Source organism: Elgaria multicarinata, chromosome 4 (assembly GCF_023053635.1).
Source record: "Elgaria multicarinata webbii isolate HBS135686 ecotype San Diego chromosome 4, rElgMul1.1.pri, whole genome shotgun sequence".
Classification (NCBI taxonomy): Eukaryota; Metazoa; Chordata; class Lepidosauria; order Squamata; family Anguidae; genus Elgaria; species Elgaria multicarinata.
The window spans coordinates 10,442,001-10,543,829 of NC_086174.1; the positions used below are offsets into that span (position 1 = coordinate 10,442,001).

General features: G+C 43.5%; 3 protein-coding genes across 3 annotated transcripts; 2 read left to right on the forward strand and 1 right to left on the reverse strand.

Moving 5' to 3' along the window:
* The first annotated feature begins 10,547 nt into the window (after positions 1–10,547).
* LOC134398128 (leucine-rich repeat and coiled-coil domain-containing protein 1-like) lies at positions 10,548–19,587 on the forward strand. The gene is made up of 6 exons (XM_063125372.1): positions 10,548–10,788; positions 14,339–14,470; positions 16,053–16,211; positions 16,561–16,676; positions 18,739–18,844; positions 19,474–19,587. Exons 1-6 carry the CDS (start codon positions 10,576–10,578, stop codon positions 19,585–19,587), a joined length of 840 nt encoding a protein of 279 aa, XP_062981442.1. The 5' UTR covers positions 10,548–10,575.
* A 3,302-nt stretch (positions 19,588–22,889) lies between these two features.
* On the reverse strand, positions 22,890–40,883 carry PEX13 (peroxisomal biogenesis factor 13). The gene is made up of 4 exons (XM_063123797.1): positions 40,805–40,883; positions 32,679–33,379; positions 28,388–28,513; positions 22,890–25,487 (listed from the first exon to the last, which is right to left on the reverse strand). The coding sequence occupies exons 1-4, from the start codon at positions 40,855–40,857 to the stop codon at positions 25,189–25,191; spliced, it is 1,179 nt and encodes a 392-aa protein (XP_062979867.1). The 5' UTR covers positions 40,858–40,883; the 3' UTR covers positions 22,890–25,188.
* A 1,824-nt stretch (positions 40,884–42,707) lies between these two features.
* On the forward strand, positions 42,708–87,720 carry PUS10 (pseudouridine synthase 10). Its single transcript, XM_063123796.1, has 18 exons — positions 42,708–42,769; positions 44,762–44,898; positions 46,353–46,601; positions 51,664–51,750; positions 53,016–53,050; positions 56,679–56,790; positions 57,529–57,590; positions 59,868–59,913; positions 60,671–60,735; positions 63,343–63,428; positions 64,879–65,004; positions 71,774–71,830; positions 73,824–73,900; positions 76,850–76,905; positions 81,689–81,806; positions 82,067–82,209; positions 84,219–84,318; positions 85,958–87,720. Exons 2-18 carry the CDS (start codon positions 44,773–44,775, stop codon positions 85,994–85,996), a joined length of 1,584 nt encoding a protein of 527 aa, XP_062979866.1. The 5' UTR covers positions 42,708–42,769; positions 44,762–44,772; the 3' UTR covers positions 85,997–87,720.
* The last annotated feature ends 14,109 nt before the right edge of the window (positions 87,721–101,829 follow it).

Here is a 101,829-nt window from a genome sequence, read left to right on the forward strand (position 1 = left end):
TGAGGAATCATCCCAGTGCTTCAACTTGTATGCACTGGGCAGCACACATACACATATAAAGCTTACTTTCTCTCCCTAATTATTCTTTGAGAAGCAGTTCACAGAGCAAGTCTATGATCCCTGGGGGAGCGTCCCAGAGACCATAGGATTGCTTGTAAACTCCTTCTGAGTTCAGAGACAACATTCAGATCTCACCTCTAACCCCTCGCAGGCAGCAGAGAAAACTGCGCTGACTGCTGCTCTGAGGTCAGAAAATTGACCTCGGATCGTGGGGGGGGGAGAACGGGGTGTTCTGTGGGCGGGGAGGAGTTTGGAGAGGCCAGGATACGCAGTATCATATGCCTCCTCCAGCCTCCTTCCCACCCCTGAAGCACCCTTGCTAGGAAGTCCATCTAGCAAAAAAGCAAAGAACAGATGATGGGGAGGCAAAGATCATTTCCACCGCTCTTCCTGCCATGCCAGCTTCAGCCTAGCAGGGCAGAGGAGTCTGAGAAGCCTCTGAGGCCTCCGAGCAGTGAGGGTGCAATCAATAGGACTGTGCCGTCAGTCTCTTGTTTGGAGAAGTACAGGGCCAGTTTGCTGCTGAATGATCAAATGATCGTGAGCCAGTGTCTGGAGGCTGTTTTGGGGTGGATGGGATTAAACAAGCTGAAACTTAATCCAAACAATACGTACTGCAGGTTGGCAAACCAACTACTGTGGATGGAGGCTTACAACGGAGTTGCACTCCCCCTAAAAGACTAAATGGCCTGGTTCAGACAACACGCTAAACCATGCTGCTTAACCAGGCCAATGTGTTTTCTGGGAGTCCTCCTGGACTCTGCACTAACTAGGGAAGCCCAATTGGCTGCAACGTCCCGGAATGTGCTTTACAGTCAAAGACTGATACTCCAGGTACAGCCCTGTCTGGAGAGGACAGCCCTTGCCTCAGTGATCCATACACTAGTGATGTCGAAACAAAACTACTGTAATGGGGCTGCCTTTGAAGACAGTTCAGAAACTTCAGCTGGTGCAGAATGCAGCCACCCAAGTGTCTGGAGCAAGACAATGGGATCACATAATGCGAATACTGCACCAGCTGCACTGGTTACTGGTGTTTCATTTCAACCTGCCTGCACATTAATATCAGCAAGGGAGATCCTTCTTATTTGTGCACCTGTGAAAACAGTTAGCTGGGTGACTACATGTGAAATGGCCTTCTCTGCAGTGACCCCCACCTCTGGAATAAATTACCATCGGGAATCTGCCATGTTCCAGATGTATTTTACTCTGGCATTCTCCTAATAAGATTGCTCTTTTTACTGCTGTTGCTGTTTTTATTGCTGGCTTTTGTTGTTGGTTTTATTGTGTTCTTACTATCATGCAAGTTTTATGTCTTCTATTGCTCTACATTGCATTGGGAGGGCTGTTGCTTCAAGAGGCAGCCAAGAAATGTTTTAAATAAATAAACAGAATATAACTTTGCAGAACAAGTATTAGGATTATACCTACAAACCACTTTTCAGTGGTCTTCAGTGAATTTCAATAATAAATGCTACTTAGTATTTAAATAGGTCCTTATCCAAATGCTGAGAGCACTTCATGTGCATTATCACAGTTATCCTTGCAACAACCATGCACTGCAGGCATAATTATGCTTCTTCCCATATTACAGACAGGAGTGAGGCTGCATAAGGCCACCCAGTGAGTTTATAGGGGGAAGTGAGAGCTGAAACATAGACTCTGTCATGGTCTTAATCATTAAGCTGCACCAACCTTTCAGTGCAGCAGCAGGGTAGCAGGAGGGGAGGGAGTGGGGAAAGAGACCAAAAAACAGTGGCCAGAATCTGAAGAAGCAAGCAAGAGGTGCTACATAACCAGAGGGACTTCGAACTTCTGTACCTCAAGTAGGAGTCATCCTTGAAATGATTTTCAAGGGAGGTTTTTCATATGGCATAATGGTGTGTTGGTCAAAGAAAAAAAATCCTATTGATATGTCTTGAGCTCACCTAAAGATGCTAACTGAGCTCCAAAGAGCTAAATACTTCCAGAGCTTTTTTCCTGTATTACAATAGGATAAAAATTTTTTTATTTATTTAAGCATTTTTATGCCGCCATTCAGCCAAAAAAGGCTCTCACGGCGGCTTACCAAAGTATTTCTTGACAGCCCCTGCCCACAGGCTTACAATCTAAAAGACATGACACAAAAGGACTTTTTAATTCATATGGGTTCTCTGTGTAGACAATGCACTCTGCCAATAATTGGGAGAGATACCTAAATAAAGGGAGGCGGTGGTTGGAAATACTGCGACAAAAGCTGGGGTGAAATCTCAGCTTTTGTCGCAATAATTGGGAGAGAACATATCTTGTTTGTGGTAAGAGGAGGAAATGTAAGCAGTGAGGCTTAAAAAACACGAATTCCCTGCATTTGCAAAGCAATTTGTTGTTTGTGGCTTGAGTCAAGCTAATTATGTTTGGACAGCAACAGCTAACTTATAGTAGACAAAACCAGACTTAAGATATTGCCTATGGTCAAAATGTATTGATTCTTGAATATCCCAGAAAACAATCAGGGCTAGGTGAAGGCCATTTTGGTTCGAGCAGCAAAAAGGCAACAACTGCCCTTCATGTTTGCTTACCTGCTGCAGCCTTCTTTTTCCAGCTGGGAAGAGATAACAAAGCAATCCGCGAAAGTATTCACAGGTACCTGAGAAGAGGACTCTACATGATATCCTCCCTTCCTGAGAGTCCTGCAAGAAATTGGAGGATCCCAAGCCAAAGGAGGAAATGGCAGCAGCAGTAAGAGGCCAGGTAGTGAACTGGGATAAGGGCAGCATTTGTGCTCTCATAGCACTCACAGCCCAGGAAAGAATAAAATGGCAGTGCAGCTTCTATTTTTCGTGTGAGGATTGAACCCTACCCATCTCTAGTTAACCTCATAGATGATTCTAATTAAAAGGGCAGGCCTAATCCTCCAGCTGAAGGAGTAGATGATGTGTTATTTCCTTACTTAAAAGGCAAGAGCAAGTATTTATTCATTCTTATTTTATTTATATATTAGATTTTTAATGTGCCCAAGAACTAATGTTCTCTGGATGGATTACAAACAGATAAAACTAAAAAAGCCATAGAATAGTTAAAAATATAAAGTACAACACAAATATTTTTTTAAAAAAAATTAAAATACAACATAATGTAACACAATAAACAACACAGGAATCAATAAAACAGCCATAGGAATCTAGGACTAAGACTATAAAAGGAAAGTCTTTGCCTGGTGCCAAAAAAGATCACTGTGTAGGCTTCAGTCAAACAACTTTGAGGAGTTAATTCAATAAGTAGGGTCCACAACTGAGAAGTCCCTCTATCTTGTAGTCACCTGTCCAGCAACCTTTAGTGGGGGCATGCCTGAGATATATACTTTTACAATGCCTCATGGTGGAACCAGCTATGGATAAGGTATTTTATTTTGTGGCTTCCTTAAGCATCTTATCAATACACAGTATTTACCATAATGTGAACAGGCCTCCATAGTCAGCTATTAAAAATACATCACAGTGAGTTATCGTTGTCGGAATACAAAGCAAGTTCCATACCTCAGCAACTCTTAGGTATCTCAGCCATGCAAAGATGACAGGTGCTCTAATGCACAATGATGGTTCCAGACGGGCATGAAGCTTTTGTCTAGTAGCAGCATGCTCTATAAAACACAGCCTAGACTTTGGTCTCCATAAAGGGTGTTATGAGTAAGTAGGTGGAAAAGAACGAAACAGAAAACCCGAACAGATTCAGTTTTTCCCACTCAAGCTTGCCTTTATAGCCATTTTCAAATAATGGCCATTGACATTTGTGAGAAAAAATCTTACTTTAGAAATGCAATAAAGAAATAAGAACCAGTCTCAGCATGCCTTGTAGTTACTGAATACATAATACAGAGCAAGAACAACATTCTTGTGGCACCTTAGACTAACATATGTATTATGGCATAAACTTTTGTGGACTTCATCAGCTGGATGAAGTGTTGTCCTGAGGTATAGGTACTGTATTTCTTTGATTCTAAGACGCACTTTTCCCCCCATATAAACATCTCTAAAAACGGGGTGCGTCTTAGAATCGCAGGTCATTTATTATTTCTTAGAATCAAAGCTTTTTTTTCTGTTGGTGGTACTGAAATTAGTGTGCGTCTTACAATCGATGGCGTCTTAGAATCGAAGAAATACGGTATATACACATGGTTGAGAAAGAGGATTTCCCTTCCTTCCAACTCACTGCTTGAGTTATGATTAAGTCTGAATCCATCCCATTGATTTCAAGGGCAAACCTTTTAAATTGTGTGACATAAAATAAAGGAACACTGTTTTAACTGCTGTGAATACTCAACTTCTTAACTTTATAAATGGCACAGGAAATTAAGATGTCCTTTAGGATTATGATAATTTTTTTAAAAAGAATAGCCTTTTACCTGCTGCATCTTCGACCCACCACATGGTCTCTCAACCCTTATCCATCATGGTTTATTTGAGCTAGCTGCAGGAGGCTGACCAGATGGATGAGGGGAGTGGTGAGCGCATACTGAATGATGGGGTGGTTCGTTCTGCCTTGGAGGAGGCAGTGGTGCAGCCAGTCCTGTAAAAACCCTCTCTTGATCCAGAGATCTATGCAAACTATTGCAAAGTCACAAATGCCCCCATTCTTGAGAAAGGTGCTCTATAGAGTGGTGGCAGCTATGGATTCAGGCCTAGTTTTGGGATATAAATCTGTCTCTTTGACCCAACACAAGGTACAGGCCCTCACAAAATGAAGCTGAATAGTATGGGGGTGCTCCTGGATCCATCTTTTTCAGTGGAGGCCCAGGTGGCCTCAGTAGCCCAGAGTGCCCATGACCAACCTTGGTTGGTACACCAACTATGCCCATTCCTGCATAGGGACAACTTAGCCATGGTGATCCATGCACTGGTAACTTCACAATTAGACTACTGCAATATGCTCTTTGTGGAGTTATATGTGTGTGTGGTTCAGAAGCTGCAGCTAGGGCAGAATGCAGCATCTAGGGTGCTCACTGGGACACCTAGCTATGCTCGCATAAAACCTGTGTTAAAAGCACTGCACTGGCTGCCTATTAGCTACCAAGCCACATACAAGATTATATTATCATATAAACCCCTAAACAAATTGGGAGTAGGATACCTACCTACCTATAAATAAGGCATTTACTTATATATACCCAGGTGACCTTTAAGATCATCAGAGGCGGCATTGCTGGTCATTCAAAACGAACGGAGTACTGCCATGAAGAACCCCAATGGCAGGCTTTCTCTATAGCGCACCCACCCTCTGGAAAACCCTCCCTTGTTCAATCCAGGAAGTAGAAAATGTGACATCTTTTAAACACCTCTTGGAAACACATCTTGTCACCCCAGCTTTCCCTTGTCTGTAACTGCTGTCATGTTTTATCACATTGTATTTTATGGTTTTTAATTGTTGTGAACTGCCCCGAGGGCTTCGGCTACTGGCAATATAGAAATGTAAAAAATAAAACAAAATAATTATCAGTTTAGGCAAGGACCAGTTTCACAGTATTGCCCTAACAGAAGACAAGAATTTTAAAGCAGAACAAAAGAAATGCTGTTTCACCAAATACATTTCTAGTGGATGCTGAGCTTTATTTGCAATAGAAAAGTCACTGAAATAAATGCCAATCTCAGTTCAAGTCACAGTCCAATAGAAAAGCAACTCTTGAACCCATTTGGACTGAAAAGAAGGCTAAGAGAATATGATATGCTCTTAAATCCTCCAAATCATAATAGTAATTCATCCATGAATAAAGATAACTCCCAAAAAGCATTATGGGGTAACACTTACACAAATTAAGATCATATTCCTCTCTTAAAACTCCTATATGTCAATATATTTAGCACCAGGGAGCTGTAACAACTTGGAATCATATAGCTGGATAAAATGTGGTCCTTAATAGTGAAAGTCCCTCGGTCTTCCAGTGTTTCCAAAATAAGCCAATCCTCAACACATCCTTAAAGAAAAGCTGGCTTTAGTTGAAAATGTATGGGTATGAAGACACAAAGCAGTTACAGCTCCTAAAATTAAAGTTTCCTAGAAAATATCTGGGGATATGGTAAATTAATAATGAGAGACACATTGTCAAGACAATTCTTTTAGGAGCTAGAACTACTCTGGAACCAATAACTGCTTGAAGAGAAGCAAGCATCTCAGATCAACAAGCCATAAGGAGGCAGAAAGTAGACAGAACCAAATATCTGGACTTCTCTAAGAGAGAAAAAAAACACCCTCCTACCACAAACAATGAGAATCTTATATGAATAAGGAAATAATGATAAAATCAAATAATGATAAAATGCGGTAAAAGTTTAAGTGCACCTGTCTGTATCACTGATCATATTGCTTGAGTTAGTTCGGAAAGGTCTGCTGGTTGTTGGTTTTTAAAAGTGAGGTTAATAATGCTAACTGAAACCAAGGAAACGATTTACACAGTTGAAACAAAAGGCATCTCTCAGAATAAACTAAAGCTGAAAAGAATTTTTCTTTAATGCTCCTTCCTACCACACATCACCACTTCGTTGCAGACATTCCTCTGCTCGCCTACAGCTTTTATAACTGCATCGCTGAAGGGCACACCGTTGGAATGTGCCAAGGGCCTTCGAGATCTCAAGTCCTTCACAAATTTCTCATCATGCCAAACCTCTTTGTTGCATGAACGGATGGGGAAGAACCGAGAACGCCAAGAAAGCAGGAAGAACAATTGGCACCAGTTACCTGAAGTATTGCTCCAACAAGAATCAGGCTGCTGCCACCGCTAAGCAAACCGATGGATATAACCTGCCTCGGGATTCAAAATGTGTGTGTGGGGGGAGAAAGGCGTCTCTCTCAACTCTTGAGCGAAAATGGACCGACGAGGAACGAACAGCTGTATCCTGCGGGGAGACAAAGAGCCAGAAAGTGTCAGCTTCGCCGCACAGACTCAGTTAGCCACTCGCTCCATCCTGCTCCGTTTTAGTTCCTAAAAAGAAAAGCAAAAGAGAACAAGCAGGATTTCACCCTGAACTGAGCATGACACCCCCTTGCTTGTCATAATCTGAATTTTTCTTTTTCTTTCTTTCTCTGGGAACATCTCCCCATGCATCTATCCATCTGTCCCCACCCACTACACCTCTCTGTGCGCTGGGGGAGAGAAAGCAAGAGACATCCCATGATGATGCCAGCGCACCAAGGCATTGCTACTGACTTGCAAAACTGGGAACTCTCTTTCCTCTCAAGCAACCCCCCCCCACACACACTTTTTCTTAAAGGGGTGCCAGACATCCCCCCCCCAATTATTTTGTCATTTTAAGAGGCATTTCAGCCACACTGGCGAGACTTAGCAAGTCCTCTTTGATGCCCAGATCTACATCACCTCACCAGGGAGTTGGCTGCACTAGAAACACCACTCAACTCCCTACAATTTCTGAGCATTTGACACCCCCAGGGCTCAACTATAGGGAGACTGGGGAGGAACCCTGAGGAATTCAGTTCTTTAATTCCCTCCTATAATAATAAGCCACAAAGAGGAAGAGGGGGGGAAATCCTGAGGAATTCGGTTCTTCAACCCCCTTTAAAAACATTTTCAGCTGACTAGCTGGTTTTTTTTTTTTTTGTACCTGTAGCCAAGGCAATTTTTTGTTTAAAAAACACCACCACAAAATAACATGAGGTAAAATACTGGACCGTTTCACACACAAACTACTTAAGCAAATGAAAAACCAAAAACAGCACACACACGAATGGCTAATAAACCATCAGTTGAGAAAGCGCCTAACCATTCCCTCAGTATCACTGATCCCCTCTCCTCTCCGCCCCAAAAGGTGGGTTGGCCTTTTTTATAGGCTCCAGCCCTCCCACAGACCCACCTGCCTCTCCTCTCCCCGCCCCCCACTCTAGCAGCCCACTCGCTACCGCCCTTTTCCCTCATCAAAAGAGAGGTAAAGGAGGAGGGAGGGAGAGGCGCTCCGTCACTCACGCCCCGAGCAGCCAATCCACGCGCGGCTCAGCCCTGAGCCCGGCCCCCGCACGCCCCCAGCGGGCCAATCGCGGGACGGCAGGGCTTGGAGCGCGCGCCCTCCTTTTCGCTTTGTCGCAGTGCAGCGGCCTCCCCGCAGCCGCCCTTCGCTCGCTCCTTCGCGCTCAGCCCCGCCCCTCCGCGTCTGGTCGCCTAGCAACCGGCAGCATCGGGCCTACCGCCTCCGCTGCTGCCGGCGAACCTCTCAGGCAAGGGACCCTTCTCTGAGGGAGGGACGATGGGGCAGAGCGGGAAGGATTGGGAGGGAGAGAGGGACTGGCCGTGGGAAGACGCCGCCCTATACAAATAACCCGCGCGTCCTTGGTCATCACGTCACCCGGCCCCCGCCTACCTGCAGCGTGACGTCACGCGAAGGCCAACCGTCGTTCCTTGACGTCACCCTTTAAAATGCCTTTATTTTTTTTATTTTATTTTTTTCAATTTATTTTTTTATACAGCAATACAATATAAAACAATACCACATAATACATAAGAATATAAAGTAAACAATTTGTTAAACATATATTAATTCTCTTTAACATAATCATAATTAACATAAATGTGCTCCCTCCAACCACGGGATCTTATTCATATTTCCAAAATCTCATTACTTCTTCTGGGGGTGTTTTCCCTCTCCCCTTTAAGACGCCTTATAAAGCCATCATTTCCCCCCTCCCTTAAATAACGTAACTAAACCTTAACAGAGTTTTACCCCACCTAGTGCCCTCCAGATTTATTTTCATTCATTCTTTTATATGTACTCCTTTCGGCGCCTCCTGAAAACATCTTTATTCCAAGAAGCCTTTCCTTAATATGCAGCCTTCAATCTCTGTTTTTGCTTCTTTTAAATTTTGTTTTAACTGTTTTATTCTGTTTGTATTTTCATTTTAATCTTGTACACTGCTCCGATATTTTTCAATGGGGAGCGGTATATAAATATTCTAAATAAATAAATAAATAAATATATACCGTATTTCTTCGATTCTAAGTCGCCATCGATTGTAAGACGCACATTAATTTCAGTACCGCCAACAGAAAAAAAGCATTGATTCTAAGAAATAATAAATGCACCCGCAATTCTAAGACGCACCCAGTTTTTAGAGATGTTTATATGGGGGGGGGGGGGAGTGTGTCTTAGAAGAAGTACGGTATAATTCATAATTGGGAGTTAGTTGGTCATCCCTTTTTGACTGCCTTCCGTTGACCGATTCTCATGAAACGCTTTTATACAGCTTTTAATAATGCAGATTCCACAAATAACAGTTTTCACTATAAATCAAAGTCGGGAGTTTATTTATGTCCTTAGTAATTTAAGAATAAGGCTATCTTCTGTAATAATGTGCTATCATGTTTTATTTTTAGAATTAAAAAAATGTCAGGTATAATTAAACATAATTGATTGCAAGTTGGAGTAAAATGAAATATGAACATGCACAAAAGTTTCTGTACACCTTTATAAACACAGGAGCAGGCCAAACTAAAATGATATGCCAGTAACACAGTAACAAATCATGAAGGAATTAAGAGACACCTACGGTTAAAAGTAAACCAGTTAAAGTTTAATTATTGTTCAGAAAGGGAGTCTACAACAGTTTAATTTAAGAAAATAACATTTAAAAATCTCTGTACACCTTTAGTTCAGTTAAACCTTTTGTTAGATTTAATTTTTCTCTGCGAACTGTGTTCATGGGGAACCAACTTGATTCACTTATTATATTTCTATACTGTCCCAGAGCCAAAGCTCCTGGGCACTTTACAGAGATTAAAAAGCATTTAATATACATTATACTTAGTATTAAACCATTTATATACAAACATAAACAGCACACACAGAGAGACATCATAACAATTTTAGTTATTTTATTTGTTGATTTGATGTATACCCTGGCTTTCTACCAAAATATGGCACTCAAGGCAGCTTATGGAACAATCTTATGCATGATTAGAAAGAAAAAAGTCCTACAACTCCCAGCTTGCCCCAGGTGAGGAATACTGGGAGTTACGGGATATTTTTTCTGTCTAAATATGTGTAGTATTGCGCCCTTAAGGAGTTCGGATTGCAGTACCCATTGTCCCCAGCCCACATACTCCTCATACTTGGTGGGGTGGGGAGTGTATGAGTAGACATATCCAAGAGGGTTTCTGGCTGGTCAAAAAGAAAGTACTTCAGCTGAAATGCATTACAGGACAGAGTTTCCACCTAATCTTACTATCTCCTGATGTGTTGGACTACAACTCCCATCAACCCTGAGCCAGCATGGGAGTTGCAGTCCAAAAGATCTGGAGATCAACAACTTGGCGCAAGCTGTCCTAACCTCACTTAACATCTCAGTTACTGAGAAGCAAGCCTTTTCCTATCTGCACAGTCTCGTGCTTGCCTCTATTCCTTGGTCACACTAGCGTGTGATGGATGGAACATTGGAAATTTATTCTATGCATTTATTATCTCATCTTTCAAGGTAAAGTATTTCCAGGTGGATTTTATGTAGATAGCTAAGCCCACTGGAGAGCTTTTGAAAAAGGAAATAATGTCTCATGCGAAGTCCCAGGCTCTGAAGAAAAATAGAAGCGCCTTAAATGTTCCAGAACCATTGAAACATTGTGATCCTGGCTCACTTACGTGTATCGCTGTCAAGCCAAGAGTTTCCCATTGTGTTGTTGGTGTGACAATTGGAAATCAAGAAACGAGATCACCCTCAAAAGTTGGGAGCAATCCCATCATGATAGAAGGAAAAGCACATGTGAGTAAATTCTATTCAGGTGATGGTTTTCCCTTCCCCACTTAGAATTAAAATTAAAATTTGAAAGCCCATATGTACTTAAATCAACAAACTAGGGGTGAGTTCACAAGAATTGCTGAGAGAAAGCCGCCTGAGGTGAAGTCAACAAAGGCTGACGTTTTGAAATGTTTCTGTAATGATGTTTTGATGGTTCATTTCAGTGTTCTGGCACATGAAAAATAATAGATGAGATTATGCACCTTCTTGCAATGTGCTCATACATCTAAAAGGGCTAACTTTGCTTGCTCAACGGTCTCCCTGAAATGGAAATTCATATTTTCAAAAATGGAAGCCGATAATGGCAAGCTGGCCAAACTTTAACTGAGCCTGCCATATTTATTTATTTACTTACAATATTTGTATACTGCTCCACATCCAAGATTTCAGAGTGGTGAACAGCAGATAGGATTGTAACATTATCATCATCATCATCATCACAACAACATATTAAAATTTCTATTTTTAAAAAGAAGCAGAGTTTTGATAATACTATGGCCAGTCACCCAAGGAAGGCTTCCTTTATGCACCCTAAAAATCCTTAATTGTATTTTGTCCACACTAGACAGGCTGGAGCAGGAATTGTATTTTCTTACTTTAAAATGGCCACAAATCAGGTCAGAAAAATACAGAAGGAGACAGATAAAACTGTAAGTCATCTATTTAGAAACAACACCATTTGGATGGTCTATGAAAACTAAATAAGTGAAAATTGTGTAAACAAAAGAATGCAATTCCAGAGAAACGGGTTATTATGGAAATACGCTTACAGTGCAATTATGTACATGTCTACTCAGAAGTAAGTCCCACTGAGTTCTTTAGGTCTGATTTTCAGGAAAGTGGGTATGGAATTGCAGCCTCATTAGTTAGCATATTAATATAACCACTAGGAGTCAGGAAAGAAAAGATACATAGAAATAATTGCTAGTCTTCTCACTTTACTATCTAACAGGAGAGTGAAGTGAGCAGACCATTGAGCAAAGAACTAGAGACTAGTTGTCCATCCACATTCCAGAATAATGACTGTCTGGGTAAACTGAAGTTTTGGCTGTAGCAGACAAGGTGGAAAGAGTTTTGCCTATGAAAAAACTAATAGACAGATTTATATAGATACTCTATCTATTTCATGACATATTTCTAGATCTATACCATGTAATGTAATGTAATGACAAGTATATTTGGAAGTTAGTATTCCAAAATCAAAACGTATAATGGAGACATTTGTTTCTATTTTTGATAGTTATTTTTTCACTATTTTTATTGAATTGATTTTAAAGATAACCGCCTCCAGGGGGCAGGACTTGGAGGCCAAGTTCCCCACCCAGTGGAGGAACTCCAGTAGGCTCAGTGGGCTGGATTACGTCCGCAGGCTTGGGGTGGGGTTGCACCCCTGTTCTAGCCCATACTGTGATAGTTTTCTATTTGCAGGGAGATTTTTATATATGGAGTACTCAAATGCATGATCCACCTTAAGTCTGAAATAGTACAGCTCACTCCTCCACCTCATTCTACTTCATATGTAGACAAGGCCTAAGACCTATAGCTTCATCTCACGTACCTGCTTCCCTCAGATTATCCCCGTAGTGCTAAGCTTTCGCCATTGTTGTTGTTTTTGCTACCAGGCGACAGCGATCCTTTGCATACCAGGAAGTGAGTTTAAGGGGGGAAATGTAAAAAAATCATTAAAAAATTAACGGATGACCCAATTCAATTCAAATTTGATATGCTTAAAGCTCTCCCTAATATTTATTACTGTGCCAATTTTGGTTCCTTTATCTTTAAAGCTCACGCAGATGTAAGCATTTCTTTAAAACCCTGCTCCTGTGCCCCAGGGGCTAAATATGGCAAATCTTTTGGCTTTATAGCACAATTAAGGCAGGGTGCATGGGAGTACTTCACAATCAAAGCAGATTATAAAGTGGAAAACTTCTGAGTCCTTTGCATGCAATTCGCAGTGATTGCACAGTATAATGCTGGTGTGATAAAGCTCCTACTCTACACTTGCAGCAGAATGAAACAGAAATGAGGTGGTAGACTAAAAAAAAGCCTCCAGAAATATGTTAAGGCACTGAAACCACCACAGCTATAGAATATACTTGCTTCCTCATTGGTTAGATTTAAGAAGATTGTTCTGTGTGAGCATGGAAAACATGGAGATGCCTGCCTGATTGCCACATACTGCCACAGAGTCAACTAACCCAGAAAGGTGCCTTTGAATTGGCCAATAAAAAGTCCTGGCAGGAAAAATGTTCCAGTCCTGAAGTTTCCCCAGCTCCAAGCATGTCAGCAAGATGAAACACTACCTGAGCACTCTTGAGGACACCTTTTGTTTTATTATTATTATTATTATTATTATTATTATTATTATTATTATTAATTTATATAGCACCATCAATGTACATGGTGCTGTACAGAGTAAAACAGTAAATCGCAAGACCCTGCCGCATAGGCTTACAATCTAATAAAAACCATAGTAAAGCAATAAGGAGGGGACGAGAATGCAAATAGGCACTGGGTAGGGTAAACAGGCACAGGGTAGGGTAAAACTAACAGTGTAAAGTCCAAACAACATCAAGTTTTAAAAGCTTTAGGAAAAAGAAAAGTTTTTAGCTGAGCTTTAAAAGCTGCGATTGAACTTGTGGATCTCAGATGTTCTGGAAGAGCGTTCCAGGCGTAAGGGGCAGCAGAGGAAAATGGACAAAGCCGAGCAAGGGAAGTAGAGACCCTTGGGCAGGCGAGAAACATGGCATCAGAGGAGCGAAGAGCACGAGCGGGGCAATAGTGTGAGATGACAGAGGAGAGATAGGAAGGAGCTAGACCGTGAAAAGCTTTGAAGGTCGACAGGAGAAGTTTATATTGGATTCTGAAGTGAATTGGAAGCCAATGAAGAGATTTCAGAAGTGGAGTAACATGGTCAGAGCGGCGAGCCAGGAAGATGATCTTAGTGGCAGAGTGGTGGACAGAAACCAATGGACTGATGTGAGAAGAAGGAAGGCCAGAGAGAAGAAGGTTGCAGTAGTCCAACCGAGAAATAACCAGTGCATGAACAAGCGTCTTGGCAGAAGAGACAGACAGAAAGAATATTGTACTGATCTATACAGCCAGCTAGATGTAAATTGTTCTCTTTGTTTTAACCCATCCTGCTCTAGGATGGGTTAAGTTCTTTGTACTTTTGTTTCAAATCTTTTAACTGCTTTAGAATTTGTGCTACCGTTCATTCTTTTTGCATGGCCATCCCTCATACAGGTATGTCTCAGCTCTGAGAATAACCAAGGTTGTGATTAGTTTTAAGCCTTCCCATCCTAACTCTTGTCAATGGAATCTTTATGTTTCGTATTACAAAATGGTACCAAACTGCTCTAAAACTCCTGTCATAATGGTGCTTAAAGAATATTTGTATAGTTTCCTTCAGTGTACTTGGACAGGTCAGATAACTCTCCGCAGATATTTTTGTGCACTCATATTTTTATTACATGTTTGTATTAGTCAAACAGTTTCCTCTGTTACCAAACAGGCATCCTTAGGTGAAGATAATAATTTTCTGGGGACGTTAAAAACCCTGCAAAAGGAAAATCTGCAACTCAGAGGTACCCTAAAAGAAAAGGATGCTATAATATCAAGACTGATGAAAATAATTGATGACCAGGTATTGCAAATTCAAGTTTATTTATCTCTGGGAGAGCTGCAGAGCAATCCTAACGAGGGTTGGAGAAGCGAAGTGATAGATTACCTGCCGCTTCTGAAGCTCACACCGGCCACAATGGGGAGGGAGCTTTAACAGGCTTTTTAGCTGAGCAGATCTTATGTTTATGGAATTCCCCACCACAGTTGAAACTAATAGTGGGAAATATGCATTGTGTGTGGATGGCAGGGGTATCCAAGGCCCCTCCAACACCCCTCTCCCCCGCAGAAAATCCTGTTGCTGGTGGGAACACTGTCGGCAGAAGATTTACATCCATAGTCCTTTCTGCAGGCATAACATAGGCCTCCCAATTCCTAAACTCCACTAGCAGAGAGGCACTTCTGCTGCATCCTAAATCCCCCCCCCCCCCCAGTTGGATGGCCCATCTAAGGGGGGTTAGTATTGCAAGGCATTTAATCAGAGCTGCTCAACCTGTGAACCATCAAGCCAAACGCAGCAAACCAAATATGTGGGAGGTTATCAGAGGCTCAGTAAACCCGTCTTTGCTCCCTGTCTGGGACTGTTAGCCATGGCTGTGCAACAGCAAGCACTTTGCCGACACACTCATCGCTTCTGCTTTTCTAAACACTCTGTTCCTGGGTTGTTGTTACATCCAAACTTGGAAACTCTGGGTGGTTTGGGGTTCAACCCTGCATGGTTTAGGAAATGATCACGCTTGCTCGCTCACTCCTGCGCACTCCCAAACAACCCATAGTTCATTAACCATGGGTTGCTTGATTGTGTAAACCAGGCCAGTGTGTCTTCCTTTTAAGTAAGCATGAATAGGGTTGGGTTGCACATGTTTTGTTAAATAATACTTTGTTGATTAGAGAGTGCTTCTTGATTGTTTAAACTTGATTGTTGCAATTAAAAACATGTGTGCAATTAAAACATGATCTAGCGCCCTTTGTGCATTCTTTGGTGCACCCAGAATGTTTACGGACCTAGGACACTCCATTTGCTTCAAGGGAATAAGAAATTTTAATTCCTTTGAAGTTACCAGGGCAGCCTTTGCAGACCAAGGAGCTCCATGGGTGAGTTTATTTATTTATTTATTTATTTATTACATTTTTATACCGCCCAATAGCCGAAGCTCTCTGGGCGGTTCACAAAACAGGAGTTCCCACATGTATGGGATTACTGGGGCCCGGGCAACTAAAACTACAATCCTATGTACTTTTACTTGAGAATAGGTCCCATTGAAGTCAGTTGAACATTGTTAGTTAGTTTATATAACACCATTAATGTTCATGGTGTTATACAAAATATAAGAGGATTGGACTTTGCCTGGAGGAGCCGACAATCTAAAATTCAACCGAGGGAAGATAACAGAAGAAAGGGAGGAAAGCGGAAGCAGGAGTAAGTAGGAAAAGAATATGTTATTTTTATTACATGTATGCAGGCTTAGTTACAGTAGGGGGTTGTGCCAAAAGCCTCATGGGAAAGGTGTGTTTGAGGAGGGATTCGAAGGACTTACTTCTGAGTAAGCATGCATAGGAGTAGTCTAAGATTCAAATCATTACTATGGAAATCCTCTTTTTAACAGGTCACCAAGTATAACAGAGCAATTGAACTAGAAAAGGAACATCAGAAAGAGACTGAAAGGCAGCTGCAGGAATCAGAGGATTTAGTCAAGGAACAGGTCCAGTTGTTCAATGAAACTACAACACATTACACAAAAATAATTGAAGAACAACACACACAGGTTTGTCAAAAAGGAAAAGGTGAACAACTTTTCCCTCTTTCTTTAATAAATTGGTAACTCAGCAAAGACATACACGTTCTCCTACAAAGCCCTTGTAGATAGTTAATTCCACCAAATGAGTTTTCTTCCAACCATTCAAATGCATAACTTTGTTTTCATTATGTATTTAAATGGTTGAAGGAAAACTCCTTCGGTGGAATTAACAATCTCTCGCTTTGTTTAGATTATTATTGTTCAGTTATAATATACATTTTAGCATATTTGGCTGTCAAGGCAGCTTGCAGTAAAATCATACCTAGAATTTTTCGTACTTATAGCTCAGTATTTAATAATTGTCTCCTTGTTCCAGCACGCAGAGCTGATGTCTGAACTGAAAAAACAGAATGAGGCCGATATATGGTGCAAAGAAGAAAAGATTGCCAAGCTAAAGCAATATATTTCTGATACGTTCCAAGAAAAATCCCGGTATGATGTTCAAATATGTGTTGGTAGCCTGAAAACTGGATCTCTTCAATTAGCACATGTGATTCTAATCTTGTGTCAGGGATGAGGAAGACTCTACCCCACAGGCCTGATAAGGCAGACGGGTTCCTCATCCGACTTCGCAGCTTCCTACCACTTGCCCACGTGGGGAAAGCTCTTATCTCAGATCTGCTGCTGATTGGAAATAAAAGCTTTTCCTTGTGAGGCACAGGGGGCGGGGCTAGGGGAGGAAGCTAGCGACTGATTGGCTAGGTTCAGGCAACACAATAACCAATGGTAGTTTAAGTAGTCAACTGTCAGTTGAGTGGTCAACGGTTGGTTATTGTGTTGTCTAATGGGGGACGACGACAACCCCACTGTTGACTATTTTTCCAAAATAACCAACTGAGATAACCAATGCTCTTCAGAGTTGATTATCTGCACACCTGTTGGTTAGCGTGTTGTCTGTTGGGCTCAGTAAACTATTTTGCAGGGTTGAGTGGACTGGCTACAGAGTTCCCGGGCAAGAGTGGCCAAAACCACGGCAGCCAGCACAACTCGCAGAGGCTGCTGGGATAGTACCGGGAGGATTGAGGGTGGGGAAAGGGGCGGGGGCTATGTCAGTCAAACGCCAGGTTGACTATTAGTTCACTCAGCGCCAGCCCCAACCACTCCACAGTTGTGTAGGAACATGTTGTGTGGGGATTACCTGCAAAATAACCAGCTGAGTTTACTATTAACCCACCATTGACTAAAGTGTTGACTAAGGCTGAGTTCAGACGACACGCTAATCAAGTTGTTTTCCAATTTCTTCCTATTACATCCCCCTGTTGATTAGTGTTTCATCTGAACTCAGCCTCAGTCTTACTTCTGAGTCCTGTATGGTTTACTTGTGAGTAAACATGCTTCTCCTTCTTGTGAGTAGACCTGCTTCCTACTATGAATTGTAGCAATGGAATTGGTCAGGGGAAGCATGAGGTTGGATTCTCTCCTCCAACCCTGCCCACCACTGGAATACAGCCCCCAAGAGCTTCTAAGAAATTGAGTTTAGCCCTCAGACTGAAAAAAGTTTGTTACCCCTGTTGTATATACAACATCAGTGAAATTTTTAGCTAGGACTGCAGACCCTGGTAAGAAACTGCTTAAGGCTGCAGTCCTACACACACTTACCTGGGAGTAAGCTTCATTGAAAATGCCTTAATTCTGAGTAGACATGTATAGGATTACATGATAATCCTGTACATGCAAGCTTCATTTTCTCCTCCTTCATGTGTGGTGTCAGGTGCAGGATTGTCAACACAGCATTGGATTCCCTTCCCTATGGAATGCCAGCCAGGCAGAGAGCCACTAGATATTATGATTACAGCTTGGTTGACTTTATTCAGAGGACCATTCACAGAATATTCATGAAACCTGATATATATAGAATAGCAGCCTCTCCCAACTTATTGCTCTCCATATGTGCTGGACTACAATTTCCAGCCAGCCTCTTGGCCAGGGTGTTGTAAAGAAACGGAGACTGGGATGGCAGGCCTGTGTTTCAGTGATACACACCCCACCCAAGGTTTGCATGAACTACTCTTTCCTTACTCATAACATTGCACAACTACTGTATAATGAATGCCAATTTCACTTGAAATGAACAGCATCTAAAGAACGAAGCTTGATTCTCAGCTCTCAGCTTTTTTGAGAGACTGCGAAGGACCTTTCCAGTAGATATATTGCAACAACTGTGTGTTGGTACTTACTTGTTATGAGTAGGAGCTATGAATTCAGGTGTCATTCCTGAAGGTATACAGTTCTGTTGCAGGCATATCATATGTTCTCACTTTAGAAGAAGATATGACACCTGGTGTTAACTGTTCCCATGTACTACAGAATCAGTGTAACCTGAGTACGGGGAGTGCAGTGGCATTCAGTTAATGGAAACGATAGGCGAAACGGTGTTAGGCAAGTAATTTAATTGCATGAGGCATGATAAGGGTTCTAAGGTGAGCTGTAGGTGCTGTACAGTTTACCTGTCTTTGCTGTAAGAGAACTACTTCTTGGAATTTTCTCCTTGCAGGGAACATCAACAACAGATTGATGAACTAATGAGGGAAATAAATACATTCACAGAGAAACCACAGATTCTTAAAACAAAACTGGAAAAAGAAACCGGTTCAAAAAAGGTAAGAGCAGGAGAATGTTCTTGGGAGTCCACTAGAAGGGAAACTGCCTGAAACCGTGGAGATTCACTGCCAGTCACAGCAGACAATACTGGCCTAGCTAGACAAATAGTCCGGCATAAAGCAGAGGTACCCAACCTTTTGACACCCATGCTCACATTTGGCAATTTGAGAAACTGTCCTGGGCACCACCACAAAATGGCTGCCATGGTAAGCGTGGCAAAGGGCACATAACGTGCCCCCAAAGTGCCAAGTACAAATGGGGTCTGAGCCACAACACTATACCACTCCTTTGAACCCACAGTTTTCAGCACCAACAGAAACCTATTTCACAGCAGTCCAAGCTGCCAGTTAATGTTAAAAAAGTGAGAGGGTTAGGGCACCTGGGGAGTGCGAAGGTAGGTGTCTGGGGCCACATTGGCACTCACAGGCACCACATTGTTTACCCTTAGTGTTAAGCAGTTGGGGAAGGGAGCGTGTTGCTCTTAGGTTTTGAATAGCAAATCTCACCTAGTTGCCATTTTGCTTGATATTTGTGCCATATTCACCGTCTGAGGCATGAGATTGGCCCAAGGCAGTGCTCATCGCTGTCTGCCTAAATTTGCAACGTTTATACCTCTTTCCAGATCTAGCTTACGGGCCAGCGTTTGCAAGGCATACCAGAAGCACTCCATGGTGCAGAATTGTCACTGCCAGAGTTCCTGACCCACACACCGGCCCCTTTGCAAGTAGTGGGGACCGGATAGGACCCTTGCTACTGTGCAAATGCTGAATGTGAAGGGGCCAGCACACTGGAAATAAAGCCCTATGAAGAGAGACTGAAACAACTGGGCATGTTTAGCCTGGAGAAGAGAAGATTGAGGGGAGACATGAGAGCACTCTTCAAATACTTAAAAGGTTGTCACACAGAGGAGGGCCAGGATCTCTTCTCAATCCTCCCAGAGTGTAGGACACGGAATAATGGGCTCAAGTTAAAGGAAGCCAGATTCCGGCTGGACATCAGGAAAAACTTCCTGACTGTTAGAGCAGTACGACAATGGAATCAGTTACTTTGGGAGGTTGTGGGCTCTCCCACACTAGAGGCATTCAAGAGGCAGTAGGACAACCATCTGTCAAGTATGCTGTAGGGTGCATTCCTGCATTGAGCAGGGGGTTGGACTCGATGGCCTTTTAGGCCCCTTCCAACTCTATTATTCTATGATTCTAAGATAAGAACTCTTTAGAGGCGACGCTGGGTTACATAGACTCTGCATCATCTCCCCACAATCTACCTAACAGAGTTGTTGTGAGAACAATGCAAAATGCTCCTGTAGTGTTGAGATGTTCGAAAGACAGAGAAGACAAACGCGTGGAGTGTTTTCCCCTTTTCCTTCTAGCCCCAATCTACACTCCCAACTCACACTGGGGAAGCGAGGGAAATCCCCCGTTACTCTTGAGAAATCAAAACAAAAGTATACTCATTTTGAAAATAGTTATTCTAGTGTTCTAGTTAAAATAATAATCTAGTTCTATTTACCACCACCTCTTTTTTTATAGGAATCTGCAAACATCAGACATTAAATCTTAACTAAAAAGATCTTTGACAAGGCTTTAGTCATTTTGAAAAGCATCCGACACAAATTTGGCATCTAGAAACACCACATCTGATCCCTGCCTTGGGTTGCTCTGAAGTTCACCGAAAGCCAAATACTAGCAATTATGGTAATGATCCTAAAGACATAGATGGTGATTCAATCATACAATGACAATTTAAGATTAATCATGGGATATCACATCAGAGGGCTTTCTCAATGTACTATGCCACCAGTATGAAATTTGCTGCTTTAAGGTTGCCACCCTGTTGCACAGATGTTTAAAGGCATTCAGCCTTTGTCAGGAATAAAGGAGAGAACCCCACTCAGGATTCTGCAGACTTGAATTGCAAGATGTTTCAGACAGCTTTGTTTTTCCTCACATTACTTTATTAACTTCAGAGTGCTGACAGCTTGATTACCTTCGTACTGTTTATCAGTCCCAGCTCGCTACCTTTGTACACCTGTTCTATTTCTCAGTACAGCTACATCCTGATCCCTTGCACACAACACTGAACATTCCCTTATCTTTTCAACAACATATTTAGGAATGGTTAAACACACACACTTGAGGCCACATACTGTGTTCCTATGGAATGTAATATTTTAGAGGGTAAAAAACTCAAACAATTCTCCTCCCCCTGCCTAATTTATTATTTATTTTATTGCATTTCTATACCACCCAATAGCCGAAGCTCTTAAGTTTGCCACACTACAGGGAAAGAGTAAACACCAATCCCCTTTCCATCTGAAGCATTGCCATGGCCCCAATTAATTGAACCTTATCCAGCCAAATGGGACAGTACACTCATGTTTGCCTGGTGTGTTGTGAAAAGGGGTGAAAACATACTAATGTCAGAGGCTCAGTTCAGACAACACATTTCTCAATGATGGTTTTAGAACTCCATAGGGCAGTTTTTACACCACCATTGAGAAATGTGTTGTCTGCACGGTGATTTTTTTTTTTAGAAAACACTCCACGCTGAATATCCACACTGTGCAGAGGAGAGCTCCTGCACAACCGTTGTGTTGTGAGGAGGGCTCTGTGGAGTTTTCCGTTGCGTTGAGTGGACTTTTCCCATTGGCTACAGAGTTCTCTGGCAAGAGCGGTGAAAGGAGCGAGTGCCACTCTAGGAGGGCCACCAGGATTGTTGGTTTTTTTGCAGCAATGGCTGTTAGGATACCATCAGGACTGGGGGCGAAGAGAGGGCGGATGAACTGTCAAACGTCACGTTCCCTTTTACTCAACTCTACAGTAGCCCACAGTCACACAACGGTGGTGTTAGAACATGTTGTGTGGGGAGTACCCCCTTCAAACTCAACCGTTGAGGGGAGTTTTCCCACTGCGTAGAAAAACATGTCTGAACTGAGCCAGAGTCTTCTGAGATTTCTGTCTTGGCCTATTAAGGCTTAATTCTTCCTGGTTAATGTCAAAATTCACCAGATTTGTTACTTTATTTTAACATAGCCTCAACTATATGAATATGTGCCTTGTATGTGCCTTGGGTGTTTGTAGTTGTAGCCCACAGTACAGTTTAAAACAACAAATGCATCTTATACCAAAAGTTGCTAGAATGGAGCTTTAAACACACACACACACACACACACCCTAAACCAAACTGCAAGTACTTATAAAGATGTACCACCCAAAAAGTGATGGCAAGAATTCTTTAACTCTTTTGAAGATATTTAAATAACAGCTGATTTCCTCACGTATAAATGGGTCAAACCCTCACTGAATTTTCTACACTGCATATAACAGGTTCTGTCACTCGCAACCAACTGTTTTCTTGCACTCAAGGGTTCTCAGTTTTATAGCATATTTCCCATCAGCTACCTAGTCTCTTAAGGTTTCTCAGAAAATTGAAAATATATTGGTCAAATTTGAAAACACTTAAAAAATGAAAAGGATTTCAATTCTAAGTCATGAAGTCTGCAGTCCTAAACACACTAATGAATGTGCCCTAATAGACCCAGTGCGACTTACTTCTCAGTAGACACACATAGGCTAGAACTGTGCAGATTTTCATGATTACTGATCTAGTTCTGTTTTCCCATAAATTCTCCCACACTCCACAGCTTTTCTTTTGTACCCAGCTCCTAAATATATGTTCTTTGGGAAAAATAAAAAGTAATTATTCTTTGTGTTGTTGTTGTTTTAAAAAAATTGCATGAAAACAAAACTAGATGTGGCCATTCCATATATACCGCAAGTTGCTTGAAAGCTAGAACTTTGGAGATATTAAATAAGAAAGATGTTAGACCTAATAAAAGACATCCCCTCTGTTTCTTTCATTCCTGGAGGTACCAACACAATTATCAATTACAATAATCGATAACTGTATAATGTAAAGAGATGGCCAGGATATACAGCTGATACAAGCAGGAATCATGATTGCGGGAGTGAATTTCTTTTCAAGTTGATCGTTGCTGCAATTTCAGTGTAAACAACTTTCCCTGAAGAAAAGAGTGCTGTATAGTTTCAATGAATTTTAATAGATTTATACAGGTTAAATCCAACTGCATGATAACATCTTGAGTGAAATTCAAATCATTACAACCATTTTCATTCTGGCTCCATTAAAACGAGTACAAAATCAAAGGGTCAGTTGTCAGTGTTCACGATCCATACTTAACTATTTGAAGTGTGATATGCACAGATATGATACTTGTTATAGCTAAGCAAATTCAAAGAAAGATCAGGACAGCAAACCCAAGTGTACTTCCTAGGAAATAAGACCCATCAAATTCAGTGGCACGTAAGTAAACGTTTTTAGGACAGGCTAAAAGTCTGTCAGTCAATCGTGACTTATTTACATTAAAGGATAACGTTGAGATCTCACAAACTGAAAAGATTTGAAGTCTTAAGGAAATTTGAAACACCCTGCCCACTCCGCCCAGTTTGAATTTTCAATGGACACTTGAAAAAAATGAAATACTTTTTAGTCTCAGGTATTAGATACCTACCTAACTTTCCTAGTATGTTTCAGAAAGGAAATTGAGGTGACCATCTCTGTGGCAGAGAGGCTTCGATACCTACTTATGTGAACAGCCAAGCGTCTGTTGTGTATGCTTGCTCAAGACTTGCTGATTATGAAACTACTCCTGGCCCACACAGCTGCTATCTCACTGAAGGAGTCATTTCACATTTTCTCAAGAAACCATTGCAGTGCTCCATTATTAAACAGAAAGGGATCAAAGTTTATTTCCATCTCTCGGACCTGAGCACACGAGTTAAGCTGTGAGTGAACCTAATTGGTTTGGAAAACCTACCAGATTGTGCTAACTATTTTACATTGTTCACTAACCTGCATTGCGATTTACACCAGCAAACAAAATTGTTCAGAAATGAGTGCAAGTGAGCCCTTAAATTATTATGCCAATTGTCTTGCAGTGAAACTGGAGATGGTGCTCTAAGCAGGATTTTGATGTAAGATAAGGACATCTAAGATGCACTTTTCAATTTCAGAAAATTATTTTTAGATGGTCTATAGAGAAGATGGGTATGAAATTTTGTAGCATGGCAAGTTCATGGTATTTTTAGTTAGAGACACTATTAAGCTCTAAAGTCTGATTTACCACTATATCCAATAAATTACACCCTGAGATTAGTTTATCACTCGCTTTCTCAGAATAAACTTGTTTTTTCTATCCATACTAGTATGGCCTCAACACAAAAGTAAACATGATTTTTATGAACAGAAGTATTATTTTCATGCCAGAAGCAAATATCAAGCTTAGTATTCTTAGCACTGCAACTACTGTATGTTTGCTTATGTAGAATGTCAGGTGATACGCTAGACAACTTAACATTTGCAATTTTAAGGAACTAACCAGAGGGGAAAAAAATAGGTATGATCTTTACCAACTACTCAGGCTCAGACTACATGTGATGGTGACAGATCTAACTTTAAAACATACATATCTGCTGCCATCCAATGTTGAGTTTGAGCCTCAGTGAGGTATTCTTGACAGATCGAATTGCAGGCTGCAGGAAAAAGACGGGGCAAAAGGTGTTAGATACTTGAGCTGAAAGGACAAGCGGTGATGTAGCTTTTCTAGTTAAAGAGCAATTGCCTACCAGTCCAGGCGAAGGATTATACGGGGCTTCAAGTGTAGGGATGTGGACTAGCATAAAGGAGCAGTTTTCAAGGTTCATAAGGAGAATGCTTAAGTATGAAAAGAAGACCAGGGGATCTGGCAGCACACATCTTAGAACTACAACTAGGTGGGTTTGCTGCCAGTTCTAAACACCTTTCATAGAGACTTACTAACTGGTGGAAATAAATTAATTTTTCTCTCTAGATGTTTTCCTGTTGATACTGACTTTTCCATGAACTAGAGATTCTCCCTCCACCTCAAAAATGGTTTGGTGGTGGTGGGGAGATCTCACAGTATACTTAAAGACTCTGAAAAAAATCCCTCTCAGAACCACCGCAATGGTACTTACTGAGTAGATTCTTCAGTCACCGAGGACTTCACAGCAAAGAACTATCTCAAGTACCTTTACGCATAGCTCCTTCAGCTGAGTGGGACAAGCCGCCAAGCCTTGACTTTAAAACTCACCTGAGCGTACCCAACCCAATTGGCCAACGCTAGATGAATCAAGCACAATGTTTGGGCCAATAACTTCCCTCCCTATGACCCCACCAGGTGTGAATAGCAAGTTATCAGATACAGTCAACAACAGTGTTCCGCTACATCGTTACCAAATAGCTACCCTACAGTATTACTGGTGAGTACACTCCAACCCACTTTGATAAATCTTCAAACATATCAAAGGTCCTGTATATCTCCACCATGCACAGAAGAGCTGGATGTGACGGGAACTTTATTGGTTTCCACAAAAACAGACTCAAAGGCAGCTTCTTGCTCCTCCAAAGTGTCAGCCGCCGTGGCTCCTTGGACCAACGTGACATTGGGAACTGTTGGCTGATGCTCCGTAACTTTCTCCAGCTCTGTGGTTCTCTTCCCTTTCCTTTTGCCGAGTATTCGGACATAATTAGCTGGTACAAGTCCTGTTGTCTGGCCATCACGGCTGGCCAAAAGCCAGCCACGTATTTTGGGCTGTCGTTCTGGCAAAAAAAGAAAGAGAAGAAGATGATGATGATGATGATGATGATTTACATTTATATACTGCCCCACAGCCGAAGCTCTCTGGGCAGTTTACAAAAGTTAAAAACAGTGAACATTAAAAACAAATATACAAAAGAAAAGAAACTTGCATTTAACCAAAAGAGCTCACACACCTTACACCAAGCTAACTCCGCAAAGACCGGTTAGGTTAGATTTGTGTGACCCTCCCAAGCTTCTCAAGACCTGAGTGAAAAAAAATCTAAAGACTTTTTGACACATAATGATTAATAGTTAAATGAGCAAAATGGGAGTATTTAAATAAAGCAGTGACGATGTATAGTCAAATGTGAAAGGTACACAAAGAACTAGTAAATTTCATAATCAGAAAACATATATTTAGGGCAGTCTTGAGTTTAAGGATGTGCCTAGTAACCACACGGGTGACAAGGAACTGCAAGTAGGTGAGTGAGTGGGCTAATGGAGGAGAGACAGAGCGCTCTATCCCTCCTCTGCACGCACCACAGAAACCAAATGGACTGCACAAGAAGGGGTGCTCCTTCTTCCGAAACACAGCATAGAAATGCAGTGGGTTGCACTGGAAATGGGACGGTGCTCTCCATCTCCCCTCTGACAGCCACTAGCAGCTTAGTTCAAAACTCCGCAGGCAAACAGCTTTTCTGAGCTAATTAGAAGGGCTTTGGAGGAACCATCTTGCCCTGAGAGGAGGGGACAAGAAGCGGATTAAGCTTGAACTCATGAACAGGAAGCAAAAGGAGAGAAACAGAAATGGAAAAAAAGGTAAGCAGGCCTTCCAAACATCTCAGCCCAGAAGGCGAATAGATGTGGTGCAAACCTGGTTCTTAAAAGAAGTACAATCAGACCCAGAACAGAGATATTCCCTTCCATGTGGGCAACTGAACCAACACAATCATGCTTTTTTTCTCTCGTCCCTCCCAATCTCTTTTCCTTTACGGATTTTTAGGTGATCAGCCTGAGGGGAGGGACTGTCTTATTAGCGATTTTTGAAAGTGACTTTGGGAATTTTTTTTACAGCTGAAGCGCAGCAATAACATGCTTTAAATATATAATCATTCAAATATAATAGCAACCTTTAAATCAGACATGGCCTTCCTTGCTTCACATTTTAAGCAAATTCTAGAGTAAAGCAGTAAAGTTGAATCCAGTAAAGCTGAGTCCTCCGGGGTAGTTGTACTGAGCACTAAAGGTTCAGTATTGAACATCCAAAGCTGCCTGATACAAAGTCATACCACTGGCTAAGGCACTAGGCAGTACTGTCTACTCTATCAGGCAGCAATTCTCCAAGGTTTGCAGGCAAAGGACTTTCTCAGGCCTGCTACCCAAGATGCTTCAGCTGGAGACTGAACCTCGGGCCTTTCCTGCACAGAAAACATGCTGAACCCAAGATATGACGAATCATAGAATAGCAGAGTTGGAAGGGGCCTACAAGGCTATCGAGTCCAACCCCCTGCTCAATGCAGGAATCCACCCTAAAGCATTCCTGACAGGTGGTTGTCCAGCTGCCTCTTGAATGCCTCTAGTGTGGAAGAGCCCACAACCTCCCTAGGTAACTGATTCCATTGTCATACTGCTCTAACAGTCAGGAAGTTTTTCCTGATGTCCAGCCGGAATCTGGCTTCTCTTAACTTGAGCCTGTTATTCCGTGTCCTGCACTCGGGGAGGATCGAGAAGAGATCCTGGCCCTCCTCTGTGTGACAACCTTTTAAGTATTTGAAGAGTGCTATCATGTCTCCCCTCAATCTTCTCTTCTCCAGGCTAAACATGCCCAGTTCTTTCAGTCTTTCTTCATAGGGCTTTGTTTCCAGAGCCCTGATCATCCTGGTTGCCCTCCTCTGAACACGCTCCAGCTTGTCTGCGTCCTTCTTGAATTGTGAAGCCCAGAACTGGACGCAATACTCTAGATGAGGCCTAACCAGGGCTGAATAGAGAGGAACCAGTACCTCACATGATTTGGAAGCTATACTTCTATTAATAGAAGTATAGCTTCTATCCTCCATTACAACATTACTATTGTATGTTTAAGATAGCTGCAAACATTATATTCAAGCTCAAAAAAATTGCAGGTCACTCATGCTGGTCCATTAAGAAAAATAATAATCTAGAAATAACAATAGGCCTTACTAAAATACCTTTAGGGAATCCACTCTCAGCCTTTTCCAACTGCTCTCACCTAGTTGTATTAGCTAGCACCTCCCCACATCCACCCACAAAATGTCACAATATATTGTCTTCTAATAATGGTGAAGTCTCTGGCAGAACTGTCTAAGGGCACAAGGAGGTCTCTGGAAGCCACTGAATGACCTGATCAGATACAGGAGTAAAACACATGCAAAAAGACACGGGCTGAAATTGGGATCAACCCCCGTTGATCACAGCTGGACTTAGTTCTGAGCAAACATGGATAAGACGGAGTGGGTGACCAAGAAGAGGAAATCCCTCATGAGGGAAGCAGAGAGGTGGGGCGAGAGGCACGGAACAGGAAGGTTGGGTGTGATCTCTAGAAACTAAGGGAGAGGCCTGATGGAGAGTTCAGCGAGGAAGGCACAGAGCTGCACATGGCCAGGAGCTGCAGTGCTGGCAAAGGCTGAAATAACCAGCCAAGTCTTTGGCTACAGGCCAATAGTATCAACATACTAGCACAAGTTGTACAACAAATCTAACAATCACACGTGCAGATATTTCTAGAGAACCGTGCAAACAGGGTGGTTCCTTTACTGGGTAAACATTTGTAAGAGGAAGTGATTCTCTACCCCCAGACAGACAAGCTGTCCCCCAAAGCTCTCAAAAGACTGCTTTATAGTTCAGTTGAGCTAGTAAGATGAATTTTCTGAGGAATCGCAATGAATCTAAATTGTCTTACCTTTGGGTGCTAGTTTTAGCATTTCACCAGCACGCAACGAAATTTCTTCTTCTGAAACAGCATTGAAGTCATATTCTGCTCTCCCAACGACATGATCGTCCTCTCCACTTGCCCAATTACTGGAAACTGTTCCAGAGAACAAGGATTAAATGTATCGATATAAGCCTGCTTAGTGCAACGATCTGTTGCACTCAGAAAATAATCTTTGGTAGGCAGAATGATGCAAGGGCTGCAGCCTTCAGAGATGGATACAGGAAACTAGCTGAAATCCTCACTCACAAGTCAGGCAATCCAATCTCAGCCTTTTCCATCTGATCTCACCTAGCTGCATTAGCATTTCCCCACATCCCAAATGTCTACTAGCCCAATTGTACAGGCATACCTAATGTTTATAATTAGGGAAAGGGGAAAAGACTTTTCAAAGTGGTCGCTTGGACACAGTCTTTATTTGCCAGAGGTGACCAGGCAAGCAGTGATTTCTAAACCGGACTCTGAGCTCCTTAGCATAAGGATAGAATGCTTTACTTAAAAGATTACACCAGTTTTAAAATCTCTTCACTGGCTGCCAATTAGTTTCCTGGCGAAGTATAAAGTGTTGGTTATCACCTTTAAAGCCCTACATGGTTTGGGTTCAGGCTACCTGCGGGATCGCCTTTTCCCGTACAATCCGCCCTGCTCACTCAGGTCCTCTGGGAAGAATCTACTTCAGTCAGCCAAAACTAGGCTGACAGGTATTACCCAGAGGACCTTCTCTTCTGCTGCTCCCAGACTGTGGAATGGCCTGCCGGAGGAGACTCATCAGCTTGACAGTCTTTTAGCATTCAAGAAAGCTATCAAGACTGATCTATTCCGGCAGGCCTATCCAGTGGAATTTTAGGATGCTTTTAGTATGTTTTAATCATGTATACCCTATTTCTTCGATTCTAAAACGTGCTTTTTTCCCCATATAAACATCTCTAAAAATGGGGTGCGTCTTAGAATTGCAGGTGTGTCTTAGGGTTTTTTTTCCTGTTGGTGGTACTGAAATTAGTGTGCGTCTTACAATCGATGGCGTCTTACAATCAAAGAAATACGGTACTATGTTTTTAATCAGTTTTTATATGTTTTATATTCACTGTTGTTCCCTGCCTCGATCCAAGTGGAGAGGCGGGTAAGAAATATATTATTATTATCATTATCATCATCATCATCATCATCATCATCCTATGACATACATGGGTTTTACTCCTTCAAAGCCTTACACCGGCATTTTAGTTCCAGCACATGGCATACAAAAGTGCTCCGTTCAGCTGCAAAGTATTTCCAATTTCAGAGCACTCATGTCTAACATTTGACCAGGCTTTTCTATTTCCCCCTTTTTATTATATTGGTATACCAAAGGAAATTTTGCCCCGCTCCCCAAAGTTAAGATTAGGTTAATACAAATCTAAATTTGCTCCTCTCAACAGTCCTTCAGAACTTCTTTGCAGGATCCACATGTAACAGCCAGGACAGGCCTGTGGAAAGACTACTAGGTTGGGACAGGGAAGATTAAACTGCGTTCAACATGAGAGACCAAAGGTTGAAATTCCTGCTCAGCCATAAGAGTAACTGACAGGTGAACTACAAATTCCTAGTTTATTCTTTGCCCAGAGAAGCAAAGTCCAAAGCAATGGCACATAAGAACCTAAGAAGTACCCTGATGCTGCATCAGACCAAGGCTCCATATACCCTGTTTCCCCGAAAATAAGACAGTGTCTTATATTAATTTTTGCTCCCAAAGATGCGCTAGGTCTTATTTTCAGGGGATGTCTTATTTTTCCATGAAGAAGAATACGGTACACATTTTAAAAAAAGGTCTTATTTTCGGGGGGATGCCTTATATTACAGCGAGAGGCAAAACTGGAAGTAGGTCTTATTTTCGGGGGATGTCTTACTTTCGGGGAAACAGGGTAGTCCAGCACTCTGTTCACACAGTGGCCAACCAGCTATCAGCCAGGGATGAACAAGCAGGACATGGTGCAACAGCACCCTCCTGCCCATGTTCCCCAGCAACTGGTGCACACTTCCATTACTACCCTATTTCTTCGATTCCAAGACACACTTTTTCCCCATATAAACATCTCTAAAAATGGGGTGCGTCTTAGAATTGCAGGTGTGTCTTAGGTGGTTTTTTTTTTCTGTTGGTGGTACTGAAATTAGTGTGCGTCTTACAATCGATGGCGTCTTACAATCGAAGAAATACGGTACATCACACTGACGTTCCTGAGGATGGCTCCAGACTTACAAAAATTAAATAACTCCTTTATTGCTTATAAGAAATGCTACCAACATGAAGAAGGATATCAACTGCATTCATTTGTTTATATCAAGGGGAACCCCTTCACCCCGCCACATTACTAGTTGTACAGAACATCTCTGAACTTATCTGTGGTCACTTATCTTTTAATTGACTTTAAAAACAATGCTTCCTTTAGGCCTGTATTCTTGCTTACTTTATGCTTCTGTTGTTTAGTTTGCACCACGCAGGGCTATCGATGGAGAGTATTTGTTTGCAATTCTTCTTTGTTTGCACCCTGGTTGAAGGATTCAGCGCTTTGGTTTCAGGGTGTTGTTGTTGTTGTTAGTAATTATGAGAGCATGCTAAACTCACCCTCGTTGCAGGCAACCAAATTGTCAGGAAAGGCACTCATGTTATTCTGCACAAATCAATTCTATTTCTGAGAGGGTGAGAAAAGCATCTAAGCTCCAGATGAAAGGCAAGCTTGAAACCTTTGGTTTGGGACAAAATGTTCCAATTCTTCTTTATTTTGTTATCCAAATTGCTAATGTATTTTCACTTCCCCAATAGCTATTTTCTAAGGCTGCAGAGAGATCCACAGAAATATACGCATCATAGATTTCCTCAGGATCACAACTCGCTTAACACGTTTCCAATTTACTTACAAGACCAGCGATTATCAAACCAACCCACAATCACTAAATCTCCCTCAGTTTCCTCCTTTCTCCCACACAGGGAGAAGGTCAGTGTTGTCCTTAAAATCTTTTTCTCTCTGCAAACTCTTGGCCAGCAGTGCGGGATGGGGTAATCCAACTTTAGGAAGATTCCTGAGTTCATGAAAACTTGTACACTGAACTGAGCACTTGTCCCAAATAAAAAGGTCTTCTCACTCGGTGTGCATTTTGTAAGACTGGCACGTCTATTCCAAGGGCTGGAGTCTTTGGCTATATGTAAATAGAGCAGTTTAAGCCCTAAAATGTTCACCTTCCATAATAAAAGTAAACTCATTTTTTTCAAGAAGGGGATGATTATCTCGTTATTTTGTTACATTTTTCTATACAAGTAGAAAAAGTTCTTTTTGAGTAATAATGATAATTTATTACGTTTTTATACTACCCAATAGCCAAGGCTCTCTATCTTTGTTCACAACAAAGATACCAATAAAGAGTTAATGTTCCAACATACAAACTCTAATTGACCAAGAACTTCTAAAACACTCACAGTAACTTCAGGTCATCTTCATAGCCTCAAACATCACAGCCTGATTTTGTGTTAGCACTTACCGGCATTCCCACACATTGCAGTAGCCGAGACCAGGAAACACTTGTGGGATCGCTTCCTATTCCCATCAGGGTGAATTTGATTTAAATCACTTTGATTTAAATCATGATTTAAATCACAATTTAAATCAGACTCAATTTAATCATGTAACTTCTCCCCCCTAACAAAAAAGTGCTCTCTTCCTTGCTAAATTTTACACAACTCAGTGTTACCAAAGACTCATTCTTGCTGGTACAATCTTAATATTTACAACCAGATGAAGGTTTCATTTTTAGAATAGCAACTTTTCAGATTAGTTTTAAAATACTGATTTGGTTATACTATTAGAAACACATCATAGATAGATAATTATGAAATTATTGCGAGGTGAACTATCTCCAGTTTAATAGGTTACTTATTCATATTTGGACAACTTTTCTGCTGTACTTTATTGGAAGGAGAAAAATAATCGTACAGAAGCCTCTGGAAGAGCATGACATTGTGAATGGATTAATGGAATTCATTTACCAAAAAAATTAATCAGCCTCATGCTAAATAATTGAAAACTAATCCTTATTTCATGATGAATAACCTTTGGACTATAATGTATCTTAAATAGAAAACTATCTTTAGCTAGATTTTTCCTCAAAAAGCATTTTTTTTAAAAAAAAAATCCAATTTAAATAAAAAAATCCATTTTTTGATTTTTTTTTTTAAAAAGTCATTGATTTTTATCCACCCTGATTCCCATAATCACAGAGCCCTCTTTACCTGTTTCGTCATCTGTGTAGGTGGATAGCAGCTTCCATATGAGGTAGGGCCCCCCAAGAACAACAGCAAAGAACAGGAAAATGGGCCACGATTTTGCGGAGTTGGCCGCCTTTTCCTCGGAGCCGAGGCGGGCCACAGTTCCTTCACTTTCCGCCCACAAATCGTCATTCTCCGAGCTCCTTCTCAAACCCAGCAGCCTCTGCAGCCGCCTGTAGAGGTACCTTATCGTTCGGACCAACGCGAAAGCTGAAAACACCTTGGTGAAGTGTATTTTGAGACGGGAGAAGTGATTGGCTACATCCAAAACTGCTCGGAAACTGTTGTAGACGGCCGAAAAGGTGGCATCCATCATCATGCTGACCGAGGCGAAGGCGTGCACGATGCTTTCGATGGACTGAAACGCCCCCCGGCTACTTTCTTCTGCTTGCTGAACAAACCGGCTGGCAGGAACGTCGTCCATCCGAAACCGGTTGTAGCCCATGCCACCATATCCATAACTGTAAGGGCTGTAGGAATTTCCATAAAAGGAATTTCCATATCCGCCGTAGCCTGAAGAAAAGGAGCTGCTGTAAGCAGGTCTAAAAGTATTCAGGGCGGTGCTCCCGGTCTGTTGCGATGGCCTTGGCAGAATAGGAGGGGGCACTCGGGTGAGGATAGGTTGCCCAGGCCTCGTGAGCTGGCTGGCCCCCACATCAGCGGACCTACAATCCACAAATCTACTGTTAGCACTCAGGACGATTTTAATTTTTAAAATGCTCCTTCATCCCACTCTCCTCCAAACAGCGTATATGCTTCCTGGCTGACATAAATTTTATCTATGCATGTCCCTTTTGAATTGGTTCCTGGTGCCAGGACACAGAACTAAAATACCGGACTTAAAAAACAAATGTTTACAAAGATCATCTCACCACATGCGATATATATCCAGTGTTGAGATCAACTATCGGGCAGGTCTTCTGCTCCGATTTTGCATTTCGGATTTAGAGCTTCAAAGTTTTACGAGCTTTGGCTGCAATCATATGTGAACCGCCCAGAGAGCTTCGGCTATTGGGCGGTATAAAAATGTAATAAAATAAATAAATAAATGAATAAATGTCGGGAAAGGCCAATTCCAGAGGGGGAGCTGGGTTAGTCCGTCGCAGCAAAAACAGCGAGGGAGACTCGTGGCACTTTAAAGACGCAAAGGGCCTATTCATACGACACGCGGACCCACTGTGGATCACTCAAAAAACCAATCCACAGAGGCTTAGTGTATCGTGTGGAGGGAGAATTCCCACCCCACGACAGGCAGAGTACGCATGCTTGCTACCCACTTTCTGAAAGAGGGTTACCAGGCTGCCCATGTAGTTCCCAGGACATCCGGCGGGAACTCCGTGGGTTTTTAGCCTCGTTTGGTGATTTTTTTAAAAAAATGGTGGTGACCATAGAGTCCACCAGCAAGAATAGCCATCATGCTCTTGTTGCTGCAGGCTTTCTCCATGATCAGCAGCCTTTTCTTTTTACTCGAGTGGCTGCCGGGGGCCTATTTGGGGCATAGAGGATGGCAGGATGTGCAGTTAAACCATATGGAGGAGTTTCAGGTAAGTACTAAAGGGTGGGTGGGTAGCGGCACCACATGGTTCTACGTCATGTGATGGGCCCCCTTGTCATGGTTCTGTTATCCTCCCCTCTATCCTCCCCTATGCATGTCTGAACAGGGCCAAAGCATAAGCTTCTGTGGACTAGACTAGAGCCTACACCATCCTCAATTGCCTGATGTAAATACACCAAATAAACATCTTACCACCTTGTCAACATGGATATCATGGGAAACCTTGTCAAAACGCTTTGTTGAAATCAAGATATACTATGTTCGTTGTATTCCCATGATCTACCAAACCAGTGACTCTATTTTTTTTTAAAAAAAGAGTTACGGTTGGTTTTGCATTTTATTCCCGACAAACTCATGCTGGCTGCAATAAAAGTATTATTCTCTAGATGTTCACAGAGACCGACTGCTTCACTACCACCAGCCATTCCAGCAGGCTGTGCTGTGAGAAATGAGAAGGGGAAACAGGGCCAAACCATCAGCCCTGCAGAAATACTTTTTTAAAAAAACCTCTTCCGTCCCTATTCCTTTTTCCTTGTGAGTCACGCCTTTTTAGATGGCAAACTTATCAGGGGCTGTCTTGCTTTACTGATTATTTGTAAGCTACTCTGGAAGCATTTTTGTCTGAGCAGAGGGCTAAAAACATTTAATAAATCAACTGATCTAACCTTTTGCCCAGTATCAGTGTCAGGCTGACTACTCCGCAATTTTTCAGATCTGTCTTTTCCCACTTCTTGAAGATGCGGACAGCTTTCTTGCTAGTTTTCAGACTTCTGGCACCTTGCCCAGTTGAGAATTCTGGGAGAATTCTCAGCCAGCCGTTCTGAAATAATGTCTACAAGCTCTTTCAACACCTGGGAGTGTAATTAACCTGGCCCTGGAGATCTGAACTCATTTAAAGTAGCTAGGTTTTCCTCTAACCATCTCCTAACCTAGCCAGGGCTGCAAGTCCCTCCTTATATCATCCGTTCTACTTGTCCCAGGTTGAACACAACTTCCCTTTCGAAAGGAGACTCAGGGCCTTCCTAGACGAGGCCTTAGCGTGCCTTCTGTCCCGGCTTCCCTGCTGTGTGTCCAGATGACGCACAGGGGAATCCGCACAGACCGGAGCTGGGGAACGTCTAGGGACTTCCGCAGCTTTTCGCGGCTCCTCGCTTACTCGCAAGGAGCCGCGAAAAGCCGCAGACCTGCCTGGCACAGCGCTCATAGGAGCGCTGTGCCCATCGGCGGGGGGGGCGAAGGCTGGGAGGGTGGATGGCAGGGGGGGTGGCACGGGGGGAGGGGGGTGCGATCGCGCCGTGCGCCTCCTGGGCAATGCCTGGCATGGGGCGGCATTGCCCGGGCAATGCCGCCCCATGCCAGGCATTGCCCGGGCTTGGGCGGCGCGATCGCACCCCCCCTCCCCCCGTGCCACCCCCCCTGCCACCCCCCCTCCCAGCCTTCGCACCCCCCCGTAAAAAAATAATAACCTTGTCCGCCGTCTTCGGGCTGCACCCGGCCCCTTTAAAATAATAATAAAAAATGGCGGACGCCGCTGGGACGCGACGTCCCTACGCGTCCGCCGTGTGGTAGCCTGGGGGAGGCACGCTAATGTTAGCGCGCCTCGGCCCCGCCTCCCTGCCGGTGTAAGCCGGCAGGTCTAGCAAGGCCCTTAGACTAGATGGGAATTGAGTAGTTCCACCTTCTCTCCATCACCAGTTAACATGTCACCATATTCCCTAAGCAGCAACCCATCATTTGCTTGTGGTTCTTGCTCCAAACAGAGCCAAATAAGCCCTTTTTGATGTCACTTGCAAGACTTATTTATTTATTGCAGCTTTAAACTGCCCAGTAACCTAAGTTCTCAGTGTATTAAAAACACTAAAAACAGGTCTTAAAATACTTGGGAGAATAAACCTGCCCCTAAAAAGACCCTTATGGAGGTGCCATGAAAGCCTCTCTGGGGAGGGCCTTCTCTCTTGCCACCACTGCCTTGTCTCATTTGGTGAGTGCTCTTGGAGGAGGGCCTCAGCCAGTGACCCTAGGATCTGGGTTGGCAGATATGGAAAAAGACACTCGGCTCCAAGCTATTTAGGATTTTAAAAGCAGCACTTTGAATTGGGTCCAGAAATGGGCTGGCAGCCAATGCAGATTACAAGCATAATATGTTCAAATCAGCCAGTCCCAATTAGCAATCTAGCCACCGCATTTGGGGCTAACTGAAATTTCCAAATCATTTTTAAAAGCAGTCCCATTTATGATACTTTACAGTAACCCAAAGGGAAATTATCAGTGTGAGAAAAACTGTTGCAAGGCTATGTCCAAATAGGTCCATAGTTGGTGTAATAATTCCTGACACTATCCTCAGAACTGTACTCCTCCCTGCTTACACATCTCTCACTGTTCCTTGTGCAGACACATTGTCTTCTTTAGATGTTTCCCATTGTTCCTTCTCATGGGGATAGTGATTTTGCCTTCCATGGAATCTATTCCATGAAAGCGTAGGCAAAAATACATTATTATTATTATTATTATTATTATTATTATTATTATTATTATTTATTTATATAGCACCATCAATGTACATGGTGCTGTACAGAGTAAAACAGTAAATAGCAAGACCCTGCCGCATAGGCTTACATTCTAATAAAATCATAATAAAACAATAAGGAGGGGAAGAGAATGCAAACAGGCACAGGGTAAGGTAAACAGGCACTGGGTAGGGTAAAACTAACAGTATAAAGTCAGAACAAAATCAAGTTTTAAAAGCTTTAGGAAAAAGAAAAGTTTTTAGCTGAGCTTTAAAAGCTGTGGTTGAACTTGTAGTTCTCAAATGTTCTGGAAGAGCGTTCCAGGCATAAGGGGCAGCAGAAGAAAATGGACGAAGCCGAGCAAGGGAAGTAGAGGCCCTTGGGCAGGCGAGAAACATGGCATCAGAGGAGCGAAGAGCACGAGTCTTTAAGGTACCACAAGATTTTGCTGGTTGTTTTTTTTTAAAAAAATGGCAATTGGTCTTATTGTACTCAGTAGGATTTACTTCCAAGTAAATATGCACCAGCTCAGGCTGTTTAACTGATTTTATGTGGCAAGGGAATTTCAAGTAAAAAGGTAGAATCACAGGTTCAGATCAAAGGTTAATTATGCAACTGTCTGCGTTCATTTTGGCCCTGCCAGAATACACCATGTGTCTAAAATCAAAAACAAAACCCGGTTGGAAATCCAAGACTGCCTGGAAGAAATAGGTTAATTTCTGAAAGAACAAAATCAGCAGGAGCTGAACGATTGGACAACTGGGCTCAGACCGTGGGTTCAAGAATAACACCATGCTCAGACTCACTGGATTGATCTCCACGTTTCAGTTTCTGACTTATACACCGAGAAGGATGCAAGCCTGTAAACAGCTCAGAGAAAATCACTTGCCATGCGAAGTTAGTAATTTGTGGCCTGAAGGAAAAGAACATCCGTAAAGCTCCTTGCCTGGTAGTCACACCAAGTAAGCATTATTATTATTATTATTAATTATTATTATTATTATTATTATTATTTATATAGCACCATCAACGTACATGGTGCTGTACAGAGTAAAACAGTAAATAGCAAGACCCTGCCGCATAGGCTTACAATCTAATAAAATCATAGTAAAACAATAAGGAGGGGAAGAGAATGCAAACAGGCACAGGGTAGGGTAAGCAGGCACAGGGTAGGGTAAAACTAACAGTATAAAGTCTGAGCAACATCAAGTTTTAAAAGCTTTAGGAAAAAGAAAAGTTTTTAGTTGAGCTTTAAAAGCTGCGATTGAACTTGTAGTTCTCAAATGTTCTGGAAGAGCGTTCCAGGCGTAAGGGGCAGCGGAAGAAAATGGACGAAGCCGAGCAAGGGAAGTAGAGGCCCTTGGGTGGGTCACTATTTACAAACCCGGAATAAGGAAGTATTTCCCAGGGTGGTTTTTAGAATAAGAAAGTAAACACTGTAAAGCACTTTGTATTATTAATAGCAGTACCTACACCAAGCTCACAGTTTATTTCAGGTGTCTAGAAGGCCAGTAACTCAGTTTCCCGTCAGTAGCCGTCACTAACCCCTGAGGAACAGCTCTCTATTTTATAGAGCAATCACAATAAAATTGTGTCTGAACATAAAACAGTAAAAGCTTCCAGGAAGTTCAAATGTTAATGTGGCGATCAAGTTATACTACCAGAAAATACCTTTACAGCCTAATCCTATACACTTACTTGGGACTTAGGTTCTTCCAATTCTACCGAATTCTGTTGACTTCAAGATTAACTAAAGACAGGAGGGCTACAGTGTATGCAGGTATGTTATGCAATCTTAATTATTCAGGGAACACAGGTATGGAGTAATGATAACCACCTTGGGGCACCTGACCCACCACACCCATTTCGAGGGAAAGGGGTGGGACAGGGTGGAGAGGAAGAGTATCAGACTACTGATAATCTGCAACAGTATGCAAGCAACAGCTTGTTGCTCTTTCACTGGGGAAAATTCACACTGCAAAAGCCATCCTGAGGGTTGGGATCAGAACACCAAGAACCTTTGGAGTTGTGGACGTGCTGGTCTCTGCGACATAACAGACCCTTATACTAGGCCTGTCGCATAAACCCTTCTCAGGCCAAGCGCCACCACTTGAAAACCTGAGGGAGGGTTAAATAAAACCTTTCCCGTAGCTATGAGGGAAACAGGTTTAATAAAGGATCTGCTCTACATATACTGTTGGTATAATCTGGTGTAGGTGTTTAACAACTGTAAGACAGGTAAATAACACCAACTGATACGTGGTATTTGGTAGCTAACAAAATAATAAGTTTGTTGTTTAAAAGCTTTAAATCAAAATATAATACTTTCAATCCTGACTAAACTCTCTTCACACCAACCACCTCACTCTCTTCACACCAATCCTAAGTCCCTAGAATCCAAACTCTTCAATAAACTCATCCCCCAAACTCACATACCCCACAAACTCCCAACATTCTCCTTATATACTCCCCCCCCACCTATTACATCTTAAACCACGCCCACTCAGTTCTAACATTCCCTACTTACCAGACGTACTAATTTAGACCTAAACAAGATAATCAATTGTGGGGTAACATCACAGTCTCCCATTTAAAACTTTGGAGAAGGGCGAGCCAAAATTATCCCCAACAGAAACAGCGTGGGAGGATATTGCACATAGTTTTATGCTGCAGTTTATTCCTACAGTTTATAGGAAACAGGCTACACTGGGAGTCCTATCATCTTTTAATGTTGGCAGAGGATCCATTCTATATATTTTTTTTTTAACTAAGGTGACCCTATGAAAAGGAGGACAGGGCTCCTGTATCTTTAACAGTTGTATTGAAAAGGAAATTTCAGCAGTTGTGATTTGTATATATGGGGAACCTGGTGAAATTTCTTCTTCATCACAACAGTTAAAGTTGCAGGTGCCTTGCCTTCTTTTAAATCTGGTCACTCTAGTATAGCTCCTGCAGCTTTAACTGCTGTGATGAAGAGGGAATTTCACCAGCTTCTCCATATACACAAATGACGCCTGCTGAAATTCCCTTTTCTGTGCAACTGTTAAAGATACAGGAGCCCTGTCCTCCTTTTCATATGGTCACCCTATTTTAACCCCACATCCCAACATCGTTCCAAAAACATTGTTTTCTCTGCCCTGCTCCCCGGACCCCATGTATGTGACAGAAAGAAAAGAGGAGCATGGATTGCCAGTCCTCGCCATGCCTTCTTCTGCCTGCCAAGCTTATGGAAGGGGCTCATTCCCATGTGGGTGCAAGAGGAGATGGGGGCGAGATCAGGAGAAAGGGGGGGTGTCAATTAAACACTTATTTATTTATTACATTTCTATACTGCCCAATAACCGGAGCTCTCTGGGTGGTTCACAAAAATTAAAACCATTCAAAGTATAATGGTTATAATGTTAAGAACATAAGAAGAGCCATGTTGGATCAGACCAACACTAGCCCAGCACTCTGTTCACACAGTGGCCAGTCAGCTGTCGACCAGGGACCCACAAGCAGGACATGGGTGCAACAACACTCTCCCACCCATGTTCCCCGGCAACTGGCGTACATAGGCCTACTGCCTCTGGTACTGGCACTTTTCCTCCTGTTCTCCCCCCTCTCGATAACTGGAGAGGGTGGGAAGGAAACTGGGAAGGCCCAGGAGGGAGGGCCTCCTTTGAGCTCGCTACCAGAGCTGAGCCCCGGAACCTATTCCCCCTCTACCAATCTTCCATGTGTGTTGGGCTACAACTCCCATAATCCCCTAGCTGGGGGGGGGGCGGCGGCGGCTGATGGGAGTTGGAGTCTAACACATCTGGAGAGCACCAGGCTAAGGAAGGCTGCCCTACGGCTGCTCCACAGCCTTGAAGGGGCTTGCTCCTGAGCATGTGCAGAGTGCTGAGACTGAGCCACCAGCAGCAGCGAGGACCTATTTTAATGATTCAGCTCTTGAGGCCGGAACGGCGGCTGTTCCTCCCGTTCTACTCGATTCCTTGCTAGTTCCCGTCCCTCACACCCACCCACCCACCGGCCGCCTCACTCACAGTCGCCGGTTCTCCCAGGGCTTCGGGGGCGGCGGTTGGTTGGCCGCCATCATCGCGGCGCCTCCGCGGGGTTCTGCTGCTGCCGCCGCCTGCCCAGGCGAGCGCCGAGCGATCGACCCGACAAGGTCCCGCCTCCCCCGGGCCGCGCCGCGCCGCGCGCCGAGCCCATCGATCGACCGCCCCTTCCTGCTGCCAGTCAGGCCCGCGAGCTCCTTGGCTCGGGCCAAAGAGATGCACCAAAAGCGACCAAGACTTCCACATGCACACCTCGGCTCCGGTTCCCAAGGCGGTTTACAACGCATATCAGTGGGGGCTGGGGGCTCTGATTTCGCTGGGGTTGGGAATCCATTCTGGGCTTCAGTCAGAAAGCACTTTATAACAGTTTTATAGCGCTTTAAAGCAGTTAAAGCGCTTTATAACTGTTATAAAGCGCTTTAAAGCAGTAGTGTAGATCCGGCCCAGGGCTCTAAAAGAGTTATCCAAGGTGCTGAATCCTACCCCCAAAATAGGACCAGAACCTTTTGAGTTCTGGCTGGTTCTGATTAAAACCCAGAATGGATCTATCTATCTATAGATAGATAGATAGTCCAGTAATCGTATTAGCGTAATGCCTTTATTGGGAAAGGAACCTCTCCTGCAATCACTGAGTCATTTCTGACTCTTGGAGGGATGCCAGCTTTCGCTGATGTTTTCTTGGCAGGCCTTATAGCGGGGTGGTTTGCTGTTGCCTTCCCCGGCCGTTATTACCTTCCCCTTAAGCTAACTGGGTACTCATTTTACCGACCTCGGGAGGATGGAAGGCTGAGTCAACCTGAGCCGGCTGCCTGAAACCAGCTTCCGCTGGGATCGAACTCAGGCCGTGGGGAGAGTTTCAGCTGCAGAAACTGCTGCTTTACTGCTCTGCGCCACACAAGGCTCCTAATGCCGTTATTAGGCCAACTCAAACGTCACCAAAACGTGCAAGCTTTCAGATATTATTATTATTATTATTATTATTATTATTATTATTGAACAACAGGATGCATTAAAGCAGGGAAGCTGGTGGCTCTAATTTTGGTGCCACTGTGAATCCATTCTGGCCTTCAGTCTGAACTCTAAAGCAGCTGTCCAAGGTACTGAACCCAATCCCATAGGGAACAAGTGGACCTCCAGGTGTTTTGGATTACAAGTCCCATCAGGCCTAGCCAGCATAGCCGATGGTGAAGGATGATGAGAATTGCATCCCAACTACTTTTGGAAGACCAGAAGCTGCATTAAAGCAAGCCTACCGTGTGTTCCTTTCTGCGCTCACCAACAGCCTCAACGATTTCCTCTACTCAAAGTTTATTACGTGTTAATAACTTGCAATCATTCAGTCCTTATTGAATTGTTTTGAACTGTCCAGAGTCTCAGCTATTGGGCATTATAGAAATTAATAATAATAATAATAATAATAATAATAATAAATTTTAATTAAAGTCCAAAGTTGTATCCCAACAGAGTCCTCCAATGAGCGACTTAAGGCACAATCCTATGCATGCTTAGACAGGGGAAAAAGTCCTAACACTCCCAGAATTCCCCAGCAAGTACAGGTAGCTGGGGAATGCTGGGAGTTGTAGGACTTTTTTTCTGTCTAAACATCCATAGGATTGAGCCTTTACAGAATTTATATATCTAAGAAAGGACGAGATTATTTCAACGTATGGCAACGAAAGGTGTATTTTCAGTTCTTAACGTTTCTGCCTTTTGCAGCCACTAATGGAGCTGCCACCAGGAACCGGACGTATTACTTTAAAGCCATAGACACTGCAGCCCTTTGGCCTTCGTCGGGTGCTGTAGCTGGAGCCGGAATGTTTACTTCCGGAAGGCCGTTTCCTTTCCCCCTACCGGAAGCAAGGGCGGAAAAGGAAGTCATTGATAGGGACCTAGGGTGCAACGGCGAAATGGTCCCCCCATAGACTTTCTACATATTGGTAAACGAAGAAGGTAGGCGAGCAGGAAAATCAATCATGTCTTTATTTGTTTGTTTTGGGGTGGGCTTCTGTAGATCGCCCTGGTTCTGTGAACCCATTTAGCAAGACATGGGAGGGAGATTAAACGAGGCACCTGCTCACTTGTATCCAGAAATAAGCCCCATTGACTTCCAAATTGAAATATTCAGAAGAGCCAGGCTGACCTTGCTCTGGATGGAAAAGTCAGGGTAAGTCATAGAATCATAGAATAGCAGAGTTGGAAGGGGCCTACAAGGCCATCGAGTCCAACCCCCTGCTCAATGCAGGAATCCACCTAAAGCATCCCTGACAGATGCTTGCCCAGCTGCCTCTTGAAGGCCTCTAGTGTGGGAGAGCCCACAACCTCCGTAGGCAACTGATTCCACCGTCGCACTGCTCTAACAGTCAGGAAGTTTTTCCTGATGTCCAGCTGGAATCTGGCTTCCTTTAACTTGAGCCTGTTATTCCGTGTCCTGCACTCTGGGAGGATTGAGAAGAGATCCTGGCCCTCCTTTGTGTGACAACCTTTTAAGTATTTGAAGAGTGCTCTCATGTCTCCCCTCCATCTTCTCTTCTCCAGGCTAAACATGCCCAGTTCTTTCAGTCTCTCTTCATAGGGCTTTGTTTCCAGACCCCTGATCATCCTGGTTACCCTCCTCTGAACTAGTACTTAACTAGATCACACCCTGCTTCAGAAGCCTGTGCGAGATTGCATTATTTATTTATTATTGCATTTATATCCCTTAATTTACTATGATGCATTCATTTACTCTGCAACAACCAATGTCTTTAAGCAATGTCTTTATTATTCCAGCAGGGCTTCCCTTTTTAGAATCTTATTGGTGACTGTTGGATATTGTTTTATGTCGTATTACTTTATTGCTTGTTTCATCTTGTTTAAAATGTTTTTAACTTCGTGTGCCGCCTAGAGTATTTTGCATATAGGTGGGATATAAATTGAATAAATACAATAAAAAAGATAAAAATAAAGAAACCTAGAGAAGTGATCTGTGATATCTGAATAAGGAGGTTAAAAATTCACAAGTTTTTTTCCTTGGGAAATGTTGAAGAATGTCTAGGATCTGTGATTCAGAGTGCGCAAAGCTTGGAAATGAAAACTTCCCTTCCTGTACGACAGTCTCATAGCATATGTAGATTCTAGATCAAATGCTATGAGACTGTAATAGAGAAAGAAAGGGAGGTTTAATTTCAAAGCTTTGTGCATTCTGACGGATTTAACCCCTACCCCCAAAGGTTGTGTGTGTATGTGTGTGTGAGTGAGTGAGAGAGAGAGAGATGGACAAGAGTTGTCTCTTGTGGGATTTTTATGGAATACTGAACTAAGGTGTGGGGGTGAAGGGGGTCAATTATGAGTTACAACAAGCATGGCAGTAAAAGTACAGGCATGATGCGGAGAAGATCTAAGAAGGGCTTTGCTAAGGAACTGGAGGGATTGGGAGGTGGAGATGTCTTCTTCAGGTATAGGTAAGCGATAGCTGGTGGCCATCGATAGGCCAGATTTATTTGTTTGGCTTCAAGTACTCAATCTTTGTGGACTTAAATTAGGGGTGCAGGTAGCATTGGATGGTGCTAGGGGGCTGCATGTGTTCATGCATACACACACACACATGACTTGTGACCCCCTTGCTAGCACTAGCAAGGGAATTACTTCCTTTATCTCCAATCTCTCATCAGATGGACTAGCTAGTAAGGGTAAACTCAGGCAATGCCACGGAAGCTGATGCAGGGAGATCTGGTGAGTCACCGAAAATGGCTTGGTGGGCTTAATTTTTTGCCTGAAATACTAAACCTTTCTGCACAAGGAAATGGTTCCATACATGGGACCATATTTGTTGCTCTTTTCTGATTGTTCTCCAATTTTATTGGCTTCCTCTCTGAATGTGTTCATTGGAGAGTTTTCCTTGATCCTCACTCCCCCCACAACCACAGTAGTGATTCTCAAAGTTACTTTACTTTTCAAATACAGGCGTCGTCAGCATGATTGCATTGGCAGAAAATGATAGACCCATTGCTCAGATGTTAATGAATTTTGGAGCGTGCCCACGCTGTATTCTCCGGTTCTGCCGTGTGGGGCAGCAGGATTCGTACCGGCGTCCCCATAAGGTTTGGTTAAATTAAACTATTTTGATGGTGATGGGAGAGTTCTTTTAATCAGTGTTCAGGCCTGCCCAATCCTCTTTTCAAAGCAAGAGGAATATTCTTGGAGAAAGGAGTTTGGGGGGGGGGGATGGAGACTGGGGAGACAGAGATTACAGGGCCAAAAAGAGATTAGTCATAGGGGTGGGGAGACAACCAGCAAAACATCTCTATATGTTGAGAATCTGAATGGGCAGTGGGGTGGGAGTAAGGGAGTTACAGGTAACGGATGGATGGATGGAAATGTACCCGCCATGGTGCAACATGAAGGAACAACTTCGTGCAACATTAGGAAACCCATAGATCAACACAACCAATTGGGAAAGATTCAAATCCAAACATAGAATCATAGAATAGCAGAGTTGGAAGGGGCCTACAAGGCCATCGAGTCCAACCCCCTGCTCAATGCAGGAATCCATGCATCAATCATGATTAATTCATGTGGTCTACTACTAGTCCTGCAATTCTTGGGGGTGCGAGTTCAGTTAGTGGAGCCTCCCTAAACCTTCCCTGACGATACTATTTTTTATTCTTCCCCTGTCTCCTTCCCCTTTCCTGTGCTCCTCACTATCGCCGTGGTAGGCCACAATCCTGCTTTTTGTTCCTCTGTCTTCGTCAAATTTCTTGTGGCCACTTGTGGTGCCGACCACAGATGCCGCCTCTGTTAGCTGCATCAGCCAAGGGTGTCAGTCTTATCCTAGCTGGTGTGATGGGCCTCTTGTCCAGCAAAAGCAAGGAGATGTGGACAGTACTACTTGCTCTGACTGGGAGCTGCTTTCTGAGGTATCCGCCGTGGATCTTCCCCAGACCTGCTACTAGAGATCCTATTAAATGTGGATGGGTAGATCTCAATAAAGATGAACCTGGGGGAAGCACATGCTCTGCCACTGAGCTATGTCCTTGTGTGAAACCTGTTGTTATCTTCTTCCTTGCTCTGTGTGCTCCTGCCTGCTCTCTCACCTATCCTCACCTCTCTTATCTTTTTACCTACCCAGAGGTTCAGGCCACAATCTGTCCTATAACCTAACTGAGAGCAAAATGCACTTCCTCTCCCCACTTCCAGGTTCACCGCTACTATCCTGTTGAGTCTCATCCTATGCATGTTTGCTCAAAATAAAGTCTCACCGAGTCCGTGAGCTTCACTTCCACCTAAGTGTGCCTAGGATTGCGACCTTAGAGGGCCTTTCCTGCCTTCTAATCACTCACTGGATCAACTTTCTTTTGCAAGGCCACAGACTGCCTAACATTGCCCCCTCTTAAAAGACAGGTGGAGGTTTTTGTGGCTGTTGCTCTCAGTTTGAGGTGCCCCATCAGTGACGGCGTGGGCCTCTCTTCATGCACTGTAGCCGCACGTGGCATCCTTTCAGTTCCCGGACAAAACCGTACCTACGGCGGTTCACTCTGCTTTCTTTGTCGGACAGGAGTTGCTTGCAGAACTGTGCGAGTTCCTGGAGAGCAGCAAAGATGAGGACCAGGCCCGTTGCGAAGCAGCAACTCCGCCGTGCAAAAGAATCAAGCTGGAGAGTACCGAAGAGGCGGAAGAGCAGGCCCCAAATGGAAGCCATCAGCTGAATGATGGAGCTGCTAGTACTGAGAGCGGAAGGACAGCCGTGTGCACCGTGTGCTTGGGCATTCTGCAGGAGCTCTGCGAGGTGGATTTTGTGAAAGCAGTAAGTGTCAGCCGCATGGCAGCCTTAGTTGTCAGCTTTTCAGTGGGTAAAAGAACTGCGACATCCCACAGGCATGTACATAGGAACCTCTTTCAATCTGAGGGCCAAATTCAGTTTTGGGGAAGCTGGGGGGGGGGGAGGGAGGGAGGAGCAGCACTCCAGTGGTGATTGGGATGAAAGGCAAATGGGATGAGGCCCCGAATAGCAGCGTATTTTAGCTGGAAGCTCTTACTGCCAGTAAATTTATTTTATTTTATTTATTACATTTTTATACCGCCCAATAGCCGAAGCTCTCTGGGCGGTTCACCAAAATTTAAACCATAATAAAACAACCAACAGGTTAAAAACACAAATACAAAATACAGTATAAAAAGCACAACCAGGATAAAACCACACAGCAAAATTGATATAAGATTAAAAGACAGAGTTAGAACAGTAAAATTTAAATTTAAGTTAAAATTAAGTGTTAAAATACTGAGAGACTAAAAAGGTCTTCAGCTGGCGATGAAAGGAGTACAGTCAGATTTTTATTATGCGGTCACAGATCCAATAAAAGCAATACCAACAATCATTAATTTAAAACCATAAAATCACAGTCTTTGGTTCAACAGGCTAAAAGAGTTATTTAAAACATACACATATTTAAAATATATAGGCATAGTTAGTAAAATTGGGAGAGTGGGTCCCATGCTGCAGGTTGGGAATCCGAGGTGGATCCTGGGTCTGGGCCAGTTGAAGACCACTAGCCCATGAAATATTCTGGCCTCTGACCACTGAGGGCAGGAGCTTCAAATCTCTTTCACCCTGAGCACGGAGTTACATACATTTTATTATGTGGTCACAGACCCAATAGAAACTATACCAACTATACCAACAATCATTAATTTAAAACCATAAAATCACAGTCATTAGTTCATTATACAAACAGGCTAAAAGAGTTATTTAAAACATACACATATTTAAAATATATAGGCATGGTTAGAACACCTTGTACAAAAGATAAGCAACAGCAGCATGGGATAGAAGTTACAATTAAGATAAGAAAGGAGTACAGTGTAGGCGTCAGGCAGACCTCTCCGGGGAGCTCATTCCACAGCCGGGGTGCCACAGCGGAGAAAGCCCTCCTCCTAGTAGCCACCTAGTAGAGGTGCTTACCTAGACAGGTTGCTTACCTCTAACTGGAATAATAATAATAATAATAATAATAATAATAATAATAATAATAATAATAATAAATTTCTTACCCGCCTCTCTAATTGGATCACAGCGGGGAACAACAGCAAGCATAAAATACATAAAATACTGATTAAAAACATAGTATACACTGTTAAAAACATCCTAAAAGCATACTAAAAGTATCCTAAAATTCCACTGGATAGGCCTGCCGGAAGAGATCAGTCTTGATAGCTTTCTTGAATGCTAAAAGACTGTCAAGCTGAAGAGTCTCCTCCGGCAGGCCATTCCACAGTTCTTCATGGTCATCTGTGCATTCACACACATATGGGCTCTGCGCCTGCGTGGAGCCATTATATGTGTGATGCACAGAACTAAGCCTTAGAAGAAGCATTTCAATCTTTTTTGAACAGGGGAAAACGTCCCAAAGCTGGAAAGCCACCAAATGATCATTGTTCAGGGGAAGGAGGGTGTGTCACCTGGGAAGCCCGTGGGCCTGAGGTTCCCCACCCTGGCACAGGCTCATGCGGAATGTCTTGTTGTTGTTGTTGTTGTTGTTGTTGTTGTTGTTATTATTATTATTATTTATTTATATAGCACCATCAATGTACATGGTGCTGTACAGAGTAAAACAGTAAATAGCAAGACTCTGCTGCATAGGCTTACAATCTAATAAAATCATAGTGAAACAATAAGGAGGGGAAGAGAATGCAAACAGGCACAGGGTAGGGTAAGCAGGCACAGGGTAGGGTAAAACTAACAGTATAAAGTCTGCACAACATCAAGTTTTAAAAGCTTTAGGAAAAAGAAAGTTTTTAGTTGAGCTTTAAAAGCTGCGATTGAACTTGTAGTTCTCAAATGTTCTGGAAGAGCGTTCCAGGCGTAAGGGGCAGCAGACGAAAATGGACGGAGCCGAGCAAGGGAAGTAGAGGCCCTTGGGCAGGCGAGAAACATGGCATCAGAGGAGCGAAGAGCACGAGCGGGTCAATAGTGTGAGATGAGAGAGGAGAGATAGGAAGGAGCTAGACCGTGAAAAGCTTTGAAGGTTAACAGGAGAAGTTTATAGTGGATTCTGAAGTGAATTGGAAGCCAATGAAGAGATTTCAGAAGCGGAGTAACATGGTCAGAGTAACATGTCTTGCTGATATTAGGCTGCAGTCCTACACATACGTGACAGGGAGCGGGTCCTATTTTACACAGTGGGACTTAAACTTCCGCATAAACCGATTACTTGGCCGTGTTCCCCCCCGGATGGCAAAGATGATCTTTGGAGGCTCTTCTCTACGTGCCACCCCGCCCCTTCTGTGGAATGCTCTTCAGGTAGATCCTCCTGGCGTCTTCACTGTACTCATTCACACGCCAGGTTAAAACCTCCTTCTTCCAACAGGCATTTAATCTTTAATCCGTAGCACTGAATATTAAAGTTACAGCTAACTCTTGATTTTATTTTTAATCTCTTTAATGTTCTTCTATTGTTTTGGTTGTTATTGTATTGTTTGGGTGGTTCTTTTAACAGCTGTAAATCACTCAGAGGGCAGCAGCCGGTTGGGCAGATATAAATTTAATAGATAAAGTACATGTGCCCAGGGTGAGGCAGGTAGGGATGGTTTAGAGTTGCAGGACCGCGGATCGCTCCAAGCAGGCGACTTTGCTCCAGCGAGTTTCAGAGCTCTATTGAGGTGTTTTTCTCCCTCTCGGGCCAGGAAAGAAGGAAAGGAACCTCTCATGCAAGCACTGAGTCATTACTGACTCTTGGAGGGACGCCAGCTTTCCCTGACGTTTTCTTGGCAGGCCTTATAGTGGGGTGGTTTGCTGTTGCTTTCCCCAGCCGTTATTACCTTTCCCCCAGCTAGCTGGGTACTCATTTTACCGACCTCGGGAGGATGGAAGGCTGAGTTGACCCAAGCCGGCTGCCTGAGAACCAGCTTCCGCTGGGATCGAACTCAGGCTGTGGGGAGAGAGTTTCAGCTGCAGAAACTGCTGCTTTACCGCTCTGCGCCACACGAGCCTTTCTCAGGCCAGACTGAGGCCTAATCTACACCAAGCAAGATATTCCACTAAGAAAGTGGTAAACAAAAGGCAGGAGCCACACGGCTGCTTTAGAGCGGTATCGAAGTGCACTGACAACTGTTGGGGCCCGTTGACACGTACCATATACCGCTTTCATACTGCTATATCCTGCTTGGTGTGGCTCCTGCCTTTTATATACTGCTTTCATACTGCTTTCATAGTGCAATATCCTGCTTGGTTGCGCTCCTGCCTGTAACCGTATTTCTTCGCTTGTGAGACGCCATCGATTGTAAGACGCGCACTAATTTCAGTACCACCAACAGAAAAAAAAAAAACCCGAAGACACACCTGTGATTCTAAGACGCACCCCATTTTTAGAGATGTTTATATGGGGGAAAAAGTGTGTCTTAGAATCGAAGAAATAGGGTATATACCACCCACTGAGGTTCTCAAGCGCACCCACAAATGGTTCAACACCCTCCACAGGTCCTGCCCCCTCCCATCCCCAAGCCCCACCTCCTCGCCTGGAAGTTACTGGTGTCTCAGGGAGGAGGCAGGGAGCAGCACCCCCTTCTTATCTGATCTGATTTCACAAGTGTGGATTTGCGTAAAAAAGAATCCGATTCAATCGATGAGCAGACAACGGCTAGCTCTACACCAAGCAAGAGCCACAGTACTGCTTTATAGCGGTATTGAAGCGCTCTGACAACTGTTGGGGCCCATTGAGACATACCATATACCGCTTTCATACCGCTTTCATAGTGCTGTATCCTGCTTGGTGTGGCTCCTTTTATATACCGCTTTCAATATCCTGCTTGGTGTAGATTAGGCCTGAGATAACAAGGGGTTTCCCGTCCCTGCTCCTCTCTGAGCCCTAGTTGCCTCACAGAGCCCAAGCCTGTGCTGGTCAAATTATTTATTTATTTGTTTATTTAGAATATTTATATACCGCTTCCCATTGAAACATTTCGGAGCGGTGTACAAGGTAAAATGAAAATAAAAACAGAATAAAACAGTTAAAACAAAATTTAAAAAGAAGCAAAACAACAACAACACAGAAATCCAAGGCTGCATGTTAAAGAAAGGCTTCTTGGAATAAAGATGTTTTCAGGAGGCGCCGAAAGGAGTACAAGGTCGGAGCCTGCCTGACCTCCAGAGGCAGGGAATTCCACAGGAGGGGGGCCACCACGCTGAAGGCTCTTCCCCTGGTGGATTCCAATCGGAGGATGGGTCTATGTGGAACCACCAGAAGCAGGCCCTCGGATGACCTCAGTGACTGGGCAGGTTGGTAAGGGAGAAGGCGCTCTCTCAGGTATCCTGGTCCCAAGTTGTTTAGGGCTTTGTACACAAGTACAAGAACCTTAAACCTGGCCTGGCAACGAATAGGCAGCCAGTGCAGTTCCCTCAGCAGAGGAGTTACATGCCGGAAAGGGGCAGCTCCAGACAACAGCCGAGCTGCATCATTCTGCACTAGCTCCAGCTTCCGGAGCAGCTTCAAGGGCAGCCCCACAAGGGCTGGAGATTCCCCACCCCTGGTATGGGAGTTCCGCTCCGAGTCATTGTTCCTTGCTGTCCTCCTTGATTGAGGGCAGGGGGCGAATACTTTCAGGGAGGGTCTGCTCTTCCCTTCCTCTTCTTCCCCATCGCCACCACCACCGTCACTACCACCAAGGCCAAGACAGCTCGAACCAAGTAGACGTTGTGAAAGAATGTGTTCCTTTGTCCTAGAGTGGACGAATTGTTTACAGCAGAAATTATTCAAGCATATATGTAAGCTGCTTTGGACCACGTCAACCACCTTGAGAGCTATGAACTATGTGGCTGTTGTTGAAAAGAGGGATATAAATTATTAAATGCAGTTCTCTGTGTTTTTTTTCAGGTGTGCCATAAGATTAACTCTTCCGAATACCAGTTTTCCAGCTTTGTATTTTCAGTGTCTTTCCCACCGCAGCTCTCTGTGAGGGAGGTGAGTGTTTACTGGTGGCTTTCTTTTGGTCTTCAGCTGTGTAATTTGATGAGAGAGGGAGAGGATGTTGTTCCCCCCCAAATTATTCTGGTTTTGCCTATTAGGAAACAGGCTTTGTCAGGGCAGATATCAAGGTGTGTGATATCTGGAAAGGATCAGCAGTGATTGGGTGTTGGGGAATAATGTGTGTGAAAGCTGAGTGGGCTCTCATCTGAGTGTGGGTGTGCGTGAACTGGAGAGGGTTGCAGAGTTGTGCAAATCTCATTGATTTCAACTGCATTACATCCAATTCATACTAAAATCCAATGTATGCTTACCTTTGAGTAAACCCCATTGAACAGAGACAGACTTACTAAAATGGTGTGACCACTCTTAGAATACTATGTACAGTTCTGGTCACCACACCTAGAAAAGGATACTATAGAACTGGGGAAAAAGTGCAGAAAAGGGCAATTAAAATGATTAAGGGGCTGGAGCATCTCCCCTAGGAGGGAAGGTTACATCCACTGGGATTGTTTAGCTTGGAGAAGAGGAGGTTGAGGGGAGACATGATAGAGGTGTACAAAATTATGCATGGTAAGGAGAATGTGGAGAGGGAGATATTTTTCTCCCTCTCTCAAAATACTAGAACCTGGGGTCATCCCATGAAGCTGATTGGTGGGAGATCCAGGACAGATAAAAGGAAGGACTTCTTCACACAGCACAGTGTTAAATTATGGAACTCACTACCACAAGGTGTAGTGATGGCCACCAATTTGGATGGCTTCAAAAGGGGGTTGGATAAATTCCTGGAGGAGAAGGCTATCAATGGCTGTGTTGATTGATGGTTGTGTGCTATCTCCAGTATCCGAGGCAGTAAACCTATGTGCACCAGTTGCTGGGGAACATGGGTGGGAGGGTGCTGTTGCACCATGTCCTGCTTGTTCATCCCTGGCCGATGGCTGGTTGTCCACTGTGTGAACAGAGTGCTGGACTAGATGGACCCTTGGTCTGATCCAGCATCAGGGTTCTTCTTATGTTCTTTATTTTTAGCCAAGCCGATTTGTAGCTTGACTTTTGAATTGGAGCGGGGAAAGGGGAGATTGAGCTGCATCTTTTGTTCTGATCTGGTTTGTGTCCCGTGACCTTGATTTTGTGTGTGAAAGTAGCTGATTCCTTGTCAGGATTTTCTCAGTCAGTTACAGAGTAGAAGGTTATAAAGCCTTCGTTTCATTTCCCACTTCTCTGTTTCTCTCTCTCTCTCTTTTATGGATCCATGCCTGAAGCACGCAGCATGGCTGCTGATACAAGAGGAAATGGAGTGAGTACTTTCTGGAGCAAAGTTTATATATTTATTTATTTAAAATATATATACCGCTCCCCATTCAGAATTTCAGAGCGGTGGACAAAATAAAATAGAATAAAAACACATTAAAAGTACATTTTTTAAAAAAGCAAAGTGCAAAATAAACCACAGCTGGTCAGACTCCAGCTGGACATCAGGAAAAACGTCCCGACTGTTAGAGCAGTATGACAATGGAAGCAATGACCTAGGGAGGTGGTGGGCTCTCTCCCACACTAGAGGCATTTAAGATGTCGCTGGAGAGCCATTTGTTAGGGATGCTTTAAGGTGGATTCCTGCACTGAGTGGGGGGTTGGACTCGATGGCCTTAGAGGCCCCTTCCAATGCTACAATTCTATGATTCTATGATTAAGGGAAGGCTTCCTGGAACAATGACATTTTCAGGAGGCGCCAGAAGGAATACAAAGTTGGCACCTGCCACAACACAGGCTCTGAACACCAGACCCGGCCGCGGCTACTCCCTGCTCAAGCCAAGCACCACCGCTTGATACGCCTGAGGCGAGGGACAAAACCCACCTTCCTCCAAACTATGTGGAGAAAGGGGTTTAAATGGAGAAGGATTTCAATAATAAAATAATGTGCTGTGAGTTATATGTGCTGAGGTGAAGTATTGTCAGAATGGGTGCTAAATGTATAAACTTCAGATAATATATGCCAAACAGACACGTGGGATTTTTGTGGTAGTTAAAACAAAATAATTAAAATTTATTTTAAAAGTTCACAAGCTTTGTTTCAAAATAAAACATTTCAAAACTTTTTTGAAACCTTTCATCCAATTTCTTTCACTCATTCACATACGCGCTTTCCTTTCTCTCACACAACCACTCTTGAACTTTATTATCAGTATTGATTAATATACATCAACTATGTGCACACCGCACACCAAAGACACACAGTGTAGAGTGTTCTCTACACCGAACCTCAAATTCTCCCGACCCAAGTACTCTAAACATAGGGAGATAACACAGAGAGAGCCCTAACAACTCTAAGAGTACCTAAAAAGTCTCTTCAGTCCCCATAGTCCTTCCCTTATATATCACTCCTCCCCATCCCAAGACATTCTAACTCTGCCCACTCAGGCCAACATTTTAAAAACCACAGACTTACACACCTCAGACATACATTTGGGAACTGACTTGTGGGGTGTAACGCCACAGCACCTGCCTGAACTCCAGAGGCAGGGAATTCCATAGGAAGGGGGCCACCACGCTGAAGGACATGTACAGCACCAATGTACAGCACCATGTACATTGATGGCGCTATATAAATAAATAATAATAATAATAATGAAGGCTCTTCCCCTGGTGGATTCCAATCAGACGATAGGTTTATGTGGAACCGCCAGGAGCATGATGTTTCTATCATGTCTGATTTCCGGGTTCCACATGAAGATGACACTTCTTGTTTCTTCGCACTCCTCTCTTTACATGGGGTGGAATGCACATATCTTGCCCTCAGTCATTCCTTCCTCTGGATGGCTTAGAATCATAGAATCACAGAATAGCAGAGTTGGAAGGAGCCTACAAGGCCATCGAGTCCAACCCCCTGCTCAATGCAGGAATCCACCCTAAAGCATCCCTGACAGATGGTTGTCCAGCTGCCTCTTGAAGGCCTCTAGTGTGGGAGAGCCCACAACTTCCCTAGGTAACTGGTTCCATTGTCGTACTGCTCTAACAGTCAGGAAGTTTTTCCTGATGTCCAGCTGGAATCTGGCTTCCTTTAACTTGAGCCCGTTATTCCGTGTCCTGCACTCTGGGGGGATCGTAATGGTTGTCTGGTAATGGTTGCCTGACTCCAATAAGTACATGAGAAGAGCCCTGCTGGATCAGTCCAAGAGTCCACCTAGTCCAGCATCCTGTTCCACAGTGGCCAACCAGCTGTCTGTGGGAAGCCACAGGTAGGGCATGAGTGTAACACTGAAAAGACTTCAGTGTAGGCGCTGGGCGATCCTCACAGGGGAGTGAATTAAAGACCCAGTAGCTGAGAGAAATCTCAATAACCAACGCGTAATGGACAGACTGGTGCTACAATCGCATTTTCCCCACTATCAAGAAAAAATCACAACAAATCAGGCCTGAAAAAAATATTTTGATCCTCTCTCTCCCCCTCTTATTATTGCTCACCACTTGGAAATCTTCTTAGATACAGAGTGGTATATAAACCTTGTAGATAATCATAAAAAATGGCTTTTCATTTGGCAGCAATTGCAACAAAGGTAATTTTTTAATGTGGAAAGACATTTGCCAGTGCTGCAATAGCATAGCATAGTTGGCCCTTAATTATTATTATTATTATTTATTTATATAGCACCATCAATGTACATGGTGCTGTACAGATAACACAGTAAATAGCAAGACCCTGCCGCATAGGCTTACAATCTAATAAGTTGTAGTAAACAATAAAGAGGGAAGGAGAATGCAAACAGGCACAGGGAAGTGTAAACAGGCACCGGGTAGGGTGAAGCTAACAGTATAGAGTCAGAACAAACTCAGTATTTGAAGGCTATAGGGAAAAGAAAAGTTTTTAGCTGAGTTTTAAAAGCAGTGATTGAGTTTGTAGTTCTCAAGTGTTCTGGAAGAGCGTTCCAGGCGTAAGGGGCAGCAGAAGAAAAAGGACGAAGCCGAGTAAGGGAAGTGGAGGTCCTTGGGCAGGCGAGAAGCATGGCATCAGAGGAGCGGAGAGCCCGAGCGGGGCGATAGTGTGAGATGAGAGAGGAGAGATAGGCAGGAGCTAGACCGTGAAGAGCTTTGAAGGTCAGCAGGAGAAGTTTATATTGGATTCTGGAGTGAATTGGAAGCCAATGAAGAGATTTCAGAAGTGGAGTGACATGGTCAGAGCGGCGGGCCAAGAAGATGATCTTAGCAGCAGAATGGTGGACAGAGACCAGCAGACTGATGTGAGACGAAGGAAGGCCAGTGAGAAGAAGGTTGCAGTAGTCCAACCGAGAGATAACCAGTGCGTGAACGAGAGTCTTGGCAGAAGAGACAGACAAAAATGGTCGAATCCTGGCAATATTATACAGGAAGAAACGACAGGATTTAGCTACTGCCTCGATGTGAGGAGTAAAGGAGAGCGAGGAGTCAAATATAAAGCCAAGACTACGAGCTTCCTTGACCGGAGTAAGCGTGACATCGTTGACAGTAAGAGAGGTTTTTTTTAAAATGATGGAAGAGCATAATTATAGAGCCAGTGTGGTGTAGTGGTTAAAGTACTGGACTAGGAGTTAGGAGGTCTGGGTTCTAGTCCCCACTCAGCCATGGAAACCCACTAGGTGATTTGGGCCAGTCACAGACATTCAACCCAACCTACATCACAGGGTTGTCGTTGTGAGGATAACATGGAGAGGAGGCAGTTTATGTATGCCGCCTTTGGTTCCTTGGAGGAAAAAAGCTGGAATATAAATGCAATAAATAAATGTAATAATAATAATAAATAATAATTAGCATGCTACCCTATTGATAAGAGTCTTACTCATGTCAGTGTGAACATGTGGGCCAAATGTCACATATCCTGTGCTCTAGTAGCTGTTAGTCCTTTGGGTGATAACCTTAGTCACTTGCCTTTCCATTTTTTTTTAATAATTTAGGAAACAGGGCCTTTTAGAGGGAAAAGATGACCTCGTTCAGCTGAAAGAAGCATACAAATGGATTATCCACCCCCTGTTCTTGGAGCAGTTGGGAGTCCCCGCTGATGGAAAGGTGTTGTATAAATAAACAACTTGAATGAGGTCTGTTGTCAAAGGCCTAGCTCACCCTGTGGTGGTGCAGCTTGTGTCTGGGCTGTGCTACTTCAGGCTGCAGGCTGGCATCCACATAGTTGAATGTTCCTCCAAATAAAATAAAATTATTCCCTGCACATAGAAAACTAGCATGTCAGGGAGAAGGCTAGGCTAGAATCGTCCCCTTGACATGCTAGTTTTATTTGTGCAGGGAAATTTGTTTGCAGGCACCTTCGATATGATGAGCGTCCACCTGCAGTTCTAAATCTGGATGTTTCTGCCTGATGTATTGGGTTCTTAAAAAGTCGTTTGATCACGTTCTTTGGATATCACAAACTGCTTTAGGGGGGAAAAACTATTTTTAAAAAGTCTTCTATAAAGCAGAACCAGGGGTGGGTAATCTGTAACCCTTTCTAAATGCAAGTAGCCTAATATGGAGTCATCTGAGAAACGCTTGTAAATGGATTCCTTTTGGCTCTTTGCCTCCTGCCTGGTCTATGGGGCCCATTTTTCACTGCACAAGGTGTCCCTTGCAGCTATGTCAGTTGAAGCTGGGGCAGGCAGAGTTTCAGGCGGCCGACTGAGTTCAAGGCTACAGAAGAAAATGGGTAGAGTACGTGTGTGTGTGTGTGTGTGTGTGTGTGTATGTGTGTGTGTTAAATCACCAGTTAGGATTTTTTTTTAAACTAACTTTCTGCTCTCTTCAATTACGACTCAGAGCCTGTTTGAAGTGAGCGTGGTCTTCGCTCATCCAGAAACAGACGAGGACTGCCGGTTCCTGTAAGTTGCGATTTGACCAATCACCTTTTTATTTATTTATTTAATTTATTTATTACATTTCTATCCCGCCCAATAGCCGGAGCTCTCTGGGCGGTTCACAAAAATTTAAAAAATTCAAAGTATAAAACAACAGTATAAAACCATAGTATAAAATACGATATAAAAGCTCAACCAGATAAAAACAGCAGCAATGCAAAATTACAAATTTAAAACACCAAGTTAAAATTTATTTATAGACTGTTAAAATGCTGAGAGAATAAAAAGGTCTTCACCTGGCGTCTAAAAGCATATAATGTAGGTGCCAAGCGAACCTCCTTAGGGAGCTCATTCCACAGCCGGGGTGCCACAGCAGAGAAGGCCCTCCTCCTGGTAGCCACCTGCCTCACTTCCTTTGGCAGGGGCTCTCGGAGAAGGACCCCTGAGGATGACCTTAGGGTCCGGGCAGGTACATACGGGAGGAGGCGTTCCTTCTGATAACCTGGCCCCAAGCCGTTTAGGGCTTTAAATGTTAATACCAGCATTTTGAATCGGGCCCGGACCTGGACTGGCAGCCAATGAAGCTGGAAAAAGACTGGCGTAATGTGGTCTCGTCGGCCAGTCCCTGTTAGTAAACGGGCTGCCCTGTTTTGTACCAGTTGTACCAGCACGGTTACTAACAGGGACTGGCCGACAAGACCACATCACGCCAGTCCTTTTCCAGCTTCGTTGGCTGCCAGTCCAGGTCCGGGCCCATTTCAAAGTGCTGGTATTAACATTTAAAGCCCTAAACGGCTTGGGGCCAGGCTATCTGAAGCTTCCCATATGTACCTGCCCGGACCCTAAGGGGTCCTTCTCCGTGAGCCCCTGCCAAAGGAAGTGAGGCAGGTGGCTACCAGGAGGAGGGCCTTCTCTGCTGTGGCACCTCGGCTGTGGAATGAGCTCCTGAAGGAGGTTCGCTTGGCACCTACATTATATGCTTTTAGACGCCAGGTGAAGACCTTTTTATTCTCCCAGTATTTTAACTGTCTATAAATAAATTTTAACTTGGTGTTTTAAATTTGTAATTTTGCATTGCTGCTGTTTTTCTCTGGTTGAGCTTTTATATTGTATTTTATATTATGGTTTTATACTGTTGTTTTATACTTTGAATGTTTTTAATTTTTGTGAACCGCCCAGAGAGCTCCGGCTATTGGGCGGGATAGAAATGTAATTAATTAATAAATAAATAAATAAGATCTGTAGAACCTGTGAACGGGTGTAAGCTCAGAAACAAACAGTGTCTTTATTTATTTATTGCATTTTTATACTGCCCAATAGCCGAAGCTCCCTGGGCAGTTCACAGAAATTAAAACCATTCAAAGTATAAAACGAACAGTATAAAAATACAATAGCCCTGTTCAGGAGTTTATCATGTTGGAACTTATGCATGGGTAAGAGGGAATGGGACCATGCTGAGGGCCCTGACACCGCACAGCGTCATAGGTGGGGCCAGCAGTGGGGCCCCGTTCCTTCTTACCTGTGGATAGGTGTTATGTGGGATAGATTTCAGAAATGGGTTCAAATGAGTATGATTTTTGAGGCTAGGAAGGCAGAAGGCTCATGGTTGACATATAAAACGTCCCGGGTTCAATCTGCGGCAGCTCTAGGCAGCGTTGGGAAAGTGGTAGGATATTTTGGATTCCCGGATCCAAGGTTGGAGACACTGCTGTGACCTTGGAGCCCGGAATTCAGACTCCGTCCCCCTCGCAGCCGGGTCGGAGAGAGCTGTGCTGGCTGCCTCTCCCAGGTCGCAAAAGCAGAAGGCGGGAAGGTAAAGGGGTCTTTCCTATGGGCCTGGGGGGCAGGGGAGAGGAATGGAGAGGCTGGCTGATTCAGTATCCAGAGGCCTCTCCTGCCTCCTTTCCTTCCCCTCCACGATGGCTCAGCTAGATGGGTGATAAAGCCCTTCTAGCTGAAATGCAGAGCAGGAGGTGTTGCCTCTGCTGATGCTCCGCCCACTCTGCACTGGATGCTCATATGAGTATCAAGGATGGATTTCATTTCGTGGGATGACGCCCAAATGAGCAGAAGAAGTTTGCTTTCTGGAAAGAAAAGAGAAGTTGTTCAAAGACAAGTCCTTTTGCCAGATGCTGTTAGGAAACGTTTTGACAGCAAGCGACATCGGGCTAGATAACATGGTCTCCCCCTTATACACACACACACACACACACACACACACACACACACACACACACACGCTGCCTCTGTTTTGATAGCACAGGGGATGCTGTTTGATTGATTGATGTTGTTTGCGTTTAGAGCCTCGGCTTGTCCAGGTTGCTTCAAACCAGCAAAGAACAAACAGGTAAGTGGATTCAGGATAATTCCCCCCCTCCCCCCATCCATCCACCGGCATTGCTTTTCTTCATTTTAATCCATACTGACAATGGAATGTGAACTTCAAAAGCAAAATGGGCATTTTTACTAACATTGTACATAATCAGTCAATTGTTTCTGGGTGAATTTGCTTAGTTTTTTTTTTCTGGTGTACACGTGTTCTAAACCTGGCAACTATTATTTTATTTATTATTGCATTTATATCCCCCCCCTTTTTCCACCAAGGAACCCAAGGTGACGTACACAATCCTCCTCCACTCCATTTTATCCTCAAAACAACAACCCTGTGAGGTGGGTTAGGCTGAGAGTCTGTGGCTGGCCCAAAGTCACCCAGTGGGTTTCTGTGGCCGAGTGGGGACTAGAACCCGGATCTCCCGACTCCCAGTCCAACACTTTAGCCACTACACCGCACTGGCTCTCCACACTACGTTTTCTTTGATATACAAAACATATTTGCACACACCTTAAGATTGGATCTCGAAGAGGTTTAAAAATTACAATCCATGGAAAGTTACAGTGTAATTATGCAATAAAAGTTATCAATCACCTTTCTATAGTGAAATATGCAAGGTGATGTAAAGGAAATCTGATTAAAACAGTAAGAAGATAGAATAAACTAAGACAGCATCAGATAAGCAGTTGGTGACCGAACACGCAGGCCCCGAATCTAATACAGTAATAAGGTCTAGAGTGCTGAATCGTCTCTGTAATACTTTACTCTGCAGTCCGTCTTCACCAGAATGGCTGTAATTAAGGCTTTGGATATGATCAGCGAAGAAGATTTTCGTAAGTAAGTATTATTATTATTATTATTTATTTATATAGCACCATCAATGTACATGGTGCTGTACAGATAACACAGTAAATAGCAAGACCCTGCTGCATAGGCTTACAATCTAATAAGTTGTAGTAACAATAAAGAGGGAAGGAGAATGCAAACAGGCACAGGGAAGTGTAAACAGGCACCGGGTAGGGTGAAGCTAACAGTATAGAGTCAGAACAAACTCAGTATTTGAAGGCTATAGGGAAAAGAAAAGTTTTTAGCTGAGTTTTAAAAGCAGTGATTGATGGTCACCATGTGTTTAAGCTGTGTAATGGTTGACAAGTGGTTGTAGGTGGGCTGAATACATTTGGAGGGCATGTAAAAAAGGAACAAATTCAAGATGTTAATTCCTAGCTTTGGAAAAAGGTATTCTTGAAAATTTTGCTGGCGTTTTCGTGTTCAAGTATTTGGAACAGGAATAAGGCTGCACCAAGAGAAGGGTATCAAAATGATAGGACATGGGGAAGGGATATGACATGGGAATATCTTTTGAGATATCATTAGATTCTGTTTACCTATTATTTGGCATGTTTTGATCTCCATATAGGCTGGGTTTTAAAACACACACACTAATAATCCTGTAATTATCAAGGAATTCTGCATAAACTGATCTGGTACCTCATGCCAGAGGTGCTAATTCACTAAGATCTTCCTTGTGTGGGGCTTCTCCAAAGGAGGGATGCCGTGAGGGAGGGGGCCTTTTTGGTGGTGGCCCCTCACTTAAGGAATTCTCTCTCCCTACACTAAGCTCTTTTAGGTACCATGCAGGTACCTTCCCCACCTCCACCCCAGCTTTAAACTTCTGATATGTTTCTTGTGTGTCCCCCCCTTTTGCTGTTTTTAGCCCTGACTTTCACATTTTCTAATGTCTTCTATACTTCCCTGAACATTTTGAATTAAAGGGCAGTATAGAAATGTTTTGAATGAATGAACAAATAAACGTGTAGAAATAATAATTTTTAAAAAATGAAAATAAGTTATTCAATTTAAATATGGTTTAAAATACCTATGAAGCAGGCCTGACTTACCAAGGGCTCAAAAAGCGCTCTGGGAATTAAAACATGGCGTCTCAGTTCAGACAATACGTTAGTCAACGCAGTGGGAAAACTCCACTCAGTGGTTGAGTTTTTAGGGGGTATTCCCCATACCATGTATTCTAACTCCACCGTTGTGTGACTGTGGGCTACCGTAGAGTTGAGTAAAATTCAATGCAGCTTTTGAGTGACAGTTCCTTCACCCTCTCTCCTTCCGATGGTATCCCATCAGCCATTGCTGCGGAAAAAACAATTCCGGTGGCTCTCCTAGAACGACACTTCTGCCTTTCGCCGCTCTTGCCAGGGAAGTCTGTAGCCAGTGAGAAAAGTCAACTCAACACAAAACAGAAAATTCCATGGAGCCCACCCGATAACACACCACACAATTAAAATGAATCCTTGCAAGTTTTTAAAGTAAATCCTTTAGTGTGAGGGTTAAAGGTTCTAGCCCAGCCCTCTCCCTGCTGGGCTCGTTTGCACTTGCAGGGAGGTGTCTCTTCTTCTTCTTTGTCCTGAGGAAGCGGCTTCGTAACCAGCCACTTTTTAACTTATCTACATGGGCTGTGTGCCCAGACTGGGAAGACCGCCAGGTACCAGCAAACACACCAAATGAAGAGATAACACTTAATTTGTATTTCTCACACAGTTCAAAACATAAAGAAACAGAACAGTCTTTCTGTGCTTACGCCGAAGTCAAAGCCAGTCCATAAATCCATCCAGTTGTCATAAAGGGTCCGGGAGAGAGGGTCCCGAAAGTCCACAAAGCCAGTCCGAGTTCCAAAGGGCAGGAGAGAGTCACAGAGTCCAAGAAGTCCGTAGTCCAACCGGTATAGCAGAAACACGACAAGGCCAAGGTTTCAAGGTCCAGAGCTTTCTCAGGCAAACCAGATTAAGTCTGACAAGATCCTGGCCTGCGCACTGTTACTTAAATACCCAAGCCCAGAATCACAGCTGTTCCCTGTTTATCTGGCGTTTAGTAGCAATACGCTTGGATCTGCGTAACGCCTCCTTCTCTGCCCTTTGTTGTTTGAACGATGGCACCGGTAAGATGTTTGTTTGCTCTTCCTCTAAGGCTGAGCTGGAGGGAGCCTCTGCTGGCTGCTGCCCAGCCATGCTGGTACTGGGTCCAGCCTGCAGCTCTTCATCCCCAGACTCCTCATCGTCAGATACCTCACAGCTTCTAACATTCTTCTCCTTCTTCTCCTCCTTGGTACATGGGAGCATTGAAAAACGTGATTCCCCCCCCCCCCCCGCCATTTGAAATGGTACAATCCATTCTATCCTCTCCAGTCTTTCGCTTCATTCTGCTCCATTCATAGGCCTATAGTCTGGCGACTCTGGTTTAAGAATATTGCTACCTCTGCCTGACTGCCAGGTGTGCCTGGATTCCTGGAACAAGTCTGGGTAAATCTCAAGGGTGCCTTCTACCCGTTTTTTACCTGTATCCAATCTCTCTCTCTCTCTCTCCCCCTTTCACTATGCCAGGGCCCCATCTTGTGCTTTTTTAAATGGGTTACCCTTTATATTTCCTCCTATACAGGCACTTCCCATGCTCTCCAAGTTTGCCAAAGTCTCCTTGCACAGCTGTTGACGTTCAGTGTACCAATGGTGCCATCTTTGTGGCTGGTAAAGTTATTTTTATGTTTTAAGAATGCCCGAGGGGAGTCGAGGGTTACCTGCTCCCTCTCCCCCCGCCTCACAGTTTCTCTTCCTTGGTGGAGGGATTGTATGTTCTTTAGGCCCTCCCTGTTACTGACTCATAAGTTCTGACCAGGTGGGGGGTATAGAATGGTATAGAAATGTAATTTAAAAAAATGCTTTGTACCTGAGCTGCAGTCCCTAAAACCTCTGCAGGGCGATGAGTGCCCATTACCAGTTGGTTGTGGATCAGAAGCCAACGTGGTCATGTGACCCAGGCCTCAGTTTTTCTTAAATAGAGAGCCGCAGTTCGGCTTTCCCCGTGACAGCACATGCGCGGGTTGGCGGCAGTCAGTGCTGAAGAAGAAAAGGAAAAGGGCCCGTGCCTGCATACATGCGACACCAATCGGTCCCTGAAATTTAACCCAGTTGAACGTGACTGAATGATTGCACGGGCCAATCAGACCACAGCGCAGACCTTGCTTTTCAAAACACAGCCCTTTTCTAATTCAAGGTGTCCATCAGCATGAGGTCTCATATGTGTTTGGTGCCTTCCTCGGGAGGCTCTATTCAGCTGACAACTGCTACAGGAAAAGCAACATGGAAATCTTGTGCATGCCTGTGTCCAACTTGTGGCATGTTTAGAATTTAACTTGAAAGTAACAGGTTATTCTAATTTGCCCGTGTCCCTTAAGTGGGGACAGAAACTTTAGATGAAGTGCAAGCGTTGCACCAATTGTCGTTTTTCGTTGCTGGCAGAAGTGTCATAATCACTGTGTCCGACATATGCAGCCACAGTAGACCCATTAGCTGCTGCACTCCAGCTCGTTATATTCTCAAAGCATCCTTACATAACTGAATTCCACCCCTAGGTTGGGCGAATGTCTGCGGTGAATGGGTTATGGTCATCAATCCAGGTTAAATAGAGGAGGATGCAGGTGGAGGAAATCCTGAAGCATCTTCCGGCATGTGCTTTAGCGGTGTGATGATTTTCCTTGCCATGGACTTGGGCCCTGTCTTCACGGTGCCTAGTTTGCCCCAACTCCTCCCGAAACCTCATGGTTTTACTCACCCAGGGAGGTGTCAGGTAATCCCAATGCCAAGGAGGCAGCACGGGGTTTCTGGCAGTCATCCAGGTACCACAGCTGCAGGGGGCACCCTCTTCCTGGTGGAAGGCGACCAATCACCAATCGCCTTCTACCAAGACTGTGCCCCAGATGGGACCCAGAGCGATGTCAGATAGCAGAAGAGCCATACTGACCGCTCCCAATAAAAACGTCGGGTTAAGTCCCCAACTTTTTCAGTGTGCAGCTTCACGGGAAAGCCCCTCCACCACCACAGGACTTTCCCCATGTACAGACAACCCCTTGCGTTCAATTAAAACAATACATTTTCTTACTTTTGCTGAACCCTGGGCTGGTGGTGTTGTTTTCTGCAGGAAGATATAACAAATACTCAAGGACGTTACCCCAAACCCCCTGGATCATAGATGGAGAGAGGAAGATGGAGTCTTCTGTGGAAGAATTGATCTCTCAGCATCTCATGACTGCCTTCAAAGCAGACAGTGAGTTTGTGTCTGTTTGTTCGGCATTCATGTATCTCAGCTAGCCTGTGTCTACACCGCATTAAAAATACATGGAACCAAGGTCCGAAATAAGCAACTCGTCCCTCTAATAACACGAACTCTCCCTCTAACTGACTTTAACTGACTCCCAACACTCTCATTTCAAACACTGCTACCTCATGCTCTCCACCAATCAGCCCCCAGTGACAGAGCCAGGAAGAGATTTCGTCTTGCTTAAGAATGTAGTGTGCCAAGGATTAAAGATGGCTTCTCTGCCAAAGGGTGGCCACAGGTGGCTCCATGCCAGATTTGCATTCCTTAATGGTGGACATCATGCGCTAGCAGACAAAGGGAAAAACTCAACCAATGGAGCATCGACTGTAACCTATGACTCATTGAGATTGTGCACCTTAACTTGAAAATTGAATGCAACTTAACTTGCTAATCCAGAACTGACCAATAGAAGGGTTAGAAAGAGACTAACACCCTCTTGTAGTCAGGGCCTATATATACTGCGAGATTCCTTTGTTCTTGGTGCCTCCATTTTGTAGAACCGGAGAGCACCCCCATACTGCAGTATCGGAAGTAAATGGATTAAGAGTATTCTCCATCCTCGTGTATTTGATTGGCTACTAACACGCCGAGGTAGTGAGCCTTTAATCCCAGAGTGCAGGACACAGAATCACGGGCTGAAGTTACAGGAAAATCCCACTTACACAAGTAAAATAAATAAAAATATGAAGAATATCGACGGTGAGGCTTCCTGTAACTTCTCTGGGCTCAAGTTAAAGGAAGCCAGATTCCAGCTGGACATCAGGAAAAACTTCCTGACTGTTAGAGCAGTACGACCATGGAACCAGTTACCTAGGGAGGTTGTGGGCTCTCCCACACTAGAGGCCTTCAAGAGGCAGCTGGGCAGCCATCTGTCAGGTATGCTTTAGGGTGGATTCCTGCGTTGTGCAGGGGGCTGGACTCAGTGGCCTTGTAGGCCCCTTCCAACTCTACTATTCTATGATTCACTCGCCGCTTAACTCTCCATATTCACTCTAAGCAATTGACATTGACAACATTACCATATATACATATATATATACCAACCTGTAATCTCATAATCAGGCTTCACACGCAGCCACCCCCCTTGCCTCCTCCCTACTTTGGATATGTCATAGAAAGCCAACAACTGTGTGTATATTGTATTTTATGTCATGTTTTATGCTGTTAGTTATATACTTTGAATCGTTTAAATTTTTGTGACCCGCCCAGGGAACTTCAGCTATTGGGTGGTATAAAAAGGCAATAAAATAAATAAATAAATAATAAATATTGCCCACCTCGATGATCAGGAAATTCCTGGAGGGTGGGCGCTCTTTCCTCGCGACGAAATGGCGCGCCGGAGATTCGCGGTCATTCTGAAATATCAATTAGTTTAAAACAAAGGTCCTGACTGTTAGAGCAGTGTGAAAAGGTAAAATTGAGGGAAAGGTCTATACTTTGATTAATGTTTATGCCCCAAATGAGAGGCATAGAGAGTTTTTTATAAAGCTGTTCAAAGAAATAGAAGAATTTAAGGAGGGGTATGCATTATTAGCTGGGGATTTTAATATGGTTATGGATAATAAAAGGGACAGGTCAAATCCCACTAATGCTGAAAAGAGGAATAATATGACGATATTGAATAAATTAGTAAAAGAAAATGATTATTTAGATTCGTGGCGCTTACTTTACGGGAATAGGCCTGGATTTTCATACTTTTCCCCAGTTCATCATACATACTCCAGGATAGATTATATATTTGTTTCAAAAGACTTTGCAACGAGGATTTGTAAAATGGAAATGGGGGTAATAAAAGTAACCGATCATGCCTTGTTAAGTTTAGAATTTACAGTTAAGAAAGATTATAAAGAGGCATATAGATGGAAGTTGAACACAAAGATATTGAAATACAATAAAATAGTAGATAAAATTCGGAAGGAACTGTCGGAGGCATGGGAAATTAATGAAAAAGGAGGAACAGCTGGGTCAGTCATTTGGGACACCATGAAGGCTGTAGCAAGAGGAATCTGTATTAGAGAAACATGTAGTTTAAAAAGACAACAACGTGCAGAACAGGAAAAGTTAGAGATAGAAATTAAAAACTTGGAGGAAAGATATTGGCGAAGTAAAGATAAATATAAATTAGTGGAAATACAAGCTAAGAAGAAACAATTAGAAAACTTAAATATAGAAGAGATTCAAAAGAATTTAATGTATATGAAAAGGGAATATTTTGAAAACAGTGATAAGAACTCGAGGTTGCTTGCCAAGCTCACACAAAAAGAAAAAGGGAGGAATGGGATAGAAACATTGAAAGATAGTCGAGGGAATTATTGTCATGCAATGAAAGCTAAAATAAAAATTTTTCAGGAATTTTATCAGGAATTGTACAAGGGTAAAGAAATTCAACAAGAAAAGGTGGAGGAGTATATTGGAAGGTTTATAAAGAAGGAAATAAAATCAGAATATAAGGAGTTAATGGAGTCAGTAATAACTCAAAGAGAAGTTGAAGAAGTTATTGATAAGTTAAAAGTGGGTAAATCACCAGGAGCAGATGGTTTGGGTCCAGAATATTATAAGGTCTTCAAAGATTGTTTAGTTCCAAAATTAATGGAACTTTATAATAGGATATTATCAGGAGAGAAGATACCTGAATCATGGGAACATTCAGTGATAATTCTGATCCCAAAACCAGATAAAGATTTGACTAATCCTGATTCTTATAGACCTATTTCTTTAATAAATCAGGATGCTAAAATTTTTACATCTATTATGGCCAAACGATTAAATAAATTTTTGGCAGAATATATAGGAGCAGATCAATGTGGGTTTGTGGTAGGAAGACATATGCATAATTTAGTGGGTAGAGTTTTAAATGTAATAAATGTAATAAAAAAAGCAAATATTAAGGCAGGTATTATGGCATTAGATATTTTTAAAGCTTTTGATTGTGTGAGCTGGCAGGCACTAAAGAGTATTATAGATAAATTGGGATTTGGAAATAAATTTAAAAATGTAATAGAACAGTTATATTCCCAAAATACGGCGGTAGTGGTGGTAAATGACGGACTTACTGAAAAGATACGACTAGCCAGAGGAACAAGACAAGGATGTCCGCTCTCGCCGGTCCTTTTTGTAATGGTTATGGAAGTTTTGGCGAAGGCACTAAGGGAGGATAAAGAATTAGAAGGAATTGGAGAGGTAAGGGAGATAAAGTTAAACATGTTTGCGGATGATACTTTATTGACCATTAAGAATCCATTAAGAAAATTAGAAAGAATTAAATATCAGTTGAGGGAATTTGAGGAAATTACAGGGTTAAAAATAAATTGGTCTAAATCAGAGATGATGTTGTTTAACTATACTAAGAAGGAAGAAAAGGATTGGGAATTTAAGGGGATGGAATTGAAAGTTAAGAATGAGATTAAATACTTGGGAATTAAAATTACAAAAAATCTAGAGAATTTAGAAAGGGAAAATTTAACGAGGTTAAAGAAGGAGGTATTAGAGAAATTGGAGAAATATAAAAGATTAAATTTATCTTGGTTTGGGAGAATAGCTTTGATAAAAATGAAGATATTAGCTAAAATTAATTTCGTATTTAGGATGCTACCTATAAAAATATCGGAAACCGAGATAAAAAGTTGGCAAAATATTATTAATAAATATTGTAATGGAGAAAAGAGAGCAAGAGTGAATAAAAATAATTGGTACCTAAGCCAAAAAAAGGGGGGAATGGGTCTCCCAAACATAAAATTATACTACGTAGCAAATAGATTAAGACATGTTGTAGAAGCAATTATGGGAGTAGGAGATTTATACTGGATGGAAGAAAAAATTATAAGTAAGGTAGAGATGAATCTGGAGAATGTTTTTTTTAAAGATGGAGGAAGAAAATGGGTTGGAAGTATAGATAATCCACTCCTGAGGACTCAATGGGAAATTTGGAGCAAATTTAAAGGGAAGCTGCTTCCGAGCAACTCTCCCTTAGCACCGATAATAATGTTAAAGAATTTCCCAGAGGATCTAAAGGGTAGATTATGTAAAATATTAAAAGAGAAAAATAAAATAAAATTAAAGGATTGGGTAAGAGATATTAAAACAAGAGAAGATATGGAAAATTTGTTAAAGGAGAAGAAGCTATCTTGGCTAGAATATGGTCAATTAGAACAATGGAATAAAAAGTGGATTAAAGATAATAGAATGTGTAGAAAGATGACGAGGTTTGAAGAATTAGTAGTAAGTAAGGAGAAAGGAAAAGGAGGTAGTATAGTTTCAAAAGGATTAATGAGTGAAATATATAAAATATTGTTAGAGAAGGAGTTTAGAGAGAATACAGAGAAAGTGATTTGGGAATCAGATTTGAAGATACAAATAGGGCGACAGAGTTGGGAGGGACTATGGAAACAAAGAGTGTTGAGAAGTTTATCAGTAAGAATAAAGGAGAATTATTTTAAAATTTTATGGAGGTGGTACCTAACCCCGGTTAGATTGAACAAGATAAGTGATCAACATTCAGCAAATTGTTGGAGAGGATGTGGGGAAAAAGGAACGTATTTACATATGTGGTGGCAATGCAAATATGTACAAAGATTATGGAAGATGGTGTTCTCAGAAATTGAAGAAATAGTGGGAATGAAAATAGAACAAACACCAAAAATAGCATTGCTGTCACTATTTGAAGATATAAAGTGTGGAAAAGGAACTATAGAGCTGATATCGAGTTTGTTGGTTGCAGCACGATTGATGATAGCTAGGAACTGGAAGATCCAAGGGGAATATTCTATTGAGGAGTGGTATAAAGTAGTATGGGACATAGCCATTAATGATAAACTGACATGTAATATTAAGTGGAGAAAAGGCGTAACTAAAATAAATGAGTTCGAAGGAATTTGGAAACAGTTCCTAGTGTTCGTGTTTACTAAGGGAAATGGGAAACCACCATCAGAAGAAACGATTAGATTTTGGATTCAAGAATGATCCCGAGGTGGGGGGTGCACTTTTATGTTAAGAATGAAAATGTTGTAGTGTGATAAGGCATATGTAATAGTTTTTGATATTTGTACTCAACAATTATTCAATATGTATGAAGCAGATATTTGATGTATTTCTTTTTCTTATTGTGTTTGTTTCAATTATATTTTGGAAATGTTCATTTATGTTTATATAGTGTTGAAAATGAATAAAAATTATAAAAAAAAAAAAAAAAAGAATGTAGTGTGCCAAGGATTAAAGATGGCTTCTCTGCCAAAGGGTGGCCACAGGTGGCTCCATGCCAGATTTGCATTCCTTAATGGTGGACATCATGCGCTAGCAGACAAAGGGAAAAACTCAACCAATGGAGCATCGACTGTAACCTATGACTCATTGAGATTGTGCACCTTAACTTGAAAATTGAATGCAACTTAACTTGCTAATCCAGAACTGACCAATAGAAGGGTTAGAAAGAGACTAACACCCTCTTGTAGTCAGGGCCTATATATACTGCGAGATTCCTTTGTTCTTGGTGCCTCCATTTTGTAGAACCGGAGAGCACCCCCATACTGCAGTATCGGAAGTAAATGGATTAAGAGTATTCTCCATCCTCGTGTATTTGATTGGCTACTAACACGCCGAGGTAGTGAGCCTTTAATCCCAGAGTGCAGGACACAGAATCACGGGCTGAAGTTACAGGAAAATCCCACTTACACAAGTAAAATAAATAAAAATATGAAGAATATCGACGGTGAGGCTTCCTGTAACTTCTCTGGGCTCAAGTTAAAGGAAGCCAGATTCCAGCTGGACATCAGGAAAAACTTCCTGACTGTTAGAGCAGTACGACCATGGAACCAGTTACCTAGGGAGGTTGTGGGCTCTCCCACACTAGAGGCCTTCAAGAGGCAGCTGGGCAGCCATCTGTCAGGTATGCTTTAGGGTGGATTCCTGCGTTGTGCAGGGGGCTGGACTCAGTGGCCTTGTAGGCCCCTTCCAACTCTACTATTCTATGATTCACTCACCGCTTAACTCTCCATATTCACTCTAAGCAATTGACATTGACAACATTACCATATATACATATATATATACCAACCTGTAATCTCATAATCAGGCTTCACACGCAGCCACCCCCCTTGCCTCCTCCCTACTTTGGATATGTCATAGAAAGCCAACAACTGTGTGTATATTGTATTTTATGTCATGTTTTATGCTGTTAGTTATATACTTTGAATCGTTTAAATTTTTGTGACCCGCCCAGGGAACTTCAGCTATTGGGTGGTATAAAAAGGCAATAAAATAAATAAATAAATAATAAATATTGCCCACCTCGATGATCAGGAAATTCCTGGAGGGTGGGCGCTCTTTCCTCGCGACGAAATGGCGCGCCGGAGATTCGCGGTCATTCTGAAATATCAATTAGTTTAAAACAAAGGTCCTGACTGTTAGAGCAGTGCGATAATGGAATCAGTTACCTAGGGAGGTTGTGGACTCCCCCACACTAGAGGCCTTCAAGAGGCAGCTGGACAAGCATCTGTCAGGGATGCTTTAGGGTGGATTCCTGCATTGAGCAGGGGGTTGGACTCCATGGCCTTGTAGGCCCCTTCCAACTCTGCTATTCTATGATTTTATGAAAAGCGCAAGCCGTTCCTGGCGGCCCTACAGACCAGGGTGGAACGCCAGGGTCAGGGATTTTGTGGAAGCGGTACCATCATTAGTGAGTTTGCGAGCTCAGTAGATGTTTTTCTTTCTGTCTTTTAAGGTTTCAATTTCTCATCATCCGGAAGAGAAGACGTGGATGTGAGAACGTTAGGCACTGGTAAGTTCAGCATCCCCTCTCTTGTCAGTGGAGAAGAGCAGTCTCAACGTATTTCATTGAAATTGAACCTTGGCCTATCTGTGCTGCGGTTGCATTTAATATTCTGAAAGATCGTTGTTTTTCATGCAAACCGCTATTGTTGTGCTGGCTGCACAAATCCAAGGATTTAGAAATGATAAAAGGCTGCGGGTTTTTTAAATGCCTGACTTTGAATTTCTTCATTTCTCAAATCCACTGTGAGAATACGACCGACTTTTTCTTCCTCTTTGTCAGTGTACTTGTTCAGTTCACAGGGAATTTCTGACTGTTACTGTTAAGATTTTACACTTCTCCGTGCCCCAATGGCTTGATTCTTGGCCAATTGCTGTCCTGTTCCTGCTGAGAAGTCAGTTAAAGGATTTGATGCAATCATGGGGGAAGTGGAGGATCACCTGAGCAGATGTGTATGGCTGGCTAAATCTATGAAACCATCCTGTCCATAGGTATGGCGTTAGGCGGCCTGTTCGCTACTGAGCCCAATTCAAGATGTTGCTGCTTACTTTTAAGTGGCACGCAGCTCAAATAACTAAAGGAGAAGCATTTGCCCCATCAGTCTGCCTTTGCATTAAGATCATCAGGTGAGGTCCTACTCCATATAGAGAAGTACTTGCCCTGAAAGGCTGCCCATAAGTATTATAAATAAAGAACACAATGTTCATTACAAAGAAGAGAAGACCTTCTCTGGGATGGCACCCAACTTTGGAATGCCCTTCCATGGGAGGTAGACCTGGTACCAAAGTTGTACTCTTTTACAGTGCCGGGTTAAAGCCTTCGGGGCCTCGGGGACCTGCAGCCAGTCTGCATAGATGCTATCGGGCTTAATAAGATTGTAAAAAGAGCCATGCTGGATCAGACCAAGGGTCCATCTAGTCCAGCACTCTGTTCACACAGTGGCTGACCAGCTGTCGACCAGGGACCCACAAGCAGGACATGGTGCAACAGCACCCTCCCACCCATGTTCCCCTGACAACTGGTGTATATAGGCTTACTGCCTGTGATAGTGGGGGTTGCACTTAGCCATCAGGACTAGTAGGCATTGATAGCCTCCTCCTCCAGGAATTTATCCAACTCCCTTTTAAAGCCATCCAAATGCGTGGCCAACACATCTTGTGGTAGCGAATTCCATAGTTCGTTGTGCTCTGTGAAGAAGTCCTTCCTTTTATCTGTCCTGAATCTCCCACCAATCAGCTTCATGGGACGACCCCAATGAGTTCTAGTATTTTGAGAGAGGAAGAAAAGTGTCTCCCTATCCACCTTCTCCACACCATGCATAATTTTGTTCACCTCTATTATGTCTCCCTTTAGCTTCCTTTTTTCCAAGCTAAACCATCCCAGCTGTTGTAACCTTCCCTCATAGGGGAGATGCTTCAGCCCCTTGATCATCTGAGTTGCCCTTTTCTGCAACTAACTCCCCGTCCCTGGATCAACTGGCTCCCCATTTCTGCCATGCTTGTAGCTGAATCAGTTAAAAAGCCCCCCTTCCCTGTAATTTCTTTGTCTAATCAAAGATTACCTCAGTTCTGTCCTGTATAAGCATTGGTGTAGGTGGCAGAAAGAAGCTAATTCGCCTTTTCCGGGATGTTTAAATCCGCCTGATCTTGGAGGGAGGAGTGAGTGAGTTCAGCTCTTTAAAACATATGCACACAAGGTTCATGTTCTAAAGATAAAAGCTTTGATTCCTAGGCTGGGGAATTCCATGTCTAAGACTGATTTAGTAGGATCGCAGAATATGCAACAGAATGCCATTTGCGTTAATCCTTCTGCTTTTGGTCACCTGAACTCTTCCTTGCTTCCCTATTGGATGGAGTCCATTCCTTTTTTGAAGTCTCTACCATCTTTGCTTAGGTGTAGCTGGTAGTATTTGTCTCAATTTCCCTTCACACACACACACCTCCTAAAATCTGGAAAAAAATTCACGTCCCCTTTTTCCTCCCAACCTTCCCACCCTGGACAGGAAGGCCGTTTGCGATGGAGCTCTTGAACCCCCGGAAAGTCCGCTTGGCTGCAGCAGAAATGAAGGCGCTCCAGCAGGTGAATAATTTGCGCGGGTGAAAATAAGAAAAAATCATTTTTAACTCCATCAAGATGCAGGTGACAGTGGGCCTGTTCAGAAGACACCTTAAACCCTGCTGGTTAAGGCTTTCGGTTAAGCAGCAGGGTTTAAAGTGTCTTGTGTGATGTGTTTTGCTAAACCCTGCTCACTCCCTCACCGCGGTCAGACCGTCTGCAGCAGGGTTAATTGTGGGTTAAGGCAGTGGTTCCCAATTGGCGGTCTGTGGACCCCAGGGGGTCTGCGTAACCCACCCAGGGGGTCCATGGCACCATTCACATATTCACCATTCATTTCTGGAGTCCACTGACAACGAATTCCTACCAGAAGTAAAATATAACATCACTGAACATGTGCGTGATTTAGCGACTAGCTTCAGAGATTCCTTCCCTGCACCTAATCCTGAAAACTCATGGAGAGGAATCCTTTTGAATGTGGTGATGTACAACTAACAACTCCATTTGCGGAAGAGCAAGATGCACTTGTTGACGTGACTTGTGATGGTTCATTGAAATCATTTTTCAAAGAATGTAGACTGGACCAATTCTGGGTGAAGGTTTCTCCTGATTATAAGAAGTTAGGTGAAAAAGCTTTGAAACATCTAGTTCCCTTTTGTTCCACGTATCTTTGTGAACAAACATTTTCGACATTTTGTTAAATGAAGAGCAAGCATAGAAATCGGCTCGACGCTGATCCAGATTTGAAATTAAAAGTAGGAAATATTGAACCGGATGTGGAAGGGATTGTTTGGGACAAAAAGAGGCATGATTTCTCCCATCCCATTTAGGTTTAGTAGCTGCTAGACAAGTCATAATTTGTTCAATTGTAAACTAGACGTTAGTAAAATTAAATTTGTCTTTATATTCCTAACTAAATCATTGTCATTTTTGCTTGGTAATATCACAAATATCACAATTTTTATGGTCTGTTTTTTAGTATATCTCTACCGTAGAGATAACAATTTTTTCAAAAGTAGGGGGTCCATGGCTTGGCATTTGAAAAACAAAGGGTCTGCAGTAGTTAGTTAATTGGGAACCACTGGCTTAAGGTGTTGTGTGTGACAGCATGGCTTGTGGTTAGTGCTAACCCCAGAGAACCACAGTTTCGCTAACCACACAGCCTGAAGTGTCGTCTGAACAGGCCCAATGAGTTTTCCTCCCAAGCACTGTGTGTTACCTGTTAAACCATAAATGGCTTGGGACCAGGACACCCAAAGGGCCGTCTCCTCCTATATGGCCCTGGGCAGTGATGGGAGACGCTTCAGAACAGTATGTCCAAGGCCCTATGTTCCATGGAAGGCGGAAGGCTCTTAATATCATAGAATCTGTTATAGTCCGTCAGGGTAATGATGAATGGTACATCTTGGGCATGTAGGGAGTATAATTTGATTAATCCGTACTGTTTGTTATTTTATAACCTGAGACAGTACCTAATAATGCCTGCGCACTAGCAGGATCTACTGCTAGCGTGAAGGAACCTAGTGGTTCTTGAAGCAAACTGGAAGCAGGCAGAAACACTCATTTCTGGAACTGCACAATTCAGCGGAGCCCACAGTCGGAAGTTCCCCTGACCTGTCCCGTTCTAGAAACAAGTCTTTCTGGGGTTCCGTGAGGGAATGCTGGCTTCGGTTCCGCTTGTGGTGAGTCAGGCGAGCGCAGCGGAACTGACAGCGGCCCTATTGGATACTGGCCTTGGTTTTTATAAAACATCCCTCCTGAGGACACTGTCACTTGCAGAGGCCCAGCTGATGGGCACCCGAGCGAAGGCTTTCTGCTGTGCTTCTTCCAAATTGTGGAACAGGCTCCCTTCAGCGTTACCATTAGGACTCACTCTCCCTGCTTTTTAATTTGGCCTTTTAAATCACTTTAAGTGGTTTTTAATGTTTTTCTTAAATTATAGTATTATTAATTGCATTTCTATACCGCCCTATAGCCAAAGCTCTCTGGGTGGTTTACAGAGATTTTAAAATATTAAAATACGGTTATACACACTTTAGAAACCAATTTACCTAAAGCACGCAAACGACCCATATACACGGAGACAACATATGACCCTGTTCAGATGACACGCTAAGCCACGGTGGTTAAGCATTTTGAGCTAAACATTATGGCTTAGTGTTTCATGTGACCATTCCTAACCATGGTGGCTACATAACCGTGGTTTAAACACGCTCACTAACCATTTGCTGCAAAAGGGTTAGCGGCCTAACCATGGTTTAGCGAGTTGTATGAACCATTCCTAACCGTGGTGGCTACATAACCATGGTTTGAATACGCTCACTAACCATTTGCTGCAAAAGGGTTAGCGGTCTAACCTTGGCATAGGGTGATGTCTGAACAGGCCCATAATCTCAAAACAGCTTTTAGCAATGAACCATAAGATAGATCCAGGGCTGATTAAAAACGAATTCTAGTTAGTGTTGATTTTAATGTTTTTGTTTTTGATGTTAATAGGTTTTCAAATTCATTTTTAACATGTTGTACACTGCCTTGGTGATTAACGTGGAAAATCAGTGTAAAAATAATAAAAATAAACAAAAAAAATTTATCCCACCCTTCCTCCAGGGAGCTCAAGGCAGTGTTCATGCCCCCCCCCCCACTTTTTATCCTCGCAGCAACCCTGTGAGGTAGGTTAGCATGAGGGATCATGACTTTCCCAAGGTCACTCCATCATCTATCTCGCAAAGTGGGAATTTGAACCCAGGGTTCTGCAGTCCTACTCCAACACTCCACCCACTGTTTTTACTTATTTTAGAATAAACCATAGAAGTTGTGCACTTGGGGCTGGTCCTCGTTATTCTCACAGGCCAAGGGGGGGCTGGGTGTTACCGACCCATTATTTAAGGGAAACTCTCGTTGACTTCCAGTTTTTAACTGTAAAATAAGCAGGCGAGATTGCTGATTCCCCCCTTCTTTTTGAAACCTGTATAGACCATCAATAACTCTTCAGACAAAGTACAAGTTCGTGATTTACAGCTCGTCACCAGGTCAGTATTGAGGTTCTTGGATAAAGGTTTATTTATTTATTTCCAATATTTATGTACTGCTCAATAACTAAGAAATGTAAAATAGACGCAATATTTTAGAGTTATGTGTGATATATACAACATATATACAGTTTGTAATCAATTTACAGAACAAATTCTCATAGCTGGTACATATTCTTAAATCCCTTTAAAACAAATCCACCAGTGCAAAACCTCCACAATAACAATTAGTAAAGAAAAACAGAAACAGAAAAAATGTCCAATGTTACCAGCACTGAAGTTCACAGTAGCATTTTACATTTTTACAAAACTGCCTAAGAGCAATTTTTTTAAAATAAATAGTTCAGAAGTATATCACTCATGCACAAAGACAGGCGTATAGATGACATTCATAAGGTGTCTATCAAACATTCGTAATTAAGCATCTAATAAATAGGGCATCTATTAAACATTCATGATAAGACACCCAATAATTTCATAATAATGCGTCTAATAAATAATTTCATAATAAGGCGTCTAATAAACAGTTGTCCTGTTTCAAAAAATCTTCGTCAGTGGGACGCAACTTCTTCACAAAGGGAGCCGTGGCTGTACATTTAGGGTGGAACCCTCCAACATTGTCACTATATCATTTGGTGGTATGAACATAGGTATAAAGAGTAAAAGAAAGAAGATTTAAAAAGCAAATTAAAATTGTTCAATTTAAAAACAAAGGAACCAGAAAAACAGTGGCTAGTCAGTTGGGGGAAGGCTTCTCAAAACAGTGGGTTTTTTTTAAAATTGTTTTGTAGTTCTGGTTACAAGGGTCAAATAATACATCACATACGTACATTCGGAGTCAATACAAATATATGTATACTTATTTATTCATTCAAGCCTGGATATAGGATATTTAACATTGATTGATTTAATTTAATTCCATTTAAATTCAACTTAATTCAATTCAATTTAATGTATGGCCCCCCAGAACTAAATCTCTTTATCCATCCTCCTATGTTTTCCATAATTCAATATATGCCAATGGGGGTGTTTTTCCCATCTTCTTCTTGGTTCACATAATTAATGAATTTCTTCCATACCCCCTCAAATTTATATTATTATTATTATTATTATTATTATTATTATTATTATTATTATTTCTTACCCACCTCTCCCTTTGGATCGAGGTGGAGAACAACATTAGTACAGGAATCAACACATCTTAAAAAACTCTTGATTATACATTGTCTGGGTAGGCCTGCCGGAAAAGGCTAGTCTTCAAAGCTGCCTTAAAATCACATCTTCACTTTGTTGTCCTCGTACTTTCCTCAATTTTTGCGTCAACTTTTCTAGAGGTGTCGGAATCAGCTTAGTGTTGGCACTTGCCTGACCTCCAGGGGCAGGGAGTTCCACAGAGAAGGGGGCCGCTACCCTAAAGGCTCTTCTCCTGGTGGATTCCAATCGGGCCACAGGTCCATGTGGAACCACTAGGAGCATGCCCTCCGACAACCTCATTGATCAGGCAGGTTGGTAAAGGAAAAGGTTTACCAACCTGGCGAGACCACATTACGCCAGTCCTTTTACAACTTCGTTGGCTGCCAGTCCAGGTCTGGGCCTGATTCAAAGTGCTGGTATTGACATTTAAAGCCCTAAATGGTTTGGGGCCAGGTTATTTGAAGGAACGCCTCCTCCCATATGTACCTACCCAAACATTAAGATCATCTACAGGGGCCCTTCTCCGTGAGCCCCTGCCAAAGGAAGTGAGGCAGGTGGCTACTAGGAGGAGGGCTTTCTCCGCTGTGGCACCCCGGTTGTGGAATGAGCTCCCCAGAGAGGTCCGCCTGGCGCCTACACTGTACTCCTTTCGTCGCCAGCTGAAGACCTTTTTATTCACTCAGTATTTTAACACTTAATTTTAACTTAAATTTAATTATACTGTTTTAACTCTGTATTTCAACCTTATATCAATTTTGCTGCGTGGTTTTATCCTGGTTGTGCTTTTTATACTGTATTTTGTATTTGTGTTTTTAACCTGTTGGTTGTTTTATGATGGTTTTAATTTTTGTGAACCGCCCAGAGAGCTTCGGCTATTGGGCGGTATAAAAATGTAATAAATAAAATAAATTAAATAAATAAATATTATTTTTTTAAAAAAATGCAGCATCTGAGGCCATGCTTGTCCTGTGGTTACATTACCAGGACTATTTAATTGCAGTACAGCCCTTTGAGAAGATATTTGGAGGTTGAGGGCAGAACTACGATTACATGAGTTCTGGCCAGCTAAATCCAGGATTGGTTGTTGAAGGAAACAGCGTAGATTGTGTGTTTTGTTTTGGTTTCCCAAAACAAAGGCAGCCCTACAATTCCTATTGCTGGCTGGGGCATGCTGGGAGTTGCTGGACTTCTCCTGTCTAAACATGCATAGGATTGTGCTTTAATGGAGGGCAGAATGACCCTCCCTTTCCCACCCCCGCCATTTTGGAATGGCCTCAAGGGTTGGGCAACATGTGTCCCTAACAGCTGTTTTGGCCTACAGCTCCCAGCATAGCCAATGGCAAGGGGATGATGGGTGATGTAAGCCAAAGCATCGGGAACGCCACAAATCGCCCAACCCTGCACTAGATGGTAAAAAGGGTTAAATCATGCCAGGATCACAGGGGTGAACTCGGGTTAACTGGCAGTATATGTCGAACAGTTCTGCATCCTTAATCCTGCTCGATTTTCACCATCGGTACGTGCAAAAGTCCTCAGGCTCTCCACTTTTTAGGATCGCTTCGCAGGTATCAAGGCTGAGCTTGTGAATCAGGGGTGCAGAACGCCGGCCCACGGGGCTAGTGCGTCCCTCTGGGTTCCTCAGTCCGCCTCAGGGAACCTCCTGGCGTTCCTCTAGAGGGCATGAGATGGCCAGAGGGCATCCAGCTTTTATCACTGACCATTTATTTATTTTATTACATATTTATACGGCCCATCAGCCTAGGCTCTCGGGACAGTTTACAACTAAAACCATGATGTAACAATCCAATTTAAAACTTCAAAATCACATAACACCAGAATAAGTTACAGTCCAGTGAAGGCTTGTCTGAAGAGATATGTTTCTAGGAGTCATTTAGAAGATATTGCATTTTCCGTCTCCCAAACCGCACGAGGGAGGGTTTTCCAGAGGGGATCATGCCCGCTGTTATCTCCAATATAAATGGATTCCTGAGCTGAGCCTTTGTGATTGCTCATAAAAGTTGAGCTCTGGGTCAGCTCTGAGCTCCACAATTCAAGAAGGACTCAGACAAGCTGGAGCGTGTTCAGAGGAGGGCAACCAGGATGATCAGGGGTCTGGAAACAAAGCCCTATGAAGAGAGACTGAAAAAACTGGGCATGTTTAGCTTGGAGAAGAGAAGATTGAGGGGAGACATGAGAGCACTCTTCAAAGACTTCAAAGGTTGTCACACAGAGGAGGGCCATGGTCTCTTCTCAATCATCCCAGAGTGCAGGACACGGAATAATGGGCTCAAGTTAAAGGAAGCTACATTCCAGCTGGACATCAGGAAAAACTTCCTGACTGTTAGAGCAGTACGACAATGGAACGAGTTACCTAGGGAGGTGGTGGGCTCTCCCACACTAGAGGCCTTCAAGAGGCAGCTGGACAAGCATCTGTCAGGGATGCTTTAGGGTGGATTCCTGCATTGAGCAGGGGGTTGGACTCGATGGCCTTGTAGGCCCCTTCCAACTCTGCTATTCCATGATTCTATGATTCCATGATACTTTGAGACGGGATGCCACTGCAAGACATAGGCAGGCTGATCTAGGGAGAGGCTTTCTTTCAATTATTTGGGTTCTAAGCCACTTAGGGTTTTAAAGCTAAGCTGAGTGTTGGACCTGGGAGCAACCAGGCAACCAGTGCAGATCTCTCAGAATCAATATCACCTGATCCCATATATCTGCACCTGTTAGGACTCTAGCAGCCGCATTTTGCACTAGCTGAAGCTTCTGGGTCTTCTTCAAAGGCAGCCCCATGTACAGCACATTGCAGTAGTCCAATGAGGTTACTAGAGTGTGAACCCTGACCAATCAGAAATGGTCAAAGCTAGTGAAATGCACTTTTTGAAACAAGTTTCTAGGTCCTAGTGAGATTTCAGAAGCCAGAGGTGGAACCAAGTCATTCTCCCTTTGGAGTAGAATGTGGCTTCAACTCTTTCCCCTTTCACCATTACTAGTGCGAGCAGAATAAATTGTGCAAGACAAGCAAATGTAGGCAAATCAGTTACCCAGTTCATTAATCGGTTAAGTGTGCAAATAGGTAAAAATAATAGTTTTGAAGCAAGAAGCATCGTTTCTTTGTTCTTAGATGATGACCACGTGCCGTAGAAGTCTTAGAGGTAAAGGGGGAAAGGTGCTGGCAATTTGCAATTTCTATAAGCACTTCTATTAAAAAATTCTTTAAAGAAAAATTTGCTGCCCAATTAATCTGGCCACATTTTAGTTCACCAAAAGGTTTTGTTTTTTTAAAATTGATTTGTGTAACTGATATATCATTTAAAACATTGCAGTCCTACTTTAGTTCCATAATTTAGTCAGGTTGCAGAATTTGGTCGCGGAATTTGTATTCCTCAGAGCGGAATATGGAATTTCTCAGTGCGGAATTTTGAGGTATGTGCAGCCCCTGTTTGTTGCTGCGGTCATTAACTGAGCTGCAAGATGAAGGGATATTGGCTGCCCTGCTCCACCTCTGCTCCACATTCAGGAACTAGTTGAGAAGTCCTTTTGCCCTCCACCAGTCTCTGCGGTTATTTCATTAATGTCTTTGTTCCAGAGACGCCATTGGCCACATGAAGGAAGGGGAGGAAGGGAAGACGAAGACCTACAGTGCCTTAATCTGGACAGAAAAAGTGATCCAGAGCGAAGACCTTGCGTCTCTCGACAATATGAAGGTTCCGTGGATGGGGTGGGATTTATCCGTTGTCTGCTGGTTTAATTGTGTTCTGGGACTGATCTCATTTAGCCCCCGTCCCATTTAAGAAAAGCTTTTATTTTAATTTCTATTTGCTTTTATTTTTTACTTTTTATTTTTATTTCCGTTTGCTTTTCATCCCAACCACCATGCTGTCTTGGTGGGTCATCGCTTCACGCGTCCATGTGACTTCCCTGGCCTACATAATGTTCCTTTTCTACATTTCAATTCTGTGGGCAGGAATTAAAGCTCGATCAAAAAACTCCACTGCGGGTCCTTCACCGGCGGCCGCTGGCCGTCAGGGTCCGCATCATCCACACCATGCGGTCAGCGTACATTGATGAGCACCACTTCCGTCTCCACCTGAAGTCACAAGCAGGGACGTATCCTTTCTGAGGCGACATGCCCCCGAAATTGCGAGATTTGCCACCCTGAGACCTTGGAGGAAGGGCAGGATAACAGCGTGATAGAACAAATGAAAATAGGTATTCAGTTCGTTTAACTCATCCCAGACTGCAGGACACGGAATAACAGGCTCAAGTTACAGGAAGTCAAGATTCCGGCTGGACATCAGGAAAAACTTCCTGAGTGTTAGAGCAGTACAACAATGGAACCAGTTACCTAGGGAGGTTGTGGGCTCTCCCACACTAGAGGCCTTCAAGAGGCAGCTGGACAAGCATCTGTCAGGGATGCTTTAGGGTGGATTCCTGCATTGAGCAGTGGTTGGACTCGATGGCCTTGTAGGCCCCTTCCAACTTTGCTATTCTATGAACTTCCATAATTTATGTAGGTTGCAGAATATTGACCACTTCTTGGGAACAGAATTTTCCTTTCCTTCGTACAGAATTAGTCATACACCACACAGAGGGTTGGGTTGAACTTCATTTTATTGATTACATTTCTATACTACCCAATAGCCGAGGCTCTCTGGAAGGTTTACACAGATTAAACCCCTCAAAATGCAAAATCCAGACTTGGTTGTCGCACCTGTGGAATGGGTATCGCTGGTGGAGCGTGTCCTCTTTCCCTCCCTGCAGCCCCTTGCACAAATATCGATTGGAGCATATGACAAAACCTCCAGAGCAGATTTGAGGGATCACAGGGGGTTGCAGGGAGGAGGAAAGGCTGGGGAGTCCTGTGCCGTGGGAACCACAGCAAAGTTTGATCCAGCCCACAACCTGCAGAAGATACCTCCTTTCCCTCTTCTCTTCCTTGCCTTCTCCTCCCCCACTGCCCAGTGTAATGCTGTGGACAGAGTGCAGTCATAAAGCCCCACTCCCTTCAAAAGTTACCCAGGTACCTGACACGTTGCTCTTATCCCCTCCGCCCTCCACTTTTGCGATGTTCTTCTCCGCTATCTACCTTGTGATCCCTAACGTGCAAGTGTCAGGGTTCCGCCTATGAGCGGGATCCCCCTGAGCAACTTCCTAAGCATCTCTTGCCTCCTTAAGGGTCCCACCTTCCTTTTTCCTTCCCCTTCCCAATAATGTGGGGTTTAGGCTGCAGACGTGGGGTGTATGACACATCAGGCACTTGGGGTTTAACACAATAGTTTACTGGGATATTTAATAAGCCACTTACAAATAACGGTATTTACTCAATAGAGCTGAGTGATACAAAAGGCATTAAGAGGAAATAAAAGAGGCAAGAATGCAAGTTCCTTTACCCTGGCTGCATTTAGACTTTCCCAGGCTGCTGCTTCCTGCTCTGGTCTTCCTGTCACCCTTTTCTCTCTGGGTCTCTATCTCTCTTTTTATTCCCTCTTCCCCCAAAACAGAAAATACAGTTTCACCCTTGAAGAAATGAAACTTAACTCAGGAATTGAAACTCTACTGGGAAATGAAACTATTCCTCTCGAGGATACCCCCTCCCAAAAGAAAACCCGAGGCCTGACCTTATTAACATGCCTCTGTAGGCCTCAACAGCTTCCCTGTGTGTTGGTGTGTGTGTGTGTGTTGTGTGTATGTGTGTTTCCACTTCTTGGATCAACAGCTCACCTGTCCCATTTCCTTAACAGATCAAAAGAAAGGAGAAACGGGTCCTCAGGATGCGAAAAGATGTATTTGTACAAAGCCCAATGCATTTCGGCCTGTGTCCTTTCAAAGGCCTTCTTCAGGGGGTTGTTAGAAGATGTCTGCAGATTTTCCTCTAGCAATAAACTGCCTCAACTAATAATCAGTGGCGACTCGCCAGTGATTATTAGTCTGTAGATATTTTCTAACAATGCCCTGAAGAAGGCCTTTCAAAGGACACAGGCCGAAATGTGTCGGGCTTTGTACAAATACATCTTTTCGCATCCTGAGGACCTGTTTCTCCCTTCTTTTGCTCTGACTTGGATGCTTTCCTCTTTTGGTTTTGGCTTTTAGTCCCCATTTCCTTAACAGCACTCCAGCTACATTAAAGAGTTTGTGCACGGAGACTTTGGAAGGACCCAGCCCAATCTTGGTTCCCTCTTGGGGACAACTGCTGACATCTTGGAGCTGGATGTTGAAGTGAGTACTCTGCCCGACACATCGTCATAGTGCCAGAGTATGAAATCCAGACCACACCCCTTCTGGGGGTCCTTCTCAGGCTTCCGACAACCTGATTCAGTATATCTGCAAATGATGTTGTTCCCTGCAGCACCCTTATCCACCCTAATAAGTCTGCCTGGCAGAGCAGGAGAATCAATAATTCACCACAGGAAGGAAAGGAAAGGAACCTCTCATGCAAGCACTGAGTCATTACTGACTCTTGGAGGGACGCCAGCTTTCACTGACATTTTCTTGGCAGGCCTTATAGCGGGGTGGTTTGCCGTTGCCTTCCCCGGCCGTGATTACCTTTCCCCCAGCTAGCTGGGTACTCATTTTACCGACCTCGGAAGGATGGAAGGCTGAGTCGACCCGAGCCGGCTGCCTGAAACCAGCTTCCGCTGGGATCGAACTCAGGCCGTGGGGAGAGTTTCGGCTGCAGAAACTGCTGCTTTACCGCTCTGCGCCACAGGAAAGGACCTGTCAAAACCCATGGGTGGCTGCGTTTCCCATTTCCCTTTTCAACTTAAACAAGAGAGAGTGGCTTTTCTGTGGTGGCCCCCCGGTTGTGGAACAATCTCCCTGACGAGGCCCACCTGGCGCTGACGTTATCTTTTCAGCGCCAGGTCAAGACTTTCCTCTTCTCCCAGGCATTTAGCAATATGTAATTAGCCTGGGTTTATTTTTGTATGTTTTTTGTGGTTTTAAAACGTATGTTTTTGTGGTTTTAGATTTTTGTATATTGTTTTTAAGTGCTTTTATCCTATGTAAACCGCCCAGAGAGCCTCAGCTATGGGGTGATATACAAATCATCTTCATCATCATCTCCAGACCAGGGATGAACATGTAGCCATACTTAGAGCAGACCTGCTGAAATCAATAGGACTTAAGTTAGGCAGGACTAACAAGTCCCATTTATTGCAGTGAGTCTGCTCCGAGTATGATTTAGGGAGGACCTATAATTCAGTGGCAGGCTAGCACCCTAACTCACCACACCACAGAAAAGAGTCAGGGGCTAGAGTGTCGGACTGGGAGTCAGGAGATCTGGGTTCCAGTCCCCACTCAGCCATAGAAGCTCACTTGGTGACTTTGGACCAGTCACAGACTCTCGCCCCAACCTACCTCACAGGGTTGTTGTTATAAAGATAAAATGGAGAGGAGGAGGATTATGTACACCACCTTGGGTTCCTTAAGGAAGAAAAAAAACCCGGGATATAAATAAAATTTAATAAAAATGCCTGCTTTGCATGCAGAAGGTTTCAGGTTCAATCTGAGGCATCTATTAGTGAGACAAGGAGAGAATCTTGCCTTAATCTCTGGAAAGCTGCCGCCAGTCAGTGTTGACAGTACTGGGCTGGATCGATCAAGGGTCTGACTCAGTATCAGGCTGCTTCCTAGGTCTGGATCCAACCCGAGAAGAATGGGCTGCTCTTCCTGGTTGCTCATACGGATCCCAAGTGGCCTCCCATCCAGGCAATGTATAGAGCATCACTTCTTAGATTCAGCTGTAGTGCTTCTATTATGCATTCGAACCATTTTCTGGATATAGATACCATAAGAACAAGCGAGTGATCCCAGCCCTGATTTAATTATTATTATTATTGTTTGTTTCTCTTTACAGTCAGTGGACGTTGATTGGCCTCCAGCGCTGAACAACTGATGAAACATTTAATTGTCAAAGTAGGGAAGATGAAAAATTGACAGCCTTGCCAGTGAGGGGTTAGAGAGGTCTTCTGCAATCAGACACCCTTTGGATTTGTTGAACTACAACTCCCATTATCCCCCAGCCAGGGATTATGGGAGTTGTAATTCAATTTATCGGGAGGGCGCTACATTGGGGAGGGCTGGGTTGGAACAGAATGGGTTCCATTTTGCAAGCTAGATGGTTTCCCCAAATTTTTGTTAAGCTTATTAGATCATGTTGATCTGTTCAAGGTTTGTTTGTTTTTAATTAAAATGTGTGTGTGTGTGTGTGTATGTGTGTTTAATTGGCATTTAAAAATTCTGGAAGAATGCTTTGACCAGCTTTCTATCCCAATGTAAATGCATGCCCCTCTGGGGGTAGATTCTGACCTTGAGGTAGGATCATTTCTCAAGAGATTATTCTGCTTTTTCATGTAATGGGGCAAATTTGGAAACCAGAAATTGATTTGGAGATTGTTAACTTCTGCTAAGAACAACCAAATGCACTTCCCCAAGAGATCCTTGGCTCTGGGTGCCGAAAAGAAAGAGAACCACAACTCATTCAGACTGGAAGATGCTTTTTTGTTTAATTTTTAGAATCTGTATTTCCTGGTGATCGCACTGTTTAGTGAAATAGTCCTAAGCGTTTTTATAAGTTCAACTGCATCAGCCCCTTCTCCCACTGTGATGCTGAAATATCAGAGGGTAAAAGAAAGGGTCTCCTAAGACAAATTATGGTTTAAAAATCAAACATACAGAAATGCAGTATATGCAGTAGAGCCGGCCCTACCATTAGGTGTAGTGGGGCAATTGTCTCTGGCGGCAGATGTTGCAGTGGGGGGCAGGAGTGGCCGCCTCCCAGCTGTTCCGCCTGGACTCCCTAGCTGCTCCTTGTTTCGATGAAAGAGCTGTTTATGGCACATTACCTATCCTGGCCCCACCACACCAGCGTGTGTTGCTTTAAGTGTGGAGGAGGACAGTATTCCATCACCATTCTCTGTCCAAGGAATGGGGAGAGGGTGCCATTTCATTCTTTACCTCGGGCAGAAAAAAAAATGTCTTGGACTGGCCCAGATCTGTAGTATCCTTTGCTGATATAAACCCAGAACCATGCCAGGGAGCAGCAACATGATGGCTACAGTTTGGAGCCTGATGCTTGAGTAGGAGCTAATGATGTGCAATGCAGATTGCATGGGTTGTTAGCACATCAGCATGCAGTTACTGAGTTCAATGGGACTTCCTCTCCCCACCCCCCCAATTACCTCCCCAGGTTAAGTATACATAGAATTGCAGCTTCAGTACATCCACAGCCCTAAAGAATCCTATCTCCCATTAAAGGTAGAGGAACATGCAATTATCCTTTTGGAAGGCAGCAAAGGCAATGGAACTCTTGAGTATTTTCAGACAGTAATATTTGGCCAGAGTGATGTACCAAAAAAAGGGGGGAAAGAATAATCATGTGAAATGCAAAGGAAATAGCAATGATCTGGTTTGCACATAACTGCATTCCATTTGTTTAAAACCTAATGGATTGTCATGCCCGCCTCATCTATTTTTCCCTTTCAACGATTGGCTTCTTCATACGTTGTGAAGCATGACTTCCGAATCCAGACTGCTGGCTTGTTTAGGGGCTGGACATCCCAGTGCTTAACCCTCGGTTTATGTGCAAACAGGGCCAAATGTGAGAAGCAGCTTTACACACACACACACACGCACACTGTTCCAGAATTGTTTTTACAAAGAAAATAAACTTGTTTCCCTTTTTAAATTCTCTCGAATGTTATAGTGTACTCATTATACATATATGTTCTGTGGCTGTGAACCACGGGATATGGTTACTAGTCAAAGCTGGGAATATTCTGTGATCTTTTCTAGTTCCTTTAGTATTGTGTCACTTTGATTGTAAGTCGTTACTTTAAATTGTAGAGACCACCTTGAGTGCTTTGGTGGAAAGGTGGCGTGTAAACATAATGAGGATTGGATCCAGATTCTGCCTGCTGTGAAAGATGTCCTCTGTCACAACGCACATATACACCATAACGTGTCCCATTCTGCAAGGGTCTTCTGACTGTGTGTAGCATTTTTAAGGGAATGGAGGGGCTGCCATGGCTGTGGGGGGGACTCCTCTTCCATCAGCTCATACTTAAATCTGGATCCAACCTGAAATAAATTAAATAGGCCCAGACATGGTTTGTGCAGCTGCATCCATAACCACTGATAGCTTTTGGCTAGAAATAGACTTTAAGCCTCTTTTAGAAGGCTGTTTATGGTCAACATTGTGCTTGGCATGGATGCCTTCTGCCGTGACTAATTTTTTCTGCCTCACACCTGGAGTTTCAGAAATGTAGTATCAGTTTTGCTCTGAGTTTGGGTAATGTGCCAGGAAACCAGCTGTGGGGCCTCGATGACGTTGGAAAAAGCTCCTTCGAATGGGATCTGTTTCATCTGACAGTAGACGAAGAACAATCTTTCCAGCACCTAACAGGCAAACCACTCGACATTTTATTGTCCCTCTGAGGCCTAGCTCTTTCCTCACAGTAAATCACGGTACAAAATGGCAGCATCGCTAGCTTTGAAATGGATGAAATGTGTGTTCCCAGGCTCCAGGCCCATGTGACTGAATGCTCTACAGCAGTGGGTCCCAATTGGTGGTCTGCAGACCCCAGGGGGTCCATGTAACCCACCCAGGGGGTCCATGGCACCATTCACATATTCACCATTCATTTCTGGAGTCCACTGACGACGAATTCCTACCAGAAGTAAAATATAACATCAATGAGCACCTGTGTGATTTGGCGACTAGCTTCAGAGATTCCTTCCTTGCACCTAATCCTGAAAACTCATGGAGAAGGAATCCTTTTGAATGTGGTGATGTACAATAACCGCTCTATCTGCGGAAGAGCAAGGTGCACTTGTTGATGTGACTTGTGATGGTTCATTGAAATCATTTTTCAAAGAATGTAGACTGGACCAATTCTGGGTGAAGGTTTCTCCTGATTATAAGAAGTTAGGTGAAAAAGCTTTGAAACATCTAGTTCCCTTTTGTTCCACGTATCTTTGTGAACAAACATTTTCGACATTTTGTTAAATGAAGAACAAGCATAGAAATCGGCTTGACGTTGATCCAGATTTGAGATTAAAAGTAGGAAATATTGAACCGGATGTGGAAGGGATTGTTCGGGACAAAAAGAGGCATGATTTCTCCCATCCCATTTAGGTTTAGTAGCTGCTAGACATGTCATAATTTGTTCAATTGTAAACTAGACGTTAGTAAAATTAAATTTGTCTTTATATTTGTAACTAAATCATTGTCATTTTTATGTGGTAATATCACAAATTTTATGGTCTGTTTTTTAGTATACCTAAAATCCTTTGCTTATTAGGGGCTACCCCTTATTGCCGCCAAAAAATTGCTTCGCACACGTAACTACCATAGAGATAACAATTTTTTCAAAAGTAGGGGCTCCATGGCTTGGCATTTGAAAAACAAGGGGTCCGCAGTACTTAGCTAATTGGGAACCGCTGCTCTACAGTACAAAACAATTCCTTCTTATACAGTATAAGTCTGAAGGCTGAATTCAATTTCAGAGATGCTAATAGAGGCTTAAAGCTCTTACTGTTAGCAACTTAACCTGAGGAAAGTTATTTCAGCCTTTTAGATTGGGGTAGGGAGGAAGGGCAGGAGATCAGCAGGCAAGGGGAAGGGAGCAGGGCTGTTTCTGGAGAACCCCACGGTGCCAGATTTTGTCCACGGACCCCACTGAACTACGAGCTACAAATGTGATGAATAAATTGAAGTACAGATAGGCATAACTTATTCCGGTTATCCTTTTTGGGAGTAAATGTGCATCTAATGTAACCTGAAATGGATTGGTTGCCACATTTGTTTCAGAGCCAGGCAAGAAATTGTCCAGCTCTGCCCAGTTCCCAATATTTATTTATTTATTTATTTATTTATTTATTTATTACATTTCTATACCGCCCAATAGCCGGAGCTCTCTGGGTGGTTCACAAAAATGAAAACCATTCAAAGTATAAAACAACAGTATAAAACCATAATATAAAATACAATATAAAAGCTCAACCAGATAAAAACAGCAGCAATGCAAAATTACGAATTTAAAACCATGTTATTTAAAATTTATAGACTGTTAAAATGCTGGGAGAATAAAAAGGTCTTCACCTGGCGTCTAAAAGCATATAATGTAGGTGCCAAGCGAACCTCCTTAGGGAGCTCATTCCACAGCCGGGGTGCCACAGCAGAGAAGGCCCTCCTCCTGGTAAGCCACCTGCCTCACTTCCTTTGGCTTGCCAAAGCCCAGAAACAGTCACGCTGCGTCTTAATAATCCCCTCATCGCATTTGATACATGTCTCCTCATATAAGTGTTAGGACCTCTGCTGATGAAAGTAACGCTAAAGAGCCTCAAGGCACCTTAAAGGCTAACTGATCTTTACTGTGGCATAAGCTTTTGAGGGGAGTAGGCTTTCGCCAACGAAAGTTTATGCCATTGGTCTCCATGATTCCTCGCACCGGACAAATGATGGCTAAGTTGGCTTCCGGTCAGGTCATGGCAGACTTAGCTACAGGGTGCATCAGAGAAAGGAGAAAGAAAGGCCGGCAGATGTCACTGTAGAGCTGTTCTCTGGTGCTTCGGGTTTGCTGTCAATTTTCTCGCTTTGAAGATGCGTGGGGCTCATGCAACTTGTGTTTCTGCATTGCTGCACATCAGCCAGATGTAGTGTCAGATTGGCATACCTGAAGCTCATGTCTTGGCAGGGCCCCCGGTGCCAATCTCCTCTGAAAATAAGGACGTTGCCTTATAGAGTCAGACCATCAGGCTCAGTGGTGGGTAACTTGTGGCTTTCCAAATGGATGGGCCACAATTCCCATGACTCCTCACCATTGGCTGCACTGGCTTGTGCTGATGGGAGCTGTAGGCCAAAACATCTGGATGGCCACAAGTTGCTCACCCCTAATGTGCCCCAGTATTGACACTGGCTGGCAGGGGCTCTCCAGGGTTTTCAGGGCAGGATGCCTTCCTAGCCATGCTTGGAGATCTCAGGGCCTGAACTGGAGAACTTGCCTGGGTCCAGCTCCAGCTGAGAGCCCCCTCCCTCCTGCTACCAACTGTCACTGCAGAGGCCACCAGTGAGGGAGGAAGCAGCAGCCAGGCACCTCTCCACCGTGCCTGGGTCCAGCTCCAGCTGAGAGCCCCCTCCCTCCTGCTACCAACTGTCTCTGCAGAGGCCACCAGTGAGGAAGGAAGCAGCAGCCGGGCACCTCTCCACCGTGCCTGGGTCCAGCTCCAGCTGAGAGCCCCCTCCCTCCTGCCACCAACTGTCTCTGCAGAGGCCACCAGTGAGGGAGGAAGCAGCAGCCAGGCACCTCTCCACCGTGCCTGGGTCCAACTCCAGCTGAGAGCCCCCTCCCTCCTGCTACCAACTGTCTCTGCAGAGGCCACCAGTGAGGGAGGAAGCAGCAGCCAGGCGCCTCTCCACCGTGCCTGGGTCCAGCTCCAGCTGAGAGCCCCCTCCCTCCTGCTACCAACTGTCTCTGGAGAGGCCACCAGTGAGGGAGGAAGCGGCGGCCAGGCACCTCTCCACCGTGCCTGGGTCCAGCTCCAGCTGAGAGCCCCCTCCCTCCTGCTGTCAACTGTCTCTGGAGAGGCCACCAGTGAGGGAGGAAGCAGCAGCCAGGCACCTCTCCACCGTGCCTGGGTCCAGCTCCAGCTGAGAGCCCCCTCCCTCCTGCTATCAACTGTCTCTGGAGAGGCCACCAGTGAGGGAGGAAGCAGCAGCCAGGCACCTCTCCACCGTGCCTGGGTCCAGCTCCAGCTGAGAGCCCGCTCCCTCCTGCTGCCAACTGTAACTGCTGAACTTTGCAACTAAGATTGTAGTGCCTGAATTTGCTTTCCTTTCCCCCCTCCTCCTCCTCCCTCCCAATCCCCTTTCCTTTTGTGTCATGTCTTTTAGATTGTAAGCCTGTGGGCAGGGACTGTCAAGAAATACTTTTGTAAGCCGCCATGAGAGCCTTTTTTGGCTGAATGGTGGCATAAAAATGCTTAAATAAATAAATTAATAAATAAACAAACTTCTGCATGCAATGCATGTGCTTGTCCTCTGAGCCACCACTCCTTTCCAAGAGGCTCCTGGCCCTTCTCGTCCTCTGATTTGCTATGGCTGCCTGTTCGTCTATCCTCTTCCAAGCAAGGGACCAAGAAGAAAGCAGAACTTCTTCTGCAAGGGCTCCCCCAAATCTGGAGCAGAAACTGACATCAACCACTGCAATGTGTTGCACGTGGGCCTGCCTTTGAAGACAGTTAGGAAACTTCCAGTTCTTCAAAAATTCTCCGTAAGGGCTTTTTGATCAGGACAAGAAGTACTTCTTGGCGCAGCGCATAGTTAAACTATGGATTTCGCTACCACAAGATGTAGTGATGGCCACTAATTTGGATGGCTTTAAGAGGGAGTTGGATGAATTCCTGGAGGAGAAGGCTATCAATGGCTACTAGTCCTGATGACTAAGTGCAACCTCCACTACCAGAGGCAGTAAGCCTATATGCACCAGTTGTCAGGGGAACATGGGTGGGAGGTTGCTGTTGCACCATGTCCTGCTTGTGGTTCCCTGGTTGACAGCTGGTTGGCCCCTGTGTGAACAGAGTGCTGGACTAGATGGACCCTCGGTCTGATCCAGCATGGCTCTTTTTAAGTTATTAAGCCCAATAGCGTCTGTGTGCTGCCTCCAGTATTAGATACAATAAGTCTACAGACACCCATTGCTGGAGGATATGGCTGGGACAGTGCTGTTACACCGTGTCTTGTTTGTGGGTCCCTGGCCGACAGCAGTCGACCACTGCGGGAATATAATGCTGGACAAGATAGACTTTTGGTCCAATCCAGCATGGCCTTTCTTACGTTCTTATGCCCAATCGACAGGGACATATCTTACCAATCTATAAAGATCTTCAGTGTTTACTAGTCCATTTCTGACCACAATTCAGGTGCTTACCCTTAAAGCTCTGCATGGCTTGACACCAGAGTATCTGAAGGAATGCCTGCATCTGTATCAGCCCGCCTGAGCGTTGAGATCATTGTATCTCCCAACTTCTGAAGGGAGACAGTTGGTGAATGGGAAAAGGGAGGGCCTTCTCAGTAGCAGTGCCCAGCTCAAAACATACGACTGTGAACTGGGCCTGTTCAACGGGAACACATCACACCAATACTTAAAGAGCTCAACAGGTTTCTGGTCACAATTCGAAGCACTGGTGCTCGTCTCTAAAGCCCTACGTGTCTTGGCACCTGGCTACTTCAGAGAATGTCTTCTCTCCCATCAGCCTGCCCATCAGGGCTAGCAGGGCCGGTGCCAGACTGTTTTGTGCCCTAGGCAGGTGAGCTACTTTCACCCGCCTACCCCACCCCCACCCCAGTGTACCTGGGCATGGGGCGCCATCACGCCCACCCAGCCGAAGTGAAGCCAGGATGCTAGGGTGGGGGGGCCGGCCGGCCGGCGGCTTCGGAACAGTGCGCCTGGCTGGAAGCCGCTCTGGGAGAGCCACTTCTGGGCGCGCCGTTCCGAAGCCCCCCCGCCCCCCGCCCCCAGCGTTCTGTCTTCGCTTCGGCGCCCACCCAGCTGAAGCGAAGCCAGGACACGAGTGGGGGGGGCGTGGCTTCACTTCGGCGGGCGTGGCTTCACTTCGGCTGAGTGGGCGCCCAGCCAAAGCGAAGCCAGAACACTGGGGCGGGCGGCTTTGGAACAGCGCACCCGGAAGCCGCCCTCTCAGAGCCGCTGTAGGAGAGCGGCTTCTGGGTGCGGCGTTCGGTGCTCCCCTTACCTTGGTGCTCTAGGCGGCTGCCTGAGTGGCCTCTATGGTAGCACCGGCCCTGAGGGCTAGCCCTTTCATGAATCCCCCGCCTCAGGTAGAAGAGCAGGAGGAACTGCCAGCGATGAGGCAGCTTCAGAGAGCCCTTCTGGCATCTCTCCCGCTTTCCAGAGCAGCCACCTGGCTTCCGACTCGCTCTGTGAATCCTTTCAGAGCATGCCGGCAGGTGGGCAGGCTCTTTCGTGCTACAGGTGACCCCCTCCTACGGTGCCTAGTTGTGGGGAAGGACCTCCTCAGAGCCAGGCATTTTGAGTCTGACAGGCTCTTTGGACAGCCACACCGGCTGTTTTGTCCAGGTGATGTGGCCTGTCTGCTAACCAGCTTGCTCTGAGAAAACCTTCAGCGATGGGGGGGAGATGTGGGAGCAATGGGGGAGGGTGTTGCCCATGTGCTCTCCCGCCTCGGACAGCTGGCACTCCTGCACAGTCACTAAGATTTTCTTCAACAGGGGCATACAAGCAACCTTCTTAGCAGTGTATAGGATTATGAACCTGGCTAGGCATTAAGTTCTGCAGGGGAGGCCCTTTTGAGGGCACGTCCAAGCAGGAGAATGCACTTTCTCGAGAAACACAATTATCCCCCCCAGCTCCCTTAGCATGTACAAACGTAGTGAAGACACAACCTTTGAATCTCGCTTTTTAAATGATGTAGTTGTTTAAATGTGCCAATACGTAACTCTTTCAATGTTCTTATATTTATTGTTTTACTATTTTATTCTTTGAAATTGTTCTGTACCGCCTTGATGGCTTTTTTGTGTGTGTTCAAATAAGGTGGTATATAAATGCAAATAAGGAGGATGGTAAAGAAGATGGTGCGGCAGGTGGGAGGGGGAACTAAGATTTAAGTGTGCCCTGATCCTGGATTAGGCTTTTACTCACATCATCATTGTCATCATCATACTTAAAACATGCTCAATAGTCAGGAAATTCCTGAATCAGTAAAAGACCGCATGACTTGGCAAAGTGCGTCATGCCCGTCTGGAAAAACCTCCACGAGCGTGAAGAGGGAGAGATAATAACGATGTCAATTAAACCAGGTTTTGCCAAAAAGACAATTTATTTACAACAAAAACGTATTTAAGAAAATCGTAATAAAAAGGCCATACGCCTTCCACAGTAACAGCATGTTAATAATATGAGAACTTTATATTTTGAAAGTCGTGAAAATGATTTCTCTTGACGTGCTAATTGAGCTGCCAGGAATTTACAGGTGTTTTACAGCCAGAAGTGGGGTGTCTTCTTTTCCAGTTACAATTTTTGACAATTAGAAAATTATCAGCAACTTCACCGTGTTTAAAGTTTATTTAATTTACATTAACTGGGTTTCAGGAAGCATCTATCTGAATCACACACACACACACACACATTCACGTCCTCATTGGAGAACCACAACTGCTGAAGGAGACATTCTGTCATGGGCAGAAAATAGCTCACACTGCACCTGTTGCACCTGTACCCACCTTCAACAGCTATTGTGCTCCCAGCTTCAACAGGTGCAGTGAGCAACCAATGGCCCTGCTCCACCCATTCCGGATCCCTGGACACGCTGGGCCCATAAGTGCTTTCATCCCATTGCCCTTGCAGAGCCATGGCTTGCTCCCAATTCAGAACAAGAGCTCAAGTCGTCACCTGATTCCTGTTACCTCTACACACAGTCGCAGCCTTCCTCAAGCTGATGCCCTCTAGATGTGTTGGACTGCAATTCCCATTATTCCCCGGGAATGTTGTTTGGGAAGGACAAGAGTTGCAGTCCGACACATCTGAAGGCCACCAGGTTGGGGGAATTTAAAACAAGTACTTTTCTTCTGACGAACTGGAAACTCATACCAAAGCTTTTGTACTTGAATAGAACTATCCAAGTACAAAATGCACACCCTGGACCCCATCACGTAAAAGAAGCATGTGGGTGTGGGAGTACATACATACATACATACATATATATATATATATATATATATATATATATATATATATACACACACACACACACACACACACGTGTGTAATCCTTTAAGGGACACAAGAGCAGGGACACATGCAGGCCCAATCACATGCATTCCACATCACAAGTACCACTCCCAAGTGACAAAGCACAAGTGTATTTTGCAGGCACAGATGAGGATAACAAAGTTAAGTGAGAATCCAATTTGCTTTTTTGCAAACTCTGTCCGTACCATCTTCTTCTGCATCAAGTCATCAAGCTTCCCCAACCTGGTACTGCCCAGTTGTGCTGGACTATTATTTCATCTATTCAAGTTTTTTACATATTGTGTAACCCACAGGGCGCATTTATTAAATAATACAGTGTAGGTAGCTTTCAATGCACAACGCTTCAATTCTAACTAGTTGGGGAACTTACTCACAGTGACTTTATCACAGGTCCTTTTGTGTTTGTCTGCCTCAACCCCTCCACAGATTGGCCATGTTGGTTGGGGTTGATGGAACCTGTAGTCCAACACATACGGAGGACACTAGGTTTGGGAATCCTACTTTAGACGTACCGCCAAAAACAGAGGAGCAGAAATGGGGAGGTGTAATGACCTCCCCCAAACCGCACAATCTATTTACAACAACAACAAGAAAAAATAAACCCTTTTCACAGCGTGAGGAAAACCATGGAGGGATGCTTGCTTATCAGCATATATTTGAATACAGACCACACTTATTTAAAAGCAAAACAACACGACTTTTTAAAAACAACACCAGCACCCCTATATTTGTGGCAAGAGTGTTCACCTCAATGTGAGAATTCTGGAAGTTTCAATTAAAAAAAATATTTCAACACTTTTTTAAAGCTGTCTTGATCTTTTCTTTTTTTAAAAAAATTCACAATGACACAGTCATTACCATTATCTAAATGTAGATTTGCCTAAACGCAAACAAAGTAATATACAATCGTGGACAAAATATCAGTGCTTAGCATTGTGGAGAGAGAGAAGCTAAAAAAAAACATACACAGGAAATATTGGGTAAAATTAATGTAACTATTTCAAATGAGAGTTCACACAGGACGGAAGAGTGCCTAAAAGTGCAATACTATTTATGTTTAGACAGGAAAAGTCCTACAACTGCTGGCTAGGGAATGCTGGAAGTTGTAGGACTTTTTTTTTTCTGTCTCAACATGAATAGGATTAAGCCCTACCAGAGTAATCCAATACAAATTCACTTTGGGGTTTACTCCCAGAAGTTATGTATAGGATTGCAGCCCAATATTCACATGGGAACATGTAGGATTAAAGAAATCTCAGCTATTTAAATTTTTTATTCTTAATTAATTAATCAGTTGATGAAATCAGCATAAATTTGCATATGTATAAAACCATGCTACAGAAAGACTTTCCTAGTTTTTGGATGATGCATGCATGTATAACAGAAGGGGTCTCAGAGGTTTGTAACTTAATAGAGTAGGGTGACCATGTGAAGAGGACAGGGCTCCTGTATCTTTAAAGTTGTATAGCAAGTGTCATTTGAATGCATGTAGCACCTGGTGACATTTTGTCTTCATCATAACAGTTAAAGCTGCAGGAGTCCTGCCCTCTTGACCAGATACAAAAGAGAGGAGGGCTCCTGCAGCTTTAACTATTGTGACGAAGAGGGAATTTCACCAGGTGCTACATGCATACAAGTGACATCTGCTGAAATTCCCTTTTCTCTACAACTGTTAAAGATATAGGAGCCCTATCCTCCTTTTCATAGGGTTGCCCTATAATAAAGGGAAATTTAAAGGAAAATGTATAATGTCAAGTTCTGTTACACTATGTGCTTAAAGGGTTAAGTTGGAGTTAATATCAGTTATTTGGGAGCCAGTGTGGGTGTGTTCATCCTGACCAGGTGCGCATCTAAGCCAAAGCCCTGAGGGCAGACGAGCAAGGCAGAAGTATTTCTGTTGTTGCTGCTAGTTCTTGTTCAAAGAATGTTTTGTCATGGATCTGTCCCAATAGGTTGGTGGCATAGTTCTCAATGTGCTCAAAATGATTACTGAAGAAAGTAACTATTTCCGCCTACCCCAACAAAAATGCAAAAGCTGCCCAGTCTTGAAGCAACATGCCCCAGGCAAATAAGCATGTTGCATGGAAGGTAATTAGGAACCTAGAGAATTAAATAAATAATAAGGTAACTGGTACCAATACGGAGGATACGAAGTGAGTTCACAATGAACTTCAGGTAACTGTTATCAAAATGTAACTGGAAAAGCAGTTTGGGTAATACTCCAAAGAGACAATGCTGAATTATACCTCATCACCCGAGATGAAAAGGATTCTGTGAAAAATGGGGAGACATCAAACTGTATTATTCAGGTTCTGAGTGAAATTGACAATCAATTAATGAGCAAAAAATATTATGTAAGGCATACACGTTAAAGCTGATATATAGATGTCTAGAAAAATGTACTTAGGTTTATTTAATAAACTTTGAGTTAAGAAATCACTTTTCCATATCAAAGTTAAATATATGTGCGTTTTGATTATCAAAACTTCTTTTAGAAGTAAGATTGTGGATTTGGATGTATGAAACAGCAGTTCATACGGATATATTGGCAGTGAAGTGGTATTTTAAACACTATATAAATATGGTCTGATTAAGAGATCAGATAGCTTCTTTGATATCAAAGCTCCTTGCCAGTGATCCTGCCAGACAACTCTGTAGAGAAGTCTCAGCAATGCCCGCTTTTGTAAAAGCAAGAAATGCCTAGGAAATCCAGCTTTAATTGCTTATAGGTACTTTACTACTTGCATTTTAACTGAGGACTTATATTTGATTCAATAAAAGAAATGGGTCCAAAGATTGTACTATAATTAATTAATACTAAACTTGGATTGCAACCAAAGCAATTCTAGGTGTACACTTTGTGTAGATGCGTTTTAATCTGCTATAGAGGAGCTAAAGGCTTGCAAAGTACTGAACTATGAAGGATAGCTAAAAAAAAAATAAGTAAGCCCATAATACTTTGGAAGAAGGAGAAGAAATAGTAGTGACAAAATATGAAGTTCTCTACCTTAGTGGCAAACTGAAAATTAATAGTCACCAGGCTAGAATGGCATCCATCCTACAGTTCTTAAAATGAATCATGATCATCCAAGAAAATATGTACCAGAGGACTGGAAGAGGACTTGCTGATCATCCAAGAAAATACGTACCAGAGGACTGGAAGATGGCCAATGTAATGCCACTTTTTAAAAAGGGATCTTTTAAAAACTGGTTAAAGAACAGAAAGTAGAGAGTAGGAATAAATGGTAAATTCTCTTAATGGAGGGGTGTGAACAGTGGAGTCCCACACTGGGACCAAAGCTTTTCAACTTGTTCATAAATGATCCGGAATTAGAAGTGAGCAGCGAAGTGGCTAAATTTGCCGATGACATCAAATTATTTAGGGTGGTTAAAACGAAAAGGGATTGTGAGGAGCTCCAAAAGGACCTCTCTAAGATGGGAGAGTGGGCATCCAAATGGCAGATGTGGTTCAATGTCAACACATGTAAAGTGATGCATGTTGGGGCAAAAAAAAATCCCAACTTCCAAGTATAAACTGATGGGATCTGAGCTAGCAGTGACTGACAAAGAAAAGAGATTTTGGGGATGTGCTGGACAGCCCGATGTGTGACTGCTGTAAAAAGAAAAGAAAAGAAAAGAGAAAAGAAAAGGCAAAGTCAATATTAAGCATAATTAGGAAAGGAATTAAGAATAAAGTGGCCAATATTTTATTGCCCGTATACAAATCTATGGTGTGAACACATTGCAGGTGTGGTCCTATCCGGATGCCTGTTATCAAGGAATTGGAGGAAATCCCCTATGAGGGAAGGTGACAGCAACTGGGAATAGTTTAGCTTGAAAAAAAGGAAAGTAATGGGAGAGATGATAAAGGTGTACAAAATTATGCATGGTGTGGAGAATGTGAAGAGGGAGACATTTTTCTCTTTCTCCCATAACACTAGAACCCAGAGTCGTCCCATGAAGCTGATTGGTGGGAGATTCAGGACAGATAAAAGAATGTACTTCTTCACACAGCATATAGTTACATTACAGAATTCGCTTCCACAAGACGTAGTGATGGCCACCAATTTGGATGGCTTTAAAAGGGCGATGCATAAATTCCTGGAGGAGGAAGCTATCAATGGCTACTAGTCATGATGGCCATATCTTACCTCCAGTATCACAGACAGTGTGCTTTCGTACACCATTTGCTGGGGAACAGGGAGGGGAGGGTGCTGTTGCAGTCATACCCTGCTTCCCACAGGAAGTTGGTCGGCCACTGTGTGAACAGAATGCTGGACTAGATGGACCTTTGGTCTGATCCAGCATCAGGGCTCTTACATTCTTATGTTCTTAAGGGCACATAAGTCCAAGATTATATCTGTGCTCACACATGCATGTCCCCAGCGAACAGGTGAAGAACAAGTGTATCTGGTAGTATCTGGTAGTATGAAGTAAGTGTATCTGGTAGTATGTGTATCTGGTAGTATGAAGAAAGTGGTGATAAACTTGACTGGGTTGCCTCTATATAGATTCTAAGGTGTCTCTGGCCCACAGTGCAATCAGGAGATCCCTTTTTCAGTTATACAGTAGGGTGATGTAGCCAGCATATCCCAGATACTCCCATTCCAGTGGATCAATCACCATTGGACCAGAGATGAATCTGCAACATTCAGGAATTTAGTCATTACCAACACGATGTCAGAAGAGTGAGTAATCCATGTGGCCAGCACAGTAATTCGAGAAGTGGATCTGAGCAGTAATATTTGAAAAGGGGTGAAAAACAGAAGTGACAGAATTCTTGCTCCTCATTTGAAAGAACTCTGCTTCAGTCCAGAAAGACACTTTCCCTCAAAACACCGTACATGCTTCTGAGAACAGACAGGCCTATGCTGATGTAAAGCAATAAGAACGACGAAAAAGAGATTTCACAACTCCCAATGTTCCTTCTTAAAATTAAGTGCTTGTAAGGAAAGCAACCACACTTTGATCTTGCAATATTGTAAAAGCGGTGTAAAACAGGGTTTGGCTGCTTTTTCAAGCAGCCGTAGTCCACATGAGAGTATGTAGGCCAAGGGGGAGTGGCCCCAAACCAGTAAGGAAAATCTGCACAGAGGCCTCTTCAAGTCAAGCTGATATAAAGGCAGGTGAACATCTGGATGAGTTTCTGGGTCTAGATCCTGCTGTATGCAACTTGGTTGGTGGTCTGGGTTACACATTCGTCTCTGCATCTGTATAGCTGTTGTGCTTGACTAGAACCGGATTGGGAGCCATAACATCTATTGAACCAGGGTCACAAGTGAAGGAGACAGGAGGTGGCAGGAACTGTCCCACTAACAACCACCGGAAAGGGAAAAAAACCAGCACCAAGGCTGGATTTAGGGGCCAATGAGCACCTGGAGTTCTTGGCATGGGAGGAGCCAGGCATGGGCTACGTATTCAACAATACATTGAACAGTTGAAACAGAAATAGTACAGACAGTACCTGCAACACTAGCAACACTGACCAGCATAGCCAGGGTAGCATTTTTAAGAGTCACTCTTTTTAAAAAAAAATCTGTAAAATTTACATCAGCGCCCATTCAACAAACAGTATGCATGTGAGCTATATGTGCAAATGTATCCTCTTTCAGAGTGAGAGTTTTAAAACGTACATGCAAATTCAGCGTCATCGTTGTGAAACGGGTGAAGCCTGCAAGTATTCAAAAGCTGATCCAATGGGAAGGATATTAAAGTTTCGTCTCGCCTGGGTCTGTTTTGCTGAGTGCTGGCCTTGAACAGCCTCCCTGGATGGGATTCATCAAAGCCAGACAGCAAAACAAAACTTTGCGGTGTGCATCAGTTCAGCCAAATGTGTTTTAGCCAAGAGTCTGGATACAAAAATGTGGCAAAATATTATTATTATTAAAAAATTAAATAAAGGCTCTCCACCAACTTCTTCCAGCAGCTCAAGTGCCTTATG

Coding starts and splice junctions, on each gene's coding strand:
- LOC134398128 (XM_063125372.1), top strand. CDS start 10,576: ATGTCTCATGCGAAGTCCCAGGCTCTGAAGAAAAATAGAAGCGCCTTA. Junction 16,212..16,560: donor TTGAAGAACAACACACACAG/GTTTGTCAAAAA, acceptor TCCTTGTTCCAG/CACGCAGAGCTGATGTCTGA. Junction 18,845..19,473: donor AAGAAACCGGTTCAAAAAAG/GTAAGAGCAGGA, acceptor TTCCAGATCTAG/CTTACGGGCCAGCGTTTGCA.
- PEX13 (XM_063123797.1), bottom strand. CDS start 40,857: ATGATGGCGGCCAACCAACCGCCGCCCCCGAAGCCCTGGGAGAACCGG. Junction 28,514..32,678: donor CTACACAGATGACGAAACAG/GTAAAGAGGGCT, acceptor TCTCTGGAACAG/TTTCCAGTAATTGGGCAAGT. Junction 25,488..28,387: donor GCTAAAACTAGCACCCAAAG/GTAAGACAATTT, acceptor TTTTTTTGCCAG/AACGACAGCCCAAAATACGT.
- PUS10 (XM_063123796.1), top strand. CDS start 44,773: ATGATTGCATTGGCAGAAAATGATAGACCCATTGCTCAGATGTTAATG. Junction 60,736..63,342: donor AGCGAAGAAGATTTTCGTAA/GTAAGTATTATT, acceptor CCTCCTATACAG/GCACTTCCCATGCTCTCCAA. Junction 63,429..64,878: donor TGGTGCCATCTTTGTGGCTG/GTAAAGTTATTT, acceptor TGTTTTCTGCAG/GAAGATATAACAAATACTCA.